Raw genomic sequence first — 144,179 nt, forward strand, 5'->3', positions numbered from 1 at the left:
AGTGGATATTTTCATAAAAAAGTGAAATTTTCAAAAATTCTGAAAATTGGCTGAAAACAACTAAATATGAAGGACTCATCGGGCGAATCGCTCTGGAACTGAAATCGGAACGCTCACTGACATTTCCCCTATCTGAAAGTCTGATAAACGCCGGAAAAATGACTAAGTCAAAAAAAAAAATGTTTCATCTTTTTTCAATTTTACCCCCGTGGGATATATATTCTACCCACACACATTTGGAACTCTCCTGGGGTACCCTCACACATATTATTCCCTCATTTAGTGGATATTTTCACGAAAAAGTGAAATTTTCAAAAATTCAGAAAATTGGCTGAAAACGACTAAATATGAAGGACTCATCGGGCGAATTGCTCTGGAACTGAAATCGGAACGCTCACTGACATTTCCCCTATCTGAAAGTCTGATAAACGCCGGAAAAATGACTAAGTCAAAAAAAAAAAATTTTTCACCTTTTTTCAATTTTACCCCCGTGGGATAGATATTCTACCCACACACATTTGGAACTCTCCTGGGGTACCCTCACACATATTATTCCCTCATTTAGTGGATATTTTCACAAAAAAGTGAAATTTTCAAAAATTCAGAAAATTGGCTGAAAACGACTAAATATGAAGGACTCATCGGGCGAATCACTCTGGAACTGAAATCGGAACGCTCACTGACATTTCCCCTATCTGAAAGTCTGATAAACGCCGGAAAAATGACTAAGTCAAAAAAAAAATTTTTTCATCTTTTTTCAATTTTACCCCCGTGGGATATATATTCTACCCACACACATTTGGAACTCTCCTGGGGTACCCTCACACATATTATTCCCTCATTTAGTGGATGTTTTCACAAAAAAGTGAAATTTTCAAAAATTCTGAAAATTGGCTGAAAACGACTAAATATGAAGGACTCATCGGGCGAATTGCTCTGGAACTGAAATCGGAACGCTCACTGACATTTCCCCTATCTGAAAGTCTGATAAACGCCGGAAAAATGACTAAGTCAAAAAAAAAAAATTTTTCACCTTTTTTCAATTTTACCCCCGTGGGATAGATATTCTACCCACACACATTTGGAACTCTCCTGGGGTACCCTCACACATATTATTCCCTCATTTAGTGGATATTTTCACAAAAAAGTGAAATTTTCAAAAATTCAGAAAATTGGCTGAAAACGACTAAATATGAAGGACTCATCGGGCGAATCACTCTGGAACTGAAATCGGAACGCTCACTGACATTTCCCCTATCTGAAAGTCAGATAAACGCCGGAAAAATGACTAAGTCAAAAAAAAAAATTTTTTCACCTTTTTTCAATTTTACCCCGTGGGATATATATTCTACCCACACACATTTGGAACTCTCCTGGGGTACCCTCACACATATTATTCCCTCATTTAGTGGATATTTTCACGAAAAAGTGAAATTTTCAAAAATTCAGAAAATTGGCTGAAAACGACTAAATATGAAGGACTCATCAGGCAAATCGCTCTGGAACTGAAATCGGAATGCTCACTGACATTTCCCCTATCTGAAAGTCTGATAAACGCTGAAAAAATGACTAAGTCCCAAAAAAATTTTTCACCTTTTTTCAATTTTACCCTCATGGGATATATATTCTACCCACACACGTTTGGAACTCTCCTGGGGTACCCTCACACATATTATTCCCTCATTTAGTGGATATTTTCACAATAAAGTGAAATTTTCAAAAATTCAGAAAATTGGCTGAAAATGACTAAATATGAAGGACTCATCAGGCAAATCGCTCTGGAACTGAAATCGGAACGCTCACTGACATTTCCCCTATCTGAAAGTCTGATAAACGCTGAAAAAATGACTAAGTCCCAAAAAAATTTTTCACCTTTTTTCAATTTTACCCCCGTGGGATATATATTCTACCCACACACATTTGGAACTCTCCTGGGGTACCCTCACACATATTATTCCCTCATTTAGTGGATATTTTCATAAAAAAGTGAAATTTTCAAAAATTCTGAAAATTGGCTGAAAACAACTAAATATGAAGGACTCATCGGGCGAATCGCTCTGGAACTGAAATCGGAACGCTCACTGACATTTCCCCTATCTGAAAGTCTGATAAACGCCGGAAAAATGACTAAGTCAAAAAAAAAAATGTTTCATCTTTTTTCAATTTTACCCCCGTGGGATATATATTCTACCCACACACATTTGGAACTCTCCTGGGGTACCCTCACACATATTATTCCCTCATTTAGTGGATATTTTCACGAAAAAGTGAAATTTTCAAAAATTCAGAAAATTGGCTGAAAACGACTAAATATGAAGGACTCATCAGGCAAATCGCTCTGGAACTGAAATCGGAATGCTCACTGACATTTCCCCTCTCTGAAAGTCTGATAAACGTCGGAAAAATGACTAAGTCAAAAAAAAAATTTTTTCATCTTTTTTCAATTTTACCTCCGTGGGATATATATTCTACCCACACACATTTGGAACTCTCCTGGGGCACCCTCACACATATTATTCCCTCATTTAGTGGATATTTTCACAAAAAAGTGAAATTTTCAAAAATTCTGAAAATTGGCTGAAAACGACTAAATATGAAGGACTCATCGGGCGAATTGCTCTGGAACTGAAATCGGAACGCTCACTGACATTTCCCCTATCTGAAAGTCTGATAAACGCCGGAAAAATGACTAAGTCAAAAAAAAAAAAATTTTCACCTTTTTTCAATTTTACCCCCGTGGGATAGATATTCTACCCACACACATTTGGAACTCTCCTGGGGTACCCTCACACATATTATTCCCTCATTTAGTGGATATTTTCACAAAAAAGTGAAATTTTCAAAAATTCAGAAAATTGGCTGAAAACGACTAAATATGAAGGACTCATCGGGCGAATCACTCTGGAACTGAAATCGGAACGCTCACTGACATTTCCCCTATCTGAAAGTCAGATAAACGCCGGAAAAATGACTAAGTCAAAAAAAAAAATTTTTTCACCTTTTTTCAATTTTACCCCGTGGGATATATATTCTACCCACACACATTTGGAACTCTCCTGGGGTACCCTCACACATATTATTCCCTCATTTAGTGGATATTTTCACGAAAAAGTGAAATTTTCAAAAATTCAGAAAATTGGCTGAAAACGACTAAATATGAAGGACTCAACAGGCAAATCGCTCTGGAACTGAAATCGGAATGCTCACTCACATTTCCCCTATCTGAAAGTCTGATAAACGCTGAAAAAATGAGTCCAAAAAAAAAATTTTTTCACCTTTTTTCAATTTTATCCCCGTGGGATATATATTCTACCCACACACATTTGGAACTCTCCTGGGGTACCCTCAAACATATTATTCCCTCATTTCGTGGATATTTTCACAAAAAAGTGAAATTTTCAAAAATTCTGAAAATTGGCTGAAAACGACTAAATATGGAGGACTCATCGGGCGAATTGCTCTGGAACTGAAATCGGAACGCTCACTGACATTTCCCCTATCTGAAAGTCTGATAAACGTCGGAAAAATGACTAAGTCAAAAAAAAGATTTTTTTCACCTTTTTTCAATTTTACCCCCGTGGGATATATATTCTACCCACACACATTTGGAACTCTCCTGGGTTCCCTCACACATATTATTCCCTCATTTCGTGGATATTTTCACAAAAAAGTGAAATTTTCAAAAATTCTGAAAATTGGCTGAAAACGACTAAATATGAAGGACTTATCGAGCGAATCGCTCTGGAACTGAAATCGGAACGCTCACTGACATTTCCCCTATCTGAAAGTCTGATAAACGCTGAAAAAATGACTGAGTCCCAAAAAAATTTTTCACCTTTTTTCAATTTTACCCCCGTGGGATATATATTCTACCCACACACATTTGGAACTCTCCTGGGGTACCCTCACACATATTATTCCCTCATTTAGTGGATATTTTCACAAAAAAGTGAAATTTTAAAAAATTCTGAAAATTGGCTGAAAACGACTAAATATGAAGGACTCATCGGGCGAATTGCTCTGGAACTGAAATCGGAACGCTCACTGACATTTCCCTATCTGAAAGTCTGATAAACGTCAGAAAAATGACTAAGTAAAAAAAAAGATTTTTTTCACCTTTTTTCAATTTTACCCCCGTGGGATATATATTCTACCCACACACATTTGGAACTCTCCTGGGTTCCCTCACACATATTATTCCCTCATTTAGTGGATATTTTCACAAAAAAGTGAAATTTTCAAAAATTCTGAAAATTGGCTGAAAACTACTAAATATGAACGATTCATCGGGCGAATCGCTCTGGAACTGAAATCGGAACGCTCACTGATATTTCCCCTATCTGTAAGTCTGATAAACGCTGAAAAAATGACTAAGTCGAAAAAAAAATTTTTTTCACCTTTTTTCAATTTTACCCCCGTGGGATATATATTCTACCCACACACATTTGGAACTCTCCTGGGGTACCCTCACACATATTATTCCCTCATTTAGTGGATATTTTCACAAAAAAGTGAAATTTTCAAAAATTCTGAAAATTGGCTGAAAACGACTAAATATGAAGGACTCATCAGGCGAATTGCTCTGGAACTGAAATCGGAACGCTCACTGACATTTCCCTATCTGAAAGTCTGATAAACGTCGGAAAAATGACTAAGTCAAAAAAAAGATTTTTTTCACCTTTTTCAATTTTACCCCCGTGGGATATATATTCTACCCACACACATTTGGAACTCTCCTGGGTTCCCTCACACATATTATTCCCTCATTTAGTGGATATTTTCACAAAAAAGTGAAATTTTCAAAAATTCAGAAAATTGGCTGAAAACTACTATATATGAACGACTCATCGGTCGAATCGCTCTGGAACTGAAATAAGAACACTCATTGACATTTACCCTATCTGAAAGTCTGATAAACGCTGAAAAAATGACTAAGTCCAACAAAAAAAATTTTTCACCTTTTTTCAATTTTACCCCCGTGGGATATATATTCTACCCACACACATTTGGAATTCTCCTAGGGTACCCCTCGCACATATTATTCCCTCATTTAGTGGATATTTTCACAAAATAGTGAAATTTTCAAAAATTCAGAAAATTGGCTGAAAACAACTAAATATGAAGGACTCATCGGGCGAATTGCTCTGGAACTGAAATCGGAACGCTCACTGACATTTCCCCTATCTGAAAGTCTGATAAACGCCGGAAAAATGACTAAGTCAAAAAAAAAAAATTTTTCACCTTTTTTCAATTTTACCCCCGTGGGATAGATATTCTACCCACACACATTTGGAACTCTCCTGGGGTACCCTCACACATATTATTCCCTCATTTAGTGGATATTTTCACAAAAAAGTGAAATTTTCAAAAATTCAGAAAATTGGCTGAAAACGACTAAATATGAAGGACTCATCGGGCGAATCACTCTGGAACTGAAATCGGAACGCTCACTGACATTTCCCCTATCTGAAAGTCTGATAAACGCCGGAAAAATGACTAAGTCAAAAAAAAAATTTTTTCATCTTTTTTCAATTTTACCCCCGTGGGATATATATTCTACCCACACACATTTGGAACTCTCCTGGGGTACCCTCACACATATTATTCCCTCATTTAGTGGATGTTTTCACAAAAAAGTGAAATTTTCAAAAATTCTGAAAATTGGCTGAAAACGACTAAATATGAAGGACTCATCGGGCGAATTGCTCTGGAACTGAAATCGGAACGCTCACTGACATTTCCCCTATCTGAAAGTCTGATAAACGCCGGAAAAATGACTAAGTCAAAAAAAAAAAATTTTTCACCTTTTTTCAATTTTACCCCGTGGGATATATATTCTACCCACACACATTTGGAACTCTCCTGGGGTACCCTCACACATATTATTCCCTCATTTAGTGGATATTTTCACGAAAAAGTGAAATTTTCAAAAATTCAGAAAATTGGCTGAAAATGACTAAATATGAAGGACTCATCAGGCAAATCGCTCTGGAACTGAAATCGGAACGCTCACTGACATTTCCCCTATCTGAAAGTCTGATAAACGCTGAAAAAATGACTAAGTCCCAAAAAAATTTTTCACCTTTTTTCAATTTTACCCCCGTGGGATATATATTCTACCCACACACATTTGGAACTCTCCTGGGGTACCCTCACACATATTATTCCCTCATTTAGTGGATATTTTCATAAAAAAGTGAAATTTTCAAAAATTCTGAAAATTGGCTGAAAACAACTAAATATGAAGGACTCATCGGGCGAATCGCTCTGGAACTGAAATCGGAACGCTCACTGACATTTCCCCTATCTGAAAGTCTGATAAACGCCGGAAAAATGACTAAGTCAAAAAAAAAAATGTTTCATCTTTTTTCAATTTTACCCCCGTGGGATATATATTCTACCCACACACATTTGGAACTCTCCTGGGGTACCCTCACACATATTATTCCCTCATTTAGTGGATATTTTCACGAAAAAGTGAAATTTTCAAAAATTCAGAAAATTGGCTGAAAACGACTAAATATGAAGGACTCATCAGGCAAATCGCTCTGGAACTGAAATCGGAATGCTCACTGACATTTCCCCTCTCTGAAAGTCTGATAAACGTCGGAAAAATGACTAAGTCAAAAAAAAAATTTTTTCATCTTTTTTCAATTTTACCTCCGTGGGATATATATTCTACCCACACACATTTGGAACTCTCCTGGGGCACCCTCACACATATTATTCCCTCATTTAGTGGATATTTTCACAAAAAAGTGAAATTTTCAAAAATTCTGAAAATTGGCTGAAAACGACTAAATATGAAGGACTCATCGGGCGAATTGCTCTGGAACTGAAATCGGAACGCTCACTGACATTTCCCCTATCTGAAAGTCTGATAAACGCCGGAAAAATGACTAAGTCAAAAAAAAAAAAATTTTCACCTTTTTTCAATTTTACCCCCGTGGGATAGATATTCTACCCACACACATTTGGAACTCTCCTGGGGTACCCTCACACATATTATTCCCTCATTTAGTGGATATTTTCACAAAAAAGTGAAATTTTCAAAAATTCAGAAAATTGGCTGAAAACGACTAAATATGAAGGACTCATCGGGCGAATCACTCTGGAACTGAAATCGGAACGCTCACTGACATTTCCCCTATCTGAAAGTCAGATAAACGCCGGAAAAATGACTAAGTCAAAAAAAAAAATTTTTTCACCTTTTTTCAATTTTACCCCGTGGGATATATATTCTACCCACACACATTTGGAACTCTCCTGGGGTACCCTCACACATATTATTCCCTCATTTAGTGGATATTTTCACAAAAAAGTGAAATTTTCAAAAATTCAGAAAATTGGCTGAAAACGACTAAATATGAAGGACTCAACAGGCAAATCGCTCTGGAACTGAAATCGGAATGCTCACTGACATTTCCCCTATCTGAAAGTCTGATAAACGCTGAAAAAATGAGTCCAAAAAAAAAATTTTTTTCACCTTTTTTCAATTTTATCCCCGTGGGATATATATTCTACCCACACACATTTGGAACTCTCCTGGGGTACCCTCAAACATATTATTCCCTCATTTCGTGGATATTTTCACAAAAAAGTGAAATTTTCAAAAATTCTGAAAATTGGCTGAAAACGACTAAATATGGAGGACTCATCGGGCGAATTGCTCTGGAACTGAAATGGGAACGCTCACTGACATTTCCCCTATCTGAAAGTCTGATAAACGTCGGAAAAATGACTAAGTCAAAAAAAAGATTTTTTTTACCTTTTTTCAATTTTACCCCCGTGGGATATATATTCTACCCACACACATTTGGAACTCTCCTGGGTTCCCTCACACATATTATTCCCTCATTTCGTGGATATTTTCACAAAAAAGTGAAATTTTCAAAAATTCTGAAAATTGGCTGAAAACGACTAAATATGAAGGACTTATCGAGCGAATCGCTCTGGAACTGAAATCGGAACGCTCACTGACATTTCCCCTATCTGAAAGTCTGATAAACGCTGAAAAAATGACTGAGTCCCAAAAAAATTTTTCACCTTTTTTCAATTTTACCCCCGTGGGATATATATTCTACCCACACACATTTGGAACTCTCCTGGGGTACCCTCACACATATTATTCCCTCATTTAGTGGATATTTTCACAAAAAAGTGAAATTTTAAAAAATTCTGAAAATTGGCTGAAAACGACTAAATATGAAGGACTCATCGGGCGAATTGCTCTGGAACTGAAATCGGAACGCTCACTGACATTTCCCTATCTGAAAGTCTGATAAACGTCGGAAAAATGACTAAGTAAAAAAAAAGATTTTTTTCACCTTTTTTCAATTTTACCCCCGTGGGATATATATTCTACCCACACACATTTGGAACTCTCCTGGGTTCCCTCACACATATTATTCCCTCATTTAGTGGATATTTTCACAAAAAAGTGAAATTTTCAAAAATTCTGAAAATTGGCTGAAAACTACTAAATATGAACGATTCATCGGGCGAATCGCTCTGGAACTGAAATCGGAACGCTCACTGATATTTCCCCTATCTGTAAGTCTGATAAACGCTGAAAAAATGACTAAGTCGAAAAAAAAATTTTTTTCACCTTTTTTCAATTTTACCCCCGTGGGATATATATTCTACCCACACACATTTGGAACTCTCCTGGGGTACCCTCACACATATTATTCCCTCATTTAGTGGATATTTTCACAAAAAAGTGAAATTTTCAAAAATTCTGAAAATTGGCTGAAAACGACTAAATATGAAGGACTCATCAGGCGAATTGCTCTGGAACTGAAATCGGAACGCTCACTGACATTTCCCTATCTGAAAGTCTGATAAACGTCGGAAAAATGACTAAGTCAAAAAAAAGATTTTTTTCACCTTTTTCAATTTTACCCCCGTGGGATATATATTCTACCCACACACATTTGGAACTCTCCTGGGTTCCCTCACACATATTATTCCCTCATTTAGTGGATATTTTCACAAAAAAGTGAAATTTTCAAAAATTCAGAAAATTGGCTGAAAACTACTAAATATGAACGACTCATCGGTCGAATCGCTCTGGAACTGAAATCGGAACGCTCACTGACATTTCCACTATCTGAAAGTCTGATAAACGCTGAAAAAATGACTAAGTCCAAAAAAAAATTTTTTTCATCTTTTTTCAATTTTACCCCCGTGGCATATATATTCTACCCACACACATTTGGAACTCTCCTAGGGTACCCCTCGCACATATTATTCCCTCATTTAGTGGATATTTTCACAAAATAGTGAAATTTTCAAAAATTCAGAAAATTGGCTGAAAACAACTAAATATGAAGGACTCATCGGGCGAATCGCTCTGGAACTGAAATAAGAACACTCATTGACATTTACCCTATCTGAAAGTCTGATAAACGCTGAAAAAATGACTAAGTCCAACAAAAAAAATTTTTCACCTTTTTTCAATTTTACCCCCGTGGGATATATATTCTACCCACACACATTTGGAATTCTCCTAGGGTACCCCTCGCACATATTATTCCCTCATTTAGTGGATATTTTCACAAAATAGTGAAATTTTCAAAAATTCAGAAAATTGGCTGAAAACAACTAAATATGAAGGACTCATCGGGCGAATCGCTCTGGAACTGAAATAAGAACACTCATTGACATTTACCCTATCTGAAAGTCTGATAAACGCTGAAAAAATGACTAAGTCCAACAAAAAAAATTTTTCACCTTTTTTCAATTTTACCCCCGTGGGATATATATTCTACCCACACACATTTGGAACTCTCCTGGGGTACCCTCACACATATTATTCCCTCATTTCGTGGATATTTTCACAAAAAAAGTGAAATTTTCAAAAATTCTGAAAATTGGCTGAAAACAACTAAATATGAAGGACTCATCGAGCGAATCGCTCTGGAACTGAAATCGGAACGCTCACTGACATTTCGCCTATCTGAAAGTCTGATAAACGCTGAAATAATGACTAAGTCCCAAAAAAAATTTTCACCTTTTTTCAATTTTACCCCCGTGGGATATATATTCTACCCACACACATTTGGAACTCTCCTGGGGTACCCTCACACATATTATTCCCTCATTTAGTGGATATTTTTTTACAAAAAAGTGAAATTTTGAAAAATTCTGAAAATTGGCTGAAAACGACTAAATATGAAGGACTCATCGGGCGAATCGCTCTGGAACTGAAATCGGAACGCTCACTGACATTTCCCCTATCTGAAAGTCTGATAAACGCTGAAAAAATGACTAGGTCCAAAAAAAAATTTTTTTCATCTTTTTTCAATTTTACCCCCGTGGGATATATATTCTACCCACACACATTTGGAACTCTCCTGGGGTACCCTCACACATATTATTCCCTCATTTAGTGGATATTTTCACAAAAAAGTGAAATTTTCAAAAATTCTGAAAATTGGCTGAAAACGACTAAATATGAAGGACTAATCGGGCTAATTTCCCTGGAACTGAAATCGGTATGCTCACTGACATTTCCCCTATCTGAAAGTCTGATAAACGCTGAAAAAATGACTAAGTCCCAAAAAAATGTTTCACCTTTTTTCAATTTTAACCCCATGGGATATATATTCTACCCACAAACATATGGAACTCTCCTGGGGTACCCTCACACATATTATTACCTCATTTAGTGGATATTTTCACAAAAAAGTGAAATTTTCATAAATTCTGAAAATTGGCTGAAAACAACTAAATATGAAGGACTCATCGGGCGAATCGCTCTGGAACTGAAATCGGAACGCTCACTGACATTTCCCCTATTTGAAAGTCAGATAAACGCCGGAAAAATGACTAAGTAAAAAAAAAAAAATGTTTCACCTTTTTTCAATTTTACCCCTGTGGGATATATATTCTACCCACGCACATTTGGAACTCTCCTGGGGTACCCTCACACATATTATTCCCTCATTTAGTGGATATTTTCATAAAAAAGTGAAATTTTCAAAAATTCTGAAAATTGGCTGAAAACAACTAAATATGAAGGACTCATCGGGCGAATCGCTCTGGAACTGAAATCGGAACGCTCACTGACATTTCCCTATCTGAAAGTCTGATAAACGTCGGAAAAATGACTAAGTCAAAAAAAAGATTTTTTTCACCTTTTTTCAATTTTACCCCCGTGGGATATATATTCTACCCACACACATTTGGAACTCTCCTGGGGTACCCTCACACATATTATTACCTCATTTAGTGGATATTTTCACAAAAAAGTGAAATTTTCATAAATTCTGAAAATTGGCTGAAAACAACTAAATATGAAGGACTCATCGGGCGAATTGCTCTGGAACTGAAATCGGAACGCTCACTGACATTTCCCCTATCTGAAAGTCTGATAAACGCTGAAAAAATGACTAAGTCCAAAAAAAAAAATGTTTCACCTTTTTTCAATTTTACCCCTGTGGGATATATATTCTACCCACGCACATTTGGAACTCTCCTGGGGTACCCTCACACATATTATTCCCTCATTTAGTGGATATTTTCATAAAAAAGTGAAATTTTCAAAAATTCTGAAAATTGGCTGAAAACAACTAAATATGAACGATTCATCGGGCGAATCGCTCTGGAACTGAAATCGGAACGCTCACTGATATTTCCCCTATCTGTAAGTCTGATAAACGCTGAAAAAATGACTAAGTCGAAAAAAAAATTTTTTTCACCTTTTTTCAATTTTACCCCCGTGGGATATATATTCTACCCACACACATTTGGAACTCTCCTGGGGTACCCTCACACATATTATTCCCTCATTTAGTGGATATTTTCACAAAAAAGTGAAATTTTCAAAAATTCTGAAAATTGGCTGAAAACGACTAAATATGAAGGACTCATCAGGCGAATTGCTCTGGAACTGAAATCGGAACGCTCACTGACATTTCCCTATCTGAAAGTCTGATAAACGTCGGAAAAATGACTAAGTCAAAAAAAAGATTTTTTTCACCTTTTTCAATTTTACCCCCGTGGGATATATATTCTACCCACACACATTTGGAACTCTCCTGGGTTCCCTCACACATATTATTCCCTCATTTAGTGGATATTTTCACAAAAAAGTGAAATTTTCAAAAATTCAGAAAATTGGCTGAAAACTACTAAATATGAACGACTCATCGGTCGAATCGCTCTGGAACTGAAATCGGAATGCTCACTGACATTTCCACTATCTGAAAGTCTGATAAACGCTGAAAAAATGACTAAGTCCAAAAAAAAATTTTTTTCATCTTTTTTCAATTTTACCCCCGTGGCATATATATTCTACCCACACACATTTGGAACTCTCCTAGGGTACCCCTCGCACATATTATTCCCTCATTTAGTGGATATTTTCACAAAATAGTGAAATTTTCAAAAATTCAGAAAATTGGCTGAAAACAACTAAATATGAAGGACTCATCGGGCGAATCGCTCTGGAACTGAAATAAGAACACTCATTGACATTTACCCTATCTGAAAGTCTGATAAACGCTGAAAAAATGACTAAGTCCAACAAAAAAAATTTTTCACCTTTTTTCAATTTTACCCCCGTGGGATATATATTCTACCCACACACATTTGGAACTCTCCTGGGGTACCCTCACACATATTATTCCCTCATTTCGTGGATATTTTCACAAAAAAAGTGAAATTTTCAAAAATTCTGAAAATTGGCTGAAAACAACTAAATATGAAGGACTCATCGAGCGAATCGCTCTGGAACTGAAATCGGAACGCTCACTGACATTTCCCCTATCTGAAAGTCTGATAAACGCTGAAATAATGACTAAGTCCCAAAAAAAATTTTCACCTTTTTTCAATTTTACCCCCGTGGGATATATATTCTACCCACACACATTTGGAACTCTCCTGGGGTACCCTCACACATATTATTCCCTCATTTAGTGGATATTTTCACAAAAAAGTGAAATTTTTAAATATTCAGAAAATTGGCTGAAAACGACTAAATATGAAGGACTCATCGGGCGAATCGCTCTGGAACTGAAATCGGAACGCTCACTGACATTTGCCCTAATTGAAAGTCTGATTAACGCCGGAAAAATGACTAGGTCCAAAAAAAAATTTTTTTCATCTTTTTTCAATTTTACCCCCGTGGGATATATATTCTACCCACACACATTTGGAACTCTCCTGGTGTACCCTCACACATATTATTCCCTCATTTAGTGGATATTTTCACAAAAAAATGAAATTTTCAAATATTCAGAAAATTGGCTGAAAACGACTAAATATGAAGGACTCATCGGGCAAATCGCTCTGGAACTGAAGTCGGAACGCTCACTGACAATTGCCCTAATTGAAAGTCTGATTAACGCCGGAAAAATGACTAGGTCCAAAAAAAAATTTTTTTTAAACTTTTTTCAATTTTACCCCGTGGGATATATATTCTACCCACACACATTTGGAACTCTCCTGGGGTACCCTCACACATATTATTCCCTCATTTAGTGGATATTTTTTTACAAAAAAGTGAAATTTTGAAAAATTCTGAAAATTGGCTGAAAACGACTAAATATGAAGGACTCATCGGGCGAATCGCTCTGGAACTGAAATCGGAACGCTCACTGACATTTCCCCTATCTGAAAGTCTGATAAACGCTGAAAAAATGACTAAGTCCCAAAAAAATGTTTCACCTTTTTTCAATTTTAACCCCATGGGATATATATTCTACCCACAATCATATGGAACTCTCCTGGGGTACCCTCACACATATTATTCCCTCATTTAGTGGATATTTTCACAAAAAAGTGAAATTTTCATAAATTCTGAAAATTGGCTGAAAACAACTAAATATGAAGGACTCATCGGGCGAATCGCTCTGGAACTCAAATCGGAACGCTCACTGACATTTCCCCTATTTGAAAGTCAGATAAACGCCGGAAAAATGACTAAGTCAAAAAAAAAATTTTTTCACCTTTATTCAATTTTACTCCGTAGGATATATATTCTACCCACACACATTTGGAACTCTCCTGGGGTACCCTCACACATATTATTCCCTCATTTAGTGGATATTTTCACAAAAAAGTGAAATTTTCAAAAATTCTGAAAATTGGCTGAAAACGACTAAATATGAAGGACTCATCGGGCGAATTGCTCTGGAACTGAAATCGGAATGCTCACTGACATTTCCCCTATCTGAAATTCTGATAAACGCCGGAAAAATGACTAAGTCAAAAAAAATAATTTTTCATCTTTTTTCAATTTTACCCCCGTGGGATATATATTCTACCCACACACATTTGGAACTCTCCTGGGGTACCCTCACAGATATTATTCCCTCATTTAGTGGATATTTTCACAAAAAAGTGAAATTTTCAAACATTCTGAAAATTGGCTGAAAACGACTAAATATGAAGGACTCATCGGGCGAATTGCTCTGGAACTGAAATCGGAACGCTCACTGACATTTCCCCTATCTGAAAGTCTGATAAACGCTGAAAAAATGACTAAGTCCAAAAAAAAAAATGTTTCACCTTTTTTCAATTTTACCCCTGTGGGATATATATTCTACCCACGCACATTTGGAACTCTCCTGGGGTACCCTCACACATATTATTCCCTCATTTAGTGGATATTTTCATAAAAAAGTGAAATTTTCAAAAATTCTGAAAATTGGCTGAAAACAACTAAATATGAAGGACTCATCGGGCGAATCGCTCTGGAACTGAAATCGGAACCCTCACTGACATTTCCCCTATCTGAAAGTCTGATAAACGCCGGAAAAATGACTAAGTCAAAAAAAAAATTTTTTCATCTTTTTTCAATTTTACCCCCGTGGGATATATATTCTACCCACACACATTTGGAACTCTCCTGGGGTACCCTCACACATATTATTCCCTCATTTAGTGGATATTTTCACGAAAAAGTGAAATTTTCAAAAATTCAGAAAATTGGCTGAAAACGACTAAATATGAAGGACTCATCGGGCGAATTGCTCTGGAACTGAAATCGGAACGCTCACTGACATTTCCCCTATCTGAAGGTCTGATAAACGCCGGAAAAATGACTAAGTCAAAAAAAAGATTTTTTTCACCTTTTTTCAATTTTACCCCCGTGGGATATATATTCTACCCACACACATTTGGAACTCTCCTGGGGTACCCTCACACATATTATTCCCTCATTTAGTGGATATTTTCACAAAAAAGTGAAATTTTTAAATATTCAGAAAATTGGCTGAAAACGACTAAATATGAAGGACTCATCGGGCGAATCGCTCTGGAACTGAAATCGGAACGCTCACTGACATTTGCCCTAATTGAAAGTCTGATTAACGCCGGAAAAATGACTAAGTCCAAAAAAAAATTTTTTTCTTTTTTCAATTTTACCCCCGTGGGATATATATTCTACCCACACACATTTGGAACTCTCCTGGTGTACCCTCACACATATTATTCCCTCATTTAGTGGATATTTTCACAAAAAAGTGAAATTTTCAAATATTCAGAAAATTGGCTGAAAACGACTAAATATGAAGGACTCATCGGGCAAATCGCTCTGGAACTGAAATCGGAACGCTCACTGACATTTGCCCTAATTGAAAGTCTGATTAACGCCGGAAAAATGACTAGGTCGAAAAAAAAATTTTTTTTAAACTTTTTTCAATTTTACCCCCGTGGGATATATATTCTACCCACACACATTTGGAACTCTCCTGGGGTACCCTCACACATATTATTCCCTCATTTAGTGGATATTTTTTTACAAAAAAGTGAAATTTTCAAAAATTCAGAAAATTGGCTGAAAACGACTAAATATGAAGGACTCATCGGGCGAATCGCTCTGGAACTGAAATCGGAACGCTCACTGACATCTCCCCTATCTGAAAGTCTGATAAACGCTGAAAAAATGACTAGGTCCAAAAAAAAATTTTTTTCATCTTTTTTCAATTTTACCACCGTGGGATATATATTCTACCCACACAAGTTTGGAACTCTCCTGGGGTACCCTCACACATATTATTCCCTCATTTAGAGGATATTTTCACAAAAAAGTGAAATTTTCAAAAATTCTGAAAATTGGCTGAAAACGACTAAATATGAAGGACTAATCGGGCTAATTGCTCTGGAACTGAAATCGGAATGCTCACTGACATTTCCCCTATCTGAAAGTCTGATAAACGCTGAAAAAATGACTAAGTCCCAAAAAAATTTTTCACCTTTTTTCAATTTTAACCACATGGGATATATATTCTACCCACAAACATATGGAACTCTCCTGGGGTACCCTCACACATATTATTCCCTCATTTAGTGGATATTTTCACAAAAAAGTGAAATTTTCAAAAATTCTGAAAATTGGCTGAAAACAACTAAATATGAAGGACTCATCGGGCGAATCGCTCTGGAACTGAAATCGGAACGCTCACTGACATTTCCCCTATTTGAAAGTCAGATAAACGCCGGAAAAATGACTAAGTCAAAAAAAAAAAATTTTTCACCTTTATTCAATTTTACCCCGTAGGATATATATTCTACCCACACATATTTGGAACTCTCCTGGGGTACCCTCACACATATTATTCGCTCATTTAGTGGATATTTTCACAAAAAAGTGAAATTTTCAAAAATTCAGAAAACTGTCTGAAAACGACTAAATATGAAGGACTCATCGGGCGAATCGCTCTGGAACTGAAATCGGAACACTCACTGACATTTACCCTATCTGAAAGTCTGATAAACGCTGAAAAAATGACTAAGTCCAAAAAAAAAAATTTTTCACCTTTTTTCAATTTTACCCCCATGGGATATATATTCTACCCACAAACATTTGGAACTCTCCTGGGGTACCCTCACACATATTATTCCCTCATTTCGTGGATATTTTCACAAAAAAGTGAAATTTTCAAAAATTCTGAAAAGTGGCTGAAAACGACTAATTATGAAGGACTCATCGGGTTAATTGCTCTGGAACTGAAATCGGAATGCTCACTGACATTTCCCCTATCTGAAAGTCTGATAAACGCTGAAAAAATGACTAAGTCCCAAAAAAAATTTTCACCTTTTTTCAATTTTACCCCCGTGGGATATATATTCTACCCACACACATATGGAACTCTCCTGGGGTACCCTCACACATATTATTCCCTCATTTAGTGGATATTTTCACAAAAAAGTGAAATTTTCAAAAATTCTGAAAATTGGCTGAAAACGACTAAATATGAAGGACTCATCAGGCAAATCGCTCTGGAACTGAAATCGGAATGCTCACTGACATTTCCCCTAACTGAAAGTCTGATAAACGCTGAAAAAATGACTAAGTCCAAAAAAAAATTTTTTTCATCTTTTTTCAATTTTACCCCCGTGGGATATATATTCTACCCACACACATTTGGAACTCTCCTGGTGTACCCTCACACATATTATTCCCTCATTTAGTGGATATTTTCACAAAAAAGTGAAATTTTCAAATATTCTGAAAATTGGCTGAAAACGACTAAATATGACGGACTCATCGGGCGAATTGCTCTGGAACTGAAATCGGAATGCTCACTGACATTTCCCCTATCTGAAAGTCTGATAAACGCCGGAAAAATGACTAAGTCAAAAAAAATAATTTTTCATCTTTTTTCAATTTTACCCCCGTGGGATATATATTCTGCCCACACACATATGGAACTCTCCTGGGGTACCCTCACACATATTATTCCCTCATTTAGTGGATATTTTCACAAAAAAGTGAAATTTTCAAAAATTCTGAAAATTGTCTGAAAACAACTAAATATGAAGGACTCATCGAGCGAATCGCTCTGGAATTGAAATCGGAACGCTCACTGACATTTCCCCTATCTGAAAGTCTGATAAACGCCGGAAAAATGACTAAGTCTAAAAAAAATTTTTTTTAAACTTTTTTCAATTTTACCCCCGTGGGATATATATTCTACCCACACACATTTGGAACTCTCCTGGGGTACCCTCACAGATATTATTCCCTCATTTAGTGGATATTTTCACAAAAAAGTGAAATTTTCAAACATTCTGAAAATTGGCTGAAAACGACTAAATATGAAGGACTCATCGGGCGAATCGCTCTGGAACTGAAATCGGAACGCTCACTGACATTTCCCCTATCTGAAAGTCTGATAAACACCGGAAAAATGACTAAGTTTAAAATAAAATTTTTTTCAACTTTTTTCAATTTTACCCCTGTGGAATATATATTCTACCCACACACATTTGGAACTCTCCTGGGGTACCCTCACACATATTATTCCCTCATTTAGTGGATATTTTCACAAAAAAGTGAAATTTTCAAATATTTAGAAAATTGGCTGAAGACGACTAAATATGAAGGATTCATCGGGCGAATTGCTCTGGAACTGAAATTGGAACGCTTAATGATATTTCCCCTGTCTGAAAGTCTGATAAACGCCTGAAAAATGACAAAGTCAAAAAAAAATATTTTTCACCTTTTTTCAATTTTACCCCCGTGGGATATATATTCTACCCACACACATTTGGAACTCTCCTGTTGTACCCTCACACATATTATTCCCTCATTTAGTGAATATTTTCACAAAAAAGTGAAATTTTCAAAAATTCAGAAAATTGGCTGAAAACGACTAAATATGAAGGACTCATCGGGCGAATCGCTCTGGAACTGAAATCGGAACGCTCACTGACATTTACCCTATCTGAAAGTCTGATAAACGCTGAAAAAATGACTAAGTCCAAAAAAATTTTTTTTTCACCTTTTTTCAATTTTACCCCGTGGGATATATATTCTACCCACACACATTTGGAACTCTCCTGGGGTACCCTCACACATATTGTTCCCTCATTTAGTGGATATTTTCACAAAAAAGTGAAATTTTCAAAAATTCAGAAAATTGGCTGAAAACGACTAAATATGAAGGACTCATCGGGTGAATCGCTCTGGAACAGAAATTGGAACTCTCAACGACATTTCCCCTATCTGAAAGTCTGACAAACGCCGGAAAAATGACTAAGTCCAAAAAAAATTTTTTTCATCTTTTTTCAATTTTACCCCTGTGGGATATATATTCTACCCACACACATTTGGAACTCTCCTGGGGTACTCTCACAGATATTATTGCCTCAGTTAGTGGATATTTTCACAAAGAAGTGAAATTTTCAAAAATTCAGAAATTTGGCTGAAAACGACTAAATATGAGGGACTCATCGGGCTAATCGCTCTGGAACTGAAATCGGAAGGCTCACTGACATTTCCCCTATCTGAAAGTCTGATAAACGCCGGAAAAATGACTAGTCTAAAAAAAACTTTTTTTCACCTTTTTTCAATTTTACCCCTGTGGGATATATATTCTACCCACACACATTTGGAACTCTCCTGGGGTACCCTCACACATATTATTCCCTCATTTAGTGGATATTTTCACAAAAAAGTGAAATTTTCAAAAATTCTGAAAATTGGCTGAAAACGACTAAATATGAAGGACTCATCGGGTGAATCGCTGTGGAACTGAAATCAGAACGCTCACTAACAATTCCCCTATCAGAAAGTCTGATAAACACCGGAAAAATGACTAAGTCTAAAATAAAAAATTTTTCACATTTTTTCAATTTTACCCCCGTGGAATATATATTCTACCCACACACATTTGGAACTCTCCTGGGGTACCCTCACACATATTATTCCCTCATTTAGTGGATAGTTTCACAAAAAAGTGAAATTTTCAAATATTTAGAAAATTGGCTGAAAACGACTAAATATGAAGGACTCATCGGGCGAATCTCTCTGGAACTGAAATCAGAACGCTCACTGACATTTGCCCTAATTGAAAGCCTGATAAACGCCGGAAAAAAAATATTTTTTCACCTTTTTTCAATTTTACCCCCGTGAGATATATATTCTACCCACACACATTTGGAACTCTCCTGGGGCACCCTCACACATATTATTCCCTCTTTTAGTGGATATTTTCACAAAAAAGTGAAATTTTCAAAAATTTAGTAAATTGGCTGAAAACGACTAAATATAAAGTACTCATTGGGCTCTGGAACTGAAATCGGAACGCTCACTGACATTTCCCCTATCTGAAAGTCTGATATACGCCGGAAAAATGACTAAGTCGAAAAAAAATTTTTTTCACCTTTTTTCAATTTTACCCCCGTGGGATATATATTCTACCCACACACATTTGGAACTCTCCTGGGGTACTCTCACAGATATTATTCCATCAGTTAGTGGATATTTTCACAAAAAAGTGAAATTTCCAAAAGTCAGAAAATTGGCTAAAAACGACCAAATATGAAGGACTCATCGGGCGAATCGCTCTGGAACTGAAATCGGAACGCTCACTGACATTTCCCCTATCTGAAAGTCTGATAAACGCCGGAAAAATGACTAAGTCCAAAAAAAAAAATTTTACACCTTTTTTCAATTTTACCCCCGTGGGATATATATTCTACCCACGCACATTTGGAACTCTCCTGGGGTACCCTCTGTCATGTTCTGCTACCAGAGCTAAGGAAAGAGAGGAGATCTGTCCCTGCGATAGAACTCAGCTTAATCCCTACGATGTAACAGGGGACCTGATCCTGCGATCAGACCTGCTAAAGTCCTAAGCTAGTCTGTACGGAGACCTATAGATGTGGGGAAGGAATCCCTACAAGTACTAAGGACTGGGAGGAATATGGGACACCTCCTAACAGAAATAGTAGCAGACAGACGAACAAACAAAATATATAGAACATAGAGGTCCGTAGACCAAGCAAACTAACAGAGCAAGACACAGAGCACAGGCTAGCTAGAAAGTAGATATACAATGAAGTCCAGCAAAGCCAGAAGGGCGGAGCAGGATTAAATAGGCCAACAAGGTCATGTGACCAGCAAAGGAAAAAACCTAAGAGCAAGGTTCTAACAGTACCCCCCCTTCTAAGAGGATCCTCCGGATCCCCTAGGACCAGGCTTATCAGGAAATCTCCTGTGAAACGCTCTGATAAGTCTGGACGCGGAAACATCATCTGACCTCACCCAAGAGTTATCCTCGGGTCCGAAACCTTTCCAGGCCACAAGATACTGCAAACTACCTCTATACCGTCTAGAGTCAAGGATGCGAGAAATTTCATATTCCCCGTCCTCCACCACCGGAGGAACAGAGGCAGAGGCGTCACCATCCGACACAACAGCTTTTTTTAACAGAGAGACATGAAATACCGGATTAATTCTCCAGGAGGTAGGAACCTCCAACTTAACAGCAGATTGGTTGACAACTTGAAGCACCTTAAAGGGCCCTACAAACTTGGGACCCAATTTCTTAGAAGGAATCCTCAACCGCAGATTCCTAGAGGACAACCAAACCATGTCACCAACAGCGAACAAAACCTCCTGTCGTTTCCTATCAAAGTAGTCTTTAGATTTTCTGTTGGCCTCCTGAAGATTACCACGCACATCCGTCCAAACTCTCTCCAAATCACCGGAAAAATTCTCCTCCTCAGGCACGGCAGATCCCAAGTTGGAGAACGACCCAAACGACGGATGTCTCCCAGAACAACAAAAAAAGGCGAACAACCAGCAGAAGAAGATGTATGATTGTTCAGAGCAAATTCAGCAAGTGGCAGAAACTCAGACCACCCCTCTTGATTGTCTGCCACAAAACAACGCAAGAACTGCTCAACATCCTGGTTTTTCCTTTCTGTCTGGCCATTAGATTCAGGATGATATCCGGACGAAAACGACAAATGAATTCCCAACCTGTCACAAAAGGCACGCCAAAAACGAGCCACGAACTGAGGACCCCTATCAGAAACAATGTCAGTAGGAACGCCATGAAGTCTGACAATTTCCTTGACAAAGGCCTTAGCGAGAGTTTTAGCGCAGGGCAGTTTGACGAAGGGAACCAAGTGACACATCTTGCTAAAACGGTCCACGACCACCCAGATGACAGTAAAACCCTCAGAGGGGGAAAGGTCAGTTATAAAGTCCATAGCCAAATGTGTCCAAGGAGCACTGGGGACCTCCAAAGGACAAAGCAACCCCGCAGCAGGAGTATGTGAGGACTTAGATCTAGCACATATAGTACATTGGCGCACCCACTTAATGACTTCCTTCTGCCATCCAGGCCACCAAAAACTGCGACCCACCAGTCTCTTGGTCTCAGAGATTCCGGGATGACCTGCCAACCGAGATTCGTGACACTCAACAAACAAATCTCTCCTAAAGGTCCCAGGCACAAACAACCTCCCATGAGGAGTGTTAGAAGGGGCATTCTCCTGTGCTTTAAGAATCTCATCTTCCAAAACGGAGTCTAAAGCAGCTATCACAACACCTTCTTGTAAAATGTTCTCCTCTTTCTCAGCACCGACTATGGGAGAAAAACTGCGAGACAAGGCATCCGCCTTAACATTCTTAGTACCAGGGATGTAAGTAACGGAGAAATTAAACCGCGAGAAAAACAGTGCCCACCTAGCCTGACGGGCATTAAGGCGCTTGGCAGCATCAAGATATATCAGATTTTTATGATCCGTAAGAACCTGAACGGGAAATTCCGCACCTTCCAAGAAGTGGCGCCAGTGTTCAAATGCGAGCTTAATAGCCAATAATTCCCGATTACCAATATCGTAATTCAGTTCAGTCTCCGAAAATTTTTTTGAAAAAAAGGCACAGGGATGTAATCCATCCCCGTTATCCTGAGACAATACTGCTCCAACCCCCACAGAGGAAGCATCAACCTCAACCAAAAACGGCTTAGTCACATCAGGCTGCATAAGGATGGGAGCAGAGGTGAACCTCTCCTTGAGATACACAAAAGCTTCAATGGCCTCAGCAGACCACTGAACCGCATCAGCACCTTTCCTGGTGAGATCGGTCAGAGGTTTGACAATACTAGAAAAATTTTTTATGAATTTTCTGTAATAATTGGCGAAACCTAAAAACCTCTGTATCGATTTCAAACCAATAGGCCTAGGCCATTCCTGTATAGCTTGAACTTTAACCGGGTCCATCTCAAAACCTTCGCTGGAGATAATGTAACCCAAAAAACTAATTCTCTGTACAGCGAATTCACATTTCTCCAGCTTAGCAAAAAGCAAATTGTCCATTAATAACTGTAATACCTCACGTACGCTCCGCCAATGAGACTCCAGATCCGGCGAATAAATCAAAATGTCATCCAAATACACAACCACATTTTTGCCGATCAAAGGCCCAAGGATGTCATTAATAAGATTCTGAAAAAATGCAGGAGCATTGGTAAGACCAAAAGGCATGACCAGATTCTCAAAATGACCCACAGGAGTGTTAAAAGCAGTCTTCCATTCGTCACCCTCCTTCATGCGCAACAGATTGTATGCCCCCTTAAGGTCAATTTTAGAGAACCACTTGGCCCCCATTAACTGGTTAAACAGATCAGGAATCAATGGCAGTGGGTAAGGATTGCGTACAGTAATTTTGTTAATCTCACGAAAATCCAGACAAGGACGTAAACCGCCGTCCTTTTTTTTTACAAAAAAAAATCCAACCGCCACAGGAGACTTAGAGGGCCTAATGTGACCGGCGGCCAAACTTGTTGTTATGCACACGCCCGGACTGACTGGCGTGTGCGTGTTTATGTAGTGATTCCACTGTGCCATGAACCGGAGAGTGCCTGGAGGGGCGTAACTAAGTATCTGCCCGATCCGACCAAGGTCGCACGACGGCATACGACGCCAGTGCACCAGGGAGGAACCGAGCAGAGGAACCAGGGTCTACTCCAGGTCAGACTCCGGACACGGCTGTTGACCCACACCGGGGAATTCAGGAACAGGCAGACTAGAGCACAAGCTGGGTAGGGTCCAGTACAGACTGGGAGACAAATTCGAAACCGCAGACGCGGCAGACAGAGCTGAGCAAAGCGAAAACCGCAGACGCGGCGGACAGAGCTGAGCAAGGCGAAAACCGCAGACGCGGCGGACAGAGCCGAGCAAGGCGAAAACCGCAGACGCGGCGGACAGAGCCGAGCAAGGCGAAAACCGCAGACGCGGCGGACAGAGCTGAGCAAGGCGAAAACCGCAGACGCGGCGGACAGAGCTGAGCAAGGCGAAAACCGCAGACGCGGCGGACAGAGCTGAGCAAGGCGAAAACCGCAGACGCGGCGGAACAGGGCTCTGTTCACATGGAACAGACTAGAAGGGAAAGGCAGAACCAGATACCCACAGGGTACTTGCAGAGAAGTAGCGAGTGGACCACAAACTCACAAACTGAAGTACAGTGACAACGAGCAGGAGTAGGTACGAGTTCAGACTCTGCAGAAAAAGGAATGGAACGGACATAGAGAAAAAAACAGGTAAAAGATAGGAGAGAGTTCAGACTGGAACTGAGTGTTCGGAGGAGACCGACACTGCAGCGGGATACAGGAGCGGGTCTGGGAATACGGCCCCCAGAGAGGCAGGACGAACAGGCAAGGAGCGTGTTCAGACTGGCCTGGAAATACAGCCTCCAGGAGGGCGGAACGAACAGGCAAAAAACGAGTACAGACTGTAGGTTAAGGTACACAGATAGGACACAGTGCAGACATGGGAACAGATACTGCAAGGCTGGAGAAATAGACAGGACTCAGTTCAGACACGGGAACTGATACCGCAAAGCAGGAGACATACAGGACTCAGTTCAGACACGGGAACTGATACCACAAAGCAGGAGACATACAGGACTCAGTTCAGACACGGGAACTGATACCGTAAAGCAGGAGAAAAAGAACGGGACCTGGCATGTCAGAGACAAAAGCCAACTGACAGGGCAAGATGCTCAGGCATCAGTTAATTGGGGCAGCTGATTTAAATACCAGGTGATAGACAGCAATAGGCTGAGGACGCACAAGGGGTGTGCCTACAGCAGGTACAAAAAGCAGGAAGTGATCGGGCGCCGCCCTTAAGCAGCAGAAACAGACACAAACAGACAGCATGGAGGGAAGCCAGAGAGACACCCTGGACTGGAGATCAAGTGCGCGCTCTTGCACAGTGGGCGATGGACCACTATGCAAGGACGCCGCCAGGTATGTTACAGTACCCCCCCCTTACGCCCCCTCTTCTTCAGGCCTGCCAGAATCTTCCGCAGGGAACTCGAGGGCCAATCCTTTACTTCAAGGAGATCACTTCCACTGTCCACTGGAGAAACTGGTCTCATCTGGGTAGCTAGGATGCTACCTCCTATCCAGCCATCCTCAGCAACAGACGAAACAGGTGGAGTACCAGGAACAGCACACAGGGAAGTCTCTCTCCACTTATTATCAGGTAGCACCCCAGAGGGTTCAGGAGACAACTGGAAGTCCTCCGCCGGGTTGAAGGAGTGCAGAGACTCGGGGGTAACCTCTGCTTCGGGGTACATCTTGTCAAACTCACAGGATGAAATAGGCGAGGTATCAGGTACAAGATGTAGAAAAGTCCCTGTTACCTTGTTATCTGGTGGTACCCAGGAGGATTCAGAAAACAACTGGGGGTCCTCCGCCGGGTCGGAGTAGTGCAGAGACTCGGGGGTAACCTCTGCTTTGGAGTACACTAGGTCGGACTCGCTAGATGAAGCGGGCGAGGTATCAGGTACCGAATATAGAAGAGTACCTGTCCATTCGTTATCAGGTAGCACCCCGAAGGGTTCAGGAGACAACTGGAGGTCCTCCGCCTGGTCGGAGGGGTGTAGAGACTCGGGGATAACCTCTGCTTCGAGGTACATCTTGTCAAATTCACAGGAATAAATAGACGGGTTATCAGGTACAGGGTGAAAAAAAGTCACTGTCTCTTTGTTATCTGGTGGTACCCCGGAGGAGTCAGGAAACAACTGGAGGTCCTCTGCCGGATCAGAAGAGTGCAGAGGCTCGGGGAAAACATCTGCTTCAGAGTACACTAGGTCGGACTCACTGGACGAAGCAAGCGAGGTATCAGATCCAGGATATAGGAAAGTCTCTGTCCATTCACCACCAGGTGGCACCTCGAAGGGTTCTGGAGACAACTGGAGGTCCTCGGGGTGTAGAGACTCGGGAGTGACCTCTGCTTCGGAGTACACTAGGTTGGACTCACTAGACGAAGCGAGCGAGGAATCAGGTACAGAGTATAGGAGAGTCTCTGTCCTTTCGCTACCAGGTAGCACCCCGTAGGGTTCTGGAGACAACTGGAGGTCCTCCGCCTGGTCGGAGGGGTGTAGAGACTCGGGAGTAACCTCTGCTTCAGAGTACACTAGGTTGAACTCACTGGACGAAGCGAGCGAGGTATCAGGTACAAAGTATAGGAGAGTCTCTATCCTTTCGCTACCAGGTAGCACCCCGAAGGGTTTTGGAGACAACTGGAGGTCCTCCGCCTGGTCGGAGGGGTGTAGAGACTCGGGGGTAACTACCACTTTGGGGTACCCATTGTCAGGCTCACAGGACGAAGCGGACAAAGTATCGAGTACCGAGTGTAGAGAAGTCTCTCTCCATTTGTCATCGAGTGGTATCCCGGAGGATTCAGGAGGCAACAGGGGGTCCTCCGCCAGGTAGTAGAGGTGCACAGACTCTGAGGTAACCACAGCTTTGGAGCATCCTTGGACATGCACACCAGTTAAAGTGGGTGAAGCATCTGATGCCGGGTGCAGGAAGTTCTCCTGTGTGGAGTCTGGATGGGCAGAAGTCTCTTCGGGCAGGAGAACCGGTGCACTACCCACGCACATTACCCGTTGGGGCTTCTCCGGGATACAGGGAGATGAAGCTTCAGTAGGGACTTCAAGGTTGGGGTCAGGAGGTCTCAGGGAGGACAGACCCTGGCATGACGGCTTGCCTCTACGTCTAGCACGTCTGGACTGCCTCTTGAGGTTGGGAGAAGTATTCCGGAAAGTGTAATCACCCTGTGAGGATTCTGGGTGGGCAGTAGTCTCATTGGGCTGGAGGACTATTGCGCTACCCACACACATTACCCATCGGGGTTGCTCCGGGATATTGGGAAGTGAAGCTTCAGCAGGAGCCTCCGGGTTAGGATCATCAAAGACCATTAGAAAGGCCACCAGGAAGGCCATTAGGTCCAGGAGGATCGGATCCTGTGTTTCATATAGGGGGTTGATCCATTCCAAGGCATCACCCGCCAGGTAAGACATAATGAATGCCACCTTAACCCGATCGGTGGTAAAACATAGAGGGTAGAACTTGAAGTGTAGCATGCATTGCTCCACAAATGCACGACTTTGTCTTGGATCCCCATAGTAACGTAGCGGATCCGCAGGAACGAGAGCAGATAGATCCATCTGGACGGGTGCGTAATTCGCCTGGAACTCAGCTAAGAAAAAAATAAATAAATAAATAAATAAATAAATTTTTATTTATTTATTTTAATGCATGTATTCGCTGGAAAACTTCTCAAAGAGCGAAGGCCGTGGGGCTCAACGGGAACCATGGCCTGAGCATGCTGTTATGGACACGCCCGGACTGACTGGCGTGTGCGTGTTTATGTAGTGATTCCACTGTGCCATGAACCGGAGAGTGCCTGGAGGGGCGTAACTAAGTATCTGCCCGATCCGACCAAGGTCGTACGACGGCATACGACGCCAGTGCACCAGGGAGGAACCGAGCAGAGGAACCAGAGTCTACTCCAGGTCAGACTCCGGACACGGCTGTTGACCCACACTGGGGAATTCAGGAACAGGCAGACTAGAGCACAAGCTGGGTAGGGTCCAGTACAGACTGGGAGACAAATTCGAAACCGCAGACGCGGCAGACAGAGCTGAGCAAAGCGAAAACCGCAGACGCGGCGGACAGAGCTGAGCAAGGCGAAAACCGCAGACGCGGCGGACAGAGCTGAGCAAGGCGAAAACCGCAGACGCGGCGGACAGTGCTGAGCAAGGCGAAAACCGCAGTCGCGGCGGACAGAGCTGAGCAAGGCGAAAACCGCAGACGCGGCGGACAGAGCTGAGCAAGGCGAAAACCGCAGACGCGGCGGACAGAGCTGAGCAAGGCGAAAACCGCAGACGCGGCGAACAGAGCTGAGCAAGGCGAAAACCGCAGACGCGGCGGACAGAGCTGAGCAAGGCGAAAACCGCAGACGCGGCGGACAGAGCTGAGCAAGGCGAAAACCGCAGACGCGGCGGACAGAGCTGAGCAAGGCGAAAACCGCAGACGCGGCGGACAGAGCTGAGCAAGGCGAAAACCGCAGACGCGGCGGACAGAGCTGAGCAAGGCGAAAACCGCAGACGCGGCGGACAGAGCTGAGCAAGGCGAAAACCGCAGACGCGGCGGACAGAGCTGAGCAAGGCGAAAACCGCAGACGCGGCGGACAGAGCTGAGCAAGGCGAAAACCGCAGACGCGGCGGACAGAGCCGAGCAAGGCGAAAACCGCAGACGCGGCGGACAGAGCCGAGCAAGGCGAAAACCGCAGACGCGGCGGACAGAGCTGAGCAAGGCGAAAACCGCAGACGCGGCGGACAGAGCTGAGCAAGGCGAAAACCGCAGACGCGGCGGACAGAGCTGAGCAAGGCGAAAACCGCAGACGCGGCGGAACAGGGCTCTGTTCACATGGAACAGACTAGAAGGGAAAGGCAGAACCAGATACCCACAGGGTACTTGCAGAGAAGTAGCGAGTGGACCACAAACTCACAAACTGAAGTACAGTGACAACGAGCAGGAGTAGGTACGAGTTCAGACTCTGCAGAAAAAGGAATGGAACGGACATAGAGAAAAAAACAGGTAAAAGATAGGAGAGAGTTCAGACTGGAACTGAGTGTTCGGAGGAGACCGACACTGCAGCGGGATACAGGAGCGGGTCTGGGAATACGGCCCCCAGAGAGGCAGGACGAACAGGCAAAAAACGAGTACAGACTGTAGGTTAAGGTACACAGATAGGACACAGTACAGACATGGGAACAGATACTGCAAGGCTGGAGAAATAGACAGGACTCAGTTCAGACACGGGAACTGATACCGCAAAGCAGGAGACATACAGGACTCAGTTCAGACACGGGAACTGATACCACAAAGCAGGAGACATACAGGACTCAGTTCAGACACGGGAACTGATACCGTAAAGCAGGAGAAAAAGAACGGGACCTGGCATGTCAGAGACAAAAGCCAACTGACAGGGCAAGATGCTCAGGCATCAGTTAATTGGGGCAGCTGATTTAAATACCAGGTGATAGACAGCAATAGGCTGAGGACGCACAAGGGGTGTGCCTACAGCAGGTACAAAAAGCAGGAAGTGATCGGGCGCCGCCCTTAAGCAGCAGAAACAGACACAAACAGACAGCATGGAGGGAAGCCAGAGAGACACCCTGGACTGGAGATCAAGTGCGCGCTCTTGCACAGTGGGAGATGGACCACTATGCAAGGACGCCGCCAGGTATGTTACACTTGTCTGTATGTATTCCTCCAAAGCCTTCCTCTCAGGAATAGTAAGGTTAAATAAACGACTTTTAGGAAGAGTCGCTCCAGGGACAAATTCAATAGAGCAATCATAGTCTCTATGGGGAGGCAAAACCTGCGATTCCTTCTCAGAAAAAACTCTCCAAAAATCCTGAATAGGAACAGGCAATTCTCCCCTATCCAAAGCTGCAATACGCCCGTTACAACACTTGTCATAACATTTATGGCTCCAGGATTTAATTTCACTGGTAGACCAATCCAGTACAGGATTGTGAAATTTTAACCAGGGCAATCCCAATATTACTGGAGAAGGCAAATTATTCAACACTACCAAATCCAATTTCTCATGGTGAACACCATTAATAGTGAGAGGAAATTCACTGACCTTGAGAGTAATATTCTTCAAAGGGGAACCATCCACAGAAACCACAGCAATGGGGGATGACAAAGGTTCGGGTTTTAAATTGAGTCTTTCCAAGAATCCCCCATCAATTACATTCAGAGTAGACCCGCAATCAACAAACACCCGAAATTCCATTACTTTTTCCTGAGCAATCGTGGAAGCAGCTAAAAATATACCCTTGGAATTTAAACAGGCAATACGGGCGTGACTGACCATTTTTTTTTCTTTCTTCATACGAAGCTCACAGGCTTTTATCAAATGACCAGATTTTCCGCAATAGAAACACAAGCCCTCAAAAAATCGACGGTCTTTTTCTTGAGAGCGAGGTGCCACCGATCCAATCTCCATCGGTTCACCACTGTTAGTACATACATTCTCATAACCAGAAACTGACATAGCAGAGGATTTGCTCTCATTAACCCTTGCACGCAGTCTTCTATCCACCCGTATAGCTAATTGCATAGCCTGTTGCAAATCTTCAGGTGTAGGATAAGCAATTAGCAGGTCTTTAACCCTTTCACTGAGCCCAGCAAGAAATAGACTTTTCAGAGCAGAATCGTTCCACCCTGTTTGAGTAGACCACCGACGGAAATGAGTACAATATTTTTCCACATTACCTGATCCCTGTTTTAAACGTCTCAACTCAGTCTCAGCTGATGCGACACGGTCAGGATCATCATATAATAGGCCGAAAGCAGAAAAAAAACTATCCACTGATCTGAAGCATGTATCACTAGGTTGCAAAGAAAAGGCCCACTCCTGAGGCTCTTTGCGCAAAAGTGACATTATGAACCCTATGCGCTGGGATTCATCCCCAGAGGACTTGGGTCTCAAACGAAAATACAATAAGCAAGCATTTTTAAATGAAAAAAATTCTCGGTGTTCACCAAAAAATAAATCTGGCAAACATACCTTAGGCTCCAAGAAATGTGCACCAGGACAGTTACTCACGTGCTGACGGAGCTCAGCCACCTCCAGAGAGAGTCCCTGCAGGCGATGAGCCAAATCCTGAACCGACACCATGATGGAACAGAAAAATCTTTCATTAGAATATTTGCAGGCTGGACTTACTGTTATGTTCTGCTACCAGAGCTAAGGAAAGAGAGGAGATCTGTCCCTGCGATAGAACTCAGCTTAATCCCTACGATGTAACAGGGGACCTGATCCTGCGATCAGACCTGCTAAAGTCCTAAGCGAGTCTGTACGGAGACCTATAGATGTGGGGAAGGAATCCCTACAAGTACTAAGGACTGGGAGGAATATGGGACACCTCCTAACAGAAATAGTAGCAGACAGACGAACAAACAAAATATATAGAACATAGAGGTCCGTAGACCAAGCAAACTAACAGAGCAAGACACAGAGCACAGGCTAGCTAGAAAGTAGATATACAATGAAGTCCAGCAAAGCCAGAAGGGCGGAGCAGGATTAAATAGGCCAACAAGGTCATGTGACCAGCAAAGGAAAAAACCTAAGAGCAAGGTTCTAACACCCTCACACATATTATTCCCACATTTAGTGGATATTTTCACAAAAAAGTGAAATTTTCAAAAATTCTGAAAATTGGCTGAAAACGACTAAATATGAAGGACTCATCGAGCGAATCGCTCTGGAACTGAAATCGGAACGCTCACTGACATTTCCCCTATCTGAAAGTCTGATAAACGCTGAAAAAATGACTGAGTCCCAAAAAATTTTTCACCTTTTTTCAATTTTACCCCCGTGGGATATATATTCTACCCACACACATTTGGAACTCTCCTGGGGTACCCTCACACATATTATTCCCTCATTTAGTGGATATTTTCACAAAAAAGTGAAATTTTCAAAAATTCTGAAAATTGGCTGAAAACGACTAAATATGAAGGACTCACCGGGCGAATTGCTCTGGAACTGAAATCGGAACGCTCACTGACATTTCCCCTATCTGAAAGTCTGATAAACGTCGGAAAAATGACTAAGTAAAAAAAAAGATTTTTTTCACCTTTTTTCAATTTTACCCCCGTGGGATATATATTCTACCCACACACATTTGGAACTCTCCTGGGTTCCCTCACACATATTATTCCCTCATTTAGTGGATATTTTCACAAAAAAGTGAAATTTTCAAAAATTCTGAAAATTGGCTGAAAACTACTAAATATGAACGACTCATCGGGCGAATCGCTCTGGAACTGAAATCGGAACGCTGACTGACATTTCCCCTATCTGAAAGTCTGATAAACGCTGAAAAAATGACTAAGTCCAAAAAAAAATTTTTTTCATCTTTTTTCAATTTTACCCCCGTGGGATATATATTCTACCCACACACATTTGGAACTCTCCTGGGGTACCCTCACACATATTATTCCCTCATTTAGTGGATATTTTCACAAAATAGTGAAATTTTCAAAAATTCAGCAAATTGGCTGAAAACAACTAAATATGAAGGACTCATCGGGCGAATCGCTCTGGAACTGAAATAAGAACACTCACGGACATTTACCCTATCTGAAAGTCTGATAAACGCTGAAAAAATGACTAAGTCCAAAAAAAAAATTTTTTCACCTTTTTTCAATTTTACCCCCATGGGATATATATTCTACCCACACACATTTGGAACTCTCCTGGGGTACCCTCACACATATTATTCCCTCCTATAGTGGATATTTTCACAAAAAAGTGAAATTTTCAAAAATTCTGAAAATTGGCTGAAAACGACTAAATATGAAGGACTCATCGGGCGAATTGCTCTGGAACTGAAATCGGAATGCTCACTGACATTTCCCCTATCTGAAAGTCTGATAAACGCCGGAAAAATGACTAAGTCAAAAAAAATAATTTATCATCTTTTTTCAATTTTACCCCCGTGGGATATATATTCTACCCACACACATGTGGAACTCTCCTGGTGTACCCTCACACATATTATTCCCTTATTTAGTGGATATTTTCACAAAAAAGTGAAATTTTCAAACATTCTGAAAATTAGCTGAAAACGACTAAATATGAAGGACTCATCAGGAAAATCGCTCTGGAACTGAAATCGGAACGCTCACTGTCATTTCCCCTATCTGAAAGTCTGATAAACGCTGAAAAAATGACTAAGTCCAAAAAAAAAATGTTTTAACCTTTTTTCAATTTTACCCCCGTGGGATATATATTCTACCCACACACATTTGGAACTCTCCTGGGGTACCCTCACAGATATTATTCCCTCATTTAGTGGATATTTTCACAAAAAAGTGAAATTTTCAAACATTCTGAAAATTGGCTGAAAACGACTAAATATGAAGGACTCATCGGGCGAATTGCTCTGGAACTGAAATCGGAACGCTCACTGACATTTCCCCTATCTGAAAGTCTGATAAACGCCGGAAAAATGACTAAGTCTAAAAAAATTTTTTTTGAAACTTTTTTCAATTTTACCCCCGTGGGATATATATTCTACCCACACACATTTGGAACTCTCCTGGGGTACCCTGACACATATTATTCCCTTATTTAGTGGATATTTTCACAAAAAAGTGAAATTTTCAAACATTCTGAAAATTAGCTGAAAACGACTAAATATGAAGGACTCATCAGGAAAATCGCTCTGGAACTGAAATCGGAACGCTCACTGTCATTTCCCCTATCTGAAAGTCTGATAAACGCTGAAAAAATGACTAAGTCCAAAAAAAAAATGTTTTAACCTTTTTTCAATTTTACCCCCGTGGGATATATATTCTACCCACACACATTTGGAACTCTCCTGGGGTACCCTCACAGATATTATTCCCTCATTTAGTGGATATTTTCACAAAAAAGTGAAATTTTCAAACATTCTGAAAATTGGCTGAAAACGACTAAATATGAAGGACTCATCGGGCGAATTGCTCTGGAACTGAAATCGGAACGCTCACTGACATTTCCCCTATCTGAAAGTCTGATAAACGCCGGAAAAATGACTAAGTCTAAAAAAATTTTTTTTTAAACTTTTTTCAATTTTACCCCCGTGGGATATATATTCTACCCACACACATTTGGAACTCTCCTGGGGTACCCTCACACATATTATTCCCTCATTTAGTGGATATTTTCACAAAAAAGTGAAATTTTTAAATATTCAGAAAATTGGCTGAAAACGACTAAATATGAAGGACTCATCGGGCGAATCGCTCTGGAACTGAAATCGGAACGCTCACTGTCATTTCCCCTATCTGAAAGTCTGATAAACGCTGAAAAAATGACTAAGTCCATAAAAAATATTTTTTCACCTGTTTTCAATTTTACCCCCGTGGGATATATATTCTACCCACACACATTTGGAACTCTCCTGGGGTACCCTCACACATATTATTCCCTCATTTCGTGGATATTTTCACAAAAAAGTGAAATTTTCAAAAATTCTGAAAATTGGCTGAAAACAACTAAATATGAAGGACGCATCGAGCGAATCGCTCTGGAATTGAAATCGGAACGCTCACTGACATTTCCCCTATCTGAAAGTCTGATAAACGCTGAAAAAATGACTAAGTCCCAAAAAAAATTTTCACCTTTTTTCAATTTTACCCCCGTGGGATATATATTCTACCCACACACATTTGGAACTCTCCTGGGGGACCCTCACACATATTATTCCCTTATTTAGTGGATATTTTCACAAAAAAGTGAAATTTTCAAACATTCTGAAAATTGGCTGAAAACGAATAAATATGAAGGACTCATCAGGCAAATCGCTCTGGAACTGAAATCGGAACGCTCACTGACATTTCCCCTATCTGAAAGTCTGATAAACGCTGAAAAAATGACTAAGTCCAAAAAAAAAATGTTTTAACCTTTTTTCAATTTTACCCCCGTGGGATATATATTCTACCCACACACATTTGGAACTCTCCTGGGGTACCCTCACAGATATTATTCCCTCATTTAGTGGATATTTTCACAAAAAAGTGAAATTTTTAAATATTCAGAAAATTGGCTGAAAACGACTAAATATGAAGGACTCATCGGGCGAATCGCTCTGGAACTGAAATCGGAACGCTCACCGACATTTGCCCTAATTGAAAGTCTGATTAACGCCGGAAAAATGACTAAGTCTAAAAAAAATTTTTTTTCAACTTTTTTCAATTTTACCCCCGTGGGATATATATTCTACCCACACACATTTGGAACTCTCCTGGGCTACCCTCACACATATTACTCCCTCATTTAGTGGATATTTTTTTACAAAAAAGTGAAATTTTCAAAAATTCTGAATATTGGCTGAAAACGACTAAATATGAAGGACTCATCGGGCGAATCGCTCTGGAACTGAAATCGGAACGCTCACTGACATTTCCCCTATCTGAAAGTCTGATAAACACTGAAAAAATGACTAAGTCCAAAAAAAAATTTTTTTCATCTTTTTTCAATTTTACCCCCGTGGGATATATATTCTACCCACACACATTTGGAACTCTCCTGGTGTACCCTCACACATATTATTCCCTCATTTAGTGGATATTTTCACAAAAAAGTGAAATTTTCAAATATTCAGAAAATTGGCTGAAAACGACTAAATATGTAGGACTCATCGGGCGAATCGCTCTGGAACTGAAATCGGAACGCTCACTGACATTTCCCCTATCTGAAAGTCAGATAAACGCCGGAAAAATGACTAAGTCCAAAAAAAATATTTTTTCACCTGTTTTCAATTTTACCCCCGTGGGATATATATTCTACCCACACACATTTGGAACTCTCCTGGGGTACCCTCACACATATTATTCCCTTATTTAGTGGATATTTTCACAAAAAAGTGAAATTTTCAAACATTGTGAAAATTGGCTGAAAACGACTAAATATGAAGGACTCATCAGGAAAATCGCTCTGGAACTGAAATCGGAACGCTCACTGTCATTTCCCCTATCTGAAAGTCTGATAAACGCTGAAAAAATGACTAAGTCCAAAAAAAAAATGTTTTAACCTTTTTTCAATTTTACCCCCGTGGGATATATATTCTACCCACACACATTTGGAACTCTCCTGGGGTACCCTCACAGATATTATTCCCTCATTTAGTGGATATTTTCACAAAAAAGTGAAATTTTCAAACATTCAGAAAATTGGCTGAAAACGACTAAATATGAAGGACTCATCGGGCGAATTGCTCTGGAACTGAAATCGGAACGCTCACTGACATTTCCCCTATCTGAAAGTCTGATAAACGCCGGAAAAATGACTAAGTCTAAAAAAATTTTTTTTTAAACTTTTTTCAATTTTACCCCCGTGGGATATATATTCTACCCACACACATTTGGAACTCTCCTGGGGTACCCTCACACATATTATTCCCTCATTTAGTGGATATTTTCACAAAAAAGTGAAATTTTTAAATATTCAGAAAATTGGCTGAAAACGACTAAATATGAAGGACTCATCGGGCGAATCGCTCTGGAACTGAAATCGGAACGCTCACTGACATTTCCCCTATTTGAAAGTCTGATAAACGCTGAAAAAATGACTAAGTCCAAAAAAAATATTTTTTCACCTGTTTTCAATTTTACCCCCGTGGGATATATATTCTACCCACACACATTTGGAACTCTCCTGGGGTACCCTCACACATATTATTCCCTCATTTCGTGGATATTTTCACAAAAAAGTGAAATTTTCAAAAATTCTGAAAATTGGCTGAAAACAACTAAATATGAAGGACGCATCGAGCGAATCGCTCTGGAATTGAAATCAGAACGCTCACCGACATTTCCCCTATCTGAAAGTCTGATAAACGTTGAAAAAATGACTAAGTCCCCAAAAAAATTTTCACCTTTTTTCAATTTTACCCCCGTGGGATATATATTCTACCCACACACATTTGGAACTCTCCTGGGGGACCCTCACACATATTATTCCCTTATTTAGTGGATATTTTCACAAAAAAGTGAAATTTTCAAACATTCTGAAAATTGGCTGAAAACGAATAAATATGAAGGACTCATCAGGCAAATCGCTCTGGAACTGAAATCGGAACGCTCACTGACATTTCCCCTATCTGAAAGTCTGATAAACGCTGAAAAAATGACTAAGTCCAAAAAAAAAATGTTTTAACCTTTTTTCAATTTTACCCCCGTGGGATATATATTCTACCCACACACATTTGGAACTCTCCTGGGGTACCCTCACAGATATTATTCCCTCATTTAGTGGATATTTTCACAAAAAAGTGAAATTTTTAAATATTCAGAAAATTGGCTGAAAACGACTAAATATGAAGGACTCATCGGGCGAATCGCTCTGGAACTGAAATCGGAACGCTCACCGACATTTGCCCTAATTGAAAGTCTGATTAACGCCGGAAAAATGACTAAGTCTAAAAAAAATTTTTTTTCAACTTTTTTCAATTTAACCCCCGTGGGATATATATTCTACCCACACACATTTGGAACTCTCCTGGGCTACCCTCACACATATTACTCCCTCATTTAGTGGATATTTTCACAAAAAAGTGAAATTTTTAAATATTCAGAAAATTGGCTGAAAACGACTAAATATGAAGGACTCATCGGGCGAATCGCTCTGGAACTGAAATCGGAACGCTCACTGACATTTCCCCTATCTGAAAGTCTGATAAACACTGAAAAAATGACTAAGTCCAAAAAAAAATTTTTTTCATCTTTTTTCAATTTTACCCCCGTGGGATATATATTCTACCCACACACATTTGGAACTCTCCTGGTGTACCCTCACACATATTATTCCCTCATTTAGTGGATATTTTCACAAAAAAGTGAAATTTTCAAATATTCAGAAAATTGGCTGAAAACGACTAAATATGTAGGACTCATCGGGCGAATCGCTCTGGAACTGAAATCGGAACGCTCACTGACATTTCCCCTATCTGAAAGTCAGATAAACGCCGGAAAAATGACTAAGTCCAAAAAAAATATTTTTTCACCTGTTTTCAATTTTACCCCCGTGGGATATATATTCTACCCACACACATTTGGAACTCTCCTGGGGTACCCTCACACATATTATTCCCTCATTTAGTGGATATTTTCACAAAATAGTGAAATTTTCAAAAATTCAGAAAATTGGCTGAAAACAACTAAATATGAAGGACTCATCGGGCGATTTGCTCTGGAACTGAAATAAGAACACTCACGGACATTTACCCTATCTGAAAGTCTGATAAACGCTGAAAAAATGACTAACTCCAAAAAAAAAATTTTTTCACCTTTTTTCAATTTTACCCCCGTGGGGTCTATATTCTACCCACACACATTTGGAACTCTCCTGGGGTACCCTCACACATATTATTCCCTCATTTAGTGGATATTTTCACAAAAAAGTGAAATTTTCAAAAATTCTGAAAATTGGCTGAAAACGACTAAATATGAAGGACTCATCGGGCGAATTGCTCTGGAACTGAAATCGGAATGCTCACTGACATTTACCCTATCTGAAAGTCTGATAAACGCCGGAAAAATGACTAAGTAAAAAAAAAAAATTTTTCATCTTTTTTCAATTTTACCCCCGTGGGATATATATTCTACCCACACACATTTGGAACTCTCCTGGGGTACCCTCACACATATTATTCCCTTATTTAGTGGATATTTTCACAAAAAAGTGAAATTTTCAAACATTGTGAAAATTGGCTGAAAACGACTAAATATGAAGGACTCATCAGGAAAATCGCTCTGGAACTGAAATCGGAACGCTCACTGTCATTTCCCCTATCTGAAAGTCTGATAAACGCTGAAAAAATGACTAAGTCCAAAAAAAAAATGTTTTAATGTTTTAACCTTTTTTCAATTTTACCCCCGTGGGATATATATTCTACCCACACACATTTGGAACTCTCCTGGGGTACCCTCACACATATTATTCCCTCATTTAGTGGATATTTTCACAAAAAAGTGAAATTTTCAAAAATTCTGAAAATTGGCTGAAAACGACTAAATATGAAGGACTAATCGGGCTAATTGCTCTGCAACTGAAATCGGAATGCTCACTGACATTTCCCCTATCTGAAAGTCTGATAAACGCTGAAAAAATGACTAAGTCCAAAAAAAATATTTTTTCACCTGTTTTCAATTTTACCCCCGTGGGATATATATTCTACCCACACACATTTGGAACTCTCCTGGGGTACCCTCACACATATTATTCCCTCATTTCGTGGATATTTTCACAAAAAAGTGAAATTTTCAAAAATTCTGAATAGTGGCTGAAAACGACTAAATATGAAGGACTCATCGGGCTAATTGCTCTGGAACTGAAATCGGAACGCTCACCGACATTTGCCCTAATTGAAAGTCTGATTAACGCCGGAAAAATGACTAAGTCCCAAAAAAAATTTTCACCTTTTTTCAATTTTACCCCCGTGGGATATATATTCTACCCACACACATTTGGAACTCTCCTGGGGTACCCTCACACATATTATTCCCTTATTTAGTGGATATTTTCACAAAAAAGTGAAATTTTCAAACATTCTGAAAATTGGCTGAAAACGACTAAATATGAAGGACTCATCAGGCAAATCGCTCTGGAACTGAAATCGGAACGCTCACTGACATTTCCCCTATCTGAAAGCCTGATAAACGCTGAAAAAATGACTAAGTCCAAAAAAAAAATGTTTTAACCTTTTTTCAATTTTACCCCCGTGGGATATATATTCTACCCACACACATTTGGAACTCTCCTGGGGTACCCTCACAGATATTATTCCCTCATTTAGTGGATATTTTCACAAAAAAGTGAAATTTTTAAATATTCAGAAAATTGGCTGAAAACGACTAAATATGAAGGACTCATCGGGCGAATCGCTCTGGAACTGAAATCGGAACGCTCACCGACATTTGCCCTAATTGAAAGTCTGATTAACGCCGGAAAAATGACTAAGTCTAAAAAAAATTTTTTTTCAACTTTTTTCAATTTTACCCCCGTGGGATATATATTCTACCCACACACATTTGGAACTCTCCTGGGCTACCCTCACACATATTACTCCCTCATTTAGTGGATATTTTTTTACAAAAAAGTGAAATTTTCAAAAATTCTGAATATTGGCTGAAAACGACTAAATATGAAGGACTCATCGGGCGAGTCGCTCTGGAACTGAAATCGGAACGCTCACTCACATTTCCCCTATCTGAAAGTCTGATAAACGCTGAAAAAATGACTAAGTCCAAAAAAAAATTTTTTTCATCTTTTTTCAATTTTACCCCCGTGGGATATATATTCTACCCACACACATTTGGAACTCTCCTGGTGTACCCTCACACATATTATTCCCTCATTTAGTGGATATTTTCACAAAAAAGTGAAATTTTCAAATATTCAGAAAATTGGCTGAAAACGACTAAATATGTAGGACTCATGGGGCGAATCGCTCTGGAACTGAAATCAGAACGCTCACCGACATTTGCCCTAATTGAAAGTCTGATTAACGCCGGAAAAATGACTAAGTCTAAAAAAAATTTTTTTTCAATTTTTTTCAATTTTACCCCCGTGGGATATATATTCTACCCACACACATTTGGAACTCTCCTGGTGTACCCTCACACATATTATTCCCTCATTTAGAGGATATTTTCACAAAAAAGTGAAATTTTCAAATATTCAGAAAATTGGCTGAAAACGACTAAATATGAAGGACTCATCGGGCGAATCGCTCTGGAACTGAAATCGGAACGCTCACTGACATTTCCCCTATCTGAAAGTCAGATAAACGCCGGAAAAATGACTAAGTCCAAAAAAAATATTTTTTCACCTGTTTTCAATTTTACCCCCGTGGGATATATATTCTACCCACACACATTTGGAACTCTCCTGGGGTACCCTCACACATATTATTCCCTCATTTAGTGGATATTTTCACAAAATAGTGAAATTTTCAAAAATTCAGAAAATTGGCTGAAAACAACTAAATATGAAGGACTCATCGGGCGAATCGCTCTGGAACTGAAATAAGAACACTCACGGACATTTACCCTATCTGAAAGTCTGATAAACGCTGAAAAAATGACTAACTCCAAAAAAAAAATTTTTTCACCTTTTTTCAATTTTACCCCCGTGGGGTATATATTCTACCCACACACATTTGGAACTCTCCTGGGGTACCCTCACACATATTATTCCCTCATTTAGTGGATATTTTCACAAAAAAGTGAAATTTTCAAAAATTCTGAAAATTGGCTGAAAACGACTAAATATGAAGGACTCATCGGGCGAATTGCTCTGGAACTGAAATCGGAATGCTCACTGACATTTCCCCTATCTGAAAGTCTGATAAACGCCGGAAAAATGACTAAGTAAAAAAAAAAAATTTTTCATCTTTTTTCAATTTTACCCCCGTGGGATATATATTCTACCCACACACATTTGGAACTCTCCTGGGGTACCCTCACACATATTATTCCCTTATTTAGTGGATATTTTCACAAAAAAGTGAAATTTTCAAACATTGTGAAAATTGGCTGAAAACGACTAAATATGAAGGACTCATCAGGAAAATCGCTCTGGAACTGAAATCGGAACGCTCACTGTCATTTCCCCTATCTGAAAGTCTGATAAACGATCAAAAAATGACTAAGTCCAAAAAAAAAATGTTTTAATGTTTTAACCTTTTTTCAATTTTACCCCCGTGGGATATATATTCTACCCACACACATTTGGAACTCTCCTGGTGTACCCTCACACATATTATTCCCTCATTTAGTGGATATTTTCACAAAAAAGTGAAATTTTCAAATATTCAGAAAATTTGCTGAAAACGACTAAATATGAAGGACTCATCGGGCGAATCGCTCTGGAACTGAAATCGGAATGCTCACTGACATTTCCCCTATCTGAAAGTCTGATAAACGCTGAAAAAATGACTAACTCCAAAAAAAAAATTTTTTCACCTTTTTTCAATTTTACCCCCGTGGGGTATATATTCTACCCACACACATTTGGAACTCTCCTGGGGTACCCTCACACATATTATTCCCTCATTTAGTGGATATTTTCACAAAAAAGTGAAATTTTCAAAAATTCTGAAAATTGGCTGAAAACGACTAAATATGAAGGACTCATCGGGCGAATCGCTCTGGAACTGAAATCGGAATGCTCACTGACATTTCCCCTATCTGAAAGTCTGATAAACGCTGAAAAAATGACTAACTCCAAAAAAAAAATTTTTTCACCTTTTTTCAATTTTACCCCCGTGGGGTATATATTCTACCCACACACATTTGGAACTCTCCTGGGGTACCCTCACACATATTATTCCCTCATTTAGTGGATATTTTCACAAAAAAGTGAAATTTTCAAAAATTCTGAAAATTGGCTGAAAACGACTAAATATGAAGGACTCATCGGGCGAATTGCTCTGGAACTGAAATCGGAATGCTCACTGACATTTCCCCTATCTGAAAGTCTGATAAACGCTGGAAAAATGACTAAGTCCAAAAAAAAAATGTTTTAATGTTTTAACCTTTTTTCAATTTTACCCCCGTGGGATATATATTCTACCCACACACATTTGGAACTCTCCTGGGGTACCCTCACAGATATTATTCCCTCATTTAGTGGATATTTTCACAAAAAAGTGAAATTTTCAAACATTCTGAAAATTGGCTGAAAACGACTAAATATGAAGGACTCATCGGGCGAATTGCTCTGGAACTGAAATCGGAACGCTCACTGACATTTCCCCTATCTGAAAGTCTGATAAACGCCGGAAAAATGACTAAGTCTAAAAAAATTTTTTTTTAAACTTTTTTCAATTTTACCCCCGTGGGATATATATTCTACCCACACACATTTGGAACTCTCCTGGGGTACCCTCACACATATTATTCCCTCATTTAGTGGATATTTTCACAAAAAAGTGAAATTTTCAAAAATTCTGAAAATTGGCTGAAAACGACTAAATATGAAGGACTAATCGGGCTAATTGCTCTGGAACTGAAATCGGAATGCTCACTGACATTTCCCCTATCTGAAAGTCTGATAAACGCTGAAAAAATGACTAAGTCCCAAAAAAATTTTTCACCTTTTTTCAATTTTAACCCCATGGGATATATATTCTACCCACAAACATATGGAACTCTCCTGGGGTACCCTCACACATATTATTCCCTCATTTAGTGAATATTTTCACAAAAAAGTGAAATTTTCAAAAATTCTGAAAATTGGCTGAAAACAACTAAATATGAAGGACTCATCGGGCGAATCGCTCTGGAACTGAAATCGGAACGCTCACTGACATTTCCCCTATCTGAAAGTCAGATAAACGCCGGAAAAATGACTAAGTCAAAAAAAAATTTTTTTTCACCTTTATTCAATTTTACCCCGTAGGATATATATTCTACCCACACACATTTGGAACTCTCCTGGGGTACCCTCACACATATTATTCCCTCATTTAGTGGATATTTTCACAAAAAAGTGAAATTTTCAAAAATTCAGAATATTGGCTGAAAACGACTAAATATGAAGGACTCATCAGGCAAATCGCTCTGGAACTGAAATCGGAACGCTCACTGACATTTCCCCTATCTGAAAGTCTGATAAACGCTGAAAAAATGACTAAGTCCAAAAAAAATATTTTTTCACCTGTTTTCAATTTTACCCCCGTGGGATATATATTCTACCCACACACATTTGGAACTCTACTGGGGTACCCTCACACATATTATTCCCTCATTTCGTGGATATTTTCACAAAAAAGTGAAATTTTCAAAAATTCTGAATAGTGGCTGAAAACGACTAAATATGAAGGACTCATCGGGCTAATTGCTCTGGAACTGAAATCGGAATGCTCACCGACATTTGCCCTAATTGAAAGTCTGATTAACGCCGGAAAAATGACTAAGTCTAAAAAAAATTTTTTTTCAACTTTTTTCAATTTTACCCCCGTGGGATATATATTCTACCCACACACATTTGGAACTCTCCTGGGCTACCCTCACACATATTACTCCCTCATTTAGTGGATATTTTTTTACAAAAAAGTGAAATTTTCAAAAATTCTGAATATTGGCTGAAAACGACTAAATATGAAGGACTCATCGGGCGAATCGCTCTGGAACTGAAATCGGAACGCTCACTGACATTTCCCCTATCTGAAAGTCTGATAAACGCTGAAAAAATGACTAAGTCCAAAAAAAAATTTTTTTCATCTTTTTTCAATTTTACCCCCGTGGGATATATATTCTACCCACACACATTTGGAACTCTCCTGGTGTACCCTCACACATATTATTCCCTCATTTAGTGGATGTTTTCACAAAAAAGTGAAATTTTCAAATATTCAGAAAATTTGCTGAAAACGACTAAATATGAAGGACTCATCGGGCAAATCGCTCTGGAACTGAAATCGGAACGCTCACTGACATTTGCCCTAATTGAAAGTCTGATTAACGCCGGAAAAATGACTAAGTCCAAAAAAAATTTTTTTTAAACTTTTTTCAATTTTACCCCCGTGGGATATATATTCTACCCACACACATTTGGAACTCTCCTGGGGTACCCTCACACATATTATTCCCTCATTTAGTGGATATTTTCACAAAATAGTGAAATTTTCAAAAATTCAGAAAATTGGCTGAAAACAACTAAATATGAAGGACTCATCGGGCGAATCGCTCTGGAACTGAAATCGGACACTCACTGACATTTCCCCTATCTGAAAGTCTGATAAACGCTGAAAAAATGACTAAGTCCAAAAAAAAAAATTTTTCACCTTTTTTCAATTTTACCCCCGTGGGATATATATTCTACCCACACACATTTGGAACTCTCCTGGGGTACCCTCACACATATTATTCCCTCATTTCGTGGATATTTTCACAAAAAAGTGAAATTTTCAAAAATTCTGAAAAGTGGCTGAAAACGACTAAATATGAAGGACTCATCGGGCTAATTGCTCTGGAACTGAAATCGGAATGCTTACTGACCATTCCCCTATCTGATAGTCTGATAAACGCTGAAAAAATGACTAAGTCCCAAAAAAATTTTTCACCTTTTTTCAATTTTACCCCCGTGGGATATATATTCTACCCACACACATATGGAACTCTCCTGGGGTACCCTCACACATATTATTCCCTCATTTAGTGGATATTTTCACAAAAAAGTGACATTTTCAAAAATTCAGAAAATTGGCTGAAAACGACTAAATATGAAGGACTCATCGGGCGAATCGCTCTGGAACTGAAATCGGAATGCTCACTGACATTTCCCCTATCTGAAAGTCTGATAAACGCTGAAAAAATGACTAAGTCCAAAAAAAAATTTTTTTCATCTTTTTTCAATTTTACCCCCGTGGGATATATATTCTACCCACACACATTTGGAACTCTCCTGGTGTACCCTCACACATATTATTCCCTCATTTAGTGGATATTTTCACAAAAAAGTGAAATTTTCAAATATTCTGAAAATTGGCTGAAAACGACTAAATATGAAGGACTCATCGGGCGAATTGCTCTGGAACTGAAATGGGAATGCTCACTGACATTTCCCCTATCTGAAAGTCTGATAAACGCCGGAAAAATGACTAAGTCAAAAAAAATAATTTTTCATCTTTTTTCAATTTTACCCCCGTGGGATATATATTCTACCCACACACATTTGGAACTCTCCTGGGGTACCCTCACACATATTATTCCCTTATTTAGTGGATATTTTCACAAAAAAGTGAAATTTTCAAACATTCTGAAAATTGGCTGAAAACGACTAAATATGAAGGACTCATCAGGCAAATCGCTCTGGAACTGAAATCGGAACGCTCACTGACATTTCCCCTATCTGAAAGTCTGATAAACGCTGAAAAAATGACTAAGTCCAAAAAAAAAATGTTTTAACCTTTCTTCAATTTTACCCCCGTGGGATATATATTCTACCCACACACATTTGGAACTCTCCTGGGGTACCCTCACAGATATTATTCCCTCATTTAGTGGATATTTTCACAAAAAAGTGAAATTTTCAAACATTCTGAAAATTGTCTGAAAACGACTAAATATGAAGGACTCATCGGGCGAATTGCTCTGGAACTGAAATCGGAACGCTCACTGACATTTCCCCTATCTGAAAGTCTGATAAACGCCGGAAAAATGACTAAGTCTAAAAAAAATTTTTTTTAAACTTTTTTCAATTTTACCCCCGTGGGATATATATTCTACCCACACACATTTGGAACTCTCCTGGGGTACCCTCACACATATTATTCCCTCATTTAGTGGATATTGTCACAAAAAAGTGAAATTTTCAAATATTCTGAAAATTGGCTGAAAACGACTAAATATGAAGGACTCATCGGGCGAATTGCTCTGGAACTGAAATCGGAATGCTCACTGACATTTCCCCTATCTGAAAGTCTGATAAACGCCGGAAAAATGACTAAGTCAAAAAAAATAATTTTTCATCTTTTTTCAATTTTACCCCCGTGGGATATATATTCTACCCACACACATTTGGAACTCTCCTGGGGTACCCTCACACATATTATTCCCTTATTTAGTGGATATTTTCACAAAAAAGTGAAATTTTCAAACATTCTGAAAATTGGCTGAAAACGACTAAATATGAAGGACTCATCAGGCAAATCGCTCTGGAACTGAAATCGGAACGCTCACTGACATTTCCCCTATCTGAAAGTCTGATAAACGCTGAAAAAATGACTAAGTCCAAAAAAAAAATGTTTTAACCTTTCTTCAATTTTACCCCCGTGGGATATATATTCTACCCACACACATTTGGAACTCTCCTGGGGTACCCTCACAGATATTATTCCCTCATTTAGTGGATATTTTCACAAAAAAGTGAAATTTTCAAACATTCTGAAAATTGTCTGAAAACGACTAAATATGAAGGACTCATCGGGCGAATTGCTCTGGAACTGAAATCGGAACGCTCACTGACATTTCCCCTATCTGAAAGTCTGATAAACGCCGGAAAAATGACTAAGTCTAAAAAAAATTTTTTTTAAACTTTTTTCAATTTTACCCCCGTGGGATATATATTCTACCCACACACATTTGGAACTCTCCTGGGGTACCCTCACACATATTATTCCCTCATTTAGTGGATATTGTCACAAAAAAGTGAAATTTTCAAATATTCAGAAAATTGGCTGAAAACGACTAAATATGAAGGACTCATCGGGCAAATCGCTCTGGAACTGAAATCGGAACGCTCACTGACATTTCCCCTATCTGAAAGTCTGATAAACGCTGAAAAAATGACTAAGTCCAAAAAAAATATTTTTTCACCTGTTTTCAATTTTACCCCCGTGGGATATATATTCTACCCACACACATTTGGAACTCTCCTGGGGTACCCTCACACATATTATTCCCTCATTTAGTGGATATTTTCACAAAATAGTGAAATTTTCAAAAATTCAGAAAATTGGCTGAAAACGACTAAATATGAAGGACTCATCGGGCGAATCGCTCTGGAACTGAAATCGGAATGCTCACTGACATTTCCCCTATCTGAAAGTCTGATAAACGCTGAAAAAATGACTAAGTCCCAAAAAAAATTTTCACCTTTTTTCAATTTTACCCCCGTGGGATATATATTCTACCCACACACATTTGGAACTCTCCTGGGGTACCCTCACACATATTACTCCCTCATTTAGTGGATATTTTCACAAAAAAGTGAAATTTTCAAAAATTCTGAAAATTGGCTGAAAACAACTAATTATGAAGGACTCATCGAGCGAATCGCTCTGGAATTGAAATCGGAACGCTCACTGACATTTCCCCTATCTGAAAGTCTGATAAACGCTGAAAAAATGACTAAGTCCCAAAAAAAATTTTCACCTTTTTTCAATTTTACCCCCGTGGGATATATATTCTACCCACACACATTTGGAACTCTCCTGGGGTACCCTCACACATATTACTCCCTCATTTAGTGGATATTTTTTTACAAAAAAGTGAAATTTTCAAAAATTCAGAAAATTGGCTGAAAACGACTAAATATGAAGGACTCATCGGGCGAATCGCTCTGGAACTGAAATCGGAATGCTCACTGACATTTCCCCTATCTGAAAGTCTGATAAACGCTGAAAAAATGACTAAGTCCAAATAAAAATTTTTTTCATCTTTTTTCAATTTTACCCCCGGGGGATATATATTCTACCCACACACATTTGGAACTCTCCTGGTGTACCCTCACACATATTATTCCCTCATTTAGTGGATATTTTCACAAAAAAGTGAAATTTTCAAATATTCAGAAAATTGGCTGAAAACGACTAAATATGAAGGACTCATTCGGCGAATCGCTCTGGAACTGAAATCGGAACGCTCACCGACATTTGTCCTAATTGAAAGTCTGATTAACGCCGGAAAAATGACTAAGTCTAAAAAAAATTTTTTTTCAACTTTTTTCAATTTTACCCCCGTGGGATATATATTCTACCCACACACATTTGGAACTCTCCTGGGGTACCCACACACATATTACTCCCTCATTTAGTGGATATTTTCACAAAATAGTGAAATTTTCAAAAATTCAGAAAATTGGCTGAAAACAACTAAATATGAAGGACTCATCGGGCGAATCGCTCTGGAACTGAAATCGGACACTCACTGACATTTACCCTATCTGAAAGTCTGATAAACGCTGAAAAAATGACTAAGTCCAAAAAAAAAATGTTTTAACCTTTTTTCAATTTTACCCCCGTGGGATATATATTCTACCCACACACATTTGGAACTCTCCTGGGGTACCCTCACAGATATTATTCCCTCATTTAGTGGATATTTTCACAAAAATGTGAAATTTTCAAACATTCTGAAAATTGGCTGAAAACGACTAAATATGAAGGACTCATCGGGCGAATCGCTCTGGAACTGAAATCGGAACGCTCACTGACATTTCCCCTATCTGAAAGTCTGATAAACGCTGAAAAAATGACTAAGTCCAAAAAAAAATTTTTTTCATCTTTTTTCAATTTTACCCCCGTGGGATACATATTCTACCCACACACATTTGGAACTCTCCTGGTGTACCCTCACACATATTATTCCCTCATTTAGTGGATATTTTCACAAAAAAGTGAAATTTTCAAATATTCTGAAAATTGGCTGAAAACGACTAAATATGAAGGAATCATCGGGCAAATCGCTCTGGAACTGAAATCGGAATGCTCACTGACATTTGCCCTAATTGAAAGTCTGATTAACGCCGGAAAAATGACTAAGTCCAAAAAAATTTTTTTTTAAACTTTTTTCAATTTTACCCCCGTGGGATATATATTCTACCCACACACATTTGGAACTCTCCTGGGGTACCCACACACATATTATTCCCTCATTTAGTGGATATTTTCACAAAAAAGTGAAATTTTCAAAAATTCAGAAAATTGGCTGAAAACGACTAAATATGAAGGACTCATCAGGCAAATCGCTCTGGAACTGAAATCGGAACGCTCACTGACATTTCCCCTATCTGAAAGTCTGATAAACGCTGAAAAAATGACTAAGTCCAAAAAAAATATTTTTTCACCTGTTATCAATTTTACCCCCGTGGGATATATATTCTACCCAACACACATTTGGAACTCTCCTGGGGTACCCACACACATATTATTCCCTCATTTAGTGGATATTTTCACAAAATAGTGAAATTTTCAAAAATTCAGAAAATTGGCTGAAAACAACTAAATATGAAGGACTCATCGGGCGAATCGCTCTGGAACTGAAATCGGAACGCTCACTGACATTTCCCCTATCTGAAAGTCTGATAAACGCTGAAAAATGACTAAGTCCCAAAAAAAATTTTTTTCATCTTTTTTCAATATTACCCCCGTGGGATATATATTCTACCCACACACATTTGGAACTCTCCTGGGGTACCCTCACACATATTATTCCCTCATTTAGTGGATATTTTCACAAAAAAGTGAAATTTTCAAAAATTCTGAAAATTGGCTGAAAACGACTAAATATGAAGGACTCATCGGGCGAATTGCTATGGAACTGAAATCGGAATGCTCACTGACATTTCACCTATCTGAAAGTCTGATAAACGCCGGAAAAATGACTAAGTCAAAAAAAATAATTTTTCATCTTTTTTCAATTTTACCCCCGTGGGATATATATTCTACCCACACACATTTGGAACTCTCCTGGGGTACCCTCACACATATTATTCCCTCATTTAATGGATATTTTCACAAAAAAGTGAAATTTTTAAATATTCAGAAAATTGCCTGAAAACGACTAGGTATGAAGGACTCATCGGGCGAATCGCTCTGGAACTGAAATCGGAACGCTCACTGACATTTGCCCTAATTGAAAGTCTGATTAACGCCGGAAAAATGACTAAGTCTAAAAAAAATTTTTTTTCAACTTTTTTCAATTTTACCCCCGTGGGATATATATTCTACCCACACACATTTGGAACTCTCCTGGGGTACCCTCACACATATTACTCCCTCATTTAGTGGATATTTTTTCACAAAAAAGTGAAATTTTCAAAAATTCTGAAAATTGGCTGAAAACGACTAAATATGAAGGACTCATCGGGCGAATCGCTCTGGAACTGAAATCGGAACGCTCACTGACATTTCCCTTATCTGAAAGTCTGATAAACGCTGAAAAAATGACTAAGTCCAAAAAAAAATGTTTTTCATCTTTTTTCAATTTTACCCCCGTGGGATATATATTCTACCCACACACATTTGGAACTCTCCTGGAGTACCCTCACACATATTATTCCCTCATTTAGTGGATATTTTCACAAAAAAGTGAAATTTTCAAATATTCAGAAAATTGGCTGAAAACGACTAAATATGAAGGACTCATCGGGCAAATCGCTCTGGAACTGAAATCGGAACGCTCACTGACATTTGCCCTAATTGAAAGTCTGATTAACGCCGGAAAAATGACTAAGTCCAAAAAAAATTTTTTTAAAACTTTTTTTCAATTTTACCCCTGTGGGATATATATTCTACCCACACACATTTGGAACTCTCGTGGGGTACCCTTACACATATTATTCCCTCATTTAGTGGATATTTTCACAAAAAAGTGAAATTTTCAAATATTCAGAAAATTGGCTGAAAACGACTAAATATGAAGGACTCATCGGGCGAATCGCTCTGGAACTGAAATCGGAACGCTCACTGACATTTCCCCTATCTGAAAGTCTGATAAACGCTGAAAAAATGACTAAGTCCAAGAAAAAATTTTTTTCATCTTTTTTCAATTTTATCCCCGTGGGATATATATTCTACCCACACACATTTGGAACTCTCCTGGGGTACCCTCACACATATTATTCCCTCATTTAGTGGATATTTTCACAAAAAAGTGAAATTTTCAAAAATTCTGAAAATTGGCTGAAAACGACTAAATATGAAGGACTCATCAGGCAAATTGCTCTGGAACTGAAATCGGAATGCTCACTGACATTTCCCCTATCTGAAAGTCTGATAAACGCCGGAAAAATGACTAAGTCTAAAAAAAATTTTTTTTAAACTTTTTTCAATTTTACCCCCGTGGGATATATATTCTACCCACACACATTTGGAACTCTCCTGGGGTACCCTCACACATATTATTCCCTCATTTAGTAGATATTTTCACAAAAAAGTGAAATTTTCAAAAATTCTGAAAATTGGCTGAAAATGACTAAATATGAAGGACTCATCGGGCGAATCGCTCTGGAACTGAAATCGGAACGCTCACTGACATTTCCCCTATCTGAAAGTCTGATAAACGCCGGAAAAATGACTAAGTCTAAAAAAAATTTGTTTTCATCTTTTTTCAATTTTACCCCCGTGGGATATATATTCTACCCACACACATTTGGAACTCTCCTGGGGTACCCTCACACATATTATTCCCTCATTTAGTGGATATTTTCACAAAAAAGTGAAATTTTCAAATATTCAGAAAATTGGCTGAAAACGACTAAATATGAAGGACTCATCGGGCAAATCACTCTGGAACTGAAATCGGAACGCTCACTGACATTTGCCCTAATTGAAAGTCTGATTAACGCCGGAAAAATGACTAAGTCCAAAAAAAATTTTTTTAAACTTTTTTCAATTTTACCCCCGTGGGATATATATTCTACCCACACACATTTGGAACTCTCCTGGGGTACCCTCACACATATTATTCCCTCATTTAGTGGATATTTTCACAAGAAAGTGAAATTTTCAAAAATTGAGAAAATTGGCTGAAAACGAATAAATATGAAGGACTCATCAGGCAAATCGCTCTGGAACTGAAATCGGAATGCTCACTGACATTTCCCCTATCTGAAAGTCTGATAAACGCTGAAAAAATGACTAAGTCCAAAAAAAAAATGTTTTAACCTTTTTTCAATTTTACCCCCGTGGGATATATATTCTACCCACACACATTTGGAACTCTCCTGGGGTACCCTCACACATATTATTCCCTCATTTAGTGGATATTTTCACAAAAAAGTGAAATTTTCAAAAATTCTGAAAATTGGCTGAAAACAACTAAATATGAAGGACTCATCGGGCGAATCGCTCTGGAGCTGAAATCGGAACGCTCACTGACAATTTCCCCTATCTGAAAGTCTGATAAATGCTGAAAAAATGACTAAGTCCAAAAAAAAAAATTTTTCTCCTTTTTTCAATTTTACCCCCGTGGGATATATATTCTACCCACACACATTTGGAACTCTCCTGGGGTACCCTCACACATATTATTCCCTCATTTAGTGGATATTTTCACAAAAAAGTGAAATTTTCAAATATTCAGAAAATTGGCTGAAAACGACTAAATATGAAGGACTCATCGGGCGAATCGCTCTGGAGCTGAAATCGGAACGCTCACTGACAATTTCCCCTATCTGAAAGTCTGATAAACGCTGAAAAAATGACTAAGTCCAAAAAAAAAAATTTTTCTCCTTTTTTCAATTTTACCCCCGTGGGATATATATTCTACCCACACACATTTGGAACTCTCCTGGGGTACCCTCACACATATTATTCCCTCATTTAGTGGATATTTTCACAAAAAAGTGAAATTTTCAAATATTCAGAAAATTGGCTGAAAACGACTAAATATGAAGGACTCATCGGGCAAATCGCTCTGGAACTGAAATCGGAACGCTCACTGACATTTGCCCTAATTGAAAGTCTGATTAACGCCGGAAAAATGACTAAGTCCAAAAAAAATTTTTTTAAAACTTTTTTTCAATTTTACCCCTGTGGGATATATATTCTACCCACACACATTTGGAACTCTCGTGGGGTACCCTTACACATATTATTCCCTCATTTAGTGGATATTTTCACAAAAAAGTGAAATTTTCAAATATTCAGAAAATTGGCTGAAAACGACTAAATATGAAGGACTCATCGGGCGAATCGCTCTGGAACTGAAATCGGAACGCTCACTGACATTTCCCCTATCTGAAAGTCTGATAAACGCTGAAAAAATGACTAAGTCCAAGAAAAAATTTTTTTCATCTTTTTTCAATTTTATCCCCGTGGGATATATATTCTACCCACACACATTTGGAACTCTCCTGGGGTACCCTCACACATATTATTCCCTCATTTAGTGGATATTTTCACAAAAAAGTGAAATTTTCAAAAATTCTGAAAATTGGCTGAAAACGACTAAATATGAAGGACTCATCAGGCAAATTGCTCTGGAACTGAAATCGGAATGCTCACTGACATTTCCCCTATCTGAAAGTCTGATAAACGCCGGAAAAATGACTAAGTCTAAAAAAAATTTTTTTTAAACTTTTTTCAATTTTACCCCCGTGGGATATATATTCTACCCACACACATTTGGAACTCTCCTGGGGTACCCTCACACATATTATTCCCTCATTTAGTAGATATTTTCACAAAAAAGTGAAATTTTCAAAAATTCTGAAAATTGGCTGAAAATGACTAAATATGAAGGACTCATCGGGCGAATCGCTCTGGAACTGAAATCGGAACGCTCACTGACATTTCCCCTATCTGAAAGTCTGATAAACGCCGGAAAAATGACTAAGTCTAAAAAAAATTTGTTTTCATCTTTTTTCAATTTTACCCCCGTGGGATATATATTCTACCCACACACATTTGGAACTCTCCTGGGGTACCCTCACACATATTATTCCCTCATTTAGTGGATATTTTCACAAAAAAGTGAAATTTTCAAATATTCAGAAAATTGGCTGAAAACGACTAAATATGAAGGACTCATCGGGCAAATCGCTCTGGAACTGAAATCGGAACGCTCACTGACATTTGCCCTAATTGAAAGTCTGATTAACGCCGGAAAAATGACTAAGTCCAAAAAAAATTTTTTTAAACTTTTTTCAATTTTACCCCCGTGGGATATATATTCTACCCACACACATTTGGAACTCTCCTGGGGTACCCTCACACATATTATTCCCTCATTTAGTGGATATTTTCACAAGAAAGTGAAATTTTCAAAAATTGAGAAAATTGGCTGAAAACGAATAAATATGAAGGACTCATCAGGCAAATCGCTCTGGAACTGAAATCGGAATGCTCACTGACATTTCCCCTATCTGAAAGTCTGATAAACGCTGAAAAAATGACTAAGTCCAAAAAAAAAATGTTTTAACCTTTTTTCAATTTTACCCCCGTGGGATATATATTCTACCCACACACATTTGGAACTCTCCTGGGGTACCCTCACACATATTATTCCCTCATTTAGTGGATATTTTCACAAAAAAGTGAAATTTTCAAAAATTCTGAAAATTGGCTGAAAACAACTAAATATGAAGGACTCATCGGGCGAATCGCTCTGGAGCTGAAATCGGAACGCTCACTGACAATTTCCCCTATCTGAAAGTCTGATAAACGCTGAAAAAATGACTAAGTCCAAAAAAAAAAATTTTTCTCCTTTTTTCAATTTTACCCCCGTGGGATATATATTCTACCCACACACATTTGGAACTCTCCTGGGGTACCCTCACACATATTATTCCCTCATTTAGTGGATATTTTCACAAAAAAGTGAAATTTTCAAAAATTCTGAAAATTGGCTGAAAACGACTAAATATGAACGACTCATCGGGCGAATCGCTCTGGTACTGAAATCGGAACGCTCACTGACATTTACCCTATCTGAAAGTCTGATAAATGCTGAAAAAATGACTAAGTCCAAAAAAAAATTTTTTTCATCTTTTTTCAATTTTACCCCCGTAGGATATATATTCTACCCACACACATTTGGAACTCTCCTGGGGTACCCTCACACATATTATTCCCTCATTTAGTGGATATTTTCACAAAAAAGTGAAATTTTCAAATATTCAGAAAATTGGCTGAAAACGACTAAATATGAAGGACTCATCGGGCGAATCGCTCTGGAACTGAAATCGGAACGCTCACTGACATTTCCCCTATCTGAAAGTCTGGTAAACGCTTAAAAAATGACTAAGTCAAAAAAAAAATTTTTTCATCTTTTTTCAATTTTACCCCCGTGGGATATATATTCTACCCACACACATTTGGAACTCTCCTGGGGTACCCTCACACATATTATTCCCTCATTTAGTGGATATTTTCACAAAAAAGTGAAATTTTCAAACATTCTGAAAATTGGCTGAAAACGACTAAATATGAAGGACTCATCCGGCGAATTGCTCTGGAACTGAAATCAGAATGCTCACTGACATTTCCCCTATCTGAAAGTCTGATAAACGCCGGAAAAATGACAAAGTCCAAAAAAAAATTTTTTTCATCTTTTTTCAATTTTACCCCCGTGGGATATATATTCTACCCACACACATTTGGAACTCTCCTGGGGTACCCTCACACATATTATTCCCTCATTTAGTGGATATTTTCACAAAAAAGTGAAATTTTCAAAAATTCAGAAAATTGGCTGAAAACGACTAAATATGAAGGACTCATCGGGCAAATTGCTCTGGAACTGAAATCGGAACGCTCACTGACATTTCCCCTATCTGAAAGTCTGATAAACGCCGGAAAAATGACTAAGTCCAAAAAAAAAATATTTTAACCTTTTTTCAATTTTACCCCCGTGGGATATATATTCTACATACACACATTTGGAACTCTCCTGGGGTACCCTCACACATATTATTCCCTCATTTAGTGGATATTTTCACAAAAAAGTGAAATTTTCAAAAATTCTGAAAATTGGCTGAAAACAACTAAATATGAAGGACTCATCGGGCGAATCGCTCTGGAGCTGAAATCGGAACGCTCACTGACATTTCCCCTATCTGAAAGTCTGATAAACGCTGAAAAAATAACTAAGTCCAAAAAAAAAAAATTTTTCTCCTTTTTTCAATTTTACCCCCGTGGGATATATATTCTACTCACACACATTTGGAACTCTCCTGGGGTACCCTCACACATATTATTCCCTCATTTAGTGGATATTTTCACAAAAAAGTGAAATTTTCAAAAATTCTGAAAATTGGCTGAAAACGACTAAACATGAAGGACTCATCGGGCAAATTGCTCTGGAACTGAAATCGGAACATTCACTGACATTTCCCCTATCTGAAAGTCTGATAAACGCCGGAAAAATGACTAAGTCCAAAAAAAATTTTTTTTAAACTTTTTTCAGTTTTACCCCCGTGGGATATATATTCTACCCACACACATTTGGAACTCTCCTGGGGTACCCTCACACATATTATTCCCTCATTTAGTGGATATTTTCACAAGAAAGTGAAATTTTCAAAAATTCAGAAAATTGGCTGAAAACGACTAAATATGAAGGACTCAACGGGCAAATTGCTCTGGAACTGAAATCGGAACGCTCACTGACATTTCCCCTATCTGAAAGTCTGATAAACGCTGAAAAAATGACTAAGTGCAAAAAAAAAAAATTTCTCCTTTTTTCAATTTTACCCCCGTGGGATATATATTCTACCCACACACATTTGGAACTCTGCTGGGGTACCCTAACACATATTATTCCCTCATTTAGTGGATATTTTCACAAAAAAGTGAAATTTTCAAAAATTCAGAAAATTGGCTGAAAACGACTAAATATGAAGGACTTATCGGGCAAATCGCTCTGGAACTGAAATCGGAAAGCTCACTGACATTTCCCCTATCTGAAAGTATGATAAACGCTGAAAAAATGACTAAGTCCAAAAAAAAAATGTTGTAACCTTTTTTCAATTTTACCCCCGTGGGATATATATTCTACCCACACACATTTGGAACTCTCCTGGGGTACCCTCACACATATTATTCCCTCATTTAGTGGATATTTTCACAAAAAAGTGAAATTTTCAAAAATTCTGAAAATTGGCTGAAAACGACTAAATATGAAGGACTCAACGGGCAAATTGCTCTGGAACTGAAATCGGAACGCTCACTGACATTTCCCCTATCTGAAAGTCTGATAAACGCTGAAAAAATGACTAAGTGCAAAAAAAAAAAAATTTCTCCTTTTTTCAATTTTACCCCCGTGGGATATATATTCTACCCACACACATTTGGAACTCTGCTGGGGTACCCTAACACATATTATTCCCTCATTTAGTGGATATTTTCACAAAAAAGTGAAATTTTCAAATATTCAGAAAATTGGCTGAAAACGACTAAATATGAAGGACTCATCGGGCGAATCGCTCTGGAACTGAAATCGGAACGCTCACTGACATTTCCCCTATCTGAAAGTCTGATAAACGCTTAAAAAATGACTAAGTCAAAAAAAAAAATTTTTCATCTTTTTTCAATTTTACCCCCGTGGGATATATATTCTACCCACACACATTTGGAACTCTCCTGGGGTACCCTCACACATATTATTCCCTCATTTAGTGGATATTTTCACAAAAAAGTGAAATTTTCAAAAATTCAGAAAATTGGCTGAAAACGACTAAATATGAAGGACTCATCGGGCAAATTGCTCTGGAACTGAAATCGGAACGCTCACTGACATTTCCCCTATCTGAAAGTCTGATAAACGCCGGAAAAATGACAAAGTCCAAAAAAAAAATTTTTTCTCCTTTTTTCAATTTTACCCCCGTGGGATATATATTCTACCCACACACATTTGGAACTCTCCTGGGGTACCCTCACACATATTATTCCCTCATTTAGTGGATATTTTCACAAGAAAGTGAAATTTTCAAAAATTCAGAAAATTGGCTGAAATCGACTAAATATGAAGGACTCATCAGGCAAATCGCTCTGGAACTGAAATAGGAATGCTCACTGACATTTCCCCTATCTGAAAGTCTGATAAACGCTGAAAAAATGACTAAGTCCAAAAAAAAAATATTTTAACCTTTTTTCAATTTTACCCCCGTGGGATATATATTCTACCTACACACATTTGGAACTCTCCTGGGGTACCCTCACACATATTATTCCCTCATTTAGTGGATATTTTCACAAAAAAGTGAAATTTTCAAAAATTCTGAAAATTGGCTGAAAACAACTAAATATGAAGGACTCATCGGGCGAATCGCTCTGGAGCTGAAATCGGAACGCTCACTGACATTTCCCCTATCTGAAAGTCTGATAAACGCTGAAAAAATAACTAAGTCCAAAAAAAAAAATTTTTCTCCTTTTTTCAATTTTACCCCCGTGGGATATATATTCTACCCACACACATTTGGAACTCTCCTGGGGTACCCTCACACATATTATTCCCTCATTTAGTGGATATTTTCACAAAAAAGTGAAATTTTCAAAAATTCTGAAAATTGGCTGAAAACGACTAAACATGAAGGACTCATCGGGCAAATTGCTCTGGAACTGAAATCGGAACATTCACTGACATTTCCCCTATCTGAAAGTCTGATAAACGCCGGAAAAATGACTAAGTCCAAAAAAAATTTTTTTTAAACTTTTTTCAATTTTACCCCCGTGGGATATATATTCTACCCAAACACATTTGGAACTCTCCTGGGGTACCCTCACACATATTATTCCCTCATTTAGTGGATATTTTCACAAAAAAGTGAAATTTTCAAAAATTCGGAAAATTGGCTGAAAACAACTAAATATGAAGGACTCATCGGGCGAATCGCTCTGGAACTGAAATCGGAACGCTCACTGACATTTCCTCTATTTGAAACTCTGATAAACGCCGGAAAAATGACTAAGTCTAAAAAAAAATTTTTTTCAACTTTTTTCAATTTTACCCCCGTGGGATATATATTCTACCCACACACATTTGGAACTCTCCTGGGGTACCCTCACACATATTATTCCCTCATTTAGTGGATATTTTCACAAAAAAGTGAAATTTTCAAAAATTCAGAAAATTGGCTGAAAACGACTAAATATGAAGGACTCATCGGGCAAATCGCTCTGGAACTGAAATCGGAAAGCTCACTGACATTTCCCCTATCTGAAAGTATGATAAACGCTGAAAAAATGACTAAGTCCAAAAAAAAAATGTTGTAACCTTTTTTCAATTTTACCCCCGTGGGATATATATTCTACCCACACACATTTGGAACTCTCCTGGGGTACCCTCACACATATTATTCCCTCATTTAGTGGATATTTTCACAAAAAAGTGAAATTTTCAAAAATTCAGAAAATTGGCTGAAAACGACTAAATATGAAGGACTCATCGGGAGAATTGCTCTGGAACTGAAATCGGCACGCTCACTGACATTTCCCCTAACTGAAAGTCTGATAAACGCCGGAAAAATGACTAAGTCCCAAAAAATTTTTTTTTAAACTTTTTTCAATTTTACCCCCGTGGGATATATATTCTACCCACACACATTTGGAACTCTCCTGGGGTACCCTCACACATATTATTCCCTCATTTAGTGGATATTTTCACAAAAAAGTGAAATTTTCAAAAATTCTGAAAATTGGCTGAAAACGACTAAATATGAAGGACTCATCGGGAGAATTGCTCTGGAACTGAAATCGGCATGCTCACTGACATTTCCCCTATCTGAAAGTCTGATAAACGCCGGAAAAATGACTAAGTCCAAAAAAAAATTTTTTTTAAACTTTTTTCAATTTTACCCCCGTGGGATATATATTCTACCCAAACACATTTGGAACTCTCCTGGGGTACCCTCACACATATTATTCCCTCATTTAGTGGATATTTTCACAAAAAAGTGAAATTTTCAAAAATTCTGAAAATTGGCTGAAAACAACTAAATATGAAGGACTCATCGGGCGAATCGCTCTGGAACTGAAATCGGAACGCTCACTGACATTTCCTCTATTTGAAAGTCTGATAAACGCCGTAAAAATGACTAAGTCTAAAAATAAATTTTTTTCAACTTTTTTCAATTTTACCCCCGTGGGATATATATTCTACCCACACACATTTGGAACTCTCCTGGGGTACCCTCACACATATTATTCCCTCATTTAGTGGATATTTTCACAAAAAAGTGAAATTTTCAAAAATTCAGAAAATTGGCTGAAAACGACTAAATATGAAGGACTCATCGGGCGAATCGCTCTGGAACTGAAATCGGAACGCTCACTGACATTTGCCCTAATTGAAAGTCTGATTAACGCCGGAAAAATGACTAAGTCCAAAAAAAATTTTTTTAAAACTTTTTTCAGTTTTACCCCCGTGGGATATATATTCTACCCACACACATTTGGAACTCTCCTGGGGTACCCTCACACATATTATTCCCTCATTTAGTGGATATTTTCACAAGAAAGTGAAAATTTCAAAAATTCAGAAAATTGGCTGAAAACGACTAAATATGAAGGACTCATCAGGCAAATCGCTCTGGAACTGAAATCGAAATGCTCACTGACATTTCCCCTATCTGAAAGTCTGATAAATGCTGAAAAAATGACTAAGTCCAAAAAAAAATGTTGTAACCTTTTTTCAATTTTACCCCCGTGGGATATATATTCTACCCACACACATTTGGAACTCTCCTGGGGTACCCTCACACATATTATTCCCTCATTTAGTGTATGTTTTCACAAAAAAGTGAAATTTTCAAAAATTCTGAAAATTGGCTGAAAACAACTAAATATGAAGGACTCATCGGGCGAATCGCTCTGTAACTGAAATCGGAACGCTCACTGACATTTCCTCTATTTGAAAGTCTGATAAACGCCGGAAAAATGACTAAGTCTAAAAAAAATTTTTTTTCAACTTTTTTCAATTTTACCCCCGTGGGATATATATTCTACCCACACACATTTGGAACTCTCCTGGCGTATCCTCACACATATTATTCCCTCATTTAGTGGATATATTCACAAAAAAGTGAAATTTTCAAAAATTCAGAAAATTGGCTGAAAACGACTAAATATGAAGGACTCATCAGGCGAATCGCTCTGGAACTGAAATCGGAATGCTCACTGACATTTCCCCTATCTGAAAGTCTGATAAACGCTGAAAAAATGACTAAGTCCAAAAAAAAAATGTTGTAACCTTTTTTCAATTTTACCCCCGTGGGATATATATTCTACCCACACACATTTGGAACTCTCCTGGGGTACCCTCACACATATTATTCCCTCATTTAGTGGATATTTTCACAAAAAAGTGAAATTTTCAAAAATTCAGAAAATTGGCTGAAAACGACTAAATATGAAGGACTCATCGGGCGAATTGCTCTGGAACTGAAATCGGAACGCTCACTGACATTTCCCCTATCTGAAAGTCTGATAAACGCCGGAAAAATGCCAAAGTCAAAAAAAAAATTTTTTTCACCTTTTTTCAATTTTACCCCCGTGGGATATATATTCTACCCACACACATTTGGAACTCTCCTGGGGTACCCTCACACATATTATTGTCTCATTTAGTGGATATTTTCACAAGAAAGTGAAATTTTCAAAAATTCAGAAAATTGGCTGAAAACGACTAAATATGAAGGACTCATCGGGCGAATTGCTCTGGAACTGAAATCGGAATGGTCACTTACATTTTACCTATCTGAAAGTCTGATAAACGCTGAAAAAATTACTAAGTCCAAAAAAAAAATTTTTCACCTTTTTTCAATTTTACCCTCGTGGGATATATATTCTACCCACACACATTTGGAACTCTCCTGCGGTACCCTCACACATATTATTCCCTCATTTAGTGGATATTTTCACAAAAAAGTGAAATTTTCAAAAATTCTGAAAATTGGCTGAAAACAACTAAATATGAAGGACTCATCGGGCGAATCGCTCTGGAACTGAAATCGGAATGCTCACTGACATTTCCCCTATCTGAAAGTCTGATAAACGCTGAAAAATTGACTAAGTCCAAAAAAAATTTTTTTTCACTTTTTTTCAATTTTACCCCCGTGGGATATATATTCTACCCACACACATTTGGAACTCTCCTGGGGTACCCTCACACATATTATTCCCTCATTTAGTGAAAATTTTCTCAAAAAAGTGAAATTTTCAAAAATTCAGAAAATTGGCTGAAAACGACTAAATATGAAGGACTCATTGGGCGAACCGCTCTGGAACTGAAATAGGAACGCTCACTGACATTTCCCCTATCTGAAAGTCTGATAAACGCCGGAAAAATGACTAAGTCTAAAAAAAATTTTTTTTTAACTTTTTTCAATTTTACCCCCATGGGATATATATTCTAACCACACACATTTGGAACTCTCCTGGGGTACCCTCACACATATTATTCCCTCATTTAGTGGATATTTTCACAAAAAAGTGAAATTTTCAAATATTCAGAAAATTGGCTGAAAACGACTAAATATGAAGGAATCATCGGGCGAATCGCTCTGGAACTGAAATCGGAACGCTCACTGACATTTCCCCTATCTGAAAGTCTGATAAACGCCGGAAAAATGACTAAGTCTAAAAAAAATTTTTTTTAAACTTTTTTCAATTTTACCCCCGTGGGATATATATTCTACCCACACACATTTGGAACTCTCCTGGGGTACCCTCACACATATTATTCCCTCATTTAGTGGATATTTTCACAAAAAAGTGAAATTTTCAAAAATTCAGAAAATTGGCTAAATATGAAGGACTCATCGGGCGAATCGCTCTGGAACTGAAATCGGAACGCTCACTGACATTTCCCCCATCTGAAAGTCTGATAAACGCCGGAAAAATGACTAAGTCAAAAAAAATATTTTTTTCAACTTTTTTCAATTTTACCCCCATGGGATATATATTCTAACCACACACATTTGGAACTCTCCTGGGGTACCCTCACACATATTATTCCCTCATTTAGTGGAAATTTTCTCAAAAAAGTGAAATTTTCAAAAATTCAGAAAATTGGCTGAAAACAACTAAATATGAAGGATTCATCGGGCGAATCGCTCTGGAACTGAAATTGGAACGCTCACTGACATTTCCCCCATCTGAAAGTCTGATAAACGCCGGAAAAATGACTAAGTCAAAAAAAATATTTTTTTCAACTTTTTTCAATTTTACCCCCATGGGATATATATTCTAACCACACACATTTGGAACTCTCCTGGGGTACCCTCACACATATTATTCCCTCATTTAGTGGATATTTTCACAAAAAAGTGAAATTTTCAAAAATTCTGAAAATTGGCTGAAAACGACTAAATATGAAGGACTCATCGGGCGAATTGCTCTCGAACTGAAATCGGAACGCTCACTGACATTTCCCCTATCTGAAAGTCTGATAAACGCCGGAAAAATGACAAAGTCCAAAAAAAATTTTTTTTCATCTTATTTCAATTTTACCCCCGTGGGATATATATTCTACCCACACACATTTGGAACTCTCCTGGGGTAACCTCACACATATTATTCCCTCATTTAGTGGATATTTTCACAAAAAAGTTAAATTTTCAAAAATTCAGAAAATTGGCTGAAAACGACTAAATATGAAGGACTCATCGGGCGAATCGCTCTGGAACTGAAATCGGAACACTCACTGACATTTGCCCTAATTGAATGTGTGATTAACGCCGGAAAAATGACTAAGTCCAAAAAAATTTTTTTTAAAACTTTTTTCAGTTTTACCCCCGTGGGATATATATGCTGCCCACACACATTTGGAACTCTCCTGTGGTACCCTCACACATATTATTCCCTCATTTAGTGGATATTTTCACAAAAAAGTGAAATTTTCAAAAATTCAGAAAATTGGCTGAAAACGACTAAATATGAAGGACTCATCAGGCGAATCGCTCTGGAACTGAAATCGGAATGCTCACTGATATTTCCCCCATCTGAAAGTCTGATAAACGCGGGAAAAATGACTAAGTCAAAAAAAATATTTTTTTCAACTTTTTTCAATTTTACCCCCGTGGGATATATATTCTAACCACACACATTTGGAACTCTCCTGGGGTACCCTCACACATATTATTCCCTCATTTAGTGGATATTTTCACAAAAAAGTGAAATTTTCAAAAATTCTGAAAATTGGCTGAAAACGACTAAATATGAAGGACTCATCAGGCGAATCGCTCTGGAACTGAAATCGGAACGCTCACTGACATTTCCCCCATCTGAAAGTCTGATAAACGCCGGAAAAATGACTAAGTCAAAAAAAATATTTTTTTCAACTTTTTTCAATTTTACCCCCATGGGATATATATTCTAACCACACACATTTGGAACTCTCCTGGGGTACCCTCACACATATTATTCCCTCATTTAGTGGAAATTTTCTCAAAAAAGTGAAATTTTCAAAAATTCAGAAAATTGGCTGAAAACGACTAAATATGAAGGAATCATTGGGCGAATCGCTCTGGAACTGAAATCGGAATGCTCACTGACATTTCCGCTATCTGAAAGTCTGATAAACGCCGGAAAAATGACTAAGTCTAAAAAAAATTTTTTTTTAAACTTTTTTCAATTTTACCCCCGTGGGATATATATTCTACCCACACACATTTGGAACTCTCCTGGGGTACCCTCACACATGTTATTCCCTCATTTAGTGGATATTTTCACAAAAAAGTGAAATTTTCAAAAATTCTGAAAATTGGCTGAAAACGACTAAATATGAAGGACTCATCGGGCGAATTGCTCTCGAACTGAAATCGGAACACTCACTGACATTTGCCCTAATTGAATGTCTGATTAACGCCGGAAAAATGACTAAGTCCAAAAAAATTTTTTTTAAAACTTTTTTCAGTTTTACCCCCGTGGGATATATATGCTGCCCACACACATTTGGAACTCTCCTGTGGTACCCTCACACATATTATTCCCTCATTTAGTGGATATTTTCACAAAAAAGTGAAATTTTCAAAAATTCAGAAAATTGGCTGAAAACGACTAAATATGAAGGACTCATCAGGCGAATCGCTCTGGAACTGAAATTGGAACGCTCACTGACATTTCCCCTATCTGAAAGTGTGATAACCGCCGGAAAAATGACTAAGTCTAAAAAAAATTTTTTTTAAACTTTTTTCAATTTTACCCCCGTGGGATATATATTCTACCCACACACATTTGGATCTCTCCTGGGGTACCCTCACACATATTATTCCCTCATTTAGTGGATATTTTCACAAAAAAGTGAAATTTTCAAAAATTCAGAAAATTGGCTGAAAACGACTAAATATGAAGGACTCATCGGGCGAATTGCTCTGGAACTGAAATCGGAACGCTCACTGACATTTCCCCTATCTGAAAGTCTGATAAACGCCGGAAAAATGACAAAGTCGAAAAAAAAAATTTTTTCACCTTTATTCAATTTTACCCCCGTGGGATATATATTCTACCCACACACATTTGGAACTCTCCTGGGGTACCCTCACACATATTATTCCCTCATTTAGTGGATATTTTCACAAAAAAGTGAAATTTTCAAAAATTCTGAAAATTGGCTGAAAACAACTAAATATGAAGGACTCATCGGGCGAATCGCTCTGGAACTGAAATCGGAACGCTCACTGACATTTCCCCTATCTGAAAGTCTGATAAACGCCGGAAAAATGACTAAGTCCCCAAAAAAATTTTTTAAAACTTTTTTCAATTTTACCCCCGTGGGATATATATTCTACCCACACACATTTGGAACTCTAATGGGGTACCCTCACACATATTATTCCCTCATTTAGTGGATATTTTCACAAAAAAGTGAAATTTTCAAATATTCAAAAAATTGGCTGACGACTAAATATGAAGGACTCATCGGGCGAATCGCTCTGGAACTAAAATCGGAACGCTCACTGACATTTCCCCTAATTGAATGTCTGATTAACGCCGGAAAAATGACTAAGTCCAAAAAAAATTTTTTTTAAACTTTTTTCAGTTTTACCCCCGTGGGATATATATGCTACCCACACACATTTGGAACTCTCCTGGGGTACCCTCACACATATTATTCCCTCATTTAGTGGATATTTTCACAAAAAAGTGAAATTTTCAAATATTCAGAAAATTGGCTGAAAACGACTAAATATGAAGGACTCATCGGGCGAATCGCTCTGGAAGTGACATCGGAACGCTCACTGACATTTGCCCTTATTGAAAGTCTGATCAACGCCGGAAAAATGACTAAGTCCAAAAAAAATTTTTTTTAAACTTTTTTCAATTTTACCCCTGTGGGATATATATTCTACCCACACACATTTGGAACTCTCCTGGGGTACCCTCACACATATTATTCCCTCATTTAGTGGATATTTTCACAAAAAAGTGAAATTTTCAAATATTCAGAAAATTGTCCGAAAACGACTAAATATGAAGGAATCATCGGGCGAATAGCTCTGGAACTGAAATCGGAACGCTCACTGACATTTGCCCTATTTGAAAGTCTGATAAACGCCGGAAAAATGACTAAGTCCCCAAAAAATTTTTTTTCACCTTTTTTCAATTTTACCCCCGTGGGATATATATTCTACCCACACACATTTGGAACTCTCCTGGGGTACCCTCACACATATTATTCCCTCATTTAGTGGATATTTTCACAAAAAAGTGAAATTTTCAAAAATTCTGAAAATTGGCTGAAAACAACTAAATATGAAGGACTCATCGGGCGAGTCGCTCTGGAGCTGAAATCGGAACGCTCACTGACATTTCCCCTATCTGAAAGTCTGATAAACGCTGAAAAAATGACTAAGTCCAAAAAAAATAATTTTTCTCCTTTTTTCAATTTTACCCCCGTGGGATATATATTCTACCCACACACATTTGGAACTCTCCTGGGGTACCCTCACACATATTATTCCCTCATTTAGTGGATATTTTCACAAAAAAGTGAAATTTTCAAAAATTCAGAAAATTGGCTGAAAACGACTAAATATGAAGGACTCATCGGGCGAATCGCTCTCGAACTGAAATCGGAACGCTCACTGACATTTCCCCTATCTGAAAGTCTGATAAACGCCGGAAAAATGACTAAGTCTAAAAAGAATTTTTTTTAAACTTTTTTCAATTTTACCCCCGTGGGATATATATTCTACCCACACACATTTGGAACTCTCCTGGGGTACCCTCACACATATTATTCCCTCATTTAGTGGATATTTTCACAAAAAAGTGAAATTTTCAAATATTCAGAAAATTGGCTGAAAACGACTAAATATGAAGGAATCATCGGGCGAAATCGCTCTGGAACTGAAATCGGAACGCTCACTGACATTTCCCCTATCTGAAAGTCTGATAAACGCCGGAAAAATGACTAAGTCTAAAAAAATATTTTTTTCAACTTTTTTCAATTTTACCCCCATGGGATATATATTCTAACCACACACATTTGGAACTCTCCTGGGGTACCCTCACACATATTATTCCCTCATTTAGTGGATATTTTCACAAAAAAGTGAAATTTTCAAATATTCAGAAAATTGGCTGAAAACGACTAAATATGAAGGAATCATCGGGCGAATCGCTCTGGAACTGAAATCGGAACGCTCACTGACATTTCCCCTATCTGAAAGTCTGATAAACGCCGGAAAAATGACTAAGTCTAAAAAAAATTTTTTTTAAACTTTTTTCAATTTTACCCCCGTGGGATATATATTCTACCCACACACATTTGGAACTGTCCTGGGGTACCCTCACACATATTATTCCCTCATTTAGTGGATATTTTCACAAAAAAGTGAAATTTTCAAAAATTCAGAAAATTGGCTAAATATGAAGGACTCATCAGGCGAATCGCTCTGGAACTGAAATCGGAACGCTCACTGACATTTCCCCCATCTGAAAGTCTGATAAACGCCGGAAAAATGACTAAGTCAAAAAAAATATTTTTTTCAACTTTTTTCAATTTTACCCCCATGGGATATATATTCTAACCACACACATTTGGAACTCTCCTGGGGTACCCTCACACATATTATTCCCTCATTTAGTGGAAATTTTCTCAAAAAAGAGAAATTTTCAAAAATTCAGAAAATTGGCTGAAAACAACTAAATATGAAGGATTCATCGGGCGAATCGCTCTGGAACTGAAATTGGAACGCTCACTGACATTTCCCCCATCTGAAAGTCTGATAAACGCCGGAAAAATGACTAAGTCAAAAAAAATATTTTTTTCAACTTTTTTCAATTTTACCCCCATGGGATATATATTCTAACCACACACATTTGGAACTCTCCTGGGGTACCCTCACACATATTATTCCCTCATTTAGTGGATATTTTCACAAAAAAGTGAAATTTTCAAATATTCAGAAAATTGGCTGAAAACGACTAAATATGAAGGAATCATCGGGCGAATCGCTCTGGAACTGAAATCGGAACGCTCACTGACATTTCCCCTATCTGAAAGTCTGATAAACGCCGGAAAAATGACTAAGTCTAAAAAAAATTTTTTTTAAACTTTTTTCAATTTTACCCCCGTGGGATATATATTCTACCCACACACATTTGGAACTCTCCTGGGGTACCCTCACACATATTATTCCCTCATTTAGTGGATATTTTCACAAAAAAGTGAAATTTTCAAAAATTCAGAAAATTGGCTAAATATGAAGGACTCATCGGGCGAATCGCTCTGGAACTGAAATCGGAACGCTCACTGACATTTCCCCCATCTGAAAGTCTGATAAACGCCGGAAAAATGACTAAGTCAAAAAAAATATTTTTTTCAACTTTTTTCAATTTTACCCCCATGGGATATATATTCTAACCACACACATTTGGAACTCTCCTGGGGTACCCTCACACATATTATTCCCTCATTTAGTGGAAATTTTCTCAAAAAAGTGAAATTTTCAAAAATTCAGAAAATTGGCTGAAAACAACTAAATATGAAGGATTCATCGGGCGAATCGCTCTGGAACTGAAATTGGAACGCTCACTGACATTTCCCCCATCTGAAAGTCTGATAAACGCCGGAAAAATGACTAAGTCAAAAAAAATATTTTTTTCAACTTTTTTCAATTTTACCCCCATGGGATATATATTCTAACCACACACATTTGGAACTCTCCTGGGGTACCCTCACACATATTATTCCCTCATTTAGTGGATATTTTCACAAAAAAGTGAAATTTTCAAAAATTCTGAAAATTGGCTGAAAACGACTAAATATGAAGGACTCATCGGGCGAATTGCTCTCGAACTGAAATCGGAACGCTCACTGACATTTCCCCTATCTGAAAGTCTGATAAACGCCGGAAAAATGACAAAGTCCAAAAAAAATTTTTTTTCATCTTATTTCAATTTTACCCCCGTGGGATATATATTCTACCCACACACATTTGGAACTCTCCTGGGGTAACCTCACACATATTATTCCCTCATTTAGTGGATATTTTCACAAAAAAGTTAAATTTTCAAAAATTCAGAAAATTGGCTGAAAACGACTAAATATGAAGGACTCATCGGGCGAATCGCTCTGGAACTGAAATCGGAACACTCACTGACATTTGCCCTAATTGAATGTGTGATTAACGCCGGAAAAATGACTAAGTCCAAAAAAATTTTTTTTAAAACTTTTTTCAGTTTTACCCCCGTGGGATATATATGCTGCCCACACACATTTGGAACTCTCCTGTGGTACCCTCACACATATTATTCCCTCATTTAGTGGATATTTTCACAAAAAAGTGAAATTTTCAAAAATTCAGAAAATTGGCTGAAAACGACTAAATATGAAGGACTCATCAGGCGAATCGCTCTGGAACTGAAATCGGAATGCTCACTGACATTTCCCCCATCTGAAAGTCTGATAAACGCGGGAAAAATGACTAAGTCAAAAAAAATATTTTTTTCAACTTTTTTCAATTTTACCCCCGTGGGATATATATTCTAACCACACACATTTGGAACTCTCCTGGGGTACCCTCACACATATTATTCCCTCATTTAGTGGATATTTTCACAAAAAAGTGAAATTTTCAAAAATTCAGAAAATTGGCTGAAAACGACTAAATATGAAGGACTCATCAGGCGAATCGCTCTGGAACTGAAATCGGAACGCTCACTGACATTTCCCCCATCTGAAAGTCTGATAAACGCCGGAAAAATGACTAAGTCAAAAAAAATATTTTTTTCAACTTTTTTCAATTTTACCCCCATGGGATATATATTCTAACCACACACATTTGGAACTCTCCTGGGGTACCCTCACACATATTATTCCCTCATTTAGTGGAAATTTTCTCAAAAAAGTGAAATTTTCAAAAATTCAGAAAATTGGCTGAAAACGACTAAATATGAAGGAATCATTGGGCGAATCGCTCTGGAACTGAAATCGGAATGCTCACTGACATTTCCGCTATCTGAAAGTCTGATAAACGCCGGAAAAATGACTAAGTCTAAAAAAAATTTTTTTTTAAACTTTTTTCAATTTTACCCCCGTGGGATATATATTCTACCCACACACATTTGGAACTCTCCTGGGGTACCCTCACACATGTTATTCCCTCATTTAGTGGATATTTTCACAAAAAAGTGAAATTTTCAAAAATTCTGAAAATTGGCTGAAAACGACTAAATATGAAGGACTCATCGGGCGAATTGCTCTCGAACTGAAATCGGAACACTCACTGACATTTGCCCTAATTGAATGTCTGATTAACGCCGGAAAAATGACTAAGTCCAAAAAAATTTTTTTTAAAACTTTTTTCAGTTTTACCCCCGTGGGATATATATGCTGCCCACACACATTTGGAACTCTCCTGTGGTACCCTCACACATATTATTCCCTCATTTAGTGGATATTTTCACAAAAAAGTGAAATTTTCAAAAATTCAGAAAATTGGCTGAAAACGACTAAATATGAAGGACTCATCAGGCGAATCGCTCTGGAACTGAAATCGGAATGCTCACTGACATTTCCCCCATCTGAAAGTCTGATAAACGCGGGAAAAATGACTAAGTCAAAAAAAATATTTTTTTCAACTTTTTTCAATTTTACCCCCGTGGGATATATATTCTAACCACACACATTTGGAACTCTCCTGGGGTACCCTCACACATATTATTCCCTCATTTAGTGGATATTTTCACAAAAAAGTGAAATTTTCAAAAATTCTGAACATTGGCTGAAAACGACTAAATATGAAGGACTCATCGGGCGAATTGCTCTCGAACTGAAATCGGAACGCTCACTGACATTTCCCTATCTGAAAGTCTGATAAACGCCGGAAAAATGACAAAGTCCAAAAAAAATTTTTTTTCATCTTATTTCAATTTTACCCCCGTGGGATATATATTCTACCCACACACATTTGGAACTCTCCTGGGGTACCCTCACACATATTATTCCCTCATTTAGTGGATATTTTCACAAAAAAGTGAAATTTTCAAATATTCAGAAAATTGGCTGAAAACGACTAAATATGAAGGAATCATCGGGCGAAATCGCTCTGGAACTGAAATCGGAACGCTCACTGACATTTCCCCTATCTGAAAGTCTGATAAACGCCAGAAAAATGACTAAGTCTAAAAAAAATTTTTTTTCAACTTTTTTCAATTTTACCCCCGTGGGATATATATTCTACCCACACACATTTGGAACTCTCCTGGGGTACCCTCACACATATTATTCCCTCATTTAGTGGATATTTTCACAAAAAAGTGAAATTTTCAAAAATTCAGAAAATTGGCTGAAAACGACTAAATATGAAGGACTCATCAGGCGAATCGCTCTGGAACTGAAATCGGAACGCTCACTGACATTTCCCCCATCTGAAAGTCTGATAAACGCCGGAAAAATGACTAAGTCAAAAAAAATATTTTTTTCAACTTTTTTCAATTTTACCCCCATGGGATATATATTCTAACCACACACATTTGGAACTCTCCTGGGGTACCCTCACACATATTATTCCCTCATTAAGTGGAAATTTTCTCAAAAAAGTGAAATTTTCAAAAATTCAGAAAATTGGCTGAAAACAACTAAATATGAAGGATTCATCGGGCGAATCGCTCTGGAACTGAAATCCGAACGCTCACTGACATTTCCCCTATCTGAAAGTCTGATAAACACCGGAAAAATGACAAAGTCCAAAAAAAATTTTTTTTCATCTTATTTCAATTTTACCCCCGTGGGATATATATTCTACCCACACACATTTGGAACTCTCCTGGGGTACCCTCACACATATTATTCCCTCATTTAGTGGATATTTTCACAAAAAAGTGAAATTTTCAAAAATTCAGAAAATTGGCTGAAAACGACTAAATATGAAGGACTCATCGGGCGAATCGCTCTCGAACTGAAATCGGAACGCTCACTGACATTTCCCCTATCTGAAAGTCTGATAAACGCTGAAAAAATGACTAAGTCAAAAAAAATATTTTTTTCAACTTTTTTCAATTTTACCCCCGTGGGATATATATTCTAACCACACACATTTGGAACTCTCCTGGGGTACCCTCACACATATTATTCCCTCATTTAGTGGAAATTTTCTCAAAAAAGTGAAATTTTCAAAAATTCAGAAAATTGGCTGAAAACAACTAAATATGAAGTATTCATCGGGCGAATCGCTCTGGAACTGAAATTGGAACGCTCACTGACATTTCCCCTATCTGAAAGTCTGATAACCGCCGGAAAAATGACTAAGTCTAAAAAAAATTTTTTTTAAACTTTTTTCAATTTTACCCCCGTGGGATATATATTCTACCCACACACATTTGGAACTCTCCTGGGGTACCCTCACACATCTTATTCCCTCATTTAGTGGATATTTTCACAAAAAAGTGAAATTTTCAAATATTCAGAAAATTGGCTGAAAACGACTAAATATGAAGGAATCATCGGGCGAAATCGCTCTGGAACTGAAATCGGAACGCTCACTGACATTTCCCCTATCTGAAAGTCTGATAAACGCCGGAAAAATGACTAAGTCTAAAAAAATATTTTTTTCAACTTTTTTCAATTTTACCCCCATGGGATATATATTCTAACCACACACATTTGGAACTCTCCTGGGGTACCCTCACACATATTATTCCCTCATTTAGTGGATATTTTCACAAAAAAGTGAAATTTTCAAATATTCAGAAAATTGGCTGAAAACGACTAAATATGAAGGAATCATCGGGCGAATCGCTCTGGAACTGAAATCGGAACGCTCACTGACATTTCCCCTATCTGAAAGTCTGATAAACGCCGGAAAAATGACTAAGTCTAAAAAAAATTTTTTTGAAACTTTTTTCAATTTTACCCCCGTGGGATATATATTCTACCCACACACATTTGGAACTCTCCTGGGGTACCCTCACACATATTATTCCCTCATTTAGTGGATATTTTCACAAAAAAGTGAAATTTTCAAAAATTCAGAAAATTGGCTAAATATGAAGGACTCATCAGGCGAATCGCTCTGGAACTGAAATCGGAACGCTCACTGACATTTCCCCCATCTGAAAGTCTGATAAACGCCGGAAAAATGACTAAGTCAAAAAAAATATTTTTTTCAACTTTTTTCAATTTTACCCCCATGGGATATATATTCTAACCACACACATTTGGAACTCTCCTGGGGTACCCTCACACATATTATTCCCTCATTTAGTGGAAATTTTCTCAAAAAAGTGAAATTTTCAAAAATTCAGAAAATTGGCTGAAAACAACTAAATATGAACGATTCATCGGGCGAATCGCTCTGGAACTGAAATTGGAACGCTCACTGACATTTCCCCTATCTGAAAGTCTGATAACCGCCGGAAAAATGACTAAGTCTAAAAAAAATTTTTTTTCAACTTTTTTCAATTTTACCCCCGTGGGATATATATTCTACCCACACACATTTGGAACTCTCCTGGGGTACCCTCACACATATTATTCCCTCATTTAGTGGAAATTTTCTCAAAAAAGTGAAATTTTCAAAAATTCAGAAAATTGGCTGAAAACAACTAAATATGAAGGATTCATCGGGCGAATCGCTCTGGAACTGAAATTGGAACGCTCACTGACATTTCCCCCATCTGAAAGTCTGATAAACGCCGGAAAAATGACTAAGTCAAAAAAAATATTTTTTTCAACTTTTTTCAATTTTACCCCCATGGGATATATATTCTAACCACACACATTTGGAACTCTCCTGGGGTACCCTCACACATATTATTCCCTCATTTAGTGGAAATTTTCTCAAAAAAGTGAAATTTTCAAAAATTCAGAAAATTGGCTGAAAACAACTAAATATGAACGATTCATCGGGCGAATCGCTCTGGAACTGAAATTGGAACGCTCAATGACATTTCCCCTATCTGAAAGTCTGATAACCGCCGGAAAAATGACTAAGTCTAAAAAAAATTTTTTTTAAACTTTTTTCAATTTTACCCCCGTGGGATATATATTCTACCCACACACATTTGGAACTCTCCTGGGGTACCCTCACACATATTATTCCCTCATTTAGTGGATATTTTCACAAAAAAGTGAAATTTTCAAATATTCAGAAAATTGGCTGAAAACGACTAAATATGAAGGAATCATTGGGCGAATCGCTCTGGAACTGAAATCGGAACGCTCACTGACATTTCCGTTATCTGAAAGTCTGATAAACGCCGGAAAAATGACTAAGTCTAAAAAAAATTTTTTTTAAACTTTTTTCAATTTTACCCCCGTGGGATATATATTCTACCCACACACATTTGGAACTCTCCTGGGGTACCCTCACACATATTATTCCCTCATTTAGTGGATATTTTCACAAAAAAGTGAAATTTTCAAAAATTCTGAAAATTGGCTGAAAACGACTAAATATGAAGGACTCATCGGGCGAATTGCTCTCGAACTGAAATCGGAACGCTCACTGACATTTCCCCTATCTGAAAGTCTGATAAACGCCGGAAAAATGACAAAGTCCCAAAAAAATTTTTTTTCATCTTATTTCAATTTTACCCCCGTGGGATATATATTCTACCCACACACATTTGGAACTCTCCTGGGGTAACCTCACACATATTATTCCCTCATTTAGTGGATATTTTCACAAAAAAGTGAAATTTTCAAAAATTCAGAAAATTGGCTGAAAACGACTAAATATGAAGGACTCATCAGGCGAATCGCTCTGGAACTGAAATCGGAATGCTCACTGACATTTCCCCCATCTGAAAGTCTGATAAACGCGGGAAAAATGACTAAGTCAAAAAAAATATTTTTTTCAACTTTTTTCAATTTTACCCCCGTGGGATATATATTCTAACCACACACATTTGGAACTCTCCTGGGGTACCCTCACACATATTATTCCCTCATTTAGTGGAAATTTTCTCAAAAAAGTGAAATTTTCAAAAATTCAGAAAATTGGCTGAAAACAACTAAATATGAAGGATTCATCGGGCGAATCGCTCTGGAACTGAAATTGGAACGCTCACTGACATTTCCCCTATCTGAAAGTCTGATAACCGCCGGAAAAATGACTAAGTCTAAAAAAAATTTTTTTTCAACTTTTTTCAATTTTACCCCCGTGGGATATATATTCTACCCACACACATTTGGAACTCTCCTGGGGTACCCTCACACATATTATTCCCTCATTTAGTGGATATTTTCACAAAAAAGTGAAATTTTCAAAAATTCTGAAAATTGGCTGAAAACGACTAAATATGAAGGACTCATCAGGCGAATCGCTCTGGAACTGAAATCGGAACGCTCACTGACATTTCCCCCATCTGAAAGTCTGATAAACGCCGGAAAAATGACTAAGTCAAAAAAAATATTTTTTTCAACTTTTTTCAATTTTACCCCCATGGGATATATATTCTAACCACACACATTTGGAACTCTCCTGGGGTACCCTCACACATATTATTCCCTCATTTAGTGGAAATTTTCTCAAAAAAGTGAAATTTTCAAAAATTCAGAAAATTGGCTGAAAACGACTAAATATGAAGGAATCATTGGGCGAATCGCTCTGGAACTGAAATCGGAACGCTCACTGACATTTCCGCCATCTGAAAGTCTGATAAACGCCGGAAAAATGACTAAGTCTAAAAAAAATTTTTTTTTAAACTTTTTTCAATTTTACCCCCGTGGGATATATATTCTACCCACACACATTTGGAACTCTCCTGGGGTACCCTCACACATATTATTCCCTCATTTAGTGGATATTTTCACAAAAAAGTGAAATTTTCAAAAATTCTGAAAATTGGCTGAAAACGACTAAATATGAAGGACTCATCGGGCGAATTGCTCTCGAACTGAAATCGGAACGCTCACTGACATTTCCCCTATCTGAAAGTCTGATAAACGCCGGAAAAATGACAAAGTCCAAAAAAAATTTTTTTTCATCTTATTTCAATTTTACCCCCGTGGGATATATATTCTACCCACACACATTTGGAACTCTCCTGGGGTAACCTCACACATATTATTCCCTCATTTAGTGGATATTTTCACAAAAAAGTTAAATTTTCAAAAATTCAGAAAATTGGCTGAAAACGACTAAATATGAAGGACTCATCGGGCGAATCGCTCTGGAACTGAAATCGGAACACTCACTGACATTTGCCCTAATTGAATGTCTGATTAACGCCGGAAAAATGACTAAGTCCAAAAAAATTTTTTTTAAAACTTTTTTCAGTTTTACCCCCGTGGGATATATATGCTGCCCACACACATTTGGAACTCTCCTGGGGTACCCTCACACATATTATTCCCTCATTTAGTGGAAATTTTCTCAAAAAAGTGAAATTTTCAAAAATTCAGAAAATTGGCTGAAAACAACTAAATATGAAGGATTCATCGGGCGAATCGCTCTGGAACTGAAATTGGAACGCTCACTGTCATTTCCCCTATCTGAAAGTCTGATAACCGCCGGAAAAATGACTAAGTCTAAAAAAAATTTTTTTTAAACTTTTTTCAATTTTACCCCCGTGGGATATATATTCTACCCACACACATTTGGAACTCTCCTGGGGTACCCTCACACATATTATTCCCTCATTTAGTGGATATTTTCACAAAAAAGTGAAATTTTCAAATATTCAGAAAATTGGCTGAAAACGACTAAATATGAAGGAATCATCGGGTGAATCGCTCTGGAACTGAAATCGGAACGCTCACTGACATTTCCCCTATCTGAAAGTCTGATAAACGCCGGAAAAATGACTAAGTCTAAAAAAAATTTTTTTTAAACTTTTTTCAATTTTACCTCCGTGGGATATATATTCTACCCACACACATTTGGAACTCTCCTGGGGTACCCTCACACATATTATTCCCTCATTTAGTGGAAATTTTCTAAAAAAAGTGAAATTTTCAAAAATTCAGAAAATTGGCTGAAAACAACTAAATATGAAGGATTCATCGGGCGAATCGCTCTGGAACTGAAATCCGAACGCTCACTGACATTTCCCCTATCTGAAAGTCTGATAAACGCCGGAAAAATGACTAAGTCAAAAAAAAATTTTTTTTCATCTTATTTCAATTTTACCCCCGTGGGATATATATTCTACCCACACACATTTGGAACTCTCCTGGGGTACCCTCACACATATTATTCCCTCATTTAGTGGATATTTTCACAAAAAAGTGAAATTTTCAAAAATTCAGAAAATTGGCTGAAAACGACTAAATATGAAGGACTCATCGGGCGAATCGCTCTCGAACTGAAATCGGAACGCTCACTGACATTTCCCCTATCTGAAAGTCTGATAAACGCTGAAAAAATGACTAAGTCAAAAAAAATATTTTTTTCAACTTTTTTCAATTTTACCCCCGTGGGATATATATTCTAACCACACACATTTGGAACTCTCCTGGGGTACCCTCACACATATTATTCCCTCATTTAGTGGAAATTTTCTCAAAAAAGTGAAATTTTCAAAAATTCAGAAAATTGGCTGAAAACAACTAAATATGAAGGATTCATCGGGCGAATCGCTCTGGAACTGAAATTGGAACGCTCACTGACATTTCCCCTATCTGAAAGTCTGATAACCGCCGGAAAAATGACTAAGTCTAAAAAAAATTTTTTTTAAACTTTTTTCAATTTTACCCCCGTGGGATATATATTCTACCCACACACATTTGGAACTCTCCTGGGGTACCCTCAGACATATTATTCCCTCATTTAGTGGATATTTTCACAAAAAAGTGAAATTTTCAAATATTCAGAAAATTGGCTGAAAACGACTAAATATGAAGGAATCATTGGGCGAATCGCTCTGGAACTGAAATCGGAACGCTCACTGACATTTCCGCTATCTGAAAGTCTGATAAACGCCGGAAAAATGACTAAGTCTAAAAAAAATTTTTTTAAAACTTTTTTCAATTTTACCCCCGTGGGATATATATTCTACCCACACACATTTGGAACTCTCCTGGAGTACCCTCACACATATTATTCCCTCATTTAGTGGATATTTTCACAAAAAAGTGAAATTTTCAAAAATTCTGAAAATTGGCTGAAAACGACTAAATATGAAGGACTCATCGGGCGAATTGCTCTCGAACTGAAATCGGAACGCTCACTGACATTTCCCCTATCTGAAAGTCTGATAAACGCCGGAAAAATGACAAAGTCCAAAAAAAATTTTTTTTCATCTTATTTCAATTTTACCCCCGTGGGATATATATTCTACCCACACACATTTGGAACTCTCCTGGGGTAACCTCACACATATTATTCCCTCATTTAGTGGATATTTTCACAAAAAAGTTAAATTTTCAAAAATTCAGAAAATTGGCTGAAAACGACTAAATATGAAGGACTCATCGGGCGAATCGCTCTGGAACTGAAATCGGAACACTCACTGACATTTGTCCTAATTGAATGTCTGATTAACGCCGGAAAAATGACTAAGTCCAAAAAAATTTTTTTTAAAACTTTTTTCAGTTTTACCCCCGTGGGATATATATGCTGCCCACACACATTTGGAACTCTCCTGTGGTACCCTCACACATATTATTCCCTCATTTAGTGGATATTTTCACAAAAAAGTGAAATTTTCAAAAATTCAGAAAATTGGCTGAAAACGACTAAATATGAAGGAATCATCGGGCGAAATCGCTCTGGAACTGAAATCGGAACGCTCACTGACATTTCCCTTATCTGAAAGTCTGATAAACGCCGGAAAAATGACTAAGTCTAAAAAAAATTTTTTTTCAACTTTTTTCAATTTTACCCCCGTGGGATATATATTCTACCCACACACATTTGGAACTCTCCTGGGGTACCCTCACACATATTATTCCCTCATTTAGTGGATATTTTCACAAAAAAGTGAAATTTTCAAAAATTCAGAAAATTGGCTGAAAACGACTAAATATGAAGGACTCATCAGGCGAATCGCTCTGGAACTGAAATCGGAACGCTCACTGACATTTCCCCCATCTGAAAGTCTGATAAACGCCGGAAAAATGACTAAGTCACAAAAAATATTTTTTTCAACTTTTTTCAATTTTACCCCCATGGGATATATATTCTAACCACACACATTTGGAACTCTCCTGGGGTACCCTCACACATATTATTCCCTCATTTAGTGGAAATTTTCTCAAAAAAGTGAAATTTTCAAAAATTCAGAAAATTGGCTGAAAACAACTAAATATGAAGGATTCATCGGGCAAATCGCTCTGGAACTGAAATTGGAACGCTCACTGTCATTTTCCCTATCTGAAAGTCTGATAACCGCCGGAAAAATGACTAAGTCTAAAAAAATTTTTTTAAAACTTTTTTCAATTTTACCCCCGTGGGATATATATTCTACCCACACACATTTGGAACTCTCCTGGGGTACCCTCACACATATTATTCCCTCATTTAGTGGATATTTTCACAAAAAAGTGAAATTTTCAAAAATTCAGAAAATTGGCTGAAAACAACTAAATATGAAGGATTCATCGGGCGAATCGCTCTGGAACTGAAATCGGAACGCTCACTGACATTTCCCCTATCTGAAAGTCTGATAAACGCCGGAAAAATGACAAAGTCCAAAAAAAATTTTTTTTCATCTTATTTCAATTTTACCCCCGTGGGATATATATTCTACCCACACACATTTGGAACTCTCCTGGGGTACCCTCACACATATTATTCCCTCATTTAGTGGATATTTTCACAAAAAAGTGAAATTTTCAAAAATTCAGAAAATTGGCTGAAAACGACTAAATATGAAGGACTCATCGGGCGAATCGCTCTCGAACTGAAATCGGAACGCTCACTGACATTTCCCCCATCTGAAAGTCTGATAAACGCCGGAAAAATGACTAAGTCAAAAAAAATATTTTTTTCAACTTTTTTCAATTTTACCCCCATGGGATATATATTCTAACCACACACATTTGGAACTCTCCTGGGGTACCCTCACACATATTATTCCCTCATTTAGTGGAAATTTTCTCAAAAAAGTGAAATTTTCAAAAATTCAGAAAATTGGCTGAAAACAACTAAATATGAACGATTCATCGGGCGAATTGCTCTGGAACTGAAATTGGAACGCTCACTGACATTTCCCCTATCTGAAAGTCTGATAACCGCCGGAAAAATGACTAAGTCTAAAAAAAATTTTTTTTCAACTTTTTTCAATTTTACCCCCGTGGGATATATATTCTACCCACACACATTTGGAACTCTCCTGGGGTACCCTCACACATATTATTCCCTCATTTAGTGGAAATTTTCTCAAAAAAGTGAAATTTTCAAAAATTCAGAAAATTGGCTGAAAACAACTAAATATGAAGGATTCATCGGGCGAATCGCTCTGGAACTGAAATTGGAACGCTCACTGACATTTCCCCTATCTGAAAGTCTGATAACCGCCGGAAAAATGACTAAGTCTAAAAAAAATTTTTTTTCAACTTTTTTCAATTTTACCCCCGTGGGATATATATTCTACCCACACACATTTGGAACTCTCCTGGGGTACCCTCACACATATTATTCCCTCATTTAGTGGATATTTTCACAAAAAAGTGAAATTTTCAAAAATTCTGAAAATTGGCTGAAAACGACTAAATATGAAGGACTCATCGGGCGAATTGCTCTCGAACTGAAATCGGAACACTCACTGACATTTGCCCTAATTGAATGTCTGATTAACGCCGGAAAAATGACTAAGTCCAAAAAAATTTTTTTTAAAACTTTTTTCAGTTTTACCCCCGTGGGATATATATGCTGCCCACACACATTTGGAACTCTCCTGTGGTACCCTCACACATATTATTCCCTCATTTAGTGGATATTTTCACAAAAAAGTGAAATTTTCAAAAATTCAGAAAATTGTCTGAAAACGACTAAATATGAAGGACTCATCGGGCGAATTGCTCTCGAACTGAAATCGGAACGCTCACTGACATTTCCCCTATCTGAAAGTCTGATAAACGCCGGAAAAATGACAAAGTCCAAAAAAAATTTTTTTTCATCTTATTTCAATTTTACCCCCGTGGGATATATATTCTACCCACACACATTTGGAACTCTCCTGGGGTAACCTCACACATATTATTCCCTCATTTAGTGGATATTTTCACAAAAAAGTTAAATTTTCAAAAATTCAGAAAATTGGCTGAAAACGACTAAATATGAAGGACTCATCGGGCGAATCGCTCTGGAACTGAAATCGGAACACTCACTGACATTTGTCCTAATTGAATGTCTGATTAACGCCGGAAAAATGACTAAGTCCAAAAAAATTTTTTTTAAAACTTTTTTCAGTTTTACCCCCGTGGGATATATATGCTGCCCACACACATTTGGAACTCTCCTGTGGTACCCTCACACATATTATTCCCTCATTTAGTGGATATTTTCACAAAAAAGTGAAATTTTCAAAAATTCAGAAAATTGGCTGAAAACGACTAAATATGAAGGAATCATCGGGCGAAATCGCTCTGGAACTGAAATCGGAACGCTCACTGACATTTCCCTTATCTGAAAGTCTGATAAACGCCGGAAAAATGACTAAGTCTAAAAAAAATTTTTTTTCAACTTTTTTCAATTTTACCCCCGTGGGATATATATTCTACCCACACACATTTGGAACTCTCCTGGGGTACCCTCACACATATTATTCCCTCATTTAGTGGATATTTTCACAAAAAAGTGAAATTTTCAAAAATTCAGAAAATTGGCTGAAAACGACTAAATATGAAGGACTCATCAGGCGAATCGCTCTGGAACTGAAATCGGAACGCTCACTGACATTTCCCCCATCTGAAAGTCTGATAAACGCCGGAAAAATGACTAAGTCACAAAAAATATTTTTTTCAACTTTTTTCAATTTTACCCCCATGGGATATATATTCTAACCACACACATTTGGAACTCTCCTGGGGTACCCTCACACATATTATTCCCTCATTTAGTGGAAATTTTCTCAAAAAAGTGAAATTTTCAAAAATTCAGAAAATTGGCTGAAAACAACTAAATATGAAGGATTCATTGGGCAAATCGCTCTGGAACTGAAATTGGAACGCTCACTGTCATTTTCCCTATCTGAAAGTCTGATAACCGCCGGAAAAATGACTAAGTCTAAAAAAATTTTTTTAAAACTTTTTTCAATTTTACCCCCGTGGGATATATATTCTACCCACACACATTTGGAACTCTCCTGGGGTACCCTCACACATATTATTCCCTCATTTAGTGGATATTTTCACAAAAAAGTGAAATTTTCAAAAATTCAGAAAATTGGCTGAAAACAACTAAATATGAAGGATTCATCGGGCGAATCGCTCTGGAACTGAAATCGGAACGCTCACTGACATTTCCCCTATCTGAAAGTCTGATAAACGCCGGAAAAATGACAAAGTCCAAAAAAAATTTTTTTTCATCTTATTTCAATTTTACCCCCGTGGGATATATATTCTACCCACACACATTTGGAACTCTCCTGGGGTACCCTCACACATATTATTCCCTCATTTAGTGGATATTTTCACAAAAAAGTGAAATTTTCAAAAATTCAGAAAATTGGCTGAAAACGACTAAATATGAAGGACTCATCGGGCGAATCGCTCTCGAACTGAAATCGGAACGCTCACTGACATTTCCCCCATCTGAAAGTCTGATAAACGCCGGAAAAATGACTAAGTCAAAAAAAATATTTTTTTCAACTTTTTTCAATTTTACCCCCATGGGATATATATTCTAACCACACACATTTGGAACTCTCCTGGGGTACCCTCACACATATTATTCCCTCATTTAGTGGAAATTTTCTCAAAAAAGTGAAATTTTCAAAAATTCAGAAAATTGGCTGAAAACAACTAAATATGAACGATTCATCGGGCGAATTGCTCTGGAACTGAAATTGGAACGCTCACTGACATTTCCCCTATCTGAAAGTCTGATAACCGCCGGAAAAATGACTAAGTCTAAAAAAAATTTTTTTTCAACTTTTTTCAATTTTACCCCCGTGGGATATATATTCTACCCACACACATTTGGAACTCTCCTGGGGTACCCTCACACATATTATTCCCTCATTTAGTGGAAATTTTCTCAAAAAAGTGAAATTTTCAAAAATTCAGAAAATTGGCTGAAAACAACTAAATATGAAGGATTCATCGGGCGAATCGCTCTGGAACTGAAATTGGAACGCTCACTGACATTTCCCCTATCTGAAAGTCTGATAACCGCCGGAAAAATGACTAAGTCTAAAAAAAATTTTTTTTCAACTTTTTTCAATTTTACCCCCGTGGGATATATATTCTACCCACACACATTTGGAACTCTCCTGGGGTACCCTCACACATATTATTCCCTCATTTAGTGGATATTTTCACAAAAAAGTGAAATTTTCAAAAATTCTGAAAATTGGCTGAAAACGACTAAATATGAAGGACTCATCGGGCGAATTGCTCTCGAACTGAAATCGGAACACTCACTGACATTTGCCCTAATTGAATGTCTGATTAACGCCGGAAAAATGACTAAGTCCAAAAAAATTTTTTTTAAAACTTTTTTCAGTTTTACCCCCGTGGGATATATATGCTGCCCACACACATTTGGAACTCTCCTGTGGTACCCTCACACATATTATTCCCTCATTTAGTGGATATTTTCACAAAAAAGTGAAATTTTCAAAAATTCAGAAAATTGGCTGAAAACGACTAAATATGAAGGACTCATCAGGCGAATCGCTCTGGAACTGAAATCGGAATGCTCACTGACATTTCCCCCATCTGAAAGTCTGATAAACGCGGGAAAAATGACTAAGTCAAAAAAAATATTTTTTTCAACTTTTTTCAATTTTACCCCCGTGGGATATATATTCTAACCACACACATTTGGAACTCTCCTGGGGTACCCTCACACATATTATTCCCTCATTTAGTGGATATTTTCACAAAAAAGTGAAATTTTCAAAAATTCTGAACATTGGCTGAAAACGACTAAATATGAAGGACTCATCGGGCGAATTGCTCTCGAACTGAAATCGGAACGCTCACTGACATTTCCCTATCTGAAAGTCTGATAAACGCCGGAAAAATGACAAAGTCCAAAAAAAATTTTTTTTCATCTTATTTCAATTTTACCCCCGTGGGATATATATTCTACCCACACACATTTGGAACTCTCCTGGGGTACCCTCACACATATTATTCCCTCATTTAGTGGATATTTTCACAAAAAAGTGAAATTTTCAAATATTCAGAAAATTGGCTGAAAACGACTAAATATGAAGGAATCATCGGGCGAAATCGCTCTGGAACTGAAATCGGAACGCTCACTGACATTTCCCCTATCTGAAAGTCTGATAAACGCCAGAAAAATGACTAAGTCTAAAAAAAATTTTTTTTCAACTTTTTTCAATTTTACCCCCGTGGGATATATATTCTACCCACACACATTTGGAACTCTCCTGGGGTACCCTCACACATATTATTCCCTCATTTAGTGGATATTTTCACAAAAAAGTGAAATTTTCAAAAATTCAGAAAATTGGCTGAAAACGACTAAATATGAAGGACTCATCAGGCGAATCGCTCTGGAACTGAAATCGGAACGCTCACTGACATTTCCCCCATCTGAAAGTCTGATAAACGCCGGAAAAATGACTAAGTCAAAAAAAATATTTTTTTCAACTTTTTTCAATTTTACCCCCATGGGATATATATTCTAACCACACACATTTGGAACTCTCCTGGGGTACCCTCACACATATTATTCCCTCATTAAGTGGAAATTTTCTCAAAAAAGTGAAATTTTCAAAAATTCAGAAAATTGGCTGAAAACAACTAAATATGAAGGATTCATCGGGCGAATCGCTCTGGAACTGAAATCCGAATGCTCACTGACATTTCCCCTATCTGAAAGTCTGATAAACGCCGGAAAAATGACAAAGTCCAAAAAAAATTTTTTTTCATCTTATTTCAATTTTACCCCCGTGGGATATATATTCTACCCACACACATTTGGAACTCTCCTGGGGTACCCTCACACATATTATTCCCTCATTTAGTGGATATTTTCACAAAAAAGTGAAATTTTCAAAAATTCAGAAAATTGGCTGAAAACGACTAAATATGAAGGACTCATCGGGCGAATCGCTCTCGAACTGAAATCGGAACGCTCACTGACATTTCCCCTATCTGAAAGTCTGATAAACGCTGAAAAAATGACTAAGTCAAAAAAAATATTTTTTTCAACTTTTTTCAATTTTACCCCCGTGGGATATATATTCTAACCACACACATTTGGAACTCTCCTGGGGTACCCTCACACATATTATTCCCTCATTTAGTGGAAATTTTCTCAAAAAAGTGAAATTTTCAAAAATTCAGAAAATTGGCTGAAAACAACTAAATATGAAGTATTCATCGGGCGAATCGCTCTGGAACTGAAATTGGAACGCTCACTGACATTTCCCCTATCTGAAAGTCTGATAACCGCCGGAAAAATGACTAAGTCTAAAAAAAATTTTTTTTAAACTTTTTTCAATTTTACCCCCGTGGGATATATATTCTACCCACACACATTTGGAACTCTCCTGGGGTACCCTCACACATATTATTCCCTCATTTAGTGGATATTTTCACAAAAAAGTGAAATTTTCAAATATTCAGAAAATTGGCTGAAAACGACTAAATATGAAGGAATCATCGGGCGAAATCGCTCTGGAACTGAAATCGGAACGCTCACTGACATTTCCCCTATCTGAAAGTCTGATAAACGCCGGAAAAATGACTAAGTCTAAAAAAATATTTTTTTCAACTTTTTTCAATTTTACCCCCATGGGATATATATTCTAACCACACACATTTGGAACTCTCCTGGGGTACCCTCACACATATTATTCCCTCATTTAGTGGATATTTTCACAAAAAAGTGAAATTTTCAAATATTCAGAAAATTGGCTGAAAACGACTAAATATGAAGGAATCATCGGGCGAATCGCTCTGGAACTGAAATCGGAACGCTCACTGACATTTCCCCTATCTGAAAGTCTGATAAACGCCGGAAAAATGACTAAGTCTAAAAAAAATTTTTTTTAAACTTTTTTCAATTTTACCCCCGTGGGATATATATTCTACCCACACACATTTGGAACTCTCCTGGGGTACCCTCACACATATTATTCCCTCATTTAGTGGATATTTTCACAAAAAAGTGAAATTTTCAAAAATTCAGAAAATTGGCTAAATATGAAGGACTCATCAGGCGAATCGCTCTGGAACTGAAATCGGAACGCTCACTGACATTTCCCCCATCTGAAAGTCTGATAAACGCCGGAAAAATGACTAAGTCAAAAAAAATATTTTTTTCAACTTTTTTCAATTTTACCCCCATGGGATATATATTCTAACCACACACATTTGGAACTCTCCTGGGGTACCCTCACACATATTATTCCCTCATTTAGTGGAAATTTTCTCAAAAAAGTGAAATTTTCAAAAATTCAGAAAATTGGCTGAAAACAACTAAATATGAACGATTCATCGGGCGAATCGCTCTGGAACTGAAATTGGAACGTTCACTGACATTTCCCCTATCTGAAAGTCTGATAACCGCTGGAAAAATGACTAAGTCTAAAAAAAATTTTTTTTCAACTTTTTTCAATTTTACCCCCGTGGGATATATATTCTACCCACACACATTTGGAACTCTCCTGGGGTACCCTCACACATATTATTCCCTCATTTAGTGGAAATTTTCTCAAAAAAGTGAAATTTTCAAAAATTCAGAAAATTGGCTGAAAACAACTAAATATGAAGGATTCATCGGGCGAATCGCTCTGGAACTGAAATTGGAACGCTCACTGACATTTCCCCCATCTGAAAGTCTGATAAACGCCGGAAAAATGACTAAGTCAAAAAAAATATTTTTTTCAACTTTTTTCAATTTTACCCCCATGGGATATATATTCTAACCACACACATTTGGAACTCTCCTGGGGTACCCTCACACATATTATTCCCTCATTTAGTGGAAATTTTCTCAAAAAAGTGAAATTTTCAAAAATTCAGAAAATTGGCTGAAAACAACTAAATATGAACGATTCATCGGGCGAATCGCTCTGGAACTGAAATTGGAACGCTCAATGACATTTCCCCTATCTGAAAGTCTGATAACCGCCGGAAAAATGACTAAGTCTAAAAAAAATTTTTTTTAAACTTTTTTCAATTTTACCCCCGTGGGATATATATTCTACCCACACACATTTGGAACTCTCCTGGGGTACCCTCACACATATTATTCCCTCATTTAGTGGATATTTTCACAAAAAAGTGAAATTTTCAAATATTCAGAAAATTGGCTGAAAACGACTAAATATGAAGGAATCATTGGGCGAATCGCTCTGGAACTGAAATCGGAACGCTCACTGACATTTCCGCTATCTGAAAGTCTGATAAACGCCGGAAAAATGACTAAGTCTAAAAAAAATTTTTTTTAAACTTTTTTCAATTTTACCCCCGTGGGATATATATTCTACCCACACACATTTGGAACTCTCCTGGGGTACCCTCACACATATTATTCCCTCATTTAGTGGATATTTTCACAAAAAAGTGAAATTTTCAAAAATTCTGAAAATTGGCTGAAAACGACTAAATATGAAGGACTCATCGGGCGAATTGCTCTCGAACTGAAATCGGAACGCTCACTGACATTTCCCCTATCTGAAAGTCTGATAAACGCCGGAAAAATGACAGAGTCCAAAAAAAATTTTTTTTCATCTTATTTCAATTTTACCCCCGTGGGATATATATTCTACCCACACACATTTGGAACTCTCCTGGGGTAACCTCACACATATTATTCCCTCATTTAGTGGATATTTTCACAAAAAAGTGAAATTTTCAAAAATTCAGAAAATTGGCTGAAAACGACTAAATATGAAGGACTCATCAGGCGAATCGCTCTGGAACTGAAATCGGAATGCTCACTGACATTTCCCCCATCTGAAAGTCTGATAAACGCGGGAAAAATGACTAAGTCAAAAAAAATATTTTTTTCAACTTTTTTCAATTTTACCCCCGTGGGATATATATTCTAACCACACACATTTGGAACTCTCCTGGGGTACCCTCACACATATTATTCCCTCATTTAGTGGAAATTTTCTCAAAAAAGTGAAATTTTCAAAAATTCAGAAAATTGGCTGAAAACAACTAAATATGAAGGATTCATCGGGCGAATCGCTCTGGAACTGAAATTGGAACGCTCACTGACATTTCCCCTATCTGAAAGTCTGATAACCGCCGGAAAAATGACTAAGTCTAAAAAAAAATTTTTTTCAACTTTTTTCAATTTTACCCCCGTGGGATATATATTCTACCCACACACATTTGGAACTCTCCTGGGGTACCCTCACACATATTATTCCCTCATTTAGTGGATATTTTCACAAAAAAGTGAAATTTTCAAAAATTCAGAAAATTGGCTGAAAACGACTAAATATGAAGGACTCATCAGGCGAATCGCTCTGGAACTGAAATCGGAACGCTCACTGACATTTCCCCCATCTGAAAGTCTGATAAACGCCGGAAAAATGACTAAGTCAAAAAAAATATTTTTTTCAACTTTTTTCAATTTTACCCCCATGGGATATATATTCTAACCACACACATTTGGAACTCTCCTGGGGTACCCTCACACATATTATTCCCTCATTTAGTGGAAATTTTCTCAAAAAAGTGAAATTTTCAAAAATTCAGAAAATTGGCTGAAAACGACTAAATATGAAGGAATTATTGGGCGAATCGCTCTGGAACTGAAATCGGAACGCTCACTGACATTTCCGCCATCTGAAAGTCTGATAAACGCCGGAAAAATGACTAAGTCTAAAAAAAATTTTTTTTTAAACTTTTTTCAATTTTACCCCCGTGGGATATATATTCTACCCACACACATTTGGAACTCTCCTGGGGTACCCTCACACATATTATTCCCTCATTTAGTGGATATTTTCACAAAAAAGTGAAATTTTCAAAAATTCTGAAAATTGGCTGAAAACGACTAAATATGAAGGACTCATCGGGCGAATTGCTCTCGAACTGAAATCGGAACGCTCACTGACATTTCCCCTATCTGAAAGTCTGATAAACGCCGGAAAAATGACAAAGTCCAAAAAAAATTTTTTTTCATCTTATTTCAATTTTACCCCCGTGGGATATATATTCTACCCACACACATTTGGAACTCTCCTGGGGTAACCTCACACATATTATTCCCTCATTTAGTGGATATTTTCACAAAAAAGTTAAATTTTCAAAAATTCAGAAAATTGGCTGAAAACGACTAAATATGAAGGACTCATCGGGCGAATCGCTCTGGAACTGAAATCGGAACACTCACTGACATTTGCCCTAATTGAATGTCTGATTAACGCCGGAAAAATGACTAAGTCCAAAAAAATTTTTTTTAAAACTTTTTTCAGTTTTACCCCCGTGGGATATATATGCTGCCCACACACATTTGGAACTCTCCTGGGGTACCCTCACACATATTATTCCCTCATTTAGTGGATATTTTCACAAAAAAGTGAAATTTTCAAATATTCAGAAAATTGGCTGAAAACGACTAAATATGAAGGAATCATCGGGTGAATCGCTCTGGAACTGAAATCGGAACGCTCACTGACATTTCCCCTATCTGAAAGTCTGATAAACGCCGGAAAAATGACTAAGTCTAAAAAAAATTTTTTTTAAACTTTTTTCAATTTTACCTCCGTGGGATATATATTCTACCCACACACATTTGGAACTCTCCTGGGGTACCCTCACACATATTATTCCCTCATTTAGTGGAAATTTTCTAAAAAAAGTGAAATTTTCAAAAATTCAGAAAATTGGCTGAAAACAACTAAATATGAAGGATTCATCGGGCGAATCGCTCTGGAACTGAAATCCGAACGCTCACTGACATTTCCCCTATCTGAAAGTCTGATAAACGCCGGAAAAATGACTAAGTCAAAAAAAAATTTTTTTTCATCTTATTTCAATTTTACCCCCGTGGGATAAATATTCTACCCACACACATTTGGAACTCTCCTGGGGTACCCTCACACATATTATTCCCTCATTTAGTGGATATTTTCACAAAAAAGTGAAATTTTCAAAAATTCAGAAAATTGGCTGAAAACGACTAAATATGAAGGACTCATCGGGCGAATCGCTCTCGAACTGAAATCGGAACGCTCACTGACATTTCCCCTATCTGAAAGTCTGATAAACGCTGAAAAAATGACTAAGTCAAAAAAAATATTTTTTTCAACTTTTTTCAATTTTACCCCCGTGGGATATATATTCTAACCACACACATTTGGAACTCTCCTGGGGTACCCTCACACATATTATTCCCTCATTTAGTGGAAATTTTCTCAAAAAAGTGAAATTTTCAAAAATTCAGAAAATTGGCTGAAAACAACTAAATATGAAGGATTCATCGGGCAAATCGCTCTGGAACTGAAATTGGAACGCTCACTGACATTTCCCCTATCTGAAAGTCTGATAACCGCCGGAAAAATGACTAAGTCTAAAAAAAATTTTTTTTAAACTTTTTTCAATTTTACCCCCGTGGGATATATATTCTACCCACACACATTTGGAACTCTCCTGGGGTACCCTCAGACATATTATTCCCTCATTTAGTGGATATTTTCACAAAAAAGTGAAATTTTCAAATATTCAGAAAATTGGCTGAAAACGACTAAATATGAAGGAATCATTGGGCGAATCGCTCTGGAACTGAAATCGGAACGCTCACTGACATTTCCGCTATCTGAAAGTCTGATAAACGCCGGAAAAATGACTAAGTCTAAAAAAAATTTTTTTTAAACTTTTTTCAATTTTACCCCCGTGGGATATATATTCTACCCACACACATTTGGAACTCTCCTGGAGTACCCTCACACATATTATTCCCTCATTTAGTGGATATTTTCACAAAAAAGTGAAATTTTCAAAAATTCTGAAAATTGGCTGAAAACGACTAAATATGAAGGACTCATCGGGCGAATTGCTCTCGAACTGAAATCGGAACGCTCACTGACATTTCCCCTATCTGAAAGTCTGATAAACGCCGGAAAAATGACTAAGTCCAAAAAAAATTTTTTTTCATCTTATTTCAATTTTACCCCCGTGGGATATATATTCTACCCACACACATTTGGAACTCTCCTGGGGTAACCTCACACATATTATTCCCTCATTTAGTGGATATTTTCACAAAAAAGTTAAATTTTCAAAAATTCAGAAAATTGGCTGAAAACGACTAAATATGAAGGACTCATCGGGCGAATCGCTCTGGAACTGAAATCGGAACACTCACTGACATTTGCCCTAATTGAATGTCTGATTAACGCCGGAAAAATGACTAAGTCCAAAAAAATTTTTTTTAAAACTTTTTTCAGTTTTACCCCCGTGGGATATATATGCTGCCCACACACATTTGGAACTCTCCTGTGGTACCCTCACACATATTATTCCCTCATTTAGTGGATATTTTCACAAAAAAGTGAAATTTTCAAAAATTCAGAAAATTGGCTGAAAACGACTAAATATGAAGGAATCATCGGGCGAAATCGCTCTGGAACTGAAATCGGAACGCTCACTGACATTTCCCTTATCTGAAAGTCTGATAAACGCCGGAAAAATGACTAAGTCTAAAAAAAATTTTTTTTCAACTTTTTTCAATTTTACCCCCGTGGGATATATATTCTACCCACACACATTTGGAACTCTCCTGGGGTACCCTCACACATATTATTCCCTCATTTAGTGGATATTTTCACAAAAAAGTGAAATTTTCAAAAATTCAGAAAATTGGCTGAAAACGACTAAATATGAAGGACTCATCAGGCGAATCGCTCTGGAACTGAAATCGGAACGCTCACTGACATTTCCCCCATCTGAAAGTCTGATAAACGCCGGAAAAATGACTAAGTCTAAAAAAATTTTTTTAAAACTTTTTTCAATTTTACCCCCGTGGGATATATATTCTACCCACACACATTTGGAACTCTCCTGGGGTACCCTCACACATATTATTCCCTCATTTAGTGGATATTTTCACAAAAAAGTGAAATTTTCAAAAATTCAGAAAATTGGCTGAAAACAACTAAATATGAAGGATTCATCGGGCGAATCGCTCTGGAACTGAAATCGGAACGCTCACTGACATTTCCCCTATCTGAAAGTCTGATAAACGCCGGAAAAATGACAAAGTCCAAAAAAAATTTTTTTTCATCTTATTTCAATTTTACCCCCGTGGGATATATATTCTACCCACACACATTTGGAACTCTCCTGGGGTACCCTCACACATATTATTCCCTCATTTAGTGGATATTTTCACAAAAAAGTGAAATTTTCAAAAATTCAGAAAATTGGCTGAAAACGACTAAATATGAAGGACTCATCGGGCGAATCGCTCTCGAACTGAAATCGGAACGCTCACTGACATTTCCCCTATCTGAAAGTCTGATAACCGCCGGAAAAATGACTAAGTCTAAAAAAAATTTTTTTTCAACTTTTTTCAATTTTACCCCCGTGGGATATATATTCTACCCACACACATTTGGAACTCTCCTGGGGTACCCTCACACATATTATTCCCTCATTTAGTGGATATTTTCACAAAAAAGTGAAATTTTCAAAAATTCTGAAAATTGGCTGAAAACGACTAAATATGAAGGACTCATCGGGCGAATTGCTCTCGAACTGAAATCGGAACGCTCACTGACATTTCCCCTATCTGAAAGTCTGATAAACGCCGGAAAAATGACAAAGTCCAAAAAAAATTTTTTTTCATCTTATTTCAATTTTACCCCCGTGGGATATATATTCTACCCACACACATTTGGAACTCTCCTGGGGTAACCTCACACATATTATTCCCTCATTTAGTGGATATTTTCACAAAAAAGTGAAATTTTCAAAAATTCAGAAAATTGGCTGAAAACGACTAAATATGAAGGACTCATCAGGCGAATCGCTCTGGAACTGAAATCGGAATGCTCACTGACATTTCCCCCATCTGAAAGTCTGATAAACGCGGGAAAAATGACTAAGTCAAAAAAAATATTTTTTTCAACTTTTTTCAATTTTACCCCCGTGGGATATATATTCTACCCACACACATTTGGAACTCTCCTGGGGTACCCTCACACATATTATTCCCTCATTTAGTGGATATTTTCACAAAAAAGTGAAATTTTCAAATATTCAGAAAATTGGCTGAAAACGACTAAATATGAAGGAATCATCGGGCGAAATCGCTCTGGAACTGAAATCGGAACGCTCACTGACATTTCCCCTATCTGAAAGTCTGATAAACGCCGGAAAAATGACTAAGTCTAAAAAAAATTTTTTTTCAACTTTTTTCAATTTTACCCCCGTGGGATATATATTCTACCCACACACATTTGGAACTCTCCTGGGGTACCCTCACACATATTATTCCCTCATTTAGTGGATATTTTCACAAAAAAGTGAAATTTTCAAAAATTCAGAAAATTGGCTGAAAACGACTAAATATGAAGGACTCATCAGGCGAATCGCTCTGGAACTGAAATCGGAACGCTCACTGACATTTCCCCCATCTGAAAGTCTGATAAACGCCGGAAAAATGACTAAGTCAAAAAAAATATTTTTTTCAACTTTTTTCAATTTTACCCCCATGGGATATATATTCTAACCACACACATTTGGAACTCTCCTGGGGTACCCTCACACATATTATTCCCTCATTTAGTGGAAATTTTCTCAAAAAAGTGAAATTTTCAAAAATTCAGAAAATTGGCTGAAAACAACTAAATATGAAGGATTCATCGGGCGAATCGCTCTGGAACTGAAATTGGAACGCTCACTGTCATTTCCCCTATCTGAAAGTCTGATAACCGCCGGAAAAATGACTAAGTCTAAAAAAAATTTTTTTTAAACTTTTTTCAATTTTACCCCCGTGGGATATATATTCTACCCACACACATTTGGAACTCTCCTGGGGTACCCTCACACATATTATTCCCTCATTTAGTGGATATTTTCACAAAAAAGTGAAATTTTCAAATATTCAGAAAATTGGCTGAAAACGACTAAATATGAAGGAATCATCGGGTGAATCGCTCTGGAACTGAAATCGGAACGCTCACTGACATTTCCCCTATCTGAAAGTCTGATAAACGCCGGAAAAATGACTAAGTCTAAAAAAAATTTTTTTTAAACTTTTTTCAATTTTACCTCCGTGGGATATATATTCTACCCACACACATTTGGAACTCTCCTGGGGTACCCTCACACATATTATTCCCTCATTTAGTGGAAATTTTCTAAAAAAAGTGAAATTTTCAAAAATTCAGAAAATTGGCTGAAAACAACTAAATATGAAGGATTCATCAGGCGAATCGCTCTGGAACTGAAATCCGAACGCTCACTGACATTTCCCCTATCTGAAAGTCTGATAAACGCCGGAAAAATGACAAAGTCCAAAAAAAATTTTTTTTCATCTTATTTCAATTTTACCCCCATGGGATATATATTCTACCCACACACATTTGGAACTCTCCTGGGGTACCCTCACACATATTATTCCCTCATTTAGTGGATATTTTCACAAAAAAGTGAAATTTTCAAAAATTCAGAAAATTGGCTGAAAACAACTAAATATGAACGATTCATCGGGCGAATTGCTCTGGAACTGAAATTGGAACGCTCACTGACATTTCCCCTATCTGAAAGTCTGATAACCGCCGGAAAAATGACTAAGTCTAAAAAAAATTTTTTTTCAACTTTTTTCAATTTTACCCCCGTGGGATATATATTCTACCCACACACATTTGGAACTCTCCTGGGGTACCCTCACACATATTATTCCCTCATTTAGTGGATATTTTCACAAAAAAGTGAAATTTTCAAAAATTCAGAAAATTGGCTGAAAACGACTAAATATGAAGGACTCATCAGGCGAATCGCTCTGGAACTGAAATCGGAACGCTCACTGACATTTCCCCCATCTGAAAGTCTGATAAACGCCGGAAAAATGACTAAGTCAAAAAAAATATTTTTTTCAACTTTTTTCAATTTTACCCCCATGGGATATATATTCTAACCACACACATTTGGAACTCTCCTGGGGTACCCTCACACATATTATTCCCTCATTTAGTGGAAATTTTCTCAAAAAAGTGAAATTTTCAAAAATTCAGAAAATTGGCTGAAAACAACTAAATATGAAGGATTCATCGGGCGAATCGCTCTGGAACTGAAATTGGAACGCTCACTGTCATTTCCCCTATCTGAAAGTCTGATAACCGCCGGAAAAATGACTAAGTCTAAAAAAAATTTTTTTTAAACTTTTTTCAATTTTACCCCCGTGGGATATATATTCTACCCACACACATTTGGAACTCTCCTGGGGTACCCTCACACATATTATTCCCTCATTTAGTGGATATTTTCACAAAAAAGTGAAATTTTCAAATATTCAGAAAATTGGCTGAAAACGACTAAATATGAAGGAATCATCGGGTGAATCGCTCTGGAACTGAAATCGGAACGCTCACTGACATTTCCCCTATCTGAAAGTCTGATAAACGCCTGAAAAATGACTAAGTCTAAAAAAAATTTTTTTTAAACTTTTTTCAATTTTACCTCCGTGGGATATATATTCTACCCACACACATTTGGAACTCTCCTGGTGTACCCTCACACATATTATTCCCTCATTTAGTGGAAATTTTCTCAAAAAAGTGAAATTTTCAAAAATTCAGAAAATTGGCTGAAAACAACTAAATATGAAGGATTCATCGGGCGAATCGCTCTGGAACTGAAATCGGAACGCTCACTGACATTTCCCCTATCTGAAAGTCTGATAAACGCCGGAAAAATGACTAAGTCTAAAAAAAATTTTTTTAAACTTTTTTCAATTTTACCCCCGTGGGATATATATTCTACCCACACACATTTGGAACTCTCCTGGGGTACCCTCACACATATTATTCCCTCATTTAGTGGATATTTTCACAAAAAAGTGAAATTTTCAAATATTCAGAAAATTGGCTGAAAACGACTAAATATGAAGGAATCATCGGGTGAATCGCTCTGGAACTGAAATCGGAACGCTCACTGACATTTCCCCTATCTGAAAGTCTGATAAACGCCGGAAAAATGACTAAGTCTAAAAAAAATTTTTTTTAAACTTTTTTCAATTTTACCTCCGTGGGATATATATTCTACCCACACACATTTGGAACTCTCCTGGGGTACCCTCACACATATTATTCCCTCATTTAGTGGAAATTTTCTAAAAAAAGTGAAATTTTCAAAAATTCAGAAAATTGGCTGAAAACAACTAAATATGAAGGATTCATCAGGCGAATCGCTCTGGAACTGAAATCCGAACGCTCACTGACATTTCCCCTATCTGAAAGTCTGATAAACGCCGGAAAAATGACAAAGTCCAAAAAAAATTTTTTTTCATCTTATTTCAATTTTACCCCCATGGGATATATATTCTACCCACACACATTTGGAACTCTCCTGGGGTACCCTCACACATATTATTCCCTCATTTAGTGGATATTTTCACAAAAAAGTGAAATTTTCAAAAATTCAGAAAATTGGCTGAAAACAACTAAATATGAACGATTCATCGGGCGAATTGCTCTGGAACTGAAATTGGAACGCTCACTGTCATTTCCCCTATCTGAAAGTCTGATAACCGCCGGAAAAATGACTAAGTCTAAAAAAAATTTTTTTTCAACTTTTTTCAATTTTACCCCCGTGGGATATATATTCTACCCACACACATTTGGAACTCTCCTGGGGTACCCTCACACATATTATTCCCTCATTTAGTGGATATTTTCACAAAAAAGTGAAATTTTCAAAAATTCAGAAAATTGGCTGAAAACGACTAAATATGAAGGACTCATCAGGCGAATCGCTCTGGAACTGAAATCGGAACGCTCACTGACATTTCCCCCATCTGAAAGTCTGATAAACGCCGGAAAAATGACTAAGTCAAAAAAAATATTTTTTTCAACTTTTTTCAATTTTACCCCCATGGGATATATATTCTAACCACACACATTTGGAACTCTCCTGGGGTACCCTCACACATATTATTCCCTCATTTAGTGGAAATTTTCTCAAAAAAGTGAAATTTTCAAAAATTCAGAAAATTGGCTGAAAACAACTAAATATGAAGGATTCATCGGGCGAATCGCTCTGGAACTGAAATTGGAACGCTCACTGTCATTTCCCCTATCTGAAAGTCTGATAACCGCCGGAAAAATGACTAAGTCTAAAAAAAATTTTTTTTAAACTTTTTTCAATTTTACCCCCGTGGGATATATATTCTACCCACACACATTTGGAACTCTCCTGGGGTACCCTCACACATATTATTCCCTCATTTAGTGGATATTTTCACAAAAAAGTGAAATTTTCAAATATTCAGAAAATTGGCTGAAAACGACTAAATATGAAGGAATCATCGGGTGAATCGCTCTGGAACTGAAATCGGAACGCTCACTGACATTTCCCCTATCTGAAAGTCTGATAAACGCCTGAAAAATGACTAAGTCTAAAAAAAATTTTTTTTAAACTTTTTTCAATTTTACCTCCGTGGGATATATATTCTACCCACACACATTTGGAACTCTCCTGGTGTACCCTCACACATATTATTCCCTCATTTAGTGGAAATTTTCTCAAAAAAGTGAAATTTTCAAAAATTCAGAAAATTGGCTGAAAACAACTAAATATGAAGGATTCATCGGGCGAATCGCTCTGGAACTGAAATCGGAACGCTCACTGACATTTCCCCTATCTGAAAGTCTGATAAACGCCGGAAAAATGACTAAGTCTAAAAAAAATTTTTTTAAACTTTTTTCAATTTTACCCCCGTGGGATATATATTCTACCCACACACATTTGGAACTCTCCTGGGGTACCCTCACACATATTATTCCCTCATGTAGTGGAAATTTTCTCAAAAAAGTGAAATTTTCAAAAATTCAGAAAATTGGCTGAAAACAACTAAATATGAAGGATTCATCGGGCGAATCGCTCTGGAACTGAAATCGGAACGCTCACTGACATTTCCCCATCTGAAAGTCTGATAAAAGCCGGAAAAATGACTAAGTCAAAAAAAATATTTTTTTCAACTTTTTTCAATTTTACCCCCATGGGATATATATTCTAACCACACACATTTGGAACTCTCCTGGGGTACCCTCACACATATTATTCCCTCATTTAGTGGAAATTTTCTCAAAAAAGTGAAATTTTCAAAAATTCAGAAAATTGGCTGAAAACAACTAAATATGAAGGATTCATCGGGCGAATCGCTCTGGAACTGAAATTGGAACGCTCACTGACATTTCCCCTATCTGAAAGTCTGATAACCGCCGGAAAAATGACTAAGTCTAAAAAAAATTTTTTTTAAACTTTTTTCAATTTTACCCCCGTGGGATATATATTCTACCCACACACATTTGGAACTCTCCTGGGGTACCCTCACACATATTATTCCCTCATTTAGTGGATATTTTCACAAAAAAGTGAAATTTTCAAATATTCAGAAAATTGGCTGAAAACGACTAAATATGAAGGAATCATTGGGCGAATCGCTCTGGAACTGAAATCGGAACGCTCACTGACATTTCCGCTATCTGAAAGTCTGATAAACGCCGGAAAAATGACTAAGTCTAAAAAAAATTTTTTTTAAACTTTTTTTAATTTTACCCCCGTGGGATATATATTCTACCCACACACATTTGGAACTCTCCTGGGGTACCCTCACACATATTATTCCCTCATTTAGTGGAAATTTTCTCAAAAAAGTGAAATTTTCAAAAATTCAGAAAATTGGCTGAAAACAACTAAATATGAAGGATTCATCGGGCGAATCGCTCTGGAACTGAAATTGGAACGCTCACTGACATTTCCCCTATCTGAAAGTCTGATAACCGCCGGAAAAATGACTAAGTCTAAAAAAAATTTTTTTTCAACTTTTTTCAATTTTACCCCCGTGGGATATATATTCTACCCACACACATTTGGAACTCTCCTGGGGTACCCTCACACATATTATTCCCTCATTTAGTGGATATTTTCACAAAAAAGTGAAATTTTCAAAAATTCTGAAAATTGGCTGAAAACGACTAAATATGAAGGACTCATCGGGAGAATTGCTCTCGAACTGAAATCGGAACGCTCACTGACATTTCCCCTATCTGAAAGTCTGATAAACGCCGGAAAAATGACAAAGTCCAAAAAAAATTTTTTTTCATCTTATTTCAATTTTACCCCCGTGGGATATATATTCTACCCACACACATTTGGAACTCTCCTGGGGTAACCTCACACATATTATTCCCTCATTTAGTGGATATTTTCACAAAAAAGTTAAATTTTCAAAAATTCAGAAAATTGGCTGAAAACGACTAAATATGAAGGACTCATCGGGCGAATCGCTCTGGAACTGAAATCGGAACACTCACTGACATTTCCCCTATCTGAAAGTCTGATAAACGCCGGAAAAATGACTAAGTCTAAAAAAAATTTTTTTTCAACTTTTTTCAATTTTACCCCCGTGGGATATATATTCTACCCACACACATTTGGAACTCTCCTGGGGTACCCTCACACATATTATTCCCTCATTTAGTGGATATTTTCACAAAAAAGAGAAATTTTCAAAAATTCAGAAAATTGGCTGAAAACGACTAAATATGAAGGACTCATCAGGCGAATCGCTCTGGAACTGAAATCGGAACGCTCACTGACATTTCCCCCATCTGAAAGTCTGATAAACGCCGGAAAAATGACTAAGTCAAAAAAAATATTTTTTTCAACTTTTTTCAATTTTACCCCCATGGGATATATATTCTAACCACACACATTTGGAACTCTCCTGTGGTACCCTCACACATATTATTCCCTCATTTAGTGGATATTTTCACAAAAAAGTGAAATTTTCAAAAATTCTGAAAATTGGCTGAAAACAACTAAATATGAAGGACTCATCGGTCGAATTGCTCTGGAACTGAAATCGGAATGCTCACTGACATTTCCTCTATTTGAAAGTCTGATAAACGCCGGAAAAATGACTAAGTCTAAAAAAATTTTTTTTTAACTTTTTTCAATTTTACCCCGTGGGATATATATTCTACTCACACACATTTGGAACTCTCCTGGGGTACCCTCACACATATTCTTCCCTCTTTTAGTGGATATTTTCACAAAAAAGTGAAATTTTCAAAAATTCAGAAAATTGGCTGAAAACGACTAAATATGAAGGACTCATCGGGCGAATCGCTCTGGAACTGAAACGGAACACTCACTGACATTTGCACTAATTGAATGTCTGATTAACGCCGGAAAACTGACTAAGTCTAAAAAAAATTTTTTTAAAACTTTTTTCAGTTTTACCCCCGTGGGATATATATGCTACCCACACACATTTGGAACTCTCCTGTGGTACCCTCACACATATTATTCCCTCATTTAGTGTAAATTTTCTCAAAAAAGTGAAATTTTCAAAAATTCTGAAAATTGGCTGAAAACAACTAAATATGAAGGACTCATCGGGCGAATCGCTCTGGAGCTGAAATCGGAACGCTCACTGACATTTCCCCTTTCTGAAAGTCTGATAAACGCTGAAAAAATGACTAAGTCCAAAAAAAATAATTTTTCTCCATTTTTCAATTTTACCCCTGTGGGATATATATTCTACCCACACACATTTGGAACTCTCCTGGGGTACCCTCACACATATTATTCCCTCATTTAGTGGATATTTTCACAAAAAAGTGAAATTTTCAAAAATTCAGAAAATTGGCTGAAAACGACTAAATATGAAGGACTCATCGGGCGAATTGCTCTCGATCTGAAATCGGAACGCTCACTGACATTTCCCCTATCTGAAAGTCTGATAAACGCCGGAAAAATGACTAAGTCTAAAAAAAATTTTTTTCACCTTTTTTCAATTTTACCCCCGTGGGATATATATTCTACCCACACACATTTGGAACTCTCCTGGGGTACCCTCACACATATTATTCCCTCATTTAGTGGATATTTTCACAAAAAAGTGAAATTTTCAAAAATTCAGAAAATTGGCTGAAAACGACTAAATATGAAGGAATCATCGGGCGAATCACTCTGGAACTGAAATCGGAACGCTCACTGACATTTCCCCTATCTGAAAGTCTGATAAATGCCGGAAAAATGACTAAGTCTAAAAAAAATTTTTTTTAAACTTTTTTCAATTTTACCCCCGTGGGATATATATTCTACCCACACACATTTGGAACTCTCCTGGGGTACCCTCACACATATTATTCCCTCATTTAGTGGATATTTTCACAAAAAAGTGAAATTTTCAAAAATTCTGAAAATTGGCTGAAAACAACTAAATATGAAGGACTCATCGGGCGAATCGCTCTGGAGCTGAAATCGGAACGCTCACTGACATTTCCCCTATCTGAAAGTCTGATAAACGCTGAAAATATGACTAAGTCCAAAAAAAATAATTTTTCTACTTTTTTCAATTTTAGCCCCGTGGGATATATATTCTACCCACACACGTTTGGAACTCTACTGGGGTACCCTCACACATATTATTCCCTCATTTAGTGGATATTTTCACAAAAAAGTGAAATTTTCAAAAATTCAGAAAATTGGCTGAAAACGACTAAATATGAAGGACTCATCGGGCGAATTGCTCTCGAACTGAAATCGGAACATTCACTGACATTTCCCCTATCTGAAAGTCTGATAAACGCCGGAAAAATGACAAAGTCCAAAAAAAAATTTTTTTCACCTTTTTTCAATTTTACCCCCGTGGGATATATATTCTACCCACACACGTTTGGAACTCTACTGGGGTACCCTCACACATATTATTCCCTCATTTAGTGGATATTTTCACAAAAAAGTGAAATTTTCAAAAATTCAGAAAATTGGCTGAAAACGACTAAATATGAAGGACTCATCGGGCGAATCGCTCTGGAACTGAAATTGGAACGCTCACTGACATTTCCCCTATCTGAAAGTCTGATAAAAGCTGGAAAAATGGCTAAATCTAAAAAAAAAATTTTTTAAACTTTTTTCAATCTTACCCCCGTGGGATATATATTCTACCCACGCACATTTGGAACTCTCCTGGGGTGCCCTCACACATATTATTCCCTCATTTAGTGGATATTTTCACAAAAAAGTGAAATTTTCAAAAATTCGGAAAATTGGCTGAAAACAACTAAATATGAAGGACTCATCGGGCGAATCGCTCTGGAACTGAAATCGGAGCGCTCACTGACATTTCCCCTATCTGAAAGTCTGATAAACGCTGAAAAAATGACTAAGTCCAAAAAAAATTTTTTTTCATCTTTTTTCAATTTTACCCCCATGGGATATATATTCTACCCACACACATTTGGAACTCTTCTCGGGTACCCTCACACATATTACTCCCTCATTTAGTGGATATTTTTTTACAAAAAAGTGAAATTTTCAAAAATTCAGAAAATTGGCTGAAAACGACTAAATATGAAGGACTCATCAGGCGAATTGCTCTGGAACTGAAATTGGAACGCTCACTGACATTTCCCCTATCTGAAAGTCTGATAAACGGCGGAAAAATGACTGAGTCCAAAAAAAATTTTTTTTAAACTTTTTTCAATTTTACCCCCGTGGGATATATATTCTACCCACACACATTTGGAACTCTGCTGGGGTACCCTCACACATATTATTCCCTCATTTAGTGGATATTTTCACAAAAAAGTGAAATTTTCAAAAATTCTGAAAATTGGCTGAAAACGACTAAATATGAAGGAATCATCGGGCGAATTGCTCTGGAACTGAAATCGGAATGCTCACTGACATTTCCCCTATCTGAAAGTCTGATAAACGCCGGAAAAATGACTAAGTCTAAAAAAAATTTTTTTTAAACTTTTTTCAATTTTACCCCCGTGGGATATATATTCTACCCACACACATTTGGAACTCTCCTGGGGTACCCTCACACATATTATTCCCTCATTTAGTGGATATTTTCACAAAAAAGTGAAATTGAAATTTTCAAATATTCAGAAAATTGGCTGAAAACGACTAAATATGAAGGACTCATCGGGCGAATCGCTCTGGAACTGAAATCGGAACGCTCACTGACATTTCCCCATCTGAAAGTCTGATAAACGCTGAAAAAATGGCTAAGTCCAAAAAAATATTTTTTTCATCTTTTTTCAATTTTACCCCCGTGGGATATATATTCTACCCACACACATTTGGAACTCTCCTGGGGTACCCTCACACATATTATTCCCTCATTTAGTGGAAATTTTCTCAAAAAAGTGACATTTTCAAAAATTCAGAAAATTGGCTGAAAACAACTAAATATGAAGGATTCATCGGGCGAATCGCTCTGGAACTGAAATTGGAACGCTCACTGACATTTCCCCTATCTGAAAGTCTGATAACCGCCGGAAAAATGACTAAGTCTAAAAAAAATTTTTTTTAAACTTTTTTCAATTTTACCCCCGTGGGATATATATTCTACCCACACACATTTGGAACTCTCCTGGGGTACCCTCACACATATTATTCCCTCATTTAGTGGATATTTTCACAAAAAAATTAAATTTTCAAAAATTCAGAAAATTGGCTGAAAACGACTAAATATGAAGGACTCATCGGGCGAATCGCTCTGGAACTGAAATCGGAACACTCACTGACATTTCCCCTATCTGAAAGTCTGATAAACGCCGGAAAAATGACTAAGTCTAAAAAAAATTTTTTTTCAACTTTTTTCAATTTTACCCCCGTGGGATATATATTCTACCCACACACATTTGGAACTCTCCTGTGGTACCCTCACCCATATTATTCCCTCATTTAGTGGATATTTTCACAAAAAAGTGAAATTTTCAAAAATTCTGAAAATTGGCTGAAAACAACTAAATATGAAGGACTCATCGGTCGAATTGCTCTGGAACTGAAATCGGAACGCTCACTGACATTTCCTCTATTTGAAAGTCTGATAAACGCCGGAAAAATGACTAAGTCTAAAAAAAATTTTTTTTAACTTTTTTCAATTTTACCCCGTGGGATATATATTCTACTCACACACATTTGGAACTCTCCTGGGGTACCCTCACACATATTCTTCCCTCATTTAGTGGATATTTTCACAAAAAAGTGAAATTTTCAAAAATTCAGAAAATTGGCTGAAAACGACTAAATATGAAGGACTCATCGGGCGAATCGCTCTGGAACTGAAATCGGAACACTCACTGACATTTGCACTAATTGAATGTCTGATTAACGCCGGAAAACTGACTAAGTCTAAAAAAAATTTTTTTAAAACTTTTTTCAGTTTTACCCCCGTGGGATATATATGCTACCCACACACATTTGGAACTCTCCTGTGGTACCCTCACACATATTATTCCCTCATTTAGTGTAAATTTTCTCAAAAAAGTGAAATTTTCAAAAATTCTGAAAATTGGCTGAAAACAACTAAATATGAAGGACTCATCGGGCGAATCGCTCTGGAGCTGAAATCGGAACTCTCACTGACATTTCCCCTTTCTGAAAGTCTGATAAACGCTGAAAAAATGACAAAGTCCAAAAAAAATAATTTTTCTCCATTTTTCAATTTTACCCCTGTGGGATATATATTCTACCCACACACATTTGGAACTCTCCTGGGGTACCCTCACACATATTATTCCCTCATTTAGTGGATATTTTCACAAAAAAGTGAAATTTTCAAAAATTCAGAAAATTGGCTGAAAACGACTAAATATGAAGGACTCATCGGGCGAATTGCTCTCGATCTGAAATCGGAACGCTCACTGACATTTCCCCTATCTGAAAGTCTGATAAACGCCGGAAAAATGACAAAGTCCAAAAAAAAATTTTTTTCACCTTTTTTCAATTTTACCCCCGTGGGATATATATTCTACCCACACACATTTGGAACTCTCCTGGGGTACCCTCACACATATTATTCCCTCATTTAGTGGATATTTTCACAAAAAAGTGACATTTTCAAAAATTCAGAAAATTGGCTGAAAACGACTAAATATGAAGGAATCATCGGGCGAATCACTCTGGAACTGAAATCGGAACGCTCACTGACATTTCCCCTATCTGAAAGTCTGATAAATGCCGGAAAAATGACTAAGTCTAAAAAAAATTTTTTTTAAACTTTTTTCAATTTTACCCCCGTGGGATATATATTCTACCCACACACATTTGGAACTCTCCTGGGGTACCCTCACACATATTATTCCCTCATTTAGTGGATATTTTCACAAAAAAGTGAAATTTTCAAAAATTCTGAAAATTGGCTGAAAACAACTAAATATGAAGGACTCATCGGGCGAATCGCTCTGGAGCTGAAATCGGAACGCTCACTGACATTTCCCCATCTGAAAGTCTGATAAACGCTGAAAAAATGGCTAAGTCCAAAAAAAAATTTTTTTCATCTTTTTTCAATTTTACCCCCGTGGGATATATATTCTACCCACACACATTTGGAACTCTCCTGGGGTACCCTCACACATATTATTCCCTCATTTAGTGGATATTTTCACAAAAAAGTGAAATTTTCAAATATTCAGAAAATTGGCGAAAACAACTAAATATGAAGGACTCATCGGACAAATCGCTCTGGAACTGAAATCGGAACGCTCACTGACATTTGCCCTAATTGAAAGTCTGATAAACGCCGGAAAAATGACTAAGTCCAAAAAAAATTTTTTTTAAACTTTTTTCAATTTTACCCCCGTGGGATATATATTCTACCCACACACATTTGGAACTCTCCTGGGGTACCCTCACACATATTATTCCCTCATTTAGTGGATATTTTCACAAAAAAGTGAAATTTTCAAATATTCAGAAAATTGGCTTAAAACGACTAAATATGAAGGACTCATCGGGCGAATCGCTCTGGAACTGAAATCGGAACGTTCACTGACATTTGCCCTAATTGAAAGTCTGATAAACGCCGGAAAAATGACTAAGTCTAAAAAAAATTTTTTTTCAACTTTTTTCAATTTTACCCCCGTGGGATATATATTCTACCCACACACATTTGGAACTCTCCTGGGGTACCCTCACACATATTACTCCCTCATTTAGTGGATATTTTTTTAGAAAAAAGTGAAATTTTCAAAAATTCCGAAAATTGGCTGAAAACAACTAAATATGAAGGACTCATCGGGCGAATCGCTCTGGAACTGAAATCGGAGCGCTCACTGACATTTCCCCTATCTGAAAGTCTGATAAACGCTGAAAAAATGACTAAGTCCAAAAAAAATTTTTTTTCATCTTTTTTCAATTTTACCCCCGTGGGATATATATTCTACCCACACACATTTGGAACTCTTCTCGGGTACCCTCACACATATTACTCCCTCATTTAGTGGATATTTTTTTACAAAAAAGTGAAATTTTCAAAAATTCTGAAAATTGGCTGAAAACGACTAAATATGAAGGACTCATCAGGCGAATTGCTCTGGAACTGAAATTCTAATGCTCACTGACATTTCCCCTATCTGAAAGTCTGATAAACGGCGGAAAAATGACTGAGTCCAAAAAAAATTTTTTTTAAACTTTTTTAAATTTTACCCCCGTGGGATATATATTCTACCCACACACATTTGGAACTCTGCTGGGGTACCCTCACACATATTATTCCCTCATTTAGTGGATATTTTCACAAAAAAGTGAAATTTTCAAAAATTCTGAAAATTGGCTGAAAACGACTAAATATGAAGGAATCATCGGGCGAATTGATCTGGAACTGAAATCGGAATGCTCACTGACATTTCCCCTATCTGAAAGTCTGATAAACGCCGGAAAAATGACTAAGTCTAAAAAAAATTTTTTTTAAACTTTTTTCAATTTTACCCCCGTGGGATATATATTCTACCCACACACATTTGGAACTCTCCTGGGGTACCCTCACACATATTATTCCCTCATTTAGTGGATATTTTCACAAAAAAGTGAAATTGAAATTTTCAAATATTCAGAAAATTGGCTGAAAACGACTAAATATGAAGGACTCATCGGGCGAATCGCTCTGGAACTGAAATCGGAACGCTCACTGACATTTCCCCATCTGAAAGTCTGATAAACGCTGAAAAAATGGCTAAGTCCAGAAAAAAATTTTTTTCATCTTTTTTCAATTTTACCCCCGTGGGATATATATTCTACCCACACACATTTGGAACTCTCCTGGGGTACCCTCACACATATTATTCCCTCATTTAGTGGATATTTTCACAAAAAAGTGAAATTTTCAAATATTCAGAAAATTGGCTGAAAACGACTAAATATGAAGGACTCATCGGGCGAATTGCTCTGGAACTGAAATCGGAACGCTCACTGACATTTCCCCTATCTGAAAGTCTGATAAACGCCGGAAAAATGACAAAGTCCAAAAAAAAATTTTTTTCACCTTTTTTCAATTTTACCCCCGTGGGATATATATTCTACCCACACACGTTTGGAACTCTACTGGGGTACCCTCACACATATTATTCCCTCATTTAGTGGATATTTTCACAAAAAAGTGAAATTTTCAAAAATTCAGAAAATTGGCTGAAAACGACTAAATATGAAGGACTCATCGGGCCAATTGCTCTCGAACTGAAATCGGAACATTCACTGACATTTCCCCTATCTGAAAGTCTGATAAACGCCGGAAAAATGACAAAGTCCGAAAAAAAAATTTTTTCACCTTTTTTCAATTTTACCCCCGTGGGATATATATTCTACCCACACACATTTGGAACTCTCCTGGGGTACCCTCACACATATTATTCCCTCATTTAGTGGATATTTTCACAAAAAAGTGAAATTTTGAAATATTCAGAAAATTGGTTGAAAACGACTAAATATGAAGGACTCATCGGGCGAATCGCTCTGGAACTGAAATCGGAACGCTCACTGACATTTGCCCTAATTGAAAGTCTGATTAACGCCGGAAAAATGACTAAGTCCAAAAAAAAATTTTTTAAAACTTTTTTCAATTTTACCCCCGTGGGATATATATTCTACCCACACACATTTGGAACTCTCCTGGGGTACCCTCACACATATTATTCCCTCATTTAGTGGATATTTTCACAAAAAAGTGAAATTTTCAAAAATTCTGAAAATTGGCTGAAAACGACTAAATATGAAGGACTCATCGGGCGAATCGCTCTGGAACTGAAATCGGAACGCTCACTGACATTTCCCCTAATTGAAAGTCTGATTAAGGCCGGAAAAATGACTAAGTCCAACAAAAAATTTTTTTAAACTTTTTTCAATTTTACCCCTGTGGGATATATATTCTACCCACACACATTTGGAACTCTCCTGGGGTACCCTCACACATATTATTCCCTCATTTAGTGGATATTTTCACAAAAAAGTGAAATTTTAAAAAATTCAGAAAATTGGCTGAAAACGACTAAATATGAAGGACTTATCGGGCGAATCGCTCTGGAAATGAAATCGGAACGCTCACTGACATCTCCCCTATCTGAAAGTCTGATAAACGCCGGAAAAATGACTAAGTCGAAAAAAAAAATTTTTTTCAACTTTTTTCAATTTTACCCCCGTGGGATATATATTCTACCCACACACATTTGGAACTCTCCTGGGGTACCCTCACACATATTATTCCCTCATTTAGTGGATATTTTCACAAAAAAGTGAAATTTTCAAAAATTCAGAAAATTGGCTGAAAACGACTAAATATGATGGACTCATCGGGCGAATCGCTCTGGAACTGAAATTGGAACGCTCACTGACATTTCCCCTATCTGAAAGTCTGATAAAAGCTGGAAAAATGGCTAAATCTAAAAAAAAAAATTTTTAAACTTTTTTCAATCTTACCCCCGTGGGATATATATTCTACCCAAACACATTTGGAACTCTCCTGGGGTACCGTCACACATATTATTCCCTCATTTAGTGGATATTTTCACAAAAAAGTGCAATTTTCAAAAATTCAGAAAATTGGCTGAAAACAACTAAATATGAAGGACTCATCGGGCGAATCGCTCTGGAACTGAAACTGGAATGCTCACTGACATTTCCCCTATCTGAAAGTCTGATAAACGCTGAAAAAATGACTAAGTCCCCAAAAAATTTTTTTTCACCTTTTTTCAATTTTACCCCCGTGGGATATATATTCTACCCAAACACATTTGGAACTCTCCTGGGGTACCCTCACACATATTATTCCCTCATTTAGTGGATATTTTCACAAAAAAGTGAAATTTTCAAAAATTCTGAAAATTGGCTGAAAACGACTAAATATGAAGGACTCATCAGGCGAATCGCTCTGGAACTGAAATCGGAATGCTCACTGACATTTCCCCTATCTGAAAGTCTGATAAACGCTGAAAAAATGACTAAGTCCAAAAAAAAAATTTTTCACCTTTTTTCAATTTTACCCCCGTGGGATATATATTCTACCCACACACATTTGGAACTCTCCTGGAGTACCCTCACACATATTATTCCCTCATTTAGTGGATATTTTCACAAAAAAGTGAAATTTTCAAAAATTCTGAAAATTGGCTGAAAACGACTAATTATGAAGGACTCATCGGGCAAATCGCTCTGGAACTGAAATCGGAACGCTCACTGACATTTCCCCTATCTGAAAGTCTGATAAACGCAGGAAAAATGACTAAGTCTAAAAAAAATTTTTTTTAAACTTTTTTCAATTTTACCCCCGTGGGATATATATTCTACCCACACACATTTGGAACTCTCCTGGGGTACCGTCACACATATTATTCCCTCATTTAGTGGATATTTTCACAAAAAAGTGAAATTTTAAAAAATTCAGAAAATTGGCTGAAAACGACTAAATATGAAGGACTCATCGGGCGAATCGCTCTGGAACTGAAACTGGAACGCTCACTGACATTTCCCCTATCTGAAAGTCTGATAAACGCTGAAAAAATGACTAAGTCCCAAAAAAATTTTTTTTCACCTCTTTTCAATTTTACCCCCGTGGGATATATATTCTACCCACACACATTTGGAACTCTCCTGGGGTACCCTCACACATATTATTCCCTCATTTAGTGGATATTTTCACAAAAAAGTGAAATTTTCAAATATTCAGAAAATTGGCTGAAAACGACTAAATATGAAGGACTCATAGGGCGAATCGCTCTGGAACTGAAATCGGAACGCTCACTGACATTTGCCCTAATTGAAAGTCTGATAAACGCCGGAAAAATGACTAAGTCTAAAAAAAATTTTTCTTAAACTCTTTTCAATTTTACCCCGTGGGATATATATTCTACCCACACACATTTAGAAGTCTCCTGGGGTACCCTCACACATATTATTCCCTCATTTAGTGGATATTTTCACAAAAAAGTGAAATTTTCAAATATTCAGAAAATTGGCTGAAAACGCCTAAAAATGAAGGACTCATCGGCCGAATCGCTCTGGAACTGAAATTGGAACGCTCACTGACATTTGCCCTATCTGAAAGTCTGATAAACGCTGGAAAAATGACTAAGTCTAAAAAAAATTTTTTTTAAACTTTTTTCAATTTTACCCCCGTGGGATATATATTCTACCCACACACATTTGGAACTCTCCTGGGGTACCCTCACACATATTATTCCCTCATTTAGTGGATATTTTCACAAAAAAGTGAAATTTTCAAAATTCTGAAAATTGGCTGAAAACGACTAAATATGAAGGACTCATCGGGCGAATTGCTCTGGAACTGAAATTGGAACGCTCACTGACATTTCCCCTATCTGAAAGTCTGATAAACGCTGAAAAAATGACTAAGTCCAAAAAAAAATTGTTCTCCTTTTTTCAATTTTACCCCCGTGGGATATATATTCTACCCACACACATTTGGAACTCTCCTGGGGTACCCTCACACATATTATTCCCTCATTTAGTGGATATTTTCACAAAAAAGTGAAATTTTCAAAAATTCAGAAAAATGGCTGAAAACGACTAAATATGAAGGACTCATCGGGCGAATCGCTCTGGAAGTGAAATCGGAACGCTCACTGACATTTGCCCTAATTGAAAGTCTGATTAACGCCGGAAAAATGACTAAGTCCAAAAAAAATTTTTTTTCAACTTTTTTCAATTTTACCCCCGTGGGATATATCTTCTACCCACACACATTTGGAATTCTCCTGGGGTACCGTCACACATATTATTCCCTCATTTAGTGGATATTTTCACAAAAAAGTGAAATTTTCAAAATTCAGAAAATTGGCTGAAAATGACTAAATATGAAGGACTCATCAGGCGAATCGCTCTGGAACTGAAATTGGAACGCTCACTGACATTTCCCCTATCTGAAAGTCTGATAAACGCTGAAAAAATGACTAAGTCAAAAAAAAAATTTTTTTCACCTTTTTTCAATTTTACCCCCGTGGGATATATTCTACCCACACACATTTGGAACTCTCCTGGGGTACCCTCACACATATTATTCCATCATTTAGTGACTATTTTCACAAAAAAGTGAAATTTTCAAAAATTCAGAAAATTGGCTGAAAACGACTAAATATGAAGGACTCATCGGGTGAATCGCTCTGGTACTGAAATTGGATTGCTCACTGACATTTCCCCTATCTGAAAGTCTGATAAACGCCGGAAAAATGACTAAGTGTAAAAAAAATTTTTTTTAAACTTTTTTCAATTTTACCCCCGTGGGATATATATTCTACCCACACACATTTGGAACTCTCCTGGGGTACCCTCACACATATTATTCCCTCATTTAGTGGATATTTTCACAAAAAAGTGAAATTTTCAAAAATTCTGAAAATTGGCTGAAAACGACTAAATATGAAGGACTCATCGGGCGAATCGCTCTGGAACTGAAATCGGAACGCTCACTGACATTTCCCCTAATTGAAAGTCTGATTAACGCCAGAAAAATCACTAATTCCAAAAAAAAAATTTTTTAAACTTTTTTCAATTTTACCCCTGTGGGATATATATTCTACCCACACACATTTGGAACTCTCCTGGGGTACCCTCACACATATTATTCCCTCATTTAGTGGATATTTTCACAAAAAAGTGAAATTTTCAAAAATTCAGAAAATTGGCTGAAAACGACTAAATATGAAGGACTCATCGGGCGAATCGCTCTGGAAATGAAATCGGAACGCTCACTGACATCTCCCCTATCTGAAAGTCTGATAAACGCCGGAAAAATGACTAAGTCGAAAAAAAAAAAATTTTTCAACTTTTTTCAATTTTACCCCCGTGGGATATATCTTCTACCCACACACATTTGGAACTCTCCTAGGGTACCCTCACACATATTATTCCCTCATTTAGTGGATATTTTCACAAAAAAGTGAAATTTTCAAAAATTCAGAAAATTGGCTGAAAACGACTAAATATGAAGGTCTCATCGGGAGAATCGCTCTGGAACTGAAATTGGAACGCTCACTGACATTTCCCCTATCTGAAAGTCTGATAAAAGCCGGAAAAATGGCTAAATCTAAAAAAAAATTTTTTAAACTTTTTTCAATTTTACCCCCGTGGGATAAATATTCTACCCACACACATTTGGAACTCTCCTGGGGTTCCCTCACACATATTATTCCCTCATTTAGTGGATATTTTCACAAAAAAGTGAAATTTTAAAAAATTCTGAAAATTGGCTGAAAACGACTAAATATGAAGTACGCATCGGGCGAATCGCTCTGGAACTGAAATTGGAACGCTCACTGACATTTCCCCTATCTGAAAGTCTGATAAACGCCGGAAAAATGACTAAGTCTAAAAAATTTTTTTTAAACTTTTTTCAATTTTATCCCCGTGGGATATATATTCTACCCACACACATTTGGAACTCTCCTGGGGTACCCTCACACATATTATTCCCTCATTTAGTGGATATTTTCACAAAAAAGTGAAATTTTCAAAATTCTGAAAATTGGCTGAAAATGACTAAATATGAAGGACTCATCGGGTGAATCACTCTGGAACTGAAATTGGAATGCTCACTGACATTTCCCCTATCTGAAAGTCTGATAAACACTGAAAAAATGACTAAGTAAAAAAAAAAATTTTTTTCAACTTTTTTCAATTTTACCCCCGTAGGATATATATTCTACCCACACACATTTGGAACTCTCCTGGGGTACAATAAACACATATTATTCCCTCATTTAGTGGATATTTTCACAAAAAAGTGAAATTTTCAAAAATTCTGAAAATTGTCTGAAAACGACTAAATATGAAGGACTCATCGGGCGAATAGCTCTGGAACTGAAATCGGAACGCTCACTGACATTTCCCCTATCTGAAAGTCTGATAAACGCTGAAAAAATGACTAAGTCCAAAAAAAAAATTTTTCACCTTTTTTCAATTTTACCCCCGTGGGATATATATTCTACCCACACACATTTGGAACTCTCCTGGGGTACCCTCACACATATTATTCCCTCATTTAGTGGATATTTTCACAAAAAAGTGAAATTTTCAAAATTCTGAAAATTGGCTGAAAGCGACTAAATATAAAGGACTCATCGGGCGAATCACTCTGGAACTGAAATTGGAATGCTCACTGACATTTCCCCTATCTGAAAGTCTGATAAACGCTGAAAAAATGACTAAGTCAAAAAAAAAAATTTTTTCACCTTTTTTCAATTTTACCCCGTGGGATATATTTTCTACCCACACACATTTGGAACTCTCCTGGGGTACCCTCACACATATTATTCCATCATTTAGTGGATATTTTCACAAAAAAGTGAAATTTTCAAAAATTCTGAAAATTGGCTGAAAACGACTAAATATGAAGAACTCATCGAGCGAATCGCTCTGGAACTGAAATCGAAATGCTCACTGACATTTCCCCTATCTGAAAGTCTGATAAACGCTGGAAAAATGACTAAGTCTAAAAAAAATTTTTTTCATCTTTTTTCAATTTTACCCCCGTGGGATATATATTCTACCCACACACATTTGGAACTCTCCTGGGGTACCCTCACACATATTATTCCCTCATTTAGTGGATATTTTCACAAAAAAGTGAAATTTTCAAAATTCTGAAAATTGGCTGAAAACGACTAAATATGAAGGACTCATCGGGCGAATAACTCTGGAACTGAAATTGGAATGCTCACTGACATTTCCCCTATCTGAAAGTCTGATAAACGCCGGAAAAATGACTAAGTCTAAAAAAAATTTTTTTTAAACTTTTTTCAATTTTACCCCCGTGGGATATATATTCTACCCACACACATTTGGAACTCTCCTGGGGTACCCTCACACATATTATTCCCTCATTTAGTGGATATTTTTACAAAAAAGTGAAATTTTCAAAATTCTGAAAATTGGCTGAAAACGACTAAATATGAAGGACTCATCGGGCGAATCGCTCTGGAACTGAAATTGGAATACTCACTGACATTTCCCATATCTGAAAGTCTTCTAAACGCCGGAAAAATGGCTAAGTCCAACAAAAATTTTTTTTAAACTTTTTTCAATTTTACCCCCGTGGGATATATATTCTACCCACACACATTTGGAACTCTCCTGGGGTACCCTCACACATATTATTCCCTCATTTAGTGGATGTTTTCACAAAAAAGTGAAATTTTCAAAAATTCTGAAAATTGGCTGAAAACGACTAAATATGAAGGACTCAACGGGCGAATCGCTCTGGAACTGACATTTCCCCTATCTGAAAGTCTGATAAACGCCGGAAAAATGACTAAGTCCAAAAAAAAAAAATTTTCACCTTTATTCAATTTTACCAGCGTGGGATATACTTTCTACCCACACACATTTGGAACTCTCCTTGGGTACCCTCACACATATTATTCCCTCATTTAGTGGATATTTTCACAAAAAAGTGAAATATTCAAAATTCTGAAAATTGGCTGAAAACGACTAAATATGAAGGACTCATCGGGTGAATCGCTCTGGAACTGAAATCGGAACGCTCACTGACATTTCCCCTATCTGAAAGTCTGATAAACGCTGAAAAAATGACTAAGTCCAAAAAAAAATAATTTTCACCTTTTTTCAATTTTACCCCCGTGGGATATTTTCTACCCACACACATTTGGAACTCTCCTGGGGTACCCTCACACATATTATTGCCTCATTTAGTGGATATTTTTACAAAAAAGTGAAATTTTCAAAAATTCAGAAAATTGGCTGAAAACGACTAAATATGAAGGACTCATCGGGCGAATCGCTCTGGAACTGAAATCGGAATGCTCACTGACATTTCCCCTATCTGAAAGTTTGATAAACGCCGGAAAAATGACTAAGTCTAAAAAAAAATTTTTTTTCAACTTTTTTCAATTTTACCCCCGTGGGATATATATTCTACCCACACACATTTGGAACTCTCCTGGGGTACCCTCACACATATTATTCCCTCATTTAGTGAATATTTTCACAAAAAAGTGAAATTTTCAAAAATTCAGAAAATTGGCTGAAAACGACTAAATATGAAGGACTCATCGGGCGAATCGCTCTGGAACTGAAATCGGAACGCTCACTGACATTTACTCTATCTGAAAGTCTGATAAACGCTGAAAAAATGACTAAGTCCAAAAAAAAAAATTTTCACCTTTTTTCAATTTTACCCCCGTGGGATATATATTCTACCCACACACATTTGGAACTCTTCTGGGGTACCCTCACACATATTTTTCCCTCATTTAGTGGATATTTTCACAAAAAAGTAAAATTTTCAAAAATTCTGAAAATTGGCTGTAAACGACTAAATATGAAGGACTCATCGGGCGAATCGCTCTGGACATGAAATTGGAATACTCACTGACATTTCCCCTATCTGAAAGTCTTCTAAACGCCGGAAAAATGGCTAAGTCCAACATAAAAATTTTTTCAACTTTTTTCAATTTAACCCCCGTGGGATATATCTTCTACTCACACACATTTGGAACTCTCCTGGGGTACCCTCACACATATTATTCCCTCATTTAGTGAATATTTTCGCAAAAAAGTGACATTTTCAAAAATTCAGAAAATTGGCTGAAAACGACTAAATATGAAGGACTCATCGGGCGAATCACTCTGGAACTGAAATTGAAATGCTCACTGACATTTCCCCTATCTGAAAGTCTGATAAACGCTGAAAAAATGACTAAGTCCAAAAAAAATTTTTTTTCACCTTTTTTCAATTATACCCCCGTAGGATATATATTCTACCCACACACATTTGGAACTCTCCTGGGGTACAATAAACACATATCATTCCCTCATTTAGTGGATATTTTCACAAAAAAGTGAAATTTTCAAAAATTCTGAAAATTGGCTGAAAACGACTAAATATGAAGGACTCATCAGGCGAATCGCTCTGGAACTGAAATTGGAATACTCACTGACATTTCCCCTATCTGAAAGTCTTCTAAACACCAGAAAAATGACTAAGTACAGCAAAAAAATTTTTTCAACTTTTTTCAATTTTACCCCCGTGGGATATATCTTCTACCCACACACATTTGGAACTCTCCTGGGGTACCCTCACACATATTATTCCCTCATTTAGTGGATATTTTCACAAAAAAGTGAAATATTCAAAATTCTGAAAATTGGCTGAAATTGACTAAATATGAAGGACTCATCGGGCGAATCGCTCTGGAACTGAAATTGGAATACTCACTGACATTTCCCCTATCTGAAAGTATTCTAAACGCCGGAAAAATGGCTAAGTCCAACAAAAAAATTTTTTCAACTTTTTTCAATTTTACCCCCGTGGGATATATATTCTACCCACACACATTTGGAACTCTCCTGGGGTACCCTCACACATATTATTCCATCATTTAGTGACTATTTTCACAAAAAAGTGAAATTTTCAAAAATTCAGAAAATTGGCTGAAAACGACTAAATATGAAGGACTCATCGGGTGAATCGCTCTGGTACTGAAATTGGATTGCTCACTGACATTTCCCCTATCTGAAAGTCTGATAAACGCCGGAAAAATGACTAAGTGTAAAAAAAATTTTTTTTAAACTTTTTTCAATTTTACCCCCGTGGGATATATATTCTACCCACACACATTTGGAACTCTCCTGGGGTACCCTCACACATATTATTCCCTCATTTAGTGGATATTTTCACAAAAAAGTGAAATTTTCAAAAATTCTGAAAATTGGCTGAAAACGACTAAATATGAAGGACTCATCGGGCGAATCGCTCTGGAACTGAAATCAGAACGCTCACTGACATTTCCCCTAATTGAAAGTCTGATTAACGCCAGAAAAATCACTAATTCCAAAAAAAAAATTTTTTAAACTTTTTTCAATTTTACCCCTGTGGGATATATATTCTACCCACACACATTTGGAACTCTCCTGGGGTACCCTCACACATATTATTCCCTCATTTAGTGGATATTTTCACAAAAAAGTGAAATTTTCAAAAATTCAGAAAATTGGCTGAAAACGACTAAATATGAAGGACTCATCGGGCGAATCGCTCTGGAAATGAAATCGGAACGCTCACTGACATCTCCCCTATCTGAAAGTCTGATAAACGCCGGAAAAATGACTAAGTCGAAAAAAAAAAAATTTTTCAACTTTTTTCAATTTTACCCCCGTGGGATATATCTTCTACCCACACACATTTGGAACTCTCCTAGGGTACCCTCACACATATTATTCCCTCATTTAGTGGATATTTTCATAAAAAAGTGAAATTTTCAAAAATTCAGAAAATTGGCTGAAAACGACTAAATATGAAGGTCTCATCGGGAGAATCGCTCTGGAACTGAAATTGGAACGCTCACTGACATTTCCCCTATCTGAAAGTCTGATAAAAGCCGGAAAAATGGCTAAATCTAAAAAAAAATTTTTTAAACTTTTTTCAATTTTACCCCCGTGGGATAAATATTCTACCCACACACATTTGGAACTCTCCTGGGGTTCCCTCACACATATTATTCCCTCATTTAGTGGATATTTTCACAAAAAAGTGAAATTTTAAAAAATTCTGAAAATTGGCTGAAAACGACTAAATATGAAGTACGCATCGGGCGAATCGCTCTGGAACTGAAATTGGAACGCTCACTGACATTTCCCCTATCTGAAAGTCTGATAAACGCCGGAAAAATGACTAAGTCTAAAAAATTTTTTTTAAACTTTTTTCAATTTTATCCCCGTGGGATATATATTCTACCCACACACATTTGGAACTCTCCTGGGGTACCCTCACACATATTATTCCCTCATTTAGTGGATATTTTCACAAAAAAGTGAAATTTTCAAAATTCTGAAAATTGGCTGAAAATGACTAAATATGAAGGACTCATCGGGTGAATCACTCTGGAACTGAAATTGGAATGCTCACTGACATTTCCCCTATCTGAAAGTCTGATAAACACTGAAAAAATGACTAAGTAAAAAAAAAAATTTTTTTCAACTTTTTTCAATTTTACCCCCGTAGGATATATATTCTACCCACACACATTTGGAACTCTCCTGGGGTACAATAAACACATATTATTCCCTCATTTAGTGGATATTTTCACAAAAAAGTGAAATTTTCAAAAATTCTGAAAATTGTCTGAAAACGACTAAATATGAAGGACTCATCGGGCGAATAGCTCTGGAACTGAAATCGGAACGCTCACTGACATTTCCCCTATCTGAAAGTCTGATAAACGCTGAAAAAATGACTAAGTCCAAAAAAAAAATTTTTCACCTTTTTTCAATTTTACCCCCGTGGGATATATATTCTACCCACACACATTTGGAACTCTCCTGGGGTACCCTCACACATATTATTCCCTCATTTAGTGGATATTTTCACAAAAAAGTGAAATTTTCAAAATTCTGAAAATTGGCTGAAAGCGACTAAATATAAAGGACTCATCGGGCGAATCACTCTGGAACTGAAATTGGAATGCTCACTGACATTTCCCCTATCTGAAAGTCTGATAAACGCTGAAAAAATGACTAAGTCAAAAAAAAAAATTTTTTCACCTTTTTTCAATTTTACCCCGTGGGATATATTTTCTACCCACACACATTTGGAACTCTCCTGGGGTACCCTCACACATATTATTCCATCATTTAGTGGATATTTTCACAAAAAAGTGAAATTTTCAAAAATTCTGAAAATTGGCTGAAAACGACTAAATATGAAGAACTCATCGAGCGAATCGCTCTGGAACTGAAATCGAAATGCTCACTGACATTTCCCCTATCTGAAAGTCTGATAAACGCTGGAAAAATGACTAAGTCTAAAAAAAATTTTTTTCATCTTTTTTCAATTTTACCCCCGTGGGATATATATTCTACCCACACACATTTGGAACTCTCCTGGGGTACCCTCACACATATTATTCCCTCATTTAGTGGATATTTTCACAAAAAAGTGAAATTTTCAAAATTCTGAAAATTGGCTGAAAACGACTAAATATGAAGGACTCATCGGGCGAATAACTCTGGAACTGAAATTGGAATGCTCACTGACATTTCCCCTATCTGAAAGTCTGATAAACGCCGGAAAAATGACTAAGTCTAAAAAAAATTTTTTTTAAACTTTTTTCAATTTTACCCCCGTGGGATATATATTCTACCCACACACATTTGGAACTCTCCTGGGGTACCCTCACACATATTATTCCCTCATTTAGTGGATATTTTTACAAAAAAGTGAAATTTTCAAAATTCTGAAAATTGGCTGAAAACGACTAAATATGAAGGACTCATCGGGCGAATCGCTCTGGAACTGAAATTGGAATACTCACTGACATTTCCCATATCTGAAAGTCTTCTAAACGCCGGAAAAATGGCTAAGTCCAACAAAAATTTTTTTTAAACTTTTTTCAATTTTACCCCCGTGGGATATATATTCTACCCACACACATTTGGAACTCTCCTGGGGTACCCTCACACATATTATTCCCTCATTTAGTGGATGTTTTCACAAAAAAGTGAAATTTTCAAAAATTCTGAAAATTGGCTGAAAACGACTAAATATGAAGGACTCAACGGGCGAATCGCTCTGGAACTGACATTTCCCCTATCTGAAAGTCTGATAAACGCCGGAAAAATGACTAAGTCCAAAAAAAAAAAATTTTCACCTTTATTCAATTTTACCAGCGTGGGATATACTTTCTACCCACACACATTTGGAACTCTCCTTGGGTACCCTCACACATATTATTCCCTCATTTAGTGGATATTTTCACAAAAAAGTGAAATATTCAAAATTCTGAAAATTGGCTGAAAACGACTAAATATGAAGGACTCATCGGGTGAATCGCTCTGGAACTGAAATCGGAACGCTCACTGACATTTCCCCTATCTGAAAGTCTGATAAACGCTGAAAAAATGACTAAGTCCAAAAAAAAATAATTTTCACCTTTTTTCAATTTTACCCCCGTGGGATATTTTCTACCCACACACATTTGGAACTCTCCTGGGGTACCCTCACACATATTATTGCCTCATTTAGTGGATATTTTTACAAAAAAGTGAAATTTTCAAAAATTCAGAAAATTGGCTGAAAACGACTAAATATGAAGGACTCATCGGGCGAATCGCTCTGGAACTGAAATCGGAATGCTCACTGACATTTCCCCTATCTGAAAGTTTGATAAACGCCGGAAAAATGACTAAGTCTAAAAAAAAATTTTTTTTCAACTTTTTTCAATTTTACCCCCGTGGGATATATATTCTACCCACACACATTTGGAACTCTCCTGGGGTACCCTCACACATATTATTCCCTCATTTAGTGAATATTTTCACAAAAAAGTGAAATTTTCAAAAATTCAGAAAATTGGCTGAAAACGACTAAATATGAAGGACTCATCGGGCGAATCGCTCTGGAACTGAAATCGGAACGCTCACTGACATTTACTCTATCTGAAAGTCTGATAAACGCTGAAAAAATGACTAAGTCCAAAAAAAAAAATTTTCACCTTTTTTCAATTTTACCCCCGTGGGATATATATTCTACCCACACACATTTGGAACTCTTCTGGGGTACCCTCACACATATTTTTCCCTCATTTAGTGGATATTTTCACAAAAAAGTAAAATTTTCAAAAATTCTGAAAATTGGCTGTAAACGACTAAATATGAAGGACTCATCGGGCGAATCGCTCTGGACATGAAATTGGAATACTCACTGACATTTCCCCTATCTGAAAGTCTTCTAAACGCCGGAAAAATGGCTAAGTCCAACATAAAAATTTTTTCAACTTTTTTCAATTTAACCCCCGTGGGATATATCTTCTACTCACACACATTTGGAACTCTCCTGGGGTACCCTCACACATATTATTCCCTCATTTAGTGGATATTTTCACAAAAAAGTGAAATTTTCAAAATTCTGAAAATTGTCTGAAAACAACTAAATATGAAGGACTCATCGGGCGAATCACTCTGGAACTGAAATTGGAATGCTCACTGACATTGCCCCTATCTGAAAGTCTGATAAACACTGAAAAAATGACTAAGTCAAAAAAAAATTTTTTTTCACCTTTTTTCAATTTTACCCCCGTGGGATATATATTCTACCCACACACATTTGGAACTCTCCTGGGGTACCCTCACACATATTATTCCCTCATTTAGTGAATATTTTCGCAAAAAAGTGACATTTTCAAAAATTCAGAAAATTGGCTGAAAACGACTAAATATGAAGGACTCATCGGGCGAATCACTCTGGAACTGAAATTGAAATGCTCACTGACATTTCCCCTATCTGAAAGTCTGATAAACGCTGAAAAAATGACTAAGTCCAAAAAAAATTTTTTTTCACCTTTTTTCAATTTTACCCCCGTAGGATATATATTCTACCCACACACATTTGGAACTCTCCTGGGGTACAATAAACACATATCATTCCCTCATTTAGTGGATATTTTCACAAAAAAGTGAAATTTTCAAAAATTCTGAAAATTGGCTGAAAACGACTAAATATGAAGGACTCATCAGGCGAATCGCTCTGGAACTGAAATTGGAATACTCACTGACATTTCCCCTATCTGAAAGTCTTCTAAACACCAGAAAAATGACTAAGTACAGCAAAAAAATTTTTTCAACTTTTTTCAATTTTACCCCCGTGGGATATATCTTCTACCCACACACATTTGGAACTCTCCTGGGGTACCCTCACACATATTATTCCCTCATTTAGTGGATATTTTCACAAAAAAGTGAAATATTCAAAATTCTGAAAATTGGCTGAAATTGACTAAATATGAAGGACTCATCGGGCGAATCGCTCTGGAACTGAAATTGGAATACTCACTGACATTTCCCCTATCTGAAAGTATTCTAAACGCCGGAAAAATGGCTAAGTCCAACAAAAAAATTTTTTCAACTTTTTTCAATTTTACCCCCGTGGGATATATATTCTACCCACACACATTTGGAACTCTCCTGGGGTACCCTCACACATATTATTCCCTCATTTAGTGGATGTTTACACAAAAAAGTGAAATTTTCAAAAATTCTGAAAATTGGCTGAAAACGACTAAATATGAAGGACTCATCGGGCGAATCGCTCTGGAACTGAAATTGGAATACTCACTGACATTTCCCCTATCTGAAAGTCTGATAAACGCTGAAAAATTGACTAATTCCAAAAAAAAAAAATTTTCACCTTTTTTCAATTTTACCCCCGTGGGATATATTTTCTACCCACACACATTTGGAACTCTCCTGGGGTACCCTCACACATATTATTCCCTCATTTAGTGGATATTTTCACAAAAAAGTGAAATTTTCAAAAATTCAGAAAATTGGCTGAAAACGACTAAATGTGAAGGACTCATCGGGCGAATCGCTCTGGAACTGAAATTTGAACGCTCACTGACATTTCTCCTATCTGAAAGTCTGATAAACGCCGGAAAAATGACTAAGTCGAAAAAAAACAATTTTTTCAACTTTTTTCAATTTTACCCCCGTGGGATATATATTCTACCCACACACATTTGGAACTCTCCTGGGGTACCCTCACACATATTATTCCCTCATTTAGTGGATATTTTCACAAAAAAGTGAAATTTTCAAAATTCTGAAAATTGGCTGAAAACGACTAAATATGAAGGACACATCAGCAAATCGCTCTGGAACTGAAATCGGAACGCTCACTGACATTTCTCCTATCTGAAAGTCTGATAAACGCCGGAAAAATGACTAAGTCGAAAAAAAACAATTTTTTCAACTTTTTTCAATTTTACCCCCGTGGGATATATATTCTACCCACACACATTTGGAACTCTCCTGGGGTACCCTCACACATATTATTCCCTCATTTAGTGGATGTTTTCACAAAAAAGTGAAATTTTCAAAAATTCAGAAAATTGGCTGAAAACGACTAAATATGAAGGACTCATCAGGCGAATCGCTCTGGAACTGAAATTGGAATACTCACTGACATTTCCCCTATCTGAAAGTCTGATAAACGCTGAAAAAATGACTAAGTCCAAAAAAAAAAATTTTTCACCTTTTTTCAATTTTACCCCCGTGGGATATATATTCTACCCACACACATTTGGAACTCTCCTGGGGTACACTCACACATATTATTCCCTCATTTAGTGGATATTTTCACAAAAAAGTGAAATTTTCAAAAATTCAGAAAATTGGCTGAAAACTACTAAATATGAAGGACTCATCGGGCGAATCGCTCTGGAACTGAAATCGGAATGCTCACTGACATTTCCCCTATCTGAAAGTCTGATAAACGCTGAAAAATTGACTAGGTCCAAAAAAAAAAAATTTTCACCTTTTTTCAATTTTACCCCCGTGGGATATATTTTCTACCCACACACATTTGGAACTCTCCTGGGGTACCCTCACACATATTATTCCCTCATTTAGTGGATATTTTCACAAAAAAGTGAAATTTTCAAAAATTCAGAAAATTGTCTGAAAACGACTAAATGTGAAGGACTCATCGGGCGAATCGCTCTGGAACTGAAATTTGAACGCTCACTGACATTTCCCCTATCTGAAAGTCTGATAAACGCCGGAAAAATGACTAAGTCTAAAAAAAATTTTTTAAACTTTTTTCAATTTTACCCCCGTGGGATATATTCTACCCACACACATTTGGAACTCTCCTGGGGTACCCTCACACATATTATTCCCTCATTTAGTGGATATTTTCACAAAAAAGTGAAATTTTCAAAATTCTGAAAATTGGCTGAAAACGACTAAATATGAAGGACACATCAGCAAATCGCTCTGGAACTGAAATCGGAACGCTCACTGACATTTCTCCTATCTGAAAGTCTGATAAACGCCGGAAAAATGACTAAGTCGAAAAAAAACAATTTTTTCAACTTTTTTCAATTTTACCCCCGTGGGATATATATTCTACCCACACACATTTGGAACTCTCCTGGGGTACCCTCACACATATTATTCCCTCATTTAGTGGATATTTTCACAAAAAAGTGAAATTTTCAAAAATTCAGAAAATTGGCTGAAAACGACTAAATATGAAGGACTCATCGGGCGAATCGCTCTGGAACTGAAATCGGAATGCTCACTGACATTTCCCCTATCTGAAAGTCTTCTAAACGCCGGAAAAATGGCTAAGTCCAACAAAAAATTTTTTTCAACTTTTTTCAATTTTACCCCCGTGGGAAATATATTCTACCCACACACATTTGGAACTCTCCTGGGGTACCCTCACACATATTATTCCCTCATTTAGTGGATGTTTTCACAAAAAAGTGAATTTTTCAAAAATTCTGAAAATTGGCTGAAAACGACTAAATATGAAGGACTCATCAGGCAAATCGCTCTGGAACTGAAATCAGAATGCTCACTGACATTTCCCCTATCTGAAAGTCTGATAAACGCCGGAAAAATGACTAAGTTAGAAAAAAAAAATTTTTTTCAACTTTTTTCAATTTTACCCCCGTGGGATATATCTTCTACCCACACACACTTGGAACTCTCCTGGGGTACCCTCACACATATTATTCCCTCATTTAGTGGATATTTTCACAAAAAAAGTGAAATTTTCAAAAATTCTGAAAATTGGCTGAAAACGACTAAATATGAAGGACTCATTGGGCGAATCGCTCTGGAACTTAAATTGGAACGCTCGCTGACATTTCCCCTATCTGAAAGTCTGATAAACGCCGGAAAAATGACTAAGTCTAAAAAAAAAATTTTTTTCAACTTTTTTCAATTTTACCCCCGTGGGATATATATTCTACCCACACACATTTGGAACTCTCCTGGGGTACCCTCACACATATTATTCCCTCATTTAGTGGATGTTTTCACAAAAAAGTGAAATTTTCAAAAATTCTGAAAATTGGCTGAAAACGACTAAATATGAGGGACTCATCGGGCGAATCGCTCTGGAACTGAAATCGGAACGCTCACTGACATTTCCCCTATCTGAAAGTCTGATAAACGCCAGAAAAATGACTAAGTCCAACAAAAAAATTTTTTCAACTTTTTTCAATTTTACCCCCCTGGGATATATATTCTACCCACACACATTTGGAACTCTCCTGGGGTACCCTCACACATATTATTCCCTCATTTAGTGGATATTTTCACAAAAAAGTGAAATTTTCAAAAATTCTGAAAATTGGCTGAAAACGACTAAATATGAAGGACTCATCGGGCGAATCGCTCTGGAACTGAAATTGGAATACTCACTGACATTTCCCCTATCTGAAAGTCTGATAAACGCTGAAAAATTGACTAATTCCAAAAAAAAAAAATTTTCACCTTTTTTCAATTTTACCCCCGTGGGATATATTTTCTACCCACACACATTTGGAACTCTCCTGGGGTACCCTCACACATATTATTCCCTCATTTAGTGGATATTTTCACAAAAAAGTGAAATTTTCAAAAATTCAGAAAATTGGCTGAAAACGACTAAATGTGAAGGACTCATCGGGCGAATCGCTCTGGAACTGAAATTTGAACGCTCACTGACATTTCTCCTATCTGAAAGTCTGATAAACGCCGGAAAAATGACTAAGTCGAAAAAAAACAATTTTTTCAACTTTTTTCAATTTTACCCCCGTGGGATATATATTCTACCCACACACATTTGGAACTCTCCTGGGGTACCCTCACACATATTATTCCCTCATTTAGTGGATATTTTCACAAAAAAGTGAAATTTTCAAAATTCTGAAAATTGGCTGAAAACGACTAAATATGAAGGACACATCAGCAAATCGCTCTGGAACTGAAATCGGAACGCTCACTGACATTTCTCCTATCTGAAAGTCTGATAAACGCCGGAAAAATGACTAAGTCGAAAAAAAACAATTTTTTCAACTTTTTTCAATTTTACCCCCGTGGGATATATATTCTACCCACACACATTTGGAACTCTCCTGGGGTACCCTCACACATATTATTCCCTCATTTAGTGGATGTTTTCACAAAAAAGTGAAATTTTCAAAAATTCAGAAAATTGGCTGAAAACGACTAAATATGAAGGACTCATCAGGCGAATCGCTCTGGAACTGAAATTGGAATACTCACTGACATTTCCCCTATCTGAAAGTCTGATAAACGCTGAAAAAATGACTAAGTCCAAAAAAAAAAATTTTTCACCTTTTTTCAATTTTACCCCCGTGGGATATATATTCTACCCACACACATTTGGAACTCTCCTGGGGTACACTCACACATATTATTCCCTCATTTAGTGGATATTTTCACAAAAAAGTGAAATTTTCAAAAATTCAGAAAATTGGCTGAAAACTACTAAATATGAAGGACTCATCGGGCGAATCGCTCTGGAACTGAAATCGGAATGCTCACTGACATTTCCCCTATCTGAAAGTCTGATAAACGCTGAAAAATTGACTAGGTCCAAAAAAAAAAAATTTTCACCTTTTTTCAATTTTACCCCCGTGGGATATATTTTCTACCCACACACATTTGGAACTCTCCTGGGGTACCCTCACACATATTATTCCCTCATTTAGTGGATATTTTCACAAAAAAGTGAAATTTTCAAAAATTCAGAAAATTGTCTGAAAACGACTAAATGTGAAGGACTCATCGGGCGAATCGCTCTGGAACTGAAATTTGAACGCTCACTGACATTTCCCCTATCTGAAAGTCTGATAAACGCCGGAAAAATGACTAAGTCTAAAAAAAATTTTTTAAACTTTTTTCAATTTTACCCCCGTGGGATATATTCTACCCACACACATTTGGAACTCTCCTGGGGTACCCTCACACATATTATTCCCTCATTTAGTGGATATTTTCACAAAAAAGTGAAATTTTCAAAATTCTGAAAATTGGCTGAAAACGACTAAATATGAAGGACACATCAGCAAATCGCTCTGGAACTGAAATCGGAACGCTCACTGACATTTCTCCTATCTGAAAGTCTGATAAACGCCGGAAAAATGACTAAGTCGAAAAAAAAAACAATTTTTTCAACTTTTTTCAATTTTACCCCCGTGGGATATATATTCTACCCACACACATTTGGAACTCTCCTGGGGTACCCTCACACATATTATTCCCTCATTTAGTGGATATTTTCACAAAAAAGTGAAATTTTCAAAAATTCAGAAAATTGGCTGAAAACGACTAAATATGAAGGACTCATCGGGCGAATCGCTCTGGAACTGAAATCGGAATGCTCACTGACATTTCCCCTATCTGAAAGTCTTCTAAACGCCGGAAAAATGGCTAAGTCCAACAAAAAATTTTTTTCAACTTTTTTCAATTTTACCCCCGTGGGAAATATATTCTACCCACACACATTTGGAACTCTCCTGGGGTACCCTCACACATATTATTCCCTCATTTAGTGGATGTTTTCACAAAAAAGTGAATTTTTCAAAAATTCTGAAAATTGGCTGAAAACGACTAAATATGAAGGACTCATCAGGCAAATCGCTCTGGAACTGAAATCAGAATGCTCACTGACATTTCCCCTATCTGAAAGTCTGATAAACGCCGGAAAAATGACTAAGTTAGAAAAAAAAAATTTTTTTCAACTTTTTTCAATTTTACCCCCGTGGGATATATCTTCTACCCACACACACTTGGAACTCTCCTGGGGTACCCTCACACATATTATTCCCTCATTTAGTGGATATTTTCACAAAAAAAGTGAAATTTTCAAAAATTCTGAAAATTGGCTGAAAACGACTAAATATGAAGGACTCATTGGGCGAATCGCTCTGGAACTTAAATTGGAACGCTCGCTGACATTTCCCCTATCTGAAAGTCTGATAAACGCCGGAAAAATGACTAAGTCTAAAAAAAAAATTTTTTTCAACTTTTTTCAATTTTACCCCCGTGGGATATATATTCTACCCACACACATTTGGAACTCTCCTGGGGTACCCTCACACATATTATTCCCTCATTTAGTGGATGTTTTCACAAAAAAGTGAAATTTTCAAAAATTCTGAAAATTGGCTGAAAACGACTAAATATGAGGGACTCATCGGGCGAATCGCTCTGGAACTGAAATCGGAATGCTCACTGACATTTCCCCTATCTGAAAGTCTGATAAACGCCAGAAAAATGACTAAGTCCAACAAAAAAATTTTTTCAACTTTTTTCAATTTTACCCCCCTGGGATATATATTCTACCCACACACATTTGGAACTCTCCTGGGGTACCCTCACACATATTATTCCCTCATTTAGTGGATATTTTCACAAAAAAGTGAAATTTTCAAAAATTCTGAAAATTGGCTGAAAACGACTAAATATGAAGGACTCATCGGGCGAATCGCTCTGGAACTGAAATTGGAATACTCACTGACATTTCCCCTATCTGAAAGTTTTCTAAACGCCGGAAAAATGGCTAAGTCCAACAAAAATTTTTTTTCAACTTTTTTCAATTTTACCCCCGTGGGATATATCTTCTACCCACACACATTTGGAACTCTCCTGGGGTACCCTCACACATATTATTCCCTCATTTAGTGGATATTTTCACAAAAAAGTGAAATTTTCAAAAATTCAGAAAATTGGCTGAAAACGACTAAATATGAAGGACTCATCGGGCGAATCGCTCTGGAACTGAAATTGGAATGCTCACTGACATTTCCCCTATCTGAAAGGCTGATAAACGCTGGAAAAATGACTTAGTCGAAAAAAAAAAAATTTTTCAACTTTTTTCAATTTTACCCCCGTGGGATATATATTCTACCCACACACATTTGGAACTCTCCTGGGGTACCCTCACACATATTATTCCCTCATTTAGTGGATGTTTTCACAAAAAAGTGAAATTTTCAAAAATTCAGAAAATTGGCTGAAAACGACTAAATATGAAGGACTCATCAGGCGAATCGCTCTGGAACTGAAATTGGAATACTCACTGACATTTCCCCTATCTGAAAGTCTGATAAACGCTGAAAAAATGACTAAGTCCAAAAAAAAAAAATTTTCACCTTTTTTCAATTTTACCCCCGTGGGATATATTTTCTACCCACACACATTTGGAACTCTCCTGGGGTACCCTCACACATATTATTCCCTCATTTAGTGGATATTTTTACAAAAAAGAGAAATTTTCAAAAATTCAGAAAATTGGCTGAAAACGACTAAATATGAAGGACACATCGGGCGAATCGCTCTGGAACTGAAATTGGAATACTCATTGACATTTCCCCTATCTGAAAGTCTTCTAAACGCCCGAAAAATGACTAAGTTCAACAAAAAAATTTTTTCAACTTTTTTCAATTTTACCCCCGTGGGATATATATTCTACCCACACACATTTGGAACTCTCCTGGGGTACCCTCACACATATTATTCCCTCATTTAGTGGATATTTTCACAAAAAAGTGAAATTTTCAAAAATTCTGAAAATTGGCTGAAAACGACTAAATATGAAGGACTCATCGGGCGAATCGCTCTGGAACTGAAATTGGAATACTCACTGACATTTCCCCTATCTGAAAGTCTTCTAAACGCCGGAAAAATGGCTAAGTCCAACAAAAAATTTTTTTCAACTTTTTTCAATTTTACCCCCGTGGGATATATATTCTACCCACACACATTTGGAACTCTCCTGGGGTACCCTCACACATATTATTCCCTCATTTAGTGGATATTTTCACAAAAAAGTGAAATATTCAAAATTCTGAAATTGGCTGAAAACGACTAAATATGAAGGACTCATCGGGCGAATCGCTCTGGAACTGAAATCGGAACGCTCACTGACATTTCCCCTATCTGAAAGTCTGATAAACGCTGAAAAAATGACTAAGTCCAAAAAAAAAAAATGTTCACCTTTTTTCAATTTTACCCCCGTGGGATAAATATTCTACCCACACACATTTGGAACTCTCCTGGGGTACCCTCACACATATTATTCCCTCATTTAGTGGATATTTTCACAAAAAAGTGAAATTTTCAAAAATTCAGAAAATTGGCTTAAAACGACTAAATATGAAGGACTCATCGGGCGAATCGCTCTGGAACTGAAATCGGAACGCTCACTGACACTTCCCCTATCTGAAAGTCTGATAAATGCCGGAAAAATGACTAAGTCAAAAAAAAAAATTTTTCATCTTTTTTCAATTTTACGCCCGTGGGATATATATTCTACCCACACACATTTGGAACTCTCCTGGGGTACCCTCACACATATTATTCCCTCATTTAGTGGATATTTTCACAAAAAAGTGAAATTTTCAAAATTCTGAAAATTGGCTGAAAACCACTAAATATGAAGGACTCATCGGCGAATCGCTCTGGAACTGAAATCGGAATGCTCACTGACATTTCTCCTATCTGAAAGTCTGATAAACGCCGGAAAAATGACTAAGTCGAAAAAAAACAATTTTTTCAACTTTTTTCAATTTTACCCCCGTGGGATATATATTCTACCCACACACATTTGGAACTCTCCTGGGGTACCCTCACACATATTATTCCCTCATTTAGTGGATATTTTTACAAAAAAGTGAAATTTTCAAAATTCTGAAAATTGGCTGAAAACGACTAAATATGAAGGACTCATCGGGCGAATCGCTCTGGAACTGAAATCGGAACGCTCACTGACATTTCCCCTATCTGAAAGTCTGAAAAACGCTGAAAAAATGACTAAGTCCAAAAAAAAAAAATGTTCACCTTTTTTCAATTTTACCCCCGTGGGATATATTTTCTACCCACACACATTTGGAACTCTCCTGGGGTACCCTCACACATATTATTCCCTCATTTAGTTTATATTTTTACAAAAAAGTGAAATTTTCAAAATTCTGAAAATTGGCTGAAAACGACTAAATATGAAGGACTCATCGGGCGAATCGCTCTGGAACTGAAATCGGAATGCTCACTGACATTTCCCCTATCTGAAAGTCTTCTAAACGCCGGAAAAATGGCTAAGTCCAACAAAAAATTTTTTTCAACTTTTTTCAATTTTACCCCCGTGGGAAATATATTCTACCCACACACATTTGGAACTCTCCTGGGGTACCCTCACACATATTATTCCCTCATTTAGTGGATGTTTTCACAAAAAAGTGAATTTTTCAAAAATTCTGAAAATTGGCTGAAAACGACTAAATATGAAGGACTCATCAGGCAAATCGCTCTGGAACTGAAATCAGAATGCTCACTGACATTTCCCCTATCTGAAAGTCTGATAAACGCCGGAAAAATGACTAAGTTAGAAAAAAAAAATTTTTTTCAACTTTTTTCAATTTTACCCCCGTGGGATATATCTTCTACCCACACACACTTGGAACTCTCCTGGGGTACCCTCACACATATTATTCCCTCATTTAGTGGATATTTTCACAAAAAAAGTGAAATTTTCAAAAATTCTGAAAATTGGCTGAAAACGACTAAATATGAAGGACTCATTGGGCGAATCGCTCTGGAACTTAAATTGGAACGCTCGCTGACATTTCCCCTATCTGAAAGTCTGATAAACGCCGGAAAAATGACTAAGTCTAAAAAAAAAATTTTTTTCAACTTTTTTCAATTTTACCCCCGTGGGATATATATTCTACCCACACACATTTGGAACTCTCCTGGGGTACCCTCACACATATTATTCCCTCATTTAGTGGATGTTTTCACAAAAAAGTGAAATTTTCAAAAATTCTGAAAATTGGCTGAAAACGACTAAATATGAGGGACTCATCGGGCGAATCGCTCTGGAACTGAAATCGGAATGCTCACTGACATTTCCCCTATCTGAAAGTCTGATAAACGCCAGAAAAATGACTAAGTCCAACAAAAAAATTTTTTCAACTTTTTTCAATTTTACCCCCCTGGGATATATATTCTACCCACACACATTTGGAACTCTCCTGGGGTACCCTCACACATATTATTCCCTCATTTAGTGGATATTTTCACAAAAAAGTGAAATTTTCAAAAATTCTGAAAATTGGCTGAAAACGACTAAATATGAAGGACTCATCGGGCGAATCGCTCTGGAACTGAAATTGGAATACTCACTGACATTTCCCCTATCTGAAAGTTTTCTAAACGCCGGAAAAATGGCTAAGTCCAACAAAAATTTTTTTTCAACTTTTTTCAATTTTACCCCCGTGGGATATATCTTCTACCCACACACATTTGGAACTCTCCTGGGGTACCCTCACACATATTATTCCCTCATTTAGTGGATATTTTCACAAAAAAGTGAAATTTTCAAAAATTCAGAAAATTGGCTGAAAACGACTAAATATGAAGGACTCATCGGGCGAATCGCTCTGGAACTGAAATTGGAATGCTCACTGACATTTCCCCTATCTGAAAGGCTGATAAACGCTGGAAAAATGACTTAGTCGAAAAAAAAAAAATTTTTCAACTTTTTTCAATTTTACCCCCGTGGGATATATATTCTACCCACACACATTTGGAACTCTCCTGGGGTACCCTCACACATATTATTCCCTCATTTAGTGGATGTTTTCACAAAAAAGTGAAATTTTCAAAAATTCAGAAAATTGGCTGAAAACGACTAAATATGAAGGACTCATCAGGCGAATCGCTCTGGAACTGAAATTGGAATACTCACTGACATTTCCCCTATCTGAAAGTCTGATAAACGCTGAAAAAATGACTAAGTCCAAAAAAAAAAAATTTTCACCTTTTTTCAATTTTACCCCCGTGGGATATATTTTCTACCCACACACATTTGGAACTCTCCTGGGGTACCCTCACACATATTATTCCCTCATTTAGTGGATATTTTTACAAAAAAGAGAAATTTTCAAAAATTCAGAAAATTGGCTGAAAACGACTAAATATGAAGGACACATCGGGCGAATCGCTCTGGAACTGAAATTGGAATACTCATTGACATTTCCCCTATCTGAAAGTCTTCTAAACGCCCGAAAAATGACTAAGTTCAACAAAAAAATTTTTTCAACTTTTTTCAATTTTACCCCCGTGGGATATATATTCTACCCACACACATTTGGAACTCTCCTGGGGTACCCTCACACATATTATTCCCTCATTTAGTGGATATTTTCACAAAAAAGTGAAATTTTCAAAAATTCTGAAAATTGGCTGAAAACGACTAAATATGAAGGACTCATCGGGCGAATCGCTCTGGAACTGAAATTGGAATACTCACTGACATTTCCCCTATCTGAAAGTCTTCTAAACGCCGGAAAAATGGCTAAGTCCAACAAAAAATTTTTTTCAACTTTTTTCAATTTTACCCCCGTGGGATATATATTCTACCCACACACATTTGGAACTCTCCTGGGGTACCCTCACACATATTATTCCCTCATTTAGTGGATATTTTCACAAAAAAGTGAAATATTCAAAATTCTGAAATTGGCTGAAAACGACTAAATATGAAGGACTCATCGGGCGAATCGCTCTGGAACTGAAATCGGAACGCTCACTGACATTTCCCCTATCTGAAAGTCTGATAAACGCTGAAAAAATGACTAAGTCCAAAAAAAAAAAATGTTCACCTTTTTTCAATTTTACCCCCGTGGGATAAATATTCTACCCACACACATTTGGAACTCTCCTGGGGTACCCTCACACATATTATTCCCTCATTTAGTGGATATTTTCACAAAAAAGTGAAATTTTCAAAAATTCAGAAAATTGGCTTAAAACGACTAAATATGAAGGACTCATCGGGCGAATCGCTCTGGAACTGAAATCGGAACGCTCACTGACACTTCCCCTATCTGAAAGTCTGATAAATGCCGGAAAAATGACTAAGTCAAAAAAAAAAATTTTTCATCTTTTTTCAATTTTACGCCCGTGGGATATATATTCTACCCACACACATTTGGAACTCTCCTGGGGTACCCTCACACATATTATTCCCTCATTTAGTGGATATTTTCACAAAAAAGTGAAATTTTCAAAATTCTGAAAATTGGCTGAAAACCACTAAATATGAAGGACTCATCGGCGAATCGCTCTGGAACTGAAATCGGAATGCTCACTGACATTTCTCCTATCTGAAAGTCTGATAAACGCCGGAAAAATGACTAAGTCGAAAAAAAACAATTTTTTCAACTTTTTTCAATTTTACCCCCGTGGGATATATATTCTACCCACACACATTTGGAACTCTCCTGGGGTACCCTCACACATATTATTCCCTCATTTAGTGGATATTTTTACAAAAAAGTGAAATTTTCAAAATTCTGAAAATTGGCTGAAAACGACTAAATATGAAGGACTCATCGGGCGAATCGCTCTGGAACTGAAATCGGAACGCTCACTGACATTTCCCCTATCTGAAAGTCTGAAAAACGCTGAAAAAATGACTAAGTCCAAAAAAAAAAAATGTTCACCTTTTTTCAATTTTACCCCCGTGGGATATATTTTCTACCCACACACATTTGGAACTCTCCTGGGGTACCCTCACACATATTATTCCCTCATTTAGTTTATATTTTTACAAAAAAGTGAAATTTTCAAAATTCTGAAAATTGGCTGAAAACGACTAAATATGAAGGACTCATCGGGCGAATCGCTCTGGAACTGAAATCGGAACGCTCACTGACATTTCCCCTATCTGAAAGTCTGATAAACGCCGGAAAAATGACTTAGTCGAAAAAAAAAATTTTTTTAAACTTTTTTCAATTTTACCCCTGTGGGATATATCTTCTACCCACACACATTTGGAACTCTCCTGGGGTACCCTCACACATATTATTCCCTCATTTAGTGGATATTTTCACAAAAAAGTGAAATTTTCAAAAATTCAGAAAATTGGCTGAAAACGACTAAATATGAAGGTCTCATCGGGCGAATTGCTCTGGAACTGAAATTGGAATGCTCACTGACATTTCCCCTATCTGAAAGTCTGATAAACGCTGAAAAAATGACTAAGTCCAAAAAAAAAAAATTTTCACTTTTTTTCAATTTTACCCCCGTGGGATATATATTCTACCCACACACATTTGGAACTCTCCTGGGGTACCCTCACACATATTATTCCCTCATTTAGTGGATATTTTCACAAAAAAGTGAAATTTTCAAAAATTCAGAAAATTGGCTGAAAACGACTAAATATGAAGGACTCTTCGGGCGAATCGCTCTGGAACTGAAATTGGAATGCTCACTGACATTTCCCCTATCTGAAAGTCTGATAAACGCTGAAAAAATGACTAAGTCCAAAAAAAAAAATTTTTCACCTTTTTTCAATTTTACCCCCGTGGGATATATATTCTACCCACACACATTTGTAACTCTGCTGGGGTACCCTCACACATATTATTCCCTCATTTAGTGGATATTTTCACAAAAAAGTGAAATTTTCAAAAATTCAGAAAATTGGCTGAAAACGACTAAATATGAAGGACTCATCTGGCGAATCGTTCTGGAACTGAAATCGGAACGCTCACTGACACTTCCCCTATCTGAAAGTCTGATAAATGCCGGAAAAATGACTAAGTCAAAAAAAAAATTTTTTCATCTTTTTTCAATTTTACGCCCGTGGGATATATATTCTACCCACACACATTTGGAACTCTCCTGGGGTACCCTCACACATATTATTCCCTCATTTAGTGGATATTTTCACAAAAAAGTGAAATTTTCAAAAATTCTGAAAATTGGCTTAAAACGACTAAATATGAAGGACTCATCGGGCGAATCGCTCTGGAACTGAAATCGGAACGCTCACTGACACTTCCCTTATCTGAAAGTCTGATAAACACCGGAAAAATGACTTAGTCCAACAAAAAATTTTTTTCAACTTTTTTCAATTTTACCCCCGTGGGATATATCTTCTACCCACACACATTTGGAACTCTCCTGGGGTACCCTCACACATATTATTCCCTCATTTAGTGGATATTTTCACAAAAAAGTGAAATTTTCAAAAATTCAGAAAATTGGCTGAAAACGACTAAATATGAAGGACTCATCGGGCGAATCGCTCTGGAACTGAAATTGGAATGCTCACTGACATTTCCCCTATCTGAAAGTCTGATAAACGCTGAAAAAATGACTAAGTCCAAAAAAAAAATTTTTCACCTTTTTTCAATTTTACCCCCGTGGGATATATATTCTACCCACACACATTTGGAACTCTCCTGGGGTACCCTCACACATATTATTCCCTCATTTAGTGGATATTTTCACAAAAAAGTGAAATTTTCAAAAATTCAGAAAATTGGCTGAAAACGGCTAAATATGAAGGACTCATCGGGCGAATCGCTCTGGAACTGAAATTGGAATGCTCACTGACATTTCCCCTATCTGAAAGTCTGATAAACGCTGAAAAAATGACTAAGTCCAAAAAAAAAAATTTTTCACCTTTTTTCAATTTTACCCCCGTGGGATATATTCTACCCACACACATTTGGAACTCTCCTGGGGTACCCTCACACATATTATTCCCTCATTTAGTGGATATTTTCACAAAAAAGTGAAATTTTCAAAATTCTGAAAATTGGCTGAAAACCACTAAATATGAAGGACTCATCGGCGAATCGCTCTGGAACTGAAATCGGAATGCTCACTGACATTTCTCCTATCTGAAAGTCTGATAAACGCCAGAAAAATGACTAAGTCGAAAAAAAACAATTTTTTCAACTTTTTTCAATTTTACCCCCGTGGGATATATCTTCTACCCACACACATTTGGAACTCTCCTCGGGTACCCTCACACATATTATTCCCTCATTTAGTGGATATTTTCACAAAAAAGTGAAATTTTCAAAAATTCAGAAAATTGGCTGAAAACAACTTAATATGAAGGACTCATCGGGCGAATCGCTCTGGAACTGAAATCGGAATGCTCACTGACATTTCCCCTATGTGAAAGTCTGATAAATGCCGGAAAAATGACTAAGTCTAAAAAAAAAATTTTTTTCAACTTTTTTCAATTTTACCCCCATGGGATATATATTCTACCCACACACATTTGGAACTCTCCTCGGGTACACTCACACATATTATTCCCTCATTTAGTGGATATTTTCACAAAAAAGTGAAATTTTCAAAAATTCTGAAAATTGGCTGAAAACGACTAAATATGAAGGACTCATCGGGCGAATCGCTCTGGAACTGAAATCAGAACGCTCACTGACATTTCCCCTATCTGAAAGTCTGATAAACGCTGAAAAAATGACTAAGTCAAAAAAAATTTTTTCACCTTTTTTCAATTTTACCCCCGTGGGATATATATTCTACCCACACACATTTGGAACTCTCCTGGGGTACCCTCACACATATTATTCCCTCATTTAGTGGATATTTTCACAAAAAAGTGAAATTTTCAAAATTCTGAAAATTGGCTGAAAACGACTTAAATATGAAGGACTCATCGGCGAATCGCTCTGGAACTGAAATCGGAATGCTCACTGACATTTCTCCTATCTGAAAGTCTGATAAACGCAGGAAAAATGACTAAGTCGAAAAAAAACAATTTTTTCAACTTTTTTCAATTTTACCCCCGTGGGATATATTCTACCCACACACATTTGGAACTCTCCTCGGGTACCCTCACACATATTATTCCCTCATTTAGTGGATATTTTCACAAAAAAGTGAAATTTTCAAAATTCTGAAAATTGGCTGAAAACGACTAAATATGAAGGACTCATCGGCGAATCGCTCTGGAACTGAAATCGGAATGCTCACTGACATTTCTCCTATCTGAAAGTCTGATAAACGCCGGAAAAATGACTAAGTCGAAAAAAAACAATTTTTTCAACTTTTTTCAATTTTACCCCCGTGGGATATATTCTACCCACACACATTTGGAACTCTCCTGGGGTACCCTCACACATATTATTCCCTCATTTAGTGGATATTTTCACAAAAAAAGTGAAATTTTCAAAAATTCTGAAAATTGGCTTAAAACGACTAAATATGAAGGACTCATCGGGCGAATCGCTCTGGAACTGAAATCGGAACGCTCACTGACACTTCCCCTATCTGAAAGTCTGATAAATGACGGAAAAATTACTAAGTCAAAAAAAAAATTTTTTTATCTTTTTTCAATTTTACCCCCGTGGGATATATATTCTACCCACACACATTTGGAACTCTCCTGGGTACCCTCACACATATTATTCCCTCATTTAGTGGATATTTTCACAAAAAAGTGAAATTTTCAAAATTCTGAAAATTGGCTGAAAGCGACTAAATATGAAGGACTCATCGGGCGAATCGCTCTGGAACTGAAATCGGAACGCTCACTGACATTTCCCCTATCTGAAAGTCTGATAAACGCTGAAAAAATGACAAAGTCCAAAAAAAAAAATTTTTCACCTTTTTCAATTTTACCCACGTGGGATATATATTCTACCCACACACATTTGGAACTCTCCTGGGGTACCCTCACACATATTATTCCATCATTTAGTGGATATTTTCACAAAAAAGTGAAATTTTCAAAAATTCAGAAAATTGGCTGAAAACGACTAAATATGAAGGACTCATCGGGCGAATCGCTCTGGAACTGAAATCGGAATGCTCACTGACATTTCCCCTATTTGAAAGTCTGATAAACGCCGGAAAAATGACTAAGTCTAAAAAAAAAATTTTTTTCAACTTTTTTCAATTTTACCCCCGTGGGATATATATTCTACCCACACACATTTGGAACTCTCCTGGGGTACACTCACACATATTATTCCCTCATTTAGTGGATATTTTCACAAAAAAGTGAAATTTTCAAAAATTCTGAAAATTGGCTGAAAACGACTAAATATGAAGGACTCATCGGGCGAATAGCTCTGGAACTGAAATCGGAACGCTCACTGACACTTCCCCTATCTGAAAGTCTGATAAATGCCGGAAAAATTACTAAGTCAAAAAAAAATTTTTTTCATCTTTTTTCAATTTTACCCCCGTGGGATATATATTCTACCCACACACATTTGGAACTCTCCTCGGGTACCTTCACACATATTATTCCCTCATTTAGTGGATATTTTCACAAAAAAGTGAAATTTTCAAAAATTCAGAAAATTGGCTGAAAACGACTAAATATGAAGGACTCATCGGGCGAATCGCTCTGGAACTGAAATTGGAACGCTCACTGACATTTCCCCTATCTGAAAGTCTGATAAACGCCGGAAAAATGACTAAGTCTAAAAAAATTTTTTTAAACTTTTTTCAATTTTAACCCCGTGGGATATATTCTACCCACACACATTTGGTACTCTCCTGGGGTACCCTCACACATATTATTCCCTCATTTAGTGGATATTTTCACAAAAAAAGTGAAATTTTCAAACATTCTGAAAATTGGCTTAAAACGACTAAATATGAAGGACTCAACGGGCGAATCGCTCTGGAACTGAAATCGGAACGCTCGCTGACACTTCACCTATCTGAAAGTCTGATAAATGCCGGAAAAATGACTAAGTCAAAAAAAAAATTTTTTCATCTTTTTTCAATTTTACCCCCGTGGGATATATATTCTACCCACACACATTTGGAACTCTCCTGGGGTACCCTCACACATATTATTCCCTCATTTAGTGGATATTTTCACAAAAAAGTGAAATTTTCAAAATTCTGAAAATTGGCTGAAAACGACTAAATATGAAGGACTCATCGGCGAATCGCTCTGGAACTGAAATCGGAATGCTCACTGACATTTCTCCTATCTGAAAGTCTGATAAACGCCGGAAAAATGACTAAGTCGAAAAAAAACAATTTTTTCAACTTTTTTCAATTTTACCCCCGTGGGATATATCTTCTACCCACACACATTTGGAACTCTCCTCGGGTACCCTCACACATATTATTCCCTCATTTAGTGGATATTTTCACAAAAAAGTGAAATTTTCAAAATTCTGAAAATTGGCTGAAAGCGACTAAATATGAAGGACTCATCGGGCGAATCGCTCTGGAACTGAAATCGGAACGCTCACTGACATTTCCCCTATCTGAAAGTCTGATAAACGCTGAAAAAATGACAAAGTCCAAAAAAAAAAATTTTTCACCTTTTTCAATTTTACCCACGTGGGATATATATTCTACCCACACACATTTGGAACTCTCCTGGGGTACCCTCACTCATATTATTCCCTCATTTAGTGGATATTTTCACAAAAAAGTTAAATTTTCAAAAATTCTGAAAATTGGCTGAAAACGACTAAATATGAAGGACTCATCGGGCGAATCGCTCTGGAACTGAAATTGGAATGCTCACTGACATTTCCCCTATCTGAAAGTCTGATAAACGCTGAAAAAATGACTACGTCCAAAAAAAAAAATTTTTCACCTTTTTTCAATTTTATCCCCGTGGGATATATTCTACCCACACACATTTGGAACTCTCCTGGGGTACCCTCACACATATTATTCCCTCATTTAGTGGATATTTTCACAAAAAAAGTGAAATTTTCAAAAATTCTGAAAATTGGCTTAAAACGACTAAATATGAAGGACTCATCGGGCGAATCGCTCTAGAACTGAAATCGGAACGCTCACTGACACTTCCCCTCTCTGAAAGTCTGATAAATGCCGGAAAAATGACTAAGTCAAAAAAAAAATTTTTTCATCTTTTTTCAATTTTACCCCCGTGGGATATATATTCTACCCACACACATTTGGAACTCTCCTGGGGTACCCTCACACATATTATTCCCTCATTTAGTGGATATTTTCACAAAAAAGTGAAATTTTCAAAATTCTGAAAATTGGCTGAAAACCACTAAATATGAAGGACTCATCGGCGAATCGCTCTGGAACTGAAATCGGAATGCTCACTGACATTTCTCCTATCTGAAAGTCTGATAAACGCTGAAAAAATGACTTAGTCCAAAAAAAAAATTTTTTCACCTTTTTCAATTTTACCCACGTGGGATATATATTCTACCCACACACATTTGGAACTCTCCTGGGGTACCCTCACACATATTATTCCCTCATTTAGTGGATATTTTCACAAAAAAGTGAAAATTTCAAAAATTCAGAAAATTTGCTGAAAACGACTAAATATGAAGGACTCATCGGGCGAATCGCTCTGGAACTGAAATCGGAATGCTCACTGACATTTCCCCTATTTGAAAGTCTGATAAACGCCGGAAAAATGACTAAGTCGAAAAAAAAAAATTTTTTCAACTTTTTTCAATTTTACCCCCGTGGGATATATATTCTACCCACACACATTTGGAACTCTCCTGGGGTACACTCACACATATTATTCCCTCATTTAGTGGATATTTTCACAAAAAAGTGAAATTTTCAAAAATTCAGAAAATTGGCTGAAAACGACTAAATATGAAGGACTCATGGGGCGAATCGCTCTGGCACTGAAATTGGAAGACTCACTAACATTTCCCCTATCTGAAAGTCTGAGAAACGCTGAAAAAATGACTAAGTCCAAAAAAAAATTTTTTTCACCTTTTTTCAATTTTACCCCCGTGGGATATATATTCTACCCACACACATTTGGAACTCTCCTGGGGTACCCTCACACATATTATTCCCTCATTTAGTAGATATTTTCACAAAAAAGTGAAATTTAAAAAAATTCTGAAAATTGGCTGAAAACGACAAAATATGAAGGACTCATCGGGCGAATCGCTCTGGCACTGAAATTGGAACACTCACTAACATTTCCCCTATCTGAAAGTCTGATAAACGCTGAAAAAATGACTAAGTCCAAAAAAAATATTTTTTCACCTTTTTTCAATTTTACCCCCGTGGGATATATATTCTACCCACACACATTTGGAACTCTCCTGGGGTACCCTCACACATATTATTCCCTCATTTAGTGGATATTTTCACAAAAAAGTGAAATTTTCAAAATTCTGAAAATTGGCTGAAAACGACTAAATATGAAGGACTCATCGACGAATCGCTCTGGAACTGAAATCGGAATGCTCACTGACATTTCTCCTATCTGAAAGTCTGATAAACGCCGGAAAACTGACTAAGTCGAAAAAAAATAATTTTTTCAACTTTTTTCAATTTTACCCCCGTGGGATATATTCTACCCACACACATTTGGAACTCTCCTGGGGTACCCTCACACATATTATTCCCTCATTTAGTGGATATTTTCACAAAAAAAGTGAAATTTTCAAAAATTCTGAAAATTGGCTTAAAACGACTAAATATGAAGGACTCATCGGGCGAATCGCTCTGGAACTGAAATTGGAACGCTCACTGACATTTCCCCTATCTGAAAGTCTGATAAATGCCGGAAAAATGACTAAGTCAAAAAAAAAAATTTTTCATCTTTTTTCAATTTTACCCCCGTGGGATATATATTCTACCCACACACATTTGGAACTCTCCTCGGGTACCCTCACACATATTATTCCCTCATTTAGTGGATATTTTCACAAAAAAGTGAAATTTTCAAAAATTCAGAAAATTGGCTGAAAACGACTAAATATGAAGGACTCATCGGGCGAATCGCTCTGGAACTGAAATTGGAACGCTCACTGACATTTCCCCTATCTGAAAGTCTGATAAATGCCGGAAAAATGACTAAGTCAAAAAAAAAAATTTTTCATCTTTTTTCAATTTTACCCCCGTGGGATATATATTCTACCCACACACATTTGGAACTCTCCTGGGGTACCCTCACACATATTATTCCCTCATTTAGTGGATATTTTCACAAAAAAGTGAAATTTTCAAAAATTCAGAATATTGGCTGAAAACGACTAAATATGAAGGACTCATCGGGCGAATCGCTCTGGAACTGAAATTGGAATGCTCACTGACATTTCCCCTATCTGAAAGTCTGATAAACGCCGGAAAAATGACTAAGTCTAAAAAAATTTTTTTAAACTTTTTTCAATTTTACGCCCGTGGGATATATTCTACCCACACACATTTGGAACTCTGCTGGGGTACCCTCAGACATATTCTTCCCTCATTTAGTGGATATTTTCACAAAAAAAGTGAAATTTTCAAAAATTCTGAAAATTGGCTTAAAACGACTAAATCTGAAGGACTCATCTGGCGAATCGCTCTGGAACTGAAATCGGAATGCTCACTGACATTTCTCCTATCTGAAAGTCTGATAAACGCCGGAAAAATGACTAAGTCGAAAAAAAACAATTTTTTCAACTTTTTTCAATTTTACCCCCGTGGGATATATCTTCTACCCACACACATTTGGTACTCTCCTTGGGTAACCTCACACATATTATTCCCTCATTTAGTGGATATTTTCACAAAAAAGTGAAATTTTCAAAAATTCAGAACATTGGCTGAAAACGACTAAATATGAAGGACTCATCGGGCGAATCGCTCTGGAACTGAAATTGGAACGCTCACTGACATTTCCCCTATCTGAAAGTCTGATAAACGCCGGAAAAATGACTAAGTCAAAAAAAAAATTGTTTTATCTTTTTTCAATTTTACCCCCGTGGGATATATATTCTACCCACACACATTTGGAACTCTCCTGGGGTACCCTCACACATATTATTCCCTCATTTAGTG

The sequence above is a fragment of the Phyllobates terribilis genome, unplaced genomic scaffold (assembly GCF_046119375.1).
Source record: "Phyllobates terribilis strain yellow unplaced genomic scaffold, ASM4611937v1 Scaffold_13__5_contigs__length_258822181, whole genome shotgun sequence".
NCBI classification, from domain to species: Eukaryota; Metazoa; Chordata; class Amphibia; order Anura; family Dendrobatidae; genus Phyllobates; species Phyllobates terribilis.